The sequence below is a fragment of the Entelurus aequoreus genome, linkage group LG17, assembly GCF_033978785.1.
Source record: "Entelurus aequoreus isolate RoL-2023_Sb linkage group LG17, RoL_Eaeq_v1.1, whole genome shotgun sequence".
Classification (NCBI taxonomy): domain Eukaryota; kingdom Metazoa; phylum Chordata; class Actinopteri; order Syngnathiformes; family Syngnathidae; genus Entelurus; species Entelurus aequoreus.
The window spans coordinates 12,941,913-13,072,545 of NC_084747.1; the positions used below are offsets into that span (position 1 = coordinate 12,941,913).

The 130,633-nt window shown below is 40.1% G+C and overlaps 8 protein-coding genes and 1 pseudogene across 12 annotated transcripts; 8 read left to right on the top strand and 1 right to left on the bottom strand.

Moving 5' to 3' along the window:
- The first annotated feature begins 568 nt into the window (after positions 1-568).
- On the top strand, positions 569-11,613 carry LOC133632402 (zinc finger protein OZF-like). Of its 2 annotated transcripts, none has more exons than XR_009821678.1 (2): positions 569-854; positions 2,469-2,931. XR_009821678.1 is itself a non-coding variant. In XM_062024807.1 (2 exons), the coding sequence occupies exons 1-2, from the start codon at positions 752-754 to the stop codon at positions 10,282-10,284; spliced, it is 1,329 nt and encodes a 442-aa protein (XP_061880791.1). In that variant the 5' UTR covers positions 569-751; the 3' UTR covers positions 10,285-11,613. The 2 variants fall into 2 exon arrangements, 1 of the variants encoding a protein (XP_061880791.1); XM_062024807.1 differs by lacking the exon at positions 2,469-2,931 and adding an exon at positions 9,059-11,613.
- Positions 11,614-24,141: 12,528 nt separating this feature from the next.
- LOC133632440 (oocyte zinc finger protein XlCOF22-like) lies at positions 24,142-26,699 on the top strand. Its single transcript, XM_062024850.1, has one exon. It carries the CDS (start codon positions 24,458-24,460, stop codon positions 25,439-25,441), a length of 984 nt encoding a protein of 327 aa, XP_061880834.1. The 5' UTR covers positions 24,142-24,457; the 3' UTR covers positions 25,442-26,699.
- Positions 26,700-35,080: 8,381 nt separating this feature from the next.
- Positions 35,081-43,602, top strand: LOC133632431 (zinc finger protein 501-like). Its single transcript, XM_062024838.1, has 2 exons — positions 35,081-35,363; positions 41,301-43,602. Exons 1-2 carry the CDS (start codon positions 35,261-35,263, stop codon positions 42,272-42,274), a joined length of 1,077 nt encoding a protein of 358 aa, XP_061880822.1. The 5' UTR covers positions 35,081-35,260; the 3' UTR covers positions 42,275-43,602.
- A 17,374-nt stretch (positions 43,603-60,976) lies between these two features.
- LOC133633010 (5S ribosomal RNA) lies at positions 60,977-61,085 on the bottom strand (annotated as a pseudogene).
- Positions 61,086-62,131: 1,046 nt separating this feature from the next.
- Positions 62,132-64,002, top strand: LOC133632450 (gastrula zinc finger protein XlCGF71.1-like). The gene has a single exon (XM_062024862.1). It carries the CDS (start codon positions 62,448-62,450, stop codon positions 63,177-63,179), a length of 732 nt encoding a protein of 243 aa, XP_061880846.1. The 5' UTR covers positions 62,132-62,447; the 3' UTR covers positions 63,180-64,002.
- Positions 64,003-69,430: 5,428 nt separating this feature from the next.
- On the top strand, positions 69,431-71,476 carry LOC133632442 (gastrula zinc finger protein XlCGF17.1-like). The gene has a single exon (XM_062024852.1). It carries the CDS (start codon positions 69,809-69,811, stop codon positions 70,790-70,792), a length of 984 nt encoding a protein of 327 aa, XP_061880836.1. The 5' UTR covers positions 69,431-69,808; the 3' UTR covers positions 70,793-71,476.
- A 349-nt stretch (positions 71,477-71,825) lies between these two features.
- Positions 71,826-80,065, top strand: LOC133632424 (gastrula zinc finger protein XlCGF8.2DB-like). Its single transcript, XM_062024831.1, has 3 exons — positions 71,826-72,114; positions 77,669-77,815; positions 78,202-80,065. The coding sequence occupies exons 2-3, from the start codon at positions 77,725-77,727 to the stop codon at positions 79,263-79,265; spliced, it is 1,155 nt and encodes a 384-aa protein (XP_061880815.1). The 5' UTR covers positions 71,826-72,114; positions 77,669-77,724; the 3' UTR covers positions 79,266-80,065.
- A 1,738-nt stretch (positions 80,066-81,803) lies between these two features.
- Positions 81,804-90,120, top strand: LOC133632419 (gastrula zinc finger protein XlCGF8.2DB-like). Of its 2 annotated transcripts, XM_062024825.1 has the most exons (3): positions 81,804-81,831; positions 81,923-82,099; positions 88,098-90,120. In XM_062024825.1, the coding sequence occupies exons 2-3, from the start codon at positions 81,985-81,987 to the stop codon at positions 89,159-89,161; spliced, it is 1,179 nt and encodes a 392-aa protein (XP_061880809.1). In that variant the 5' UTR covers positions 81,804-81,831; positions 81,923-81,984; the 3' UTR covers positions 89,162-90,120. The 2 variants fall into 2 exon arrangements, with proteins under 2 accessions (XP_061880809.1, XP_061880808.1); XM_062024824.1 differs by having other exon boundaries at positions 81,810-82,099.
- A 1,617-nt stretch (positions 90,121-91,737) lies between these two features.
- Positions 91,738-121,373, top strand: LOC133632367 (gastrula zinc finger protein XlCGF57.1-like). Of its 3 annotated transcripts, XM_062024753.1 has the most exons (4): positions 106,707-106,995; positions 112,599-112,859; positions 114,029-114,109; positions 117,047-117,123. In XM_062024753.1, the coding sequence occupies exons 1-3, from the start codon at positions 106,881-106,883 to the stop codon at positions 114,091-114,093; spliced, it is 441 nt and encodes a 146-aa protein (XP_061880737.1). In that variant the 5' UTR covers positions 106,707-106,880; the 3' UTR covers positions 114,094-114,109; positions 117,047-117,123. The 3 variants fall into 3 exon arrangements, with proteins under 3 accessions (XP_061880736.1, XP_061880737.1, XP_061880735.1); XM_062024751.1 differs by lacking the exon at positions 114,029-114,109 and having other exon boundaries at positions 117,047-121,373; XM_062024752.1 differs by lacking the exons at positions 106,707-106,995; positions 112,599-112,859; positions 114,029-114,109 and adding an exon at positions 91,738-92,026 and having other exon boundaries at positions 117,047-121,373.
- The last annotated feature ends 9,260 nt before the right edge of the window (positions 121,374-130,633 follow it).

Genomic DNA, 130,633 nt, shown 5'->3' on the forward strand with positions numbered 1-130,633 from the left:
ACACAGCAGTTTGGCTACAGTCGCCAACACGCACCGAGCAGGCATCTTGTCAGTGCAGCAGATAACTAAAGTCAGTGTACAAAAGTGAAAATAGAAGTGTTCTGCTGTCTATGCTTGCAATAAGAGCAATATTTATGTGAGCGTGTTTGTTTCCTCACTGAGTGCAGTTGGTCCGAGGTCGAGTACAAGTCATCGTTCAATGAGGATATTACTGATAAAAGTCAAGAGGAAAAAACGTCAAAAGGGTGAAATGCTATAATGTTGAAAATGTATACTGGGGTAGTGTGAGTTTCACACTTTCACAACACTTACTTTGTCAAACAACTTGCCGTTTGCTTGAACCCACTAAAAGACAGAATACAACATTGTCGACTTTTGTTTGATTTCTGTCTCCAAAGTATTTTGATATCAAAAATGTTTTCGCGATAAGGAGCACTTCAATTATGAGCCAGAAATGTAAGAAAAGATGAGAAGGGCCGCTAGTTATTTAAAAGGTATTTTATTTTTTAAAGTGCAGTTGTCGATCGGATGTTGCACACTTTTGGCGCATGCGCAAACACATCGAACAGTGATAACGCAGAAAGGCCAAGATGGCGGACTAAGCGAGGTGGCTTTCACATTTACGATCTTATAGATTCAAAAATAGCATCAAATACCTCAACTATTCACCTTTTATTAAGCCCACCAAACGGACGTTGAGTGTGGAGCGATGGCGTGTTATCTGAAGTGAAGATTGAAGACGTGATAGAAGATGGACGACTACTGCTATGCTAAGATGGCGACGTCCGCTAAAAGAGAACATGAAAGAGAATCAGCGCCACCAACGGAGAACAATCTGAAAAGCGAAGATGAAGGTGAGTGTGTTGCGTTCCCTCATTTGAAAGCTATTTGAATTCCAAGCCCTAAAAATAGAAATTAGCCGACTTTGTTGAACAATGTAAACAAAGAACCTCGATCCAAAATGTCGGAAATGTCTGTTAGAAGTTACCCGAGTAGAACGATACTTAGTATAATCATGCGTAGGGCTGGGCGATATGGCCTTTTTTAATATCTCGATATTTTTAGGCCATGTCACGATACACGATATATATGTGGATATTTTGCCTTAGCCTTGAATGAACACTTGATGCATATAATCACAGCAGTATGATGATTCTATGTGTCTACATTAAAACATTCTTCTTCATACTGCATTAATATATGCTACTTTTAAACTTTCATGCAGAGAGGGAAATCACAACTAAGTCAATTTAGCAAAAGTGTATTTATTAAACAGTTATTAAGCAGTGGCACAAACATTCATGTCGTTTCAAAACAGAAAGTGCAAGATTGTCAGAGACATTTTAAAACAAGCTATAAGTGCACATTTGTGCATGATGTCACTAAGATGACTTATCACAACAACACTAAATTAAAGTGCACTTTTTGTACAGAACGCCACTACAATAGTTTAAAACAAATAAAGTGCCCTTTTGTGCATGATGTCACACAAGATATTTCAATAACTGTCAAATAAAAATGAGCTCCATAATAGGAAATCAAATCGCTATGTGGTAGGTTCCTGCGAACGTTATCTAAGTTTTTTCATACAGTGTTGATGTGGAAATGGTTGCCTCTGCATTTTGTTGCTGTGGCACCGAACATAGATGTTGACATGCGGAGTAAGCACTCTCCATTCTCTAGCACATAGGTGTCAAACTCTGGCCCGCGGGCCAAATTTGACCCGCCGTGTAATTTCACTTGGCCCTTGAGGCGATACCTAATTAACACTAGAGCTGGCCCGCCAATTATATACAGCGGCGGTGCCGCAGTAACACCGCATTCACAGCTAATTCTCATACTTGCCAAACCTCCCGGGAGACTCCCAAATTTCAGTGCCCCTCCCAAAAATCGTCACGTCCGCTTTTCATCCAGTCCAACGAGTGCTGGCCCAGTCACATAATATGTGCAGCTTCTGCACGCACACACAAGTGAATGCAAGACATACTTGATCAACAGCCATAAAGGTTACACTGAGGGTGCCCGTATAAACAACTTTAACACTGTTAGAAATATACGCCACACTGTGAACCCACACCAAACAAGAATGACAAACACATTTCGGGAGAATATCCGCACCGTAACACAACATAAACATATCAGAATAAATACCCAGAATCCTTTGCAGCACTAACTCTTCCGGGACTCTACAAGGTGTGTGTGTGTGTGGGGGGGGGTTGGTGGTAGTGGGGGTGTATTTTGTAGCGTCTCGGAAGAGTTAGCACTGCAAAGGATTCTGGGTATTTGTTCTGTTGTGTTTATGTTGTGAGGATGTGCTCCCGAAATGTGTTTGTCATTCTTGTTTGGTGTGGATTCACAGTGTGGCGTATATTTCTAACAGTGTTAGAGTTGTTCATACGGCTACCCTCAGTGTAACCTGTATCGCTGTTGATCAAGTATGCGTTGCATTGACGTGTGTGTTCATACAGAAGCCGCTCATATCTTGTGACTGGGCCGGCACGTTGTCAGAATGGATGAAAAGCGGACGTGACAACAGCTCGTAGAGGACGTTAAAGGCAGTGCCTTTAAGGCACACCCCCAAGACTGTGGTCCGGGTGGACTACAAGATATAATGACCGATGAACACCTTCGTTCAATAATGAAGGTTGCCTCAGCTCAAAGCCTGAGCCCCGACATTAATGAACTAGCATCCAAGAAAAGATGGCAGGTATCTGGCCTGGGCACATCAGATTAGATCAGTGTGTCGCAAACTGAGCAGTTTAAAGTCCTGAATGGTTGGTTTATTCATTGTTATTTTATTTTGAAATTTATTAGTCTGTGGAAAAAGTTAATGTTGATATTTACCTCAGAAGGCTGCAAATAGAAAAGAGGCATTCAATTTTTATTTAAATTGTATTTGATATGCCATTGATATTTTTTAATTATTATTATTATTTGAAACTCGATTTTGCATGTCACTATAAAGTTATATAAGCCTTGCTTGTTCAATATTCAATGCAAAACTTGTTTGGGTCCCTATTAAAAGGTTAATTTGTTCAACTTGGCCCGCGGCTTTGTTCAGTTTTCAATTTTGGCCCACTCTGTATTTGAGTTTGACACCCCTGCTCTAGCGGGTGACTTTCCAAATGATGCTACATATTAGCAGTAATGCTACTTTTTGTAGCAACGCTTTTGCCCGCCTTTGACAAATGACGGTTGTCTGTTCGACATATTCCCACTTGAAGCCAAACCACCGCCAGACGATGGACCCCCTGCTGTTTTTCTTGGGAATCAATTCTTCCTTCATTTGTTACCAGATTCGCACCTTCTCTCTCTCGTATTACCACTCGCACCACAGCTAACGTTAGCCATGCTGCTACCTCTCTGCTCCGCGAGGGCGTATACGTATGTGACGTATGTAAGGTAGGTGCGCTTGTTTAAGTCTCTGTGAGAAGGAGAGACAAGAAAGAGTGGGAAGAGCATGCAGTGTAATGCCAGCAGCTAAAAGCAACTGTGTGAGAACGTATACTCAAATATCACGATATAGTCATTTTCAAACCCGCGATATATCCAGTATATCGATATATCGCCCAGCCCTAATCCTGCGTGTATCCGCCTTTATTGACCGTGATCCTGTGTGTGTGAGAATGTGTTTGTGACTGAACTACTGTATTCGTCCTAACTGGGAGATTAAAAACACCCACTAATTTAATCAGAAATATGAATTTTTACATGTAAATATTTTTCAATCAGACTTTTTGTTTGTGTCTGCAAAGTTTCTCATCCTCTGATTCAACATGTACTAAAAACTCTGCAGGCACTTTTTGTTGAAATCATTTTTGAGTTTGTGGATAAAAACATTTCGTCCCTGAAATAATCATTCAACTTGTTTTAGTGTGTTGGTACACATTATTTTACAGTACCTCAAACTCAAACTGCACTTTAATGTACTTTTATTAAATATTAAACTCCACAATCCTGGCACCGCTTGCCCTTTTCCAAGCACTGGTAAAAAGTACTGACGTTTTCAAGTAATTAAGGAATAGAAATAATTTTGTGTTTAGTTTATTAAAGGCCTACTGAAATGATTTTTTTTTATTTAAACGGGAATAGCAGATCCATTCTATGTGTCATACTTGATCATTTCGCGATATTGCCATATTTTTGCTGAAAGGATTTAGTAGAGAAAATCGACGATAAAGTTCTCAACTTTTGCTCGCTGATAAAAAAAAGCCTTGCCTGTAGCGGAAGTAGCGTGACGTCACAGGAGCTAGTATTCCTCACAATTCCCCATTGTTTACAATGGAGCGAGAGAGATTCGGACCGAGAAAGTGATGATTACCCCATTAATTTGAGCGAGGATGAAAGATTCGTAGATGAGGAACGTTACAGTGAAGGACTTGAGAGACAGTGATGGACGTATCTTTTTTCGCTCTGACCGTAACTTAGGTACAAGCTGGCTCATTGGATTCCACACTCTCTCCTTTTTTTATTGTGGATCACGGATTTGTATTTTAAACCACCTCGGATACTATATCCTCTTGAAAATGAGAGTCGAGAACGCGAAATGGACATTCAGTGCCTTTTATCTCCACGACAATACATCGGCGAAATGCTTTAGCTACGAGCTAACGTGATAGCATCGTGCTTTAACTGCATATAGAAACAAAAGAATTAAACCCCTGACTGGAAGGATAGATAGAAAATCAACAATACTATTAAACCGTGGACCTGTAAATACACGGTTAATGCTTTCCAGGCTGGCGAAGGTTAACAATGCTGTGCTAACGACACCATTGAAGCTAACTTAGCAACTTAGCAACGGGACCTCACAGAGCTATGCTAAAAACATTAGCTCTCCACCTACGCCAGCCAGCCCTCATCTACTCATCAACACCCGTGCTCACCTGTGTTCCAGCGATCGGCAGAAGGACGAAGGACTTCACCCGATGCGTTTGGCGGCCCGGAGACGTAGGAAGTCAAGGTGAGGTCGGCGGCTAGCGCGGCTAGCGCGGCTAGCGCTCCAACAAAGTCCTCCTTGTTGTGTTGCTGTAGTCCGCTGCTAACACACCGATCCCACCTACAACTGTCTTCTTTGCAGCCTTCATTGTTCATTAAACAAATTGCAAAAGATGTCCAGAATACTGTGGAATTATGAAATGAAAACAGAGCTTTTTGTATCGGATTCTACGGGTACCATAACTTCCGTTACTCTGACTTCGTCACGCGCATACGTCATCATACCGCGATGTTTCAGCCGGATATTTCCCGGGAAGTTTTAAATGTCACTTTATAAGTTAACCCGGCCGTATTGGCATGTGTTGCAATGTTAAGATTTCATCATTGATATATAAACTATCAGACTGCGTGGTCGGTAGTAGTGGCTTTCAGTAGGCCTTTAAGGATCCCCATTAGAGACTATTCTTCCTGGGGTCCAGGCAAAAAACATCACACAATCACAAAACAAAAGATTACAATGCAGTACAACATGATCAATAATAAAATGTTGTAATACAAAAATAGCAACAACAAAGAACAAAAAAAACCAATAACTTCAAGTTAACATAATAATCTTCATAACAAAGATAAAAAAAGCATTATAAAAATAGATATATATTTTAGCAAAAATAAAACAAAGACCCAATGGCCTATAATATACACATTAGTGTACCAAAGACAAACAATAAGTGACGAAAAAGTACCATCCTTTGAAAATATTGTTTAGTTAATGTTAACTTGAAGTAAAAAATATTATAGTATTCAGTACACCACTGATACTTTGTTTCCTGCAGAATGTTTGTGATGACAAGCAAAAAAAACTTTTAGAACTTTGAGAAGAAAAAAGATTGTTCTCTTTACCCCCACAACATGTACAGAAAAGAAGCAAAACTGTGGTCCTAAAACCAGGTACGGACCGAAGTGTGAGTGACCGTTACCGTTACACCTCTAGTAAACACAATTATAGATATGAACAACATGACAGTTGTCAGCTGTGAGCATATATTACCTCCATCAAACATGGCGGAAATGTCTGTTACAAGATACTATGGTAGTAAATAGTAGGGATTAGGGCTGGGCGATATATCGATATACTGGATATATCGCGGGTTTGTCTCTGTGCGATATAGAAAATGACTATATCGTGATATTCGAGTATATATGTTCTCACACAGTTGCTTTTAGCTGCGGGCATTACACTGCATGCGTTTCCCACTCTTTCTTGTCTCTCCTTCTCACAGAGACATAAAACAAGCGCACCTTCTTACATACGTCACGCATGCAACGTCACACGCCCTCCCCGAGCAGAGAAGTAGCTGCATGGGTAACATTAGCTGTGATGCTAACTGTGCGTCGTTGCGAGTGGCAATATGAGAGAGAGAAGGTGCCAATCTGGTAACAAATGAAGGAAGAATTAATTCCCAAGAAAAACAGCATGGGTTGCATCGTCTGGCGGTGGTTTGGCTTCAAGCGGGAATATGTTGAACAATTATGCGGCAAAAGCGTTGCTACAAAAAGTAGCAGCACTGCTATTTGATTTCCTATTATGCAGCTCATTTTTATTTGATAGTTATTGAAATATCTTGTGTGACATCATGCACAAAAGTGCACTTTATTTGTTTTAAACTATTGTAGTGGCGTTTTGTACAAAAAGTACACTTTAATTTAGTGTTGTTTTGATATGTCATCTTAGTGACATCATGCACAAAAGTGCATTTTATTTGTTTTAAACTATTGTAGTGGCGTTCTGTACAAAAAGTGCACTTTATTTTAGTGTTGTTTTAAAATGTCATCTTAGTGACATCATGCACAAAAGTGCACTTTAATAGCTTGTTTTAAAATGTCTCTGACAATCTTGAACTTTCTGTTTGGAAATGACATGAATGTTTGTGCCACTGCTTAATAACTGTTTAATAAATACACTTTTGCTAAATTGACTTAGTTGTGGTTTCCCTCTCTGCATGAAAGTTTAAAATGAGCATATATTAATGCAGTATGAAGAACAATGTTTTAATGTAGAGACATAGAATCATCATACTGCTGTGATTATATGCATCAAGTGTTCATTCAATGCTAAGGCAAAATATCCAGATATATATCGTGTATCGTGACATGGCCCAAAAATATCGAGATATTAATAAAAGGCCATATCGCCCAGCCCTAGTAGGGATGCAACTGTACTCGCTATTATCCTGCACGGGACAATCTGCCTTAATTCAAATAAAAAGTGATATTAATCAAGATTGGATGGTATATACTTTGTATTTTTTGTTTAGCACTTAGCAATAGTGCTAATTGCTTGATCTGCTTATCATTTAGCTTCTATAACTTTTAGCTCATCCTCCTTTTTCTCAGGCTCAAAAATATAAGGTTCTGGATCATAATTTGTCCCAAAGTATTCTTTGATGGCACTCATGAAGTCTGTCTTTATTAGTAATAGTTGGTGGTGTTGTTGAAGGAAATAGCGAACGTTGTGATGTGTCTGTGAAAATAATGTGCCGCTGTTTTGCTAAAAATTATGAAAATACGTCAATGTTGCATGTTATTATTACATGTTATTATGAAATGTTACTATGATTGCTATTTTACGTGTTATTTATTTGTTACTAATGTATATCTGGTTGTTCTTTTAGACTATATTTAAAATTGAGTTTTGGTGGTACTGTTTTTACGTTTTCAAATTAATGGTGTTATTTATCGTACATCCAAAATCACTCAAAATAATTGTGTGTGGAGGTTGCCCTCCAGTGGGTTTTTCTGACTACCAGACATTGACATGCGAGACCGGATCGGAGTTACAACACTTTCCCAAGTTCAGCGGTTGCTTTTCAGCAATTGTCCTTAGTGTCCGTGTCAGGCACGCTCTCGCTCTCACGCCAGCTCCAACAACCTCTCTCCTCCCGGCTGCTGCTTATAAAGGGCGACAGGTGATTAGATGACAAGGCACACCTGGGTCATCTACGCACCTGTCGCTGTCTTCGAGGCCGGTCCTGGCACACCCCGTTCCGCTGCAGGCCCACAGGCCACACCACCCTCCACATTGTGATTATTATGTTTTGCCATAATTGTCCAACCCTAGACGAGGTATTGGCAAGGACTTCATGATAAACTATGTATCACAGTACTTGAGTCACGATACAATAGTCTATTGCAGGGGTAGGGAACCTATGGCTCTAGAGCCAGATGTGGCTCTTTTGATGACTGCATCTGGCTCTCAGATAAATCTTAGCTGACATTACTTAACAAGATAAGTACTGAAAAATTCCGCTGGTAATCACAGTGTTAAAAATAACGTTCAAAATATAAAACATTCTCATGCATTTTAATCCATCCATCCGTTTTCTACCGCACCTGTTCAAGAAGTCGCATTAATGGTAAGAAGTATTTTATTTATTATTGGTTAGCTTCAGAAAAACAATGTTATCAAAAAGAATGAAAGACTTATTGTACTTTAAAAATGTTGGTCTTACTTAAAAATGCACGCATTTAGTTGTGTTCAGTGTTAAAAAAATATTATATGGCTCTCACAGAAATACATTTTAAAATATTTGGCTTTCATGGCTCTCTCAGCCAAAAAGGTTCCCGACCCCTGGTCTATTGTAATATTGTGACATGGAGTTTTAGTGTGATTTTTACAGTTATTGAAAAATTTAAAAAACTAATTAAAATACATGTATACAAGTACACTCGATGCCAGTAATAATTTTTTGAACAAACTGTGTCAAAAACAAAGTAAATAAAATGATCATTACAATTGTACAGAAAGTGGATCAAATTTCTTGCATTTGGTATCTAAAAAAGTTCTCTGCTTCTTAACTACAGACTTCTTTGAGATAGATAATATCTTTTTTAGTTGTGCGATGCATTTCAATATTGACTTTTTCCCCACTGTTAGTTTGTAGTATCCTAATGTCCATCGCAGCAGATTTGTTCTACTTTCTGTGATTCTAGTTGAGTCTATGACAAGTCATGTAAACATTGATCCATCATTCTGGCAAGGCACTAAATGAATGGCCATGAAACACAACAACAACATACAGTACATAGAAGAAAGTGTGTTTTTGTTGTTTGTGTCTTGCAGACGTCCAGCAGCTGATTGGTAATCCAGAAGAAGTTTCCCCTCAGTTAGGGGGGAGCTCCACTTTGAAGCAGGAGACTCCACAACCACCCTGCATTAAAAAGGAAGAGGAGGAACTCTGCATCACTCAGGAGGGAGAGTGTCTTCTAGGACGAGAGGAAGCTGATTACACCAAGTTTCCACTGAGTATTATCTTTGTGAAGACTGAAGATGATGAAGAGAAACCACATCTAGACAACCTCTTAGCTCCACTATCAGATAGTGAGGCTGAAGATGAGGTTGAAGAACCTTTGAGCAGCAATAAAGACTGTGAAGGTGATATGAGGACTCACACTGACAACAAACACTCTGAATGCTCTTCAAAGAAGAGAGGTAAAACATGTTTGAGCTGCTCAGTTTGTGCTAAAAGTTTTACTAAAAAGTGCCACTTGACTCGACACATGAGAACACACACAGGTGAAAAACCATTTAATTGTTCAGTTTGTGGCAAAAGCTATTCTCAAAATTGTGTTTTGACTGAACACATGCGAACACACACAGGTGAAAAACCATTTAGTTGTTCGGTTTGTGGTCAAAGTTTTACTACAAAGAGCCGTTTCACTACACACATGAGTACACACACAGGTGAAAAACCATTTAAGTGTTCAGTTTGTGGCAACAGCTTTTCTCAAAATAGCTATTTGACTCGACATATGAAAACGCACAAACTTGAAAAACCATTTAATTGTTCAGCTTGTGGCAAAAGCTTTTCTCGAAATAGCTCTTTCACTGAACACATGAGAACACACAGAGGTGAAAAACCATTTAAGTGTTTAGTTTGTGGCAAAAGCTTTTCTCAAAAAAGCTATTTGACTCAACACATGAGAATGCACACAGGTGAAAAACCATTTAATTGTTCAGTTTGTGGCAAAAGCTGTTCTGCTAAGAGATATTTGACTGAACACATGAGAACACACACTGGTGAAAAGCCATTTAAATGTTCAGTTTGTGGCAACAGCTTTTCTCAAAGTAGCCATTTGACTAAACACATGAGAACACACACAGGTAAAAACCCATTTAGTTGTTCAGTTTGTGGCAAAAGCTCTTCTGTTAAGAGCAGACTGATTAAACACATGAGAACACACACAGATGAAAAACCATATAAGTGTTCAGTTTGTGGCAAAAGCTTTCCTTATAGCAGCTCTTTGTGTCGACACATGAGAAAACACACTGGAGAAAAAAACATTTAGTTGTTCGGTGTGCTGTAAAAGGTTCCCACATAATGCAGACGCAGTAAAACACATAAGAACACACAAGGGAAAATAGCCAATTAGCTGTTTAGTTTGTGGTATGTTGCTCATATGTGGTGACATCCACCCTACCCAGGACCTCCTCACTGCTTCTTTCACAAATATCTGAGGTATTCATACAAACTTGGAATATTTGGATCATAATCTTATCTACTCATGACCCCATGTCTTCTCTGTATCTGAAACCTTCCTGAACAGTAAGATAGATGATGCTTCAAGTGCTTGGTTACTCCTTCTTCAGTCCAGGGACCTGGGGCCTCATGTGTCAAGTTTGTGCACGCTCAAAAACCTGCACTACACCCTTTTTCACTGCAAAGTTGAGATGTATCAAAACTGACGTTGACGCATAAGTGATGCTGGGTAACTGTTTGCATAACAAACTGCCAACTTTTACTCCTCAGACTGATTGAAGTTCAAATCAGAGACATATGAACAATTAACCCCCAACACCCACAACCCAACCCCCACCTCCCTCGACATTCGGCCATAACAGGTTCGAGATGAGTTTGTGAAGTGTAAAATTCAGCTACATTTTTAAATGAAATAAACTGCTGTTCTAAATGTGTCCACTGGATGTCGCAATAATAATTATGTTAGGAAAGCAAATAGTTTATACCGGGGCGAGCAAGTATACCAAGCAAGAGGTAAATTGTAAATGGGTTATACCTGTATAGCGTTTTTTACCTTCAAGGTACTTAAAGCGCTTTGACACTGTTTCCACAATCACTCATTCACACACACTGATGGCGGGAGCTGCCATGCAAGGCCCTAACCACGACTCATCAGGAGCAAGGGTGAAGTGTCTTGCTCAAGGACACAACGGATGTGACGAGGTTGGTAGAAGTTGAGGATTGAACCAGGAACCCTCAGGTTGCTGGCACGGCCACTCTCCCAACTGCGCCACACCGTCCCCAGGTACACGGTGAAGCGGGGCTGTGACTCCTCCCCCTCCACCCAACGTAAAACAGGAGTAAAATAAGCAATCAGTAACCCCACTTAAAATGCAGCATGAGACACTGCACACTGATATAGTTCTGTGAAAATGATTGTCTTCTGTGCAAATGTAAAGAAAGTGAACAGTGTGTGATTTACTGCAATACTGTCAGTCTTTTAACTTTTTATTTGTGCTTTGTTGAAATTGTTCACACATTGCACAGCTTTTATTTTTCTATCAATACACATTATGTCTAGAAGACAGGAAGTAACTCAACACTCTTGAATAGTTTCTACCTCAGTTTGTATGGTTTGTTGAGTTAGCACAGGATTAATATGTGGAAATGACAAATGAGGTAGTTGATACATAGAATAGTTTTTATTCATGCTTTATTTTGTTTTGTGTTCAATCCTAGATGGGTTGTGACTTAAAGTTTAATTGCTTTGTAGAAACACTGAGATTAAGTCTAAGTTAATTGTGTTCTTTAAGGTGTTTTTGAACATGTACCTTTTTTTTCTTTTAAATGTTTAACTAATATAAAGTGTTTTGTCAAGAGGATTATTTGTGATATGTACATTTTCAGAATGTGCTTGTTCTATTTTGGGCCGAAATAAAATAAAGAAAACAATCTGCAGTTAGCTAAAATGAGTTTGACACCCCTGCTGTAATGTGACTCATGTGAGCAGGTTACTGTATAAACACATTTTGTTATAAGTTATAAAAATGTGTTCAGTTCTCAGAGACACATCAATGTCAGGCTGACAATCGCTCTTCCGCTTTCTCCAAACACGAGAACAAAGCAGCTCCTACTGACTTGTGATTGGTCAGACCGTGCCCATCTTAATCACATGGCTAATTTCTATATAATAAATTGCGATGTAACACAATTAAATATTTTATATGCTCAGACAGTAATGTGTTTATATAAGTTTAGATTGGGTTTTGATGTTTGTAATGGGGAAAGTCGTTAATGTGTCTTGTTTTCATTTTTGCATTTAAGATAGTTGGCATTTAGCATGATAGCTGTTAACTGGCGATTAGTGATGTTAAGTGCCTAAGATGGTAGTTATTGATTAGCAGTGCGATGAGGACTTTCTGCTGGTGAGTGATTAGCACTACAGTTAGAGCCACCTATCGCTAGGTAGAAATGAGCAGTTTCACCAACATTTTTATGTGAAACCATATTACTAACTGTCTGGTTTTTTACAGGATTCATGGAAGTTTATTGTCATAGCAGCACACGATACACATGAGATGGCACACAATTTAGTAGCATGTGAACAATAGGATTGGTCCTGGTGGAGATCTACACTCTTAGTGCTTTTCTTCTTTATTCAGAGTAATCATTTGACTTTCTAAAGGTTTTTAACTAAAACAACTAAGTGGGTTGAAAAATATTTCTGTTTCTTGTAGTATTTAAAATGTATGATTTTTTCTTCGATGTTTGCCCTTTTTCTGGTTTGAAAAACAGCCATGGAAAAAGTCTGTGCACGTGCTTGTATATATATATTGTTTTTCTATTTTCAAAGAGTAGTTATCGATTATTTGATGTTCGATACATTTGCCAACAATTGTTTTAAAACAAGATTAAAATGCCTTTATTTTGAAAAAACACTGCTGTGGAGTAGGAAACGGAAGTTGCTGACTACTAGCGCATGCGCAAATGTACTTGAAGCCAAGCAAAAAGACGAAGACCGCATGCTATGGTTGTTCGGAGAATGTTCGAATTCACGATCTTAAAGTCATATGATTCACAGCTAATATAGCAACAAATATCTCAATTTGCATTTTCCAAAGCCACGAAACGTGCATTGAGTTTGGAGCGATATCTGAAGTGAAGATTGAAGACGTGATAGAAGATGGACGACTACTGCTATGCTAAGATGGCGACGTCCGCTAAAAGAGAACATGAAAGAGAATCAGCGCCACCAACTTCCAGCAAATCACCAACGGAGATAAAGACGAAAGATGAAGGTGAGTGACTTGAAGTTTTGTCATTTGAAAACTATTTTAAGCCATGAAAAAAGAGAAATTAGCCGACCTTGTTGAAGAATGTAAAGAAAGAGCCGCCATGATTGTTAGCTTGAAGAAGGCAGTGGAGTTCACATCAGAGGAGATGAAAGAATGCAAAAGTCAAATGAAGAAAGTGGAAGAGCAAAACAAGCTCTTCCTACTAATGAAATATTTAGCTCGCATTACTAAGCTAAGTTATTGATGGAGTCCATCAAGTTATTGGATGGATGTTAGAGTGGACATAACAGCCACTATCTCTAAGTCATCCTCCATCTTGTAAACACTGTAGCAGCTAGTGAAAGATTAAAATGATGTTGTTGTGCCAGGATTTGATTTTGTATTTCGTAGTTTTTAGTAGTGCTGAGTTAGGGCTGGACAATTAATCAGATTGTAATCTCAATTTCAATTAAGACTTGGCACGATCATAAACATGTTATCGTAAAAAAAAAAGATGAACGTGCATGCAAATTCTTGAGCCTGTAACGGTTAAAGGGATGAGTGAGCGTATGACTGAAAAAAAAGACTCAACAAAAAAGTAAGACCACATGATTTTCGCTTTAACGTAACTTCGGAATTGGCCACTAAAACAGAATCTGCTGGTAAACGCAGAATTCCACGGAAATGGACATAAATGTGAGTGAAATGTTGTCATTGTGAGGAGAAGGAACATTTGTTTGGGAAAATAATGTGTCCGGTACCCCTCGTTCATCTCCGAAACACTCAACCACCCTGTCCTGAACTAAACAATGTGAAGACGGCCACTTGAAACAGCGACTAAACTATGAAGCTAAAGCTAGCAAGAACAATCCATACACCACAAAACACTTCTTGTGTTGTTGTGAACGGCATCACGATGTAAGATCAATGTACAAACAGGAAAGCAGTCGCAACTTGAGAGGCTTTCTTTTTTTTACAGCCTCAAGTTCTCAAAACTCACACTTTCCGCGCTCCACCCAAACAAGGCCACCGGCCTTGACAATATCCCCTCCAGATTCCTCAGGGACTCTGCCACCACCATTGCCCCAATCATCACACACATAATAAACCTCTCAATTACACAAGGCCAAGTACCAAAAGATTTCAAAATAGCAAGAGTAACTCCCCTCTTTAAAAAGGGAAGCAAATTAGAACCTGGCAACTACGGACCTGTTTCTATTCTCAGTTCCATTTCGAAAGTAATGGAAAAAATAGTTTATGAACAGGTCGATAGTTACCTTGCCACTAATAAACTCATGTACAAATTCCAATCCGGCTTCAGAACTAACCACTCCACTGACACATGGCTTCTCTATCTGACCGACCACATCAAACATGAGGTGGACGCGGGCAAATACTGCGGCATGGTCATGCTGGACCTTCAGAAGGCCTTTGACACCGTTAACCACGCTATACTGTTGGATAAGCTCACAGCAATCGGATTTGATAAAACCTCATGGATCTGGATGCAATCTTACTTGGAGGGGAGGAACAGGAGGTAGAGGTGAACGGCACCGTGTCCCCCCCCCCCCCCTCTCGGTGAGCTGTGGAGTCCCCCAAGGCAGTATATTGGGACCTTTACTGTTCCTAATATACGTAAATGACATGTCATCAGCATGCGACTGTGAATTGTTTTTGTTTGCGGATGACTCGGCCCTGCTGGTATCCGGCAAGGACAAGTCACAGGTGGAGAAAATCCTCAGTGCTGAACTCTGTAGAACTTGCACCTGACTCGCTGACAATAAACTATCCATACACTTGGGTAAAACGGAATCCATCCTATTTGGGTCCCACATCAACCTTAACAAAGCCAATGACTTCACTATAAAAGTGGGTGACATTGTTATCACCAGGAAAGATTAGGTTTGGTTGATATCAGCACTTCAGTCATCAACAATTGCCTCATCAGAGAAATGGACATTGAAATAGTGTAGGTCTGACTTTGTAGGATATGTACAGCGAGCAGTGAACATAGTGAGTTCAGAAAGCATAAGAACAAGTACCGGTATATACATTTGATTATTTACAATCCGGGGAGGTGGGGGGAGGGTGTTAGTCAAGGGTTGAAGTTGCCTGGAGGTGTTGTTTTAGTGCGGTTTTGAAGGAGGATAGAGATGCACTTTCTTTTACACCGGTTGGGAGTGCATTCCATATTGATGTGGCATAGAAGGAGAATGAGTTAAGACCTTTGTTAGATCGGAATCTGGGTTTAACGTGGTTTGTGGAGCTCCCCCTGGTGTTGTGGTTATGGAAGTAGTTTGACATGTACTTCGGTATCAGGGAGGTGTAGCGGATTTTATAGACTAGGCTCAGTGCAAGTTGTTTTACTCTGTCCTCCACCCTGAGCCAGACCACTTTGGAGAAGTGGGTAGGAGTGAGGTGTGATCTGGGGTGGAGGTCTAAAAGTAACCTGACTAGCTTGTCCTGGGATGTTTGGAGTCTAGATTTGAGGGTTTTGGAGGTGCTGGGGTACCAGGAGGTGCATGCGTAATCGAAAAAGGGTTGAACGAGAGTTCCCGCTAGAATCTTCAAGATGCTTTTGTTGACCGGAGAGGAGATTCTGTAGAGAAATCTTGTTCGTTGGTGGACCTTTTTGATTACCTTGGTTGCCATTTTATCACAAGAAAGATTAGCCTCTAGAATGGAACCTAGGTAGGTGACCTCATCTTTCCTGGTGATAACAATGTCACCCACTTTTATAGTGAAGTCACTGACTTTCTTAAGGTTGATGTGGGACCCAAATAGGATGGATTCCGTTTTACCCAAGTGTATGGATAGTTTATTGTCAGCGAGCCAGGTGCAAATTCTACAGAGTTCAGCACTGAGGATTTTTTCCACCTGTGACTTGTCCTTGTCCTCACGGTCTATCCCTACCACAATCTCTTATTTAGCACTTACTTGATTAATATGTGATTCACAATTGATGTCCTTTACTAAACGTGTCACATTGCTTGCATTATAGCCAGTAACAGTAAATATTGGAATAGTATAATATTACTATTGTCATATAATTATTTGCAATGAAGGCAGAGGAAATGAATCACAACAACTACAGGTTCAGTACATGAGTTTATTAATTTATATAGATTATAAAAATACTTGGTTTTTAAATGATCATCCAAACTGGTATAAATGTGTTTGTGTCATTTCTTTTTGCTCTGTTGTTGTCCAAGTCCTCCTTGATTATTCTGCACGGGGGGAAAAAGCAGAAAAGTTAAACACAAGATCACAATAATCATTGATAGAAATGAACAAACATTTTCAAATAACATGCAAATGTACACAAAAAAACAGCAATAATCAATATTGGTTCATTGATGCACATGTTTATAGTACTTCAGTTTTCTGCCCACCCATTAATAGAACATAATGAACTTATTGCGGTTTAAAAACGTGAGTTAGAAGATGTCGGGCTTTACTTTCAAACGTTGAAAAAAGCTCTGGATATGAAGCTGTCTGCAATGGCCAGATATATGTCTCTCCCTCGGGGTAAAGAGAGGGTCAGAGCACGGAGGTCGCTCAACATTAAAGTCCAGGGGCCGTACTTATCAAGCTTCTTAGAGTGCCATTTTACACTTAAGTCCTGAGAATTTGCGAAATATAGTCCTACTCTCAAACTTAAGAATAAAAGCTTTTTATCAACGTTCTTAAGTCTAAGAATCACTCCTACTCTCCACGATATTTAAGAGACCTTCAGAGGTGTCTTAAGTGGTTAGGAGTTGCCAGCAGGGGATGGCACTGAGGCGAGAGAGACGTGCGCGAACGTTAAGGGAACGGAACAATATTTTTTGTTTTTTTGATGACGAGCAGCTGATCAAACGGTATCGTTTAGACAGAGCGGATATTATTTTTGTCACAGATTTAATACTTTTCGATTCTTTGTTGATTTCTGCATGTGTCTGCAGTGGGCTAGTATTTATAGAGCCACCCACACCAGTTTCAAATTAGTTGACCAATTAATAAATTGGAAAGAAAATGTTATGACAGTAGCGTATGTGTGTGGCCGTGAGGTGAGTGACGTCAGTGAGTGTGTGGGCGATAGAAGAGAGGGAGCGGTAGCGTGAGTGCCGGCGGGGACTAGTTTGTTTTGTATTATTTTGTAGTTTATTGTCAAAATATACACTCCCATTGTCTACTTGAATATTTCCAAGATATTTCTTTATTCTTAGACAACGGATTCCCTTCCGTGATTGGTCATTTCTATGGACACAGAAATGACGTCACCTAAAATTCCGTTTACGGCACATAGTAATGTCGTAATTCAGCTCTGAGTGTGACACTTAAGATTCAGTCCTACACTTCGCTGAAAGTGTGAGTAAGACGCTTGATAACTAACTTTTAAGTGCAGCTTTCAGCGAATAATTTATTTACTCTTAAGTCAACTCTTAGCAGACTTCTTAGGAGTAATTCTAAGAAGCTTGATAAGTACGGCCCCAGGTCTTGTATTTTGACACAAATGTATATCACTTGACATGTCTGCTTTTAGCTGTTTTAAATGAATAAATACAACTATACTTACATTTTAAGGTGGCTTTTTTTGCTCCACATGGCATGTCCGTGTTGAAAATAATTTTCAGAGTTGAGCGCGCAAAGAATTTCGGGCTATGACAGCACGCCAAGTGTACACGGATGCAACCTTTCTGCTAATGGGAGAAAAGCACACATTTGTCGACCGGATTCGAAGAGCACTTGGAACTTTTTTTGAATTGGGACAGCCTTCGCGCACGGCGATGACGTCAGCAACCCACAAATGCTCACTGCAAAGGATGCAGCCGCCGAATTGAGACACAGCCCTTGTGTTGTTGTGAACGGCATCACCATGTAAGATCAATGTAGAAACAGGAAATCAGTCGCAACTTGAGAAGCTTTCTTTAATTTCTTGTGGTAAAATAAGTGTGAGGTAAGAAATGGAATTCAGAAAAATTTAAACAGGAAACCTGAATTTGATTTGTTTTTCATATTGCTATAGTCATTTTAATTTATTGTTACTATGATTGTTATTTTACGTGTTATTTATTTGTTACTAGGGTTGTAACGGTACACAAACATTTCGGTTCGGTACGTACCTCGGTTTAGAGGTCACGGTTCAGTTCATTTTCGGTACAGTAAGAAAACAACAAAATATAAATGTTTTGGTTATGTATTTAACAAATTTGTAAACAATGGCATAACATACATATACACACAGGGTCCATTGCCAAGGTTAATGTGGTCAACATAAATAAAATAAAAACTAAATAAGATAAGGGTCAGAATGGTTTCTTAACAAAACCTTTCTACATACACTACCGTTCAAAAGTTTGGGGTCACATTGAAATGTCCTTATTTTTGAAGGAAAAGCACTGTACTTTTCAATGAAGATAACTTTAAACTAGTCTTAACTTTAAAGAAATACACTCTATACATTGCTAATGTGGTAAATGACTATTCTAGCTGCAAATGTCTGGTTTTTGGTGCAATATCTACATAGGTGTATAGAGGCCCATTTCCAGAAACTATCACTCCAGTGTTCTAATGGTACAATGTGTTTGCTCATTGGCTCAGAAGGCTAATTGATGATTAGAAAACCCTTGTGCAATCATATTCACACATCTGAAAACAGTTTAGCTCGTTACAGAAGCTACAAAACTGACCTTCCTTTGAGCAGATTGAGTTTCTGGAGCATCACATTTGTGGGGTCAATTAAACGCTCAAAATGGCCAGAAAAAGAGAACTTTCATCTGAAACTCGACAGTCTATCCTTGTCCTTAGAAATGAAGGCTATTCCACAAAATTGTTTCGGTGACCCCAAACTTTTGAACGGTAGTGTATAAAGTGCTTTTTTTGATTGATTGAGACTTTTATTAGTAGATTGCACAGTACAGTACATATTTCGTACAATTGACCACTAAATGGTAACACCCGAATACGTTTTTCAACTTGTTTAAGTCGGGGTCCACGTTACTCAACATTAAACTGCCTCAAGTTGTTGCTCAGATTGAATAAAATGACAAAACTTTTCTTCTACATATAAAAAGTGCAACATTAAACAGTTTCAAGTCAACTCAGCCTTAGATTAACTTTTCTTTTCCCCCCCAGCCTGGCTAACTTGGCAGTAAGAGGATATATGGGCTTAGTGTTCTTCCACCATAGAAGTGGGTCAAAATCTACTTTTTAATGCAATATGGTCTTAAATCTGCTGCTGTAAAAACATTTGTTATTGCTTTAGCCCTGCCTGACTCGCCGAGGAGAGGCTGCTTGAATGCGGTGGTGACACTTCAAATGGGTTAGCATGTTTGACGTGTGGTCAGAAGCAGCTGCTGAACAATGTCGGCAAACCTTCGTCCTCCATTGTTGTATCGCGCAGTCAAAGTGTTCCCAAACGGGAGATCTTCACGAGGCAGGAGGGTCTTCCAGCTCTGGCTTTTACATGTTGTCGTAGCCCGGTCGCTGCTAGCATGCTGTGTGTTGTGCCTCGTGTGCATTGTTTACACAACGTGCGGTACGCTACTTAATATGTCCGTGTGGAAACTTGTTCGGTACACCTCCGAACCGAACCGAAACCCCTGTACCGAAACGGTTCAATACAAATACACGTACCGTTACACCCATATTTGTTACTAATGTATATCTGGTTGTTCTTTTAGATTATATTTAAAATAGAGTTTTGGTGGTACCGTTTGTACGTTTTTAAGGGAATAAATAATGGTGTTATTTATTGTGATTCCAAAATCACTCAAAATAATTGTGATTATTATGTTTTGCCATAATTTTCCAGCCCTAGACGAGGTATTGGAAAGGACTTCACGATAAACTATGTATCACGGTACTTGAGTCACGATCAGAGGTGGGTAGAGTAGCCAGAAATTGTACTCAAGAGTACTGTTACTTTAGAGTTTTATTACTCAAGTAAAAGTAAGGAGTAGTCACCCAAATATTTACTTGAGTAAAAGTAAAAAGTATCTTGTGAAAAAACTACTCAAGTACTGAGTAACTGATGAGTAACCTGTCGTTTAATGATGACGTCAACAAATAATGCACAAAAACATAAAAATAGCAATGAACAAATTCAGAGCCAGGAATATCTCTTAAGCAACTAAAATAATAATATATTAAATAATACATTAAAATAAAAAAAAAGGCAAATTGAGCCACAATAACTTAACAGCACCATAGGCTCAGTAGGCAGAGATTACAAAGGAAAATAACAAGTTCGCCTTTACGCAAACCATAAACTGATAGGTGTGGGCTGCACCTGAGAACACACTGTGCACTTCTGATTGGTGTTTGTGTGTGTGTGTGTGTGTGTGTGTGTGTGTGTGTGTGTGTGTGTGTGTGTGTGTGTGTGTGTGTGTGTGTGTGTGTGTGTGTGTGTGTGTGTGTGTGTCTATCTGTCTGTCTGTCTGTCTGTCTGTCTGTCTGTCTGTCTGTCTGTCTGTCTGTCTGTCTGTCTGTCTGTCTGTCTGTCTGTCTGAGGCTGCAGTGCGTTAATAAATATCTCCACACGATGTACATTTGACAGTGATTCATAGCAGGGAAGCTAACATCATCTTACGGTGACAGCCAAAATATGTCCTAATGTTACTTACCGCGATGTGCTTCCTCAAATTTGACATTGAGTTCATGTAAGCTGAAATGTCCACTTGTTTGGGGAGACACATCTGACAACGCATTACATAAATGTTTTTTTGGTTGTCTGAAGCATCAACATCGATTTTATGTGAGGCCAGGGGTGTTTGCGTTCGTTGTTGTCTCTGCCATTGTTGTTGTTTGCAGCTGAAACTTTATGTGCAGTTAAACATGTGACCGCCTGGCTCTGTTTGATTGGTGAAACGGAGTCAAACGTCACCAATGACTGCATCTGATTGGTGAAACGTAGGCATGCGATAGATCCTACTTTGAAGGTCTGTCTGACAAACCAAAACAAACATGCATTAACAGATCGATAAAAATCAGTAGCGAGTAGTGAGCTGAATGTAAATAAATGGAGCGGAGTAAAAGTAGCGTTTCTTCTCTATAAATATACTAAAGTAAAAGTATGTTGCATTAAAACTACTCTTAGAAGTACAATTTATCTCAAAAGTTACTCAAGTAGATGTAACGGAGTAAATGTAGCGCGTTACTACCCACCTCTGGTCACGATACAATAGTCTATTGTAATATTGTGACATAAAGTTTTACTGCGATTTTTACTAAGTCACTGAAAAATTTAAAAAACGACTTAAAATAAATGTATATAAGTACACTCGATGCCAGTAATAATTTATTGGACAATTTGTGTCAAAAACAAAGTAGATCAACTGATCATTGCAATTGTAAAGAAAGTAGATCCAATTTCTTGCATTTAATATCTAAAGAAGTTCTCTACTTCTTAACTACAGACTTCTTTGAGATAGATATTATCTTTTTTAGTTTTGCGATTTTAATATTGTCAAAGCAAATGTTTTCTACTTTCTGTGATCCTTGCTGAACTTTTTTGAGTCTATGACAAGTCATGTAAACATTGATCCATCATTCTGGCAAGGCACTAAATGAATGGCCATGAAACACTACACACTAGGGTTGTCGCGATGCCAATAATTTAGTACCGGTACTAAATGTATAGATACTTTTCCAAATAAAGGGAACTGCGAAAAATGTCAATATTGGCTTTATTTGAACAGAAAATCTGAACTACAATAAACACTCACAGTCAAAGAGCACTTTTACAAGGTTAAAATATAAATTAAAAGGCATTAAACACATTGGGCTTCTCTTGTTGCACTCAAAGAAGAAAATAAAATGTTCCATGTTAAATATAGTCTGCTATAATCAAGGATTAGATTAGAACATACAGTTTTACTAACATTATATTCAATTATTCATGATTTATGGTTGCCACTCCTGGTCTGTGCTCTAAGAAAAATGCAATTATTAATTAAGTACTAAAAACTAATCTATGGATAAATGTACACAGATAAGCCATGTAGCAGGTAAAACACATTTATTAAAGACAAAACACAAATTGTAGGAATTTGTTAGAAAATGTAGTCATTTCACTTGCATTAGTTGACTGCTAATTGGGCAGTTTTAACTGCGCTAATATTTGGCATCAAGTTCTACGTATCTACATGTGCACAGCAGGGGAGCTGGTTAACTTATGAGAGTAGTATGTGTGTTTGTGAGAATGTCAACGTGTTGTCTGAGTGACGTGAGTAAGTGAGCGGGCGAATAAAGAGAGAGCAGCAAGACAGGTGTAACAACTAGAGATGTCCGAAAATATCGGACTGCTAATATTATCGGCCGATAAATGCTTTAAAATGTAATATCGGAAATTATCATGATCGGTTTCAAAAAGTAAAATGTATGACTTTTTAAAACGCCGCTGTGTACACGGACGTAGGGAGAAGTACAGAGCACCAATAAACATTAAAGGCACTGCCTTTGCGTGCCGGCCCAGTCACATAATATCTTTTCACACACACAAGTGAATGCAAAGCATACTTGGTCAACAGCCATACAGGTCACACTGAGGGTGCCCGTATAAACAACTTTAACACTGTTACAAATATGCGCCACACTGTGAACCCACACCAAACAAGAATGACAAACACGTTTCGGGAGAACATCCGCACCGTAACACAACATAAACACAACAGAACAAATATCCAGAACCCCGTGCAGCACTAACTCTTCCGGGACCCCCTTCCCCCCCACACCTCAACCCGCCCACCTCAACCTCCTCATGCACTTTCAGGGAGAGCATGTCCCAAATTCCAAGCCGCTGTTTTGAGGCATGTTAAAAAAAATAATGCACTTTGTGACTTCAATAATAAATATGGCAGTGCCATGTTGGCATTTTTTTTCCATAACTTGAGTTGATTTATTTTGGAAAACCTTGTTACATTGTTTAATGCATCCAGCGGGGCATCACAACAAAATTAGGCATAATAATGTGTTAATTCCACGACTATATATATCGGTATCGGTTGATATCGGACAATATCAGAATATCGGATATCGGCAAAAAAGCCATTATCGGACATCTCTAGTAACAACTACATTATACCTGTCACTATTTAAACTCCTTGTGCAGATCTGAATGCTTATTATTTAAATGTTGACCTAAGTCTGAAGCAAAGGTGGTAATACTAATCACCACATTTGGCAAGGCGTGTTTTAAAGCAGCTATTGTGAGAGTAACGTATGTGTGTGTGCACCTTTAAGAGTGGCAGTATGTGGGGTGAGTGACGTGAGTAAGTGAGTGGGCAAGTAAGGAGAGGTAGTGGTAGCATGTGCAGGAGTGTTAATAGCATGGTGGATGTCCGGTTGTGCCCTGTGGAAATAATAAATAAAGTGAGCAAGTTGTAACTAATCGACGGCCTCGTCCTTCCGACCAAAGAGCGGAGCTTTATGGACCCAGTGTTACCCCCGACAAAACATGGGCCCTGGAGGGAACGTCTCCCTTGCGCTCCTCGACCACGGTCTGGGAGCCCACAAACAGGAAAGGTGTAAAGCAACCCTTGCAGAGCGGCGGGTCCCTGTTTAAAGTGTCACCTTTATTGTTAGTTTAGAAGCCCAAATACCTCCATATTGCACTTCACGCACCCTCTTTATTAACCAGTAGAATTGTCCTTTGTTGCCTTTCTTCCTCTCCACCATGTTATTGCTTGTATGCACTTTGTGTGTGCGTTTTGACACACTCAACATCATGCGCCTCCGCTCTGTAGTCACCGCCGCACAGCGGCATTCAGATGAAAGAACGGTACCGGTACTTTTAAAAAAAGGTGTCATAGTTCTGATTTCAATTGATTAGTACCACAATACTTTATTAGTAGCAGTATACTGTACAACCCTACTACACACACATACAGTACATAAAATAAAGTGTGTTTTTATTGTTTGTGTCTTGCAGACGTCCAGCAGCTGATCGGTTATCCAGAAGAAGTTTCCCCTCAGTTAGGGGGGAGCTCCACTTTGAAGCAGGAGACTCCACAACCACCCTGCATTAAAAAGGAAGAGGAGGAACTCTGCATCACTCAGGAGGGAGAGTGTCTTCTAGGACGAGAGGAAGCTGATTACACCAAGTTTCCACTGAGTATTCTCTCTGTGAAGACTGAAGATGATGAAGAGAAACCACAAGTAGACAACCTCTTAGCTCCACTATCAGATAGTGAGGCTGAAGACGAGGTTGAAGAACCTTTGAGCAGCGATACAGACTGTGAAGGTGATATGAGGACTCACACTGACAACAAACACTCTGAATGCTCTTCAAAGAAAAGAGGTAAAACATGTTTGAGCTGCTCGGTTTGTGCTAGAAGGTTTAATAACAAGAGCCTTTTGACTCGACACATGAGAACACACACAGGTGAAAAACCATTTAATTGTTCAGTTTGTGGCAAAAGCTTTCCTCTAAATTTTCGTTTGACTGAACACATGAGAATACACACAGGAGAAAAAAAATTTAACTGTTCAATTTGTGGTAAAAACTATTATTTTAAGAGCCGTTTGACTCGACACATGAGAACACACACAGGTGAAAAACCATTCCGTTGTTCAGTTTGTGGCAAAAGCTTTTCCCGAAATTGTGATTTGACTGAACACATGAGAACACACACAGGTGAAAAACCATTTAGTTGTTCAGTTTGTGGAAAAAGCTTTTCTCGAAATATCAATTTGACTCACCACATGAGAACACACACAGGTGAAAAAACATTTACTTGTTCAGTTTGTGGCAAAAGCTTTTCTCGAAATATCAATTTGACTCACCACATGAGAACACACACAGGTGAAAAACCATTTAGTTGTTCAGTTTGTGGAAAAAGCTTTTCACGAAGTAATAATTTGACTTACCACATGAGAACACACACAGGTGAAAAAACATTTAAGTGTTCAGTTTGTGGCAAAAGCTTTTCTGTTAAGAGCAACTTGACTCAACACATGAGAACACACTCTGGAGAAAAATCATTTAGTTGTTCACTTTGTGGTAAAAGCTTTTCTGTTAAGAGCAGTTTGATTGAACACATGAGAACACACACAGGTGAAAAACCATATAAGTGTTCACTTTGTGGCAAAAGCTTTTCTGTTAAGAGCAAATTGACTCAACACATTAGAACACACACTGGAGAAAAACCATTTAGTTGTTCAGTGTGCTGTAAAAGGTTCCCATTTAATGCAGACGCAGTAAAACACATGAGAACACACAAGGGAAAATAATCAATTAGCTGTTTAGTTTGTGGTATGTTGCTCATATGTGGTGACATCCACCCTACCCAGGACCTCCTCTCTGCTTCTTTCACAAATATCTGAGGTATTCATACAAACTTGGATTATTTGGAGCATAATCTTATCTACTCATGACCCCATGTCTTCTCTGTATCTGAAACCTTCCTGAACAGTAAAATAGATGATGCTTCGAGTGCTTGGTTACTCCTTCTTCAGTCCAGGGACCTGGGGCCTCATGTGTCAACTTTGTGCACGCTCAAAAACCTGCACTACACCCTTTTTCACTGCAAAGTTGAGATGTGTCAAAACTGACGTTGACACATAAGTGATGCTGGGTAACTGTTTGCATAACAAACTGCCAACTTTTACTCCTCAGACTGATTGTTGTGCAAATCAGAGACATATGAGCAATTAAACCCCAGCACCCACAACCCAACCCCCACCTCCTTCGACATTCGGGCATAACAGGTTCAATCCGGCCCGCCAGATGAGTTTGAGAAGTGTAAAATTCAGCTGTTTTTTTAATGAAAGACACTGCTGTTCTAAATGTGTCCACTGGATGTCGCAATAGCAATTCTGTTATGCAAGCAAATAATTCATACCGGGGCGAGCAAGTACACCAAGCAAGAGGTACACGGTAAAGCGGGGCTGTGACTCCTCCCCCTCCACCCAACGTAAAACAAGAGTAAAATAAGCAATCAGTAACCCCACTTAAAATGCAGCATGAGACACTGCACACTGATATAGTTCTGTGAAAATGATTGTCTTCTGTGCAAATGTAAAGAAAGTGAACAGTGTGTGATTTACTGCAATACTGTCAGTCTTTTAACTTTTTATTTGTGCTTTGTTGAAATTGTTCACACATTTCACAGCTTTTATTTTTGTATCAATACACATTATGTCTAGAAGACAGGAAGTAACTCAACACTCTTGAATAGTTTCTACCTCAGTTTGTATGGTTTGTTGAGTTAGCACAGGATTAATATGTGGAAATGACAAATGAGGTAGTTGACGCATAGAATAGTTTTTATTCATGCTTTATTTTGTTTTTTGTTTAATCCTAGATGGGTTGTGACTTAAAGTTTAATTGCTTTGTAGATAAACTGAGATTAAGTCTAACTTCATTGTGTTCTTCAAGGTGTTTTTGAAAATTCACAATTGTTTTCCCTCTAAATGGTCAACTAACTTGAAGTGTTTTGTCAAGAGGATTATTTTGATATGTACATTTTCAGAATGTGCTTGTTCTATTTTGGGCTGAAGTAAAATAAGAAAAACAGTCTGAAATTGTCAGTCATATTTTTTTTTTTTTTTTTTTTTTTTTTTTTTTGGTACAAACCCATGTCAATTGAGTGGGGAATATGTTTTGTTCCGGTTTGGTCACGTTGTTGGGGGGACAATTAATATGTGAGGGAATTAAAGGCCTACTGAAAGCCACTACTACCAACCACGCAGTCTGATAGTTTATATATCAATGATGAAATCTTAACATTGCAACACATGCCAATACGGGTTAGATTCGTAAAGTGCAGTTTTAAATTTCCCTCGAAATATTCTGCTGAAAACGTCTCTGTATGATGACGTTTGCGTGTGACGTCACAGATTGTAGCGGACATTTTGGGACAGCATTGTGGCCAGCTATTAAACTGCTCTGTTTTCATCGCAAAATTCCACAGTATTCTGGACATCTGTGTTGGTGAATCTTTTGCAATTTGATGAACAATGGAGATAGCAAAGAAGAAAGCTGTAGGTGGGAAGCGGTGTATTAGCGGCCGGCTGCAGCAACACAAACACGTAGCGGCTACATCGTAGCCGGTGTTTCATTGTTTACATTCCCAAACGATGACAGTCAAGCTTTACTATTGGTCTGTGGAGAACTGGGACAACATAGACTCTTACCAGGAGGACTTAGAGTTGGATACGCATGCCTGTGGAGATGGGACAACATAGACTCTTACCAGGAGGACTTAGAGTTGGATACGCATGCCTGTGGAGATGGGACAACATAGACTCTTACCAGGAGGACTTAGAGTTGGATACGCATGCCTGTGGAGATGGGACAACAGAGACTCTTACCAGGAGGACTTTGAGTTGAATACGCGCTACCGTGAGTACGCAGCTGCGGCTTCCAAATTTGTGATCGCTTGCCCGTACGTGCGTGCCGCTATGTGCTAGAATGGACCTGCTATCCCCGTTTAAATAAGAAAATCTCATTTCAGTAGGCCTTTAAGGAAGCAGCATGAGACGACAAGTGTTTATGTGGAAGACGTTAATGGAGTCTCTGATTGAAAATAAACTTTATTCCCTTAGAGTTGTCTTTTTTGGATGTCAGACTAATTGTAAGTTAGGTTTGCTTATTTTATTACTTCTGACGGCATTATATTCGGCATCATTGGTAACGTGAAGAAGACGTGGCTGAAATAAATGTCTGTGAGAAAAACGGACGACTTGAGCCTTGATTAAGACCTCGGAGGGAGTAACACTGATAATGGGCCACAATTCACAGGTCAGTGATTTGATGAGTTTTCAAAAAACAGTATGGCTTTCAACTAAGGCTGTCAATGTTAACGCATGTGATTATTAAAAATTATATATTGCGTTACCATAAATGAATGATGATTAATCACAGTGTTGGTTTTGACCGGCGCAGGAAGGCAGTGCGCATTGCACAGGCAGCGATGACGTCACACACCAGTGGTAGAGGGATGTACGGAGCCCCTAAAGAAATGGGGGAATCTTTGTATTTATTTATTTATTTTTTATTTGTATTTTTTTTTTTCAGATATGTATCTCGTGCGCACGCAAACGTTTCTCCTGCTCACGAGATACATATCTGGTGCTCACCAGATAGTTTCTCGTGCTTACGAGATACATATCTGGTGCTCACCAGATACATATCTGGTGCTCACCAGATAGTTTCTCGTGCTCACGACCAGATAGTTTCTCGTGCTCACGAGATACATATCTGGTGGTCACCGGATAGTTTCTCGTGCTCACGAGACGCATATCTGGGGCTCACGTTTTTTTGGTTTTTTTTGCCCTGTCCCGCTTCTCAGGCAAATCATATAGTTGATGTAGATGCCCATATCGGCTGTTCAGATTTACTTTACAAAAGAGAAGGGTATGATACTTCTCTTGTTGCCTTATTTGTATTTGACTTTATTAAATGTATTTATATTATCATTAAGAGTGTTACTAAAACGGCCTTCTTTCATCTCCGTAATATCGCAAAAATGTGTTCCATTTTTTGTCCACTAGCGACGCTGAGATCATTATTCATGCGTTCGTTATGTCTCGTCTTGATTACTGTAACATATTATTTTCGGGTCTCCCTATGTCTAGCATTAAAAGATTACAGTTGGTACAAAATGCGGCTGCTAGACTTGACAAGAACAAGAAAGTTTGATCATATTACGCCTATACTGTATATACCTTTATATACATATATATATATATACCTATACTGGCTCACCTGCACTGGCTTCCTGTGCACTTAAGATGTGACTTTAAAGTTTTACTACTTACGTATAAAATACTACACGGTCTAGCTCCAGCCTATCTTGCGAATTGTATTGTACCATATGTCCCGGCAAGAAATCTGCCTTCAAAGAACTCCGGCTTATTAGTGATTCCCAGAGCCCAAAAAAAGTCTGCGGGCTATAGAGTACGGAGCCCCTAAAGGGACATGGGAATTTTTTTTTTTTTAGACATGTATCTCGTGGCCACGAGAAAGTATCTCGTGGCCACGAGAAACTTTCTCGTGGCCACGAGAAACTTTTTATAAAAAAAAAAAAAAAAAAAAAAAAAAATATTTTTTTTTTTTTTTTTTTTTTTTTTTAATAAAAAGTTTCTCGTGGCCACGAGAAACTTTCTCGTGGCCACGAGAAACTTTCTCGTGGCCACGAGAAAGCATTGGATGCGTGCTGATGGTTTAGTGTGTGTTAAAATGGCAGTTTAGGAGTTAATATGGCTGTATTTCCAGATAGGACTTTCCCCCATGTGTGTTGTGGCAAAATGTGAATGCTTGATTAGTAGGTGTGAGACAAACACTTTATCTTCCTGGTTATTGTAACGCTACGTGTTTGACATTATTTAAGACGTTATCATGCCCGGGAAAGGACAGTTTTCCTCTTCTGTGGCTGTGGGGGGTGGGCGTGGCTTGCGGACCTGCAGTGAAGCGGAGTGTGTCAGTTAGTCCGATGTTGATGTGATCAAACTTCTTTCTTGCTTGGAAGATACACACACAATTGTAACTGTTATTTCTTCCTGCAAATAATAAATATGTACAACGTGTTTGGATGTATTCATTTATGTAAAATTGTCATTAAATGTAATATTGCCTGACAAAAAGTGATACGACGTACGTAATATTTTGATATTTACACATCGCATATTTACACACGCGCATCTGACTAGAATACCCTTATGTGCATTACATATATCAACATCAACTACCTACTGTACTGTTTACTTGTTGAAATACCCTTTTTAGAACAAATATCTACCCACATAATTTATATGTGTATATATAATATATATATATATGTGTATGTATGTATATGCATATATATATATATATATATATATATATATATATATATATATATATATATATATATATATATATATATATATATATATATATATGCATATACATACATACACGTATATATATATATGCATATATATATATATATATATATATATATATATATATATATATATATATATATGCATATACATACATACACGTATATATATGCATATATATATATATACATATATAGATACACATACATATATATATAGATACACATACATATATATATAGATACACATACATATATATATGTATATATATATATATATATATATATATATATATATATATATATATATATATATATGTATATGTATGTATGTATGTATGTATGTATATATATATATATATATATATATATATATATATATATATATATATATATATATATATATATATATATATATATATATGTATGTGTATATATATATATATATATATATATATATATATATATATATATATATATATATATATATATATATGCATATACATACATACACATATATATATATATTATATATACACATATAAATTATGTGGGTAGATATTTGTTCTAAAAAGGGTATTTCAACAAGTAAACAGTACAGTAGGTAGTTGATGTTGATATATGTAATGCACATAAGGGTATTCTAGTCAGATGCGCGTGTGTAAATATGCGATGTGTAAATATCAAAATATTACGTACGTCGTATCACTTTTTGTCAGGCAATATTACATTTAATGACAATTTTACATAAATGAATACATCCAAACACGTTGTACATATGTATTATTTGCAGGAAGAAATAACAGTTACAATTGTGTGTGTATCTTCCAAGCAAGAAATAAGTTTGATCACATCAACATCGGACTAACTGACACACTCCGCTTCACTGCAGGTCCGCAAGCCACGCCCACCCCCCACAGCCACAGAAGAGGAAAACTGTCCTTTCCCGGGCATGATAACGTCTTAAATAATGTCAAACACGTAGCGTTACAATAACCAGGAAGATAAAGTGTTTGTCTCACACCTACTAATCAAGCATTCACATTTTGCCACAACACACATGGGGGAAAGTCCTATCTGGAAATACAGCCATATTAACTCCTAAACTGCCATTTTAACACACACTAAACCATCAGCACGCATCCAATGCTTTCTCGTGGCCACGAGATACTTTCTCGTGGCCACGAGATACATGTCTAAAAAAAAAAAAATTCCCATGTCCCTTTAGGGGCTCCGTAATAGAGCATTTTCTATTGGGGCTCCAGTACTATGGAATGCCCTCCCGGTAACAGTTAGAGATGCTACCGCAGTAGAAGCATTTAAGTCCCATCTTAAAACTCATTTGTATACTCTAGCCTTTAAATAGACCCCCTTTTTAGACCAGTTGATCCGCCGTCTCTTTTCTTTTCTGCTCTGCTCCCCTCTCCCTTGGGGAGGGGGAGTTGCACAGGTCCAGGTGGCCATGGATGAAGTGCTGGCTGTCCAGAGTCGGGACCCCGGGTGGACCGCTAGCCTGTGCATCGGTTGGGGACATCTCTGCGCTGCTGACCCGTCTCTGCTCGGGACGGTTTCCTGCTGGCCCCACTATGGACTGGACTCTCGCTGATGTGTTGGATCCACTATGGACTGGACTTTCACAATATTATGTCAGACCCACTCGACATTCAGTGCTTTCGGTCTCCCCTAGAGGGGGGGGGGTTACCCACATATGCGGTCCTCTCCAAGGTTTCTCATAGTCATTCACATCGACGTCCCACTGGGGTGAGTTTTTCCTTGCCCGTATGTGGGCTCTGTACCGAGGATGCTGTTGTGGCTTGTGCAGCCCTTTGAGACACTTGTGATTTAGGGCTATATAAATAAACATTGCTTGATTGATTGTAAGGCTGAAACGACGCGTCGACTTAGTCGACGTCATCGGTTACGTAAATACGTCGACGCCGTTTTTGTGCGTCGACGCGTCGCATATTTACGTCACACTACCGTCGTGGCGAAGCGCAAAGCAGACGATGCAAGCGGTGCGAACGAGGGGGAAAAATCACGCCAAAAGTGTGGGAGTATTTCAATAAACGGCCTAATAATGTTGTTGTATGCACACTGTGTCGAGCGGAAATGGCCTATCATAGCAGCACAACGGCTATGAACGAACATTTGAAAAGAAAACCATCAACCATCAACTATTCAATCGTCCGCGCGAATATACGTTGTCATCATGACACAAAAACATGAATGTGTCATTTGTATTGAACCGTTTCGGTACGTGGCTTTCGGTTCGGTACGGGGGTGTACCGAACGAGTTTCTAAGCTAAAGCTAAAGTGTTAACAAGCTGCTTTGCTCCTTTTGCCTCTGTCTCAGCACGCAGCATTGTCCCACCCACACAACCATCTGATTGGTACACACGAAGCATTATCAGCCAATCAGCAGTGCATATTCAGAGCGTTACCAGCCAATCAGCAGTGTGTATTCAGAGCGCATGTAGTCAGCGCTTCAGCGTGGAGCAGATAGGTGTTTAGCAGGTGAGCATCAGGCAGCGGACTCTCCCCAAATGATAATAAACACCTCCCAGTCAACTACTAATAACATCACTATGAGCCCGTTGACCTTCTAGGAATATAAACTGCAGCTCAGCTCACTCGCAGTCCTGGCTTGAGGTGAAGGCTAATTACCTCTCAGTTCCAGCCACATCGACCCCTTCTGAGCGCTTATTTTCAGCTGCTGGGAATATTGTAAACAAGAAAAGAACCAGAGCATGCAGACATGCTAACCTTTCTTCATTACAACTGTTAGTCACTCACTGGAATGAGTAGAATTGGTTATTGTGTACTGTGTTGGACTGGATGTTTATTTTGCACATTTTAAAAGCAATACTTAATGTTTACAGTGCTCCAGAATATTTAGATTGGTACTTTTTTGTATTGGATGTTTATCTTTATTTTTGCACATTTTAGCAAATAAGCAATACTTTCACTTTTGTTGAAATGTTTACACTGTTGTTACAGAATATTTCGTTTTGCACTTTTTTGTATTGGATGTTTATCTTTATTTTTGCACATTTTAAAGCAAAATAAGCAATACTTTTACTTTTCAAATGCTTATACTATTGCAGAATATTAAGATTTGCACTGGATGTTGACTTTTATATTTGCACATTAAAAAGCAAATAAGCTACTTTTAATTTTGTTAAATGTTAAAAGTTTTAAATGTTTACATTGTTACAGAATATTTTGTCATGTTGTTGTCAATGTTGACTGAGTGGCCATACTTCTTTTTTTTTTGTAAATAAAAGCCATGCCTTTTGAAAAAACTGGCCTACATTTATTTTTTCATCTTCATTTTGAATAAAAAAATAATCGGTAAAAGGAAAAATAATCTATAGATTAATCGAAAAAAATAATCTATAGATTGACCGATTAATCTACAAAATAATCTATAGATTAATCAATAGAAAAATAATCGTTAGCTGCAGCCTTAATTGATTGATTGATTTGGTGCAGCCGGGCCGGAGCACATTAACATTTGAGCAACGTTGAGTTATTGATATATTGTTATTGCTCTGCACTATTTCGAGTGTTACTATATTGTGATTGCACTAACGTTTGATTTACCGTAACAGTATCACTGTTTTTTACGTGTTTATTGAATCAGGGAAAAGTTCTCCTCCACTATGTGATATAAATGTTGCACTACATGTTATACCTAGCGGTTGTTAAAAGATAAACAACAGACCACGTCACTGACTTTACCTCGGGGGAAATAATAAAACAGCTGTTTATTCATTTTGGGAGTGAACAGAGTTGTCAGAACGCTGGTTTGTAATCTATTAATACAGTTTGACTGACCTATCGGACTGTTTTGTTGACATTCTCTTTAGCGCAGCTCCATCTAATGGATGCATAGGTGCGCCTTATATATGAACAACGTTTTAAAATATGCCATTCATTGAAGGTGCGCCTTATAATCCGGTGCACCTTATAGAGCGGAAAATATGGTATTCTAGTAAAATGCACGTGTGTAAATATCAAAATATTACGCCGAATCACTTTTTGTCAGGCAATATTACATTTAATGACAATTTTACATAAATGAATACATCCAAACATGTTGTACATATTTATTATGTGCAGGAAGAAATAACAGTTACAATTGTGTGTGTATCTTCCAAACAAGAAAGAAGTTTTATCACATCAACATCGGACTAACAGTCCTTTAAATCACATAAATGCCACAGAAGAGGAAAACTGTCCTTTTCCGGGCATGATAAAGTCTTAAATAATGTCAAACACGTAGCGTTACAATAACCAGGAAGATAAAGTGTTTGTCTCACACCTAGTAATCTGCTGTGGACACACCAGGACAAAATGTAGGTTCAGCGAGCGCTGCGCACCCCCGCAAAGGAAATACATTTTTGGCCGGCATTCACATTTTGCCACAACACACATGGGGGAAAGTCCTAGTTGGAAATACGGGGGTGTTATGGTACTTTTTTTTTTTTTGTCAATAAAAAAATATAATCATGTGTGCTTAGAGACTGTATCCCTGCCGACTGTATTGATATATATTGATATATAGTGTAGGAACCAGAAAAATGAATAACAGAAAGAAACAACCCTTTTGTGCGAATGAGTGTGAATGGGGGAGGGAGGTTTTTTGGGTTGGTGCACTGATTGTAAGTGTATCTTGTGTTTTTTATCTTCATTTAATTAAAAAAAAAAAAAAAAAATTCATTTTTTTTATTTCTTGTGCGGCCCAGTACCAATTGATCCACGGACCGGTACTGGGCCACGGCCCGGTGGTTGGGGACCACTGCACTAAAATACAGAATACAACATTGTCGACTTTTGTTTAATTTCTATCTCCAAAGTATTTTGATATCAAAAATGTTTTCGCGATAAGGAGCACTTCAATTATGAGCCAGAAATGTAAGAAAATATGAAAAGGGCCGCTAGTTATTTAAAAGGTATTTTATTTTTTAAAGTGCAGTTGTCGATCGGAAGTTGCTAACTTCTGGCGCATGCGCAAACACATGGAACAGTGGTAAAGCGGAAAATCCAAGATGGCGGACTAAGCGGCGTGGCTTTCCGGAGAAGTTTCACATTTACGATCTTATAGATTCAAAAATAGCATCTAATACCTCAACTATTCACCTTTTCTTAAGCCCACCAAACGGACTTTGAGTGTGGAGCGACGGCGTGTTATCTGAAGTGAAGATTGAAGACGTGATAGAAGATGGACGACTACTGCTATGCTAAGATGGCGACGTCCGCTAAAAGAGAACATGAAAGAGAATCAGCGCCACCAACGGAGAACAATCTGAAAAGCGAAGATGAAGGTGAGTGTGTTGCGTTCCCTCATTTGAAAGCTGTTTGAATTCCAAACCCTAAAAATAGAAATTAGCCGACTTTGTTGAACAATGTAAACAAAGAACCTCGATCCAAAATGGCGGAAATGTCTGTTAGAAGTTACCGCAGTAGTAAACAGTAGGCAAGCAACGATACTTGGTATAATCCTGCGTGAATCCGCCTTTATTGACCGTGATCCTGTGTGTGTGAGAATGTGTGTGCGTGTGTTTGTGTCCGTGTGTGTGTGCGAAACCTCCTGTTCCACGGTCGTGACGTAATTAATGTCCAATCAGCGTTGTGCCTCTTTCCCTTACACAGCTCGGAAGTGCAGCCCAGAATAATCACATGAAGAAATATGACTAACACTAGCATAGAAGTTGAAACACAGCATTGAAAAGAAGCAGCAACTTTAGTGACAGACTTCAGTTTCACTATCTGCTGCAGCCAACACTAATTCCGCCCCGATTGCGGTCTTGCAGGCAATGAGAGATTGTGTGTGTGACTGAACTACTGTATTCGTCCTAACTGGGAGATTAAACACACCCACTAATTTAATCAGAAAAAGGCATTTTTACATGTAAATGTTGTTGTACTAAAAACTCTGCAGACACTTTTTGTTAAAATCATTTTTGAGTTTGTGGATAAAAACATTTTGTCCCTGAAATAATCATTAAACTTGTTTAATGTGTTGGTACACATTATTTGACAGTACCTCAAATTCAAATTGCACTTTAATGTACTTTTTTTAAATATAAAACTCCGCGATCGGGGCCTTTTTCCAAGCACTGGTAAAAAGTACTGACGTTTTCAAGTAATTAAAGAATATTTAAAAACAATATAATTTGAAAATATTGTTTGGTAAATGTTAACTGAAATACAAATCCTACAGTATTCAATACACCACTGATACTTTGTTTCCTGCAGAATGTTTGTGATGACAAGCAAAAAAAACAACAAAAGGTTGTTCTCTTTACCCCCACTACGTTGTGATGCGTCTGTGAAACTAATGCACCGTCGTTTGCTTAAAATGATGAAACTACGTAAATATTACATGTTATTATGAATGTGCCTGTTATTACATTACATATATACTTACAGCGTGTATATAAAAAATTGCTGGAAGCTTTTGTATATTTCATATAATTTTGTATAGGCAAAATAGAGTTTTGCCTATACAGCATTGTTAGCTGACTTTTGCTAGCGTTTATTTAGGAGTTAGAATCAGTGATGGGCAGTAGTGCACAACAAGTAGCGACGCTATGTAGCTTAACTACAATTCCCAGTAGCGTGGCGTTAGCCTCGCTCCTTTTTGAACCCGTAGTGATTCCTGTAGCTTAGCTATTTTTCGACCCATGTAGTGACGTAGCGTCCATCAAACGCTACAAAGAGAGAAAATAGACTGCTAATCAAGAGCTGGTAAAAATGTTTATAATATTGCAATATTCATTTTAATTTATTGTTACTGTGTCAGAAACAAAGTCAATAAAATGATAATTGCAATTGTACAGAAAGTGGATCACATTCTTGCATTTAATATCTAAAAATTATTTCAATATTGACTTTTCCCCCACTGTTAGTTTGTAGTATCCTTGTGAGAGAGTGGGTTACTCTGGATGTGGAATGCTGGTCTGATATCTTCTTAGGACAGGGACTCCGGTCAGAGAGGCTTTCAGGCACTCTTTAATGGTGAAGTTGGACGTGTGTGTGTGTGTGTGTGTGTGTGTGTGTGTGTGTGTGTGTGTGTGTGTGTGTGTGTGTGTGTGTGTGTGTGTGTGTGTGTGTGTGTGTGTGTGTGTGTGTGTGTGTGTGTGTGTGTGTGTGTGTGTGTGTGTGTGTGTGTGTGTGTGTGTGTGTGTGTGTTCTAAAGGGAGCACATTCAATGAATGATTAGGATACATTTAGGCAATAATATAACAGGATATGTATAATGTTGTATATAATATAATATACTCTACAATGTGTTATAAAACAAATATACAAACACATGTACATGGACTATTAAAACAGTCCATTAGAGATGAATGGAGATAAGCACTGTTGACGTATACAGTGCTTTAAACGTGGTCTATGTCGCCCTCTAGTGGTAGGATAGGGTAACTACTGTGTAACAAGAAGTATTAAAGGCCTACTGAAATTATTATTTTTTATTTAAACGGGAATAGCAGATCCATTCTATGTGTCATACTTGATTATTTTGCGATATTGCCATATTTTTGCTGAAAGGATTTAGTATAGAACAACGTCGATAAAGTTCGCAACTTTTGGTCTCTGATGAAAAAAAAACCTTGCCCCTACCGGAAGTAGCGTGCCGTTGTCAGTTGTTCACGCCCTCATATTTTCCTATTGTTTTCAACGCAGCTAGAGCGATTCGGACCATTACCCCATTAATTTGAGCGAGGATGAAAGATTCGTGGACGAGGAACGTTAGAGTGACGGACTACAATGCCGTAAAATACATATTTTTTTTCGCTCTGACCGTAACTTAGGTACGAGCTGACTCATTGGATTCCACACTTTCTCCTTTTTCTATTGTGGATCACGGATTTGTATTTTAAACCACCTCGGATACTATATCCTCTTGAAAATGAGAGTCGAGAACACGAAATGGACATTCAGTGCCTTTTATCTCCACGACAATACATCGGCGAAATGCTTTAGCTACGAGCTAACGTGATAGCATCGTGCTTTAACTGCATATAGAAACAAAAAAAATAAACCCCTGACTGGAAGTATAGATAGAAAATCAACAATACTATTAAACCGTGGACATGTAAATACACGGTTAATGCTTTCCAGGCTGGCGAAGGTTAACAATGCTGTGCTAACTAATCCATTGAAGCTAACTTAGCAACTTAGCAACCGGACCGCACAGAGCTATGCTAAAAACATTAGCTCTCCACCTACGCCAGCCAGCCCTCATCTGCTCATCAACACCCGTGCTCACCTGCGTTCCAGCGATCGGCGGAAGGACGAAGGACTTCACCCGATGCGTTTGGCGGCCCGGAGACGTAGGAAGTCAAGGTGAGGTTGGCGGCTAGCGCGTCTGCTCTCCAACAAAGTCCTCCTGGTTGTGTTGCTGTAGTCCGCTGCTAATACACCGATCCCACCTACAACTGTCTTCTTTGCAGCCTTCATTGTTCATTAAACAAATTGCAAAAGATGTCCAGAATACTGTGGAATTATGAAATGAAAACAGAGCTTTTTGTATAGGATTCTACGGGGTACCATAACTTCCGTTAAACTGACTTCGTCACGCGCATACGTCATCATACCGCGACGTTTCCCGGGAAATTTTAAATGTCACTTTATAAGTTAACCCGGCCGTATTGGCATGTGTTGCAATGTTAAGATTTCATCATTGATATATAAACTATCAGACTGCGTGGTCGGAAGTAGTGGGTTTCAGTAGGCCTTTAAACATGGCGAAAGTTGAGCTGGCGAATTATATCGTCATGCAGAAACATTGTTGCAAACAAACACTCGGTTAAGGCTACATCTAACACATTATAGGCATTTTAGCATTATAAACCGTGCTATATTCGACATATATTTACATTATAGTCAGGAACGCACACGATGATGTTTACACCATCAACCAAGAGCCCATTTTACGCAGAAACGCTACAAACAGGAAATGATGTCCCAGATCGCCAAAATAAGAGCACAGGAAATCAAACATCTTAAAACTGTGTCAGAATAAGATAAAACTAAAAGACTTTCTGACAATCCTAATGTCCATCGAAGCAGATGTTTTCTACTTTCTGTGATTCTTGCTGAACTTTTCGAAGTCTATGACAAGCCATGTAAACATTGATCCATCATTCTGGCAAGGCACTAAATGAATGGCCATGAAACACTACACACTAGAGTTGTCCCGATATTAATAATTTAGTACCGGTACTAAATGTATATATATTTTTCCAAATAAAGGGAACTACGAAAAATTTCAATATTGGCTTTATTTTAAACAGAAAATCTTACACTAATAATAATAATAATAATAATAATAATGGATTAGATTTATATAGCGCTTTTCTAGACACTCAAAGCGCTTCACAGAGAAGTGAGAACCCATCATTCATTTTTACAACTCATTCATTCATCATTCATTCTCCGGTGTGAGCGGCACCGGGGGCAAGGGTGAAGTGTCCTGCCCAAGGACACAACGGCAGCGATTTTTTTTTGGATGGTAAGAGGCGGGGAGCGAACCTGCAACCCTCAGGTTTCTGGCAAGGCCGCTCTACCCACTACGCCATGCCGCCCCAATACATTAAATCCTCAGAATCAAAGAACAAAAAACTATGGAAAACTATGGATACATGTAAACGGATGAGCCATGTAGCAGGTAAAACACATTTATTAAAGGCGTACTGAAATGATTTTTTTTTATTTAAACGGGGATAGCAGATCCATTCTATGTGTCATACTTGATCATTTCGCGATATTGCCATATTTTTGCTGAAAGGATTTAGTAGAGAACATCGACGATATAGTTCGCAACTTTTGGTCGCTGATAAAAAAAGCCTTGCCTATACCGGAAGTAGCGTGACGTCACAGGTTGAAGAGCTCCTCACATCCGCACATTGTTTACAATGCAGCGAGAGCGATTCGGACCGAGAAAGCGACGATTACCCCATTAATTTGAGCGAGGATGAAAGATTTGTGGATGGGGAACGTGAGAGTGAAGGACTAGAGGGCAGTGCAGGACGTATATTTTTTCGCTCTGACCGTAACTTAGGTACAAGCTGGCTCATTGGATTCCACACTTTCTCCTTTTTCTATTGTGGATCACAGATTTGTATTTTAAACCACCTCGGATACTATATCCTCTTGAAAATGAGAGTCGAGAACGCGAAATGGACATTCACAGTGACTTTTATCTCCACGACAATACATCGGTTAACCTCTTTAGCTACAGAGCTAACGTGATAGCATCGGGCTCAAATGCAGATAGAAACAAAATAAATAAACCCCTGACTGGAAGGATAGACAGAAGATCAACAATACTATTAAACCGTGGACATATAAATACACGGTTAATAATTTCCAGCTTGGCGAAGCTTAACAATGCTGTTGCTAACGACGCCATTGAAGCTAACTTAGCTACGGAGCGGCGGCGGGCGTTGTAGCTTTCGACGGTGTTGTTGAGGAGGGAGGGAGGGTAGTCAGAGTGTCCCTCGCTGAGGTGTCCTTCAGGGATGTTTCCCAACAGCCTTTCTTCTGTTTTTGAGCAGCGTCAAGGCCATGCGAGTGAGTCAGATCGTAGATTAGGAATGTTGTTTTCCAAGCGAGCAGACATTTTCATGGCCTGTTTGCTCTAATTGTCCATGCCAGCTCTCAATCCAATTTTTCCAATCCAGCAAGCCTCTCTATGATGTGATCCATCTTGCCATTTAGTTCAGAAATCGCCACAGTCTGTGATCCCACAGCTTGACCCATGCCTTCCATTGTGACGGACAGCCTTTGTAAGTGAGTGGGCGAGTAAGGAGAGGTAGTGGTAGCATGTGCAGGAGTGTTAATAGCATGGTGGATGTCCGGTTGTGCCCTGTGGAAATAATAAATAAAGTGAGCAAGTTGTAACTAATCGACGGCCTCGTCCTTCCGACCAAAGAGCGGAGCGTTATGGACCCAGTGTTACCCCCGACAAAACATTGTTGCCTTTCTTCCTCTACACGATGTTATTGCTTGTATGCACTTTGTGTGTGCGTTTTGACACACTCAACATCCTGCGCCTCGGCTCTGTAGTCACCGCCGCACAGCGGCATTCAGATGAAAGAACGGTACCGGTACTTTTCAAAGGTGGTATAGTACTGATTTCAATTGATTAGTACCACAATACTTTATTAGTAGCAGTATACTGTACAACCCTACTACACACACATACAGTACATAGAAGAAAGTGTGTTTTTGTTGTTTGTGTCTTGCAGACGTCCAGCAGCTGATCGGTAATCCAGAAGAAGTTTCCCCTCAGTTAGGGGGGAGCTCCACTTTGAAGCAGGAGACTCCACAACCACCCTGCATTAAAAAGGAAGAGGAGGAACTCTGCATCACTCAGGAGGGGGAGTGTCTTCTAGGACGAGAGGAAGCTGATTACACCAAGTTTCCACTGAGTATTCTCTCTGTGAAGACTGAAGATGATGAAGAGAAACCACAAGTAGACAACCTCTTAGCTCCACTATCAGATAGTGAGGCTGAAGACGAGGTTGAAGAACCTTTGAGCAGCGATACAGACTGTGAAGGTGATATGAGGACTCACACTGACAACAAACATTTTGAATGCTCTACAAAGAAGAGAGGTAAAATATGTTTGAGCTGCTCAGTTTGTGCTAAAAGTTTTACTAAAAAGAGCCATTTTACTCAACACATGAGAACACACACAGGTGAAAAACCATTTAATTGTTCAGTTTGTGGCAAAAGCTTTTCTCAAAATGTCAATTTGACTCGACACATGAGAACACACACTGGTGAGAAACCATATAAGTGTTCAGTTTGTGGCAAAAGCTTTTCTGTTAAGAGCCATTTGACTCATCACATGAGAACACACACAGGTGAAAAACCATTTAATTGTTCCGTTTGTGGCAAAAGCTTTTCTGAAAGTGGCAATTTGACTCAGCACATGAGAACACACACAGTTGAGAAACCATGTAAGTGTACAGTTTGTGGCAAAAGGTTTTCTGGTAAGACCAATTTGACTAAACACATGACAACACACACAGGTGAAAAACCATATAAGTGTTCAGTTTGTGGCAAAAGCTTTTCTAAAAACAGCCAATTGACTCGACACATGAGAACACACACTGGAGAAAAATTATTTAGTTGTTCAGTGTGCTGTAAAAGGTTCCCACGTAATGCAGACGCAGTAAAACACATAAGAACACACAAGGGAAAAATAACCAATTAGCTGTTTAGTTTGTGGTATGTTGCTCATATGTGGCGACATCCACCCTACCCAGGACCTCCTCACTGCTTCTTTCACAAATATCTGAGGTATTCATACAAACTTTGATTATTTGGAGCATAATCTTATCTACTCATGACCCCATGTCTTCTCTGTATCTGAAACCACTTGAAGCGAGATGAGTTTGCAAAGTGTAAAATTCAGCTGCATTTTTAATGAAAGAAACTGCTGTTCTAAATGTGTCCACTGGATGTTGCAATAGCAATTGTGTTAGGCAAGCAAATAGTTTATAACAGGGCGAGCAAGTATACCAAGCAAGAGGTACACGGTAAAGCGGGAATGTGACTCCTCCCCCTCCACCCAACGTAAAACAGGAGTAAAATAAGCAATCAGTAACCCCACTTAAAATGCAGCATGAGACACTGCACACTGATATAGTTCTGTGAAAATGATTGTCTTCTGTGCAAATGTAAAGAAAGTGAACAGTGTGTGATTTACTGCAATACTGTCAGTCTTTTAACTTTTTATTTGTGCTTTGTTGAAATTGTTCACACATTGCACAGCTTTTATTTTTCTATCAATACACATTATGTCTAGAAGACAGGAAGTAACTCAACACTCTTGAATAGTTTCTACCTCAGTTTGTATGGTTTGTTGAGTTAGCACAGGATTAATATGTGGAAATGACAAATGAGGTAGTTGATACATAGAATAGTTTTTATTCATGCATTATTTTGTTTTTTGTTCAATCCTAGATGGGTTGGGACTTAAAGTTTAATAGAAACACTGAGATTAAAGGCCTACTGAAACCCACTACTACCGACCACGCAGTCTGATAGTTTATATATCAATGATGAAATCTTAACATTATAACACATGCCAATACGGCCGGGTTAACTTATAAAGTGACATTTTAAATTTGCCGCTAAACTTCCGGTTCGAAACGCCTCTGAGGATGCCGTATGCGCGTGACGTAGACCGGCGAACACGGGCATGCCTTCCACATTGAAGCCAATACGAAAAAGCTCTGTTTTCATTTCATAATTCCACAGTATTCTGGACATCTTTGTTCGTGAATCTGTTTCAATCATGTTCATTGCATTATGGAGAAGGAAGCCGAGCAAGCAAAGAAGAAAGTTGTCGGTGCGAAATGGACGTATTTTTCGAACGTAGTCAGCCACAACAGTACACAGCCGGCGCTTCTTTGTTTACATTCCCGAAAGATGCAGTCAAGATGGAAGAACTCGGATAACAGAGACTCTAACCAGGAGGACTTTTGACTTGGATACACAGACGCCTGTAGAGAACTGGGACAACACAGACTCTTACCAGGATTACTTTGATTTGGATGACAAAGACGCAGACGTGCTACTGTGAGTATGCAGCTTTGGCTTTTTTTTGCGTATGTACGTAACTTTTTTAAAAATATATAAGCTTTATGAACCTTGGGTTAGGTGAACGGTCTTTTGGGCTGAGTGATTGTGTGTGTTGATCATGTGTTTGAATTGTATTGGCGTGTTCTATGGAGCTAGGAGCTAGCAAAGGAGCTAGGAGCTAGCATAACACGTACCGTACCGTACGTGCGCGTCACGTACGTAACTTTTTTAAAATATATAAGCTTTATGAACCTTGGGTTAGGTGAACGGTCTTTTGGGCTGAGTGATTGTGTGTGTTGATCAGGTGTTTGAATTGTATTGGCGTGTTCTATGGAGCTAGGAGCTAGCAGAGGAGCTAGGAGCTAGCATAACACGTACCGTACCGTACGTGCGCGTCACGTACGTAACTTTTTTAAAATATATAAGCTTTATGAACCTTGGGTTAGGTGAACGGTCTTTTGGGCTGAGTGATTGTGTGTGTTGATCAGGTGTTTGAATTGTATTGGCGTGTTCTATGGAGCTAGGAGCTAGCAGAGGAGCTAGCATAACAAACACACAGGTGTTATTATGCAGGATTAATTTGTGGCATATTAAATATAAGCCTGGTTGTGTTGTGGCTAATAGAGTATATATATGTCTTGTGTTTATTTACTGTTGTAGTCATTCCCAGCTGAATATCAGGTACCGTGAGTATGCAGCCTTGGCTGCTAAACATTCGATAACTTGACCGTATGTGCGCGTCACGTACGTAACTTTTTAAAAATATATAAGCTTTATGAACCTTGGGTTAGGTGAACGGTCTTTTGGGCTGAGTGATTGTGTGTGTTGATCAGGTGTTTGAATTGTATTGGCGTGTTCTATGGAGCTAGGAGCTAGCAGAGGAGCTAGGAGCTAGCATAACAAACACGCAGGTGTTTTTATGCAGGATTAATTTGTGGCATATTAAATATAAGCCTGGTTGTGTTGTGGCTAATAGAGTATATATATGTCTTGTGTTTATTTACTGTTGTAGTCATTCCCAGCTGAATATCAGGTCACCCCCGGCTCTCACAGCATCTTCCCTATCTGAATAGCTTCAACTCCCCACTAGTCCTTCACTTGCACTTTACTCATCCACAAATCTTTCATCCTCGCTCAAATTAATGGGGAAATTGTCGCTTTCTCGGTCCGAATCTCTCTCACTTCATGCGGCCATCATTGTAAACAATAGGGAACTTTGCGTATATGTTCAACTGACTACGTCACGCTACTTCCGGTAGGGGCAAGCCTTTTTTTTATCAGATACCAAAAGTTGCAATCTTTATCGTCGTTGTTCTATACTAAATCCTGTCAGCAAAAATATGGCAATATCGCGAAATGATCAAGTATGACACATAGAATAGATCTGCTATCCCCGTTTAAATAAAAAAAAATTCATTTCAGTAGGCCTTTAAGTCTAAATGCATTGTGTTCTTTAAGGTGTTTTTGGAAATGCACCATTTTTGTCCTCTAAATGTTCAACTAACTTGAAGTGTTTTGTCAAGAAGATTATTTGGCAGTCGTAACTTGAGAAGCTTTCTTTTCAGAATGTACTTGTTCTATTTTGGGCCGAAGTAAAATAAAGAAAATAATCTGAAGTTGTCATAGTCATATTTTTAAGTTATCACTTAAATTTTTTTTTATTTTACCCGTCCCGCCCACGTAGAAATAGATTTTCCTCCATGCGGCCCCTGAGCTAAAATGAGTTTGACACCCCTGCTGTAATGTGACTCATGTGAGCAGGTTACTGTATAAACACATTTTGTTATAAGTTATAAAAATGTGTTCAGTTCTCAGAGACACATCAATGTCAGGCTGACAATCGCTCTTCCGCTTTCTCCAAACACGAGAACAAAGCAGCTCCTACTGACTTGTGATTGGTCAGACCGTGCCCATCTTAATCATATGGCTAATTTCAATATAATAAATTGTGATGTAACACAATTAAATATCTTATATGCTCAGACAGTAATGTGTTTATATAAGTTTAGATTGTGTTATGATGTTTGTAATGGGGAAAGACATTAATATGTCACATTCATAGTTACTTGTTAAATGTGTGTTGTGGATATACATGTATATATATGTATATATATGTATATATATATATATATATATATATATATATATATATTTATATATATATATATATATATATATATATATATATATATATATATATATATATATATATATATATATATATATATATATATGTATATATATATGTATATGTGTACGTACTTATATATGTATATGTATTTATATGACATAACATTTTTATATACTATTATTATTATTATTATTAAACATACAGTAAGTAATAAGAGGGGTGGGAGTACATACGTTTTTACTTCTTCTCACTCCGTTTCGGATATGTTTACATTAATGTTTATATTCGTTTCTTGTTTCTTTTGCTTTTTATTATTACTATTATTATTATTATTATTGTTGTTTTTGTTATTCATTCTTGAATGGCTTTTTTGTGGTTTTTTTTCAAAATGTGTTGTTTTTGTTTTGTCTACATATTCGAAATAAACATGAAAATGAAATGAAATGTCTTGTTTTCATGTTTGCATTTAAGATAGTTGACATCTTTTAATTTTTTTATTTTAATTTTCCTGAGGGAACTCTCCTGAAGGAATCAATAAAGTACTATCTATCTACCTATTTAGCATGATAGCTGTTAACTGGCGATTAGTGATGTTAAGTGCCTAAGATGGTAGTTATTGATTAGCAGTGTGATGAGGGCTTTCTGCTGGTGAGTGATTCTGGTGTTCTACAGGATTCATGGAAGTTTATTGTCATACCAGCACACGATACACATGAGATGGCACACAATTTAGTAGCACGTGAACAATAGGATTGGTCCTGGTGGAGATCTACACTCTTAGTGCTGTTCTTCTTTATTCAGAGTAATCATTTGACTTTCTAAAGGTTTTTAACTAAAACAACTAAGTAGGTTGAAAAATATTTCTGTGTTTCTTGTAGTATTTAAAATGTATGATTTTTGTCTTCGATGTTTGCCCTTTTTCTGGTTTTAACAACAGCCATGGAAAAGTCTGTGCACATGCTTGTATATATATGTATTTTTTATTTTCAAACAGTAGTTGTCCATTATTTGATGTTAGTTACTTTTGCAAACCATTGCTTTAAAACAAGATTAAAATGCCTTTATTTTGACAAAATAACTGCTGAGGAGTAGGAAACGGAAGTAGCTGACTTCTAGCGCATGCGCAAATGTACTTGAAGCAAAGCAAAAATACGAAGACCGCATGCTATGGTTGTTCGGAGATTCTTCGAATTCACGATCTTAAAGTCATATGATTCACAGCAAATATAGCAACAAATATCTCAATTGGTATTTTCCAAAGCCACGAAACGTGCATTGAGTTTGGAGCGATATCTGAAGTGAAGATTGAAGACGTGATAGAAGATGGACGACTACTGCTATGCTAAGATGGCGACGTCCGCTAAAAGAGAACATGAAAGAGAATCAGCGCCACCAACGGAGATAAAGATGAAAACCGAAGATGAAGGTGAGTGAGTTGAATTTTCGTAATTTGTAAGATGTTTGAATTACAAGCCCTAAAATAGAAATTAGCCGACTATGTTGAAGAATGTAAAGAAAGAGCCGCCATGATTGTTAGCTTGAAGAATGCAGTGGAGTTCACATCAGAGGAGATGAAAGAATGCAAAAGTCAAATGAAGAAAGTGGAAGAGCAAAGCAAGCGCTTCCTATTTTGGGCAAATGCCACTAATGACATATTTAGCTCAAATTACTAGGGATGATGTTTGATAAGAAATTATTGAGTTCGAGCCTATTATCGAATCCTCTTATCGAACCGATTCCTTATCGATTCTCTTATCGAGTCCAGATAGGTTGTTGTACATGGGAAAAAAACACACAATATTTGATTTAACAAAAGCTCACTTTTATTATATAAGAAAAAAATAAAATCTAATAAATAAATAAATATTGACTGTTACCCCCCTAAAAAAATAAAATAAATAAATATTGACTGTTGTTACCCAAAGTATATTAAGTGGGATTTTTCAGAGAAACAAATATATACAGTAACACAAAAACAACCTGTCTCTGTGATCACTATAGGTGTATAAATAATAATATAGTGTTAAATAAAATCAGTCCCTTGGGCACAAAACTGAAAATAATACAGCTCTCCAAAAAGTGCACTTCTGCTGCTATTTGACATAACTGTTTGTTATGATGCTTTGACATTTTTGCACTTTATTTCTTTATTGAAAGAACATTCTATGAAGAGAAAAGTTGTTTGCAAATGTGGTTACAATGTTAAAAAATGAAAAGTTAAAGATAAAAAAAGAAATACACTTTATTGAGTTAACATTATTTCTTTATAGGTGGAAAGATGTGATGTTATGAGCTAGGGAATATAACAACTACACTACCCAGCATGCAACGGGAGTGACGAGCATGCGCGGTAGCCCCGAAAAGTGTTGTTGCATGTCGTCACCCGGCAGCTAAGAATGAGGTTATGAGCACGCTGTGAAAGTAAACGTCAAGAACTCAGCCAACACGCCTCGTCTGCATTATTTATAATTAGACAGACAACACATATACAGTGTGGTTTTGTTTTGTTTACAAGGAAAGAAAAACAAAAGTTAAAAAAGGGAGATGTGTTGTATATATATGTATGTGCTGCGGTTGCTTTAAGAACGTTGCGACAGCTGCCGTAAAGGAGGTGCGTTGCTAGCCTGGTTGCTATGTTTCCGGTTGGTCGTAAAAGTGTTGGTCATGTGTTTGTACCCTGCTCAAATCTCTCAGTAAAGTTATTCATTGGATTATACCTTTTGTTTTCAACTTTATTACACCTTGGAGCGCTTTTTCCGGTCCATTGTTTTCCTGCTTTCCCTATCTGCGCCTAATGACTGAGCTACGTGACGTCATTTCTTGTGATGTCTCACGGGGCATTTCTGGTCGGGACGGGATTGGTCCCAGGGATTCGAATAAAGAACCAACTCTTTTTCTTTACAATAGTGGTCTCGATAACGGGTACCGGTTCTCAAAAAGGGATTCGAGTCCGAGGACTCGGTTCTTTTCTTATCGAACAACCTGGAAAACCGGTTTCGAGTATCATCCCTACATATTACTAAGATAAGTTATTCATCGAGTCCATCAATTTTACCATGAATTGATTAACGTCAACAAGTAGAAAAACTTATTCGGGTGTTACCATTTAGTGGTCAATTGTGCGGAATATGTACTGTACTGTGCAATCTACTAATAAAAGTTTCAATCAATCAAGTTATTTGATGGATTTAGAGTGGACATAACAGCCACTATCTCTAAATCATCCTCCATCTTGTGAAAGATTAAAATGATGTTGTTGAGCTAGGATTTGATTTTGAGCATTTTTGAATTGCATTTCCTACTTCTTAGTAGGGCTGAGTTAGGGATGGACAATTAATCCCATTTTAATGTCAATTTCAATTAAGACATGTCACGATCATAAAAATGTTATTGTAAAAAAAAAGAAGATGAACGGCCGGCGGAACGTGCATGCAAATTCTTGAGCCTGTAACGGTTAAAGGGATGAGTGAGCGTATGATTGAAAAAAAGACCATGTCTACTAGAATGTGCTACTTTTTATTTGACACAGTGCTAGTATGTCTAATCAGTAATCACTGAACTCAACAAAAAAGTAAGACCACATGATTTTCGCTTTAACGTAACTTCGGAATTGGCTACTAAAACAGAATCTGCTGGTAAACGCTGAATTTTACGGAAATTGACATAAATGTGAGTGAAATGTTGTCATTGTGAGGAGAAGGAACATTTGTTTGGGACAATAATGTGTCCGGTACCCCTCGTTCATCCCCGAAACACTCAACCACCCTGTCCTGAACTAAACAATGTGGAGACGGCCACTTGAAACAGCGACTAAACTATGAAGCTAAAGCTAGCAAGAACAATCCATTCACCACAAAACACTTCTTGTGTTGTTGTGAACGGCATCACGATGTAAGATCAATGTACAAACGGGAAAGCAGTCGCAACATGAGAGGCTTTCTTTATTTTACAGCCTCAAGTTTTCTCAAAACTCACACTTTCCGCTTTTATTGATTGGTTGATTGATTGATTAAAATTGTTTTTAATTTTATGACACAAAAAGCAAACAATCTACTGTGGTAAAATAAGTGTAAAAGGTAAGAAACGGAATTCAGAAAAAATTAAACAGAAAACCGGAATTTGATTTGTTTTTCATATTGCTATAGTCATTTTAATTTATTGTTACTATGATTGTTATTTTACGTGTTATTTATTTGTTACTAATGTATATCTGGTTGTTCTTTTATATTCTATTTAAAATTGAATTTTGGTGGTTGTACGGGAGCCTGTAAAGGACTGTATGTTACCTTAGGGGGATGCTCGAATTATTCACTGTTTACCAAAGAAATCTAGTCTAAGGGAAAGTGAGAGGAGACGACTTATATAGTTGAACAATTGACGATATACCACATAAACATACAATAACCAGACAATAATAAACACATAATTACACTCATCCACTCATCCCCACTCACACACTGCCTCCCCAATAGAACCTCCTGCACTAAACCAATCACACAACACACACACACAGTCCAAACTGGGCCCCTTGGCTGGGCCAGAAGATTGTCCGTTGCGGTCCTGCTGAATGGGTGGTGCACGTCGGGGTGGGCTGGGGTGGGGTGAGTTGAAACTGCTGGATACAAAGGGGGCGTTCCATATTGATGTGGCATAGAAGGAGAATGAGTTAAGACCTTTGTTAGATCGGAATCTGGGTTTAACGTGGTTTGTGGAGCTCCCCCTGGTGTTGTGGTTATGGCGGTCATTTACGTTAAGGAAGTAGTTTGACATGTACTTCGGTATCCGGGAGGTGTAGTGAATTTTATAGACTAGGCTCAGTGCAAGTTGTTTTAGTCTGTCCACCCTGAGCCAGCCCACTTTGGAGAAGTGGGTAGGAGTGAGGTGTGATATGGGGTGGAGGTCTAGAAGTAACCTGACTAGCTTGTTCTGGGATGTTTGGAGTCTAGATTTGAGGGTTTTGGAGGTGCTAGGGTACCAGGAGGTGCAAGCATAATCGAAAAAGGGTTGAATGAGAGTTCCCGCCAGAACCTTCATGGTGCTTTTGTTGACCAGAGAGGAGATTCTGTAGAGAAATCTCGTTCGTTGGTTGACCTTTTTGATTACCTTTGTTGCCATTTTATCACAGGAAAGATTAGTCTCTAGAATGTAACCTAGGTAGGTGACCTCATCTTTCCTGGTGTTAATAATGTCACCCACTTTTATAGTGAAGTCACTGACTTTCTTTCGGTAAGAGAGAACATGAAAGAGAATCAGCACCACCAACGGAGAACAATCTGAAAAGCGAAGATGAAGGTGAGTGTGTTGCGTTCCCTCATTTGAAAGCTATTTGACTTCCAAGCCTTAAAAAGAGAAATTAGCCGACTTTGTTGAACAATGTAAACAAAGAACCTGTTAGCATTTTTACCTCGATACAAAATGGCGGAAATGTCTGTTATAAGTTACCGCAGTAGTAAACAGTAGGCAAGCAACAATACTTGGTATAATCCCGCGTGAATCCGCCTTTATTGACCGTGATCCTGTGTTTTAATATTTTTCGATCAGCCTTTCTGTTTGTTTCTGCAAAGTTTCTCATCCCCTGATACAACATGTACTAAAAACTCAGCAGACACTTTTTGTTGAAATCATTTTTGAGTGTGTGGATGAAAACATTTTGTCCCTGAAATAATCATTAAACTTGTATAATGTGTTGGTACACATTATTTTATAGTACCTCAAATTCAAACTGCACTTTAATGTACTTTTATTAAATATAAAATGATAAATGGGTTATACTTGTATAGCGCTTTTCTACCTTCAAGGTACTCAAAGCGCTTTGACAGTATTTCCACATTCACACACACATTCACACACTGATGGAGGGAGCTGCCATGCAAGGCGCTACCAGCACCCATCAGGAGCAAGGGTGAAGTGTCTTGCCCAAGGACACAACGGACATGACTAGGATGGTAGAAGGTGGGGATTGAACCCCAGTAACCAGTAACCCTCCAATTGCTGGCACGGCCACTCTACCAACTTCGCCACGCCGTTCCAAAACCGTTACACCTCTAGTAAACACAATTATAGATATGAACAAAATGACAGTTGTCAGCTGTGAGCATATATTACCTCCATCAAACATGGAAAAATGTCTGTTACAAGATACTGTGGTAGTAAATAGTAGGGATGCAACTGTACTCGCTATTATCCTGCACTGGAAAATCTGCCTTAATTTAAATAAAAAGCGATATTAATCGAGATTGGATGTTATATAGTTTGTATTTTTTGTTTAGCACTTAGCAATAGTGCTAATTAATTTATCTGCTTATCAGTCAGCTTCTAAAACTTGTAGCTCATCCTCCTTATATTCAGGCTAAAAAATATAAGGTTCTGGATCATAATTTCTCCCAAAGTATTCTTTTATGGCACTCATGAAGTCTGCCTTTATTAGTAATAGTTGTCGGTGTTGTTGTTCAAGGAAATAGCGAACGTTGTGATGCGCCTGTGAAAGTAATGTGCCGCTGTTTGCTTAAAATGATAAGAAATGATGAAAAAACATAAATATTGCATGTTATTGTGAATGTGCCTGTTATTACAGTACATATATACTTACAGCGTGTATATAAAAAGTTGCTGGATATTTTTTTAGTAAGGGTGTAACGGTACACAAAAATTTCGGTCCGGTGCGTACCTCGGTTCAGAGGTCACGGTTCGGTTAATTTTCGGCACAGTAAGAAAACAACAAAATATACATTTTTTGGTTATTTATTTACCAAATTTGTAAACAATGGCTTTATCCTTTTAACATTGGGAACACTATAATAATTCTGCCCAAAAATAGAAATAGCTGTGTGTGTGATGGATGTGAGCCACCACTAGGCTGATCAGTGCAACAGCAGGCAGTCATGAATGCTAAGCATAACAATAACATACATATACACACAGGGTCCATTGCCAGGGTTCATGTGGTCAGCATATATCAAATAAAAACTAAATAAGATAAGGCTCAGAATGGTTTCTTAACAAAACTTTTCTGCATATAAAGTGCTTTTTTGATTGATTGATTGATTGAGACTTTTATTAGTAGATTGCACAGTACAGTACATATTCCGTACAATTGACCACTAAATGGTAACACCCGAATAAGTTTTTCGGGGCAGTTTAATCAACATTAAACTACCTCAAGTTGTTGCTCGGATTAAATAAAATGACAAAACTTTTCTTCTACATATAAAAAGTGCAACATTTGACAGTTTCAAGTCAACTCAGCCTCAGATTAACTTTTCTTTTCCCCCTAGCCTTTAACCCTGGTGACTTTCACTCAATCTTCATGTTTTTTGCCAGAAAAATCAGTTTATCCACATTGTCTGCAGAAAGAGCAGACCTGCTTGCAGTTACAATGTCTCCAGGTAGTTCCTGGCTAACTTGGCAGTAAGAGGATATATGGGCTCATTGTTCTTCCCCCATAGAAGTGGGTCTAAATCTAGTTTTTAATGCAATATGGTCTTAAATCTGCTGCTATAAAAACACCAACGGCATTTGTTATTGCTTTAGCCCGGCCTGACTCGCAGAGGAGAGGCTGCTTGAATGCGGTGTTTGCACGACGCTCGTCTTTCTCTTCGTAGAAGCGATGTTCACTTGGGGGTGGTGACGCTTCAAATGGGTTAGCATGTTTGACAAGTTGTCAGAAGCATACCCTACCGCTGCTGAACAATGTCAGCAAACCTCCGTCCTCCATTGTTGTATCGCACCGCAAAGCTGAAGTGTTCCCAAACGGGAGATCTTAACGAGGCAAGAGGGTCTTCCAGCTCTGGCTTTTACATGTTGTCCTAGTCCGGTCGCAGCTAGCACGCCGTGTGTTGTGCCTCGGTGTGCATTGTTTACACAACGTGCTCTACGCTACTTAATATGTCCGTGTGGAAACTCGTTCGGTACACCTCCGAACCGAAACCCCCGTACCAAAACGGTTCAATACAAATACACGTACTGTTACACCCTTATTTTTTAGAGTTTTTTTATAGAAGACATAGAGTGCATCCCCATTACCTGCATTGTTAGCTGACTTTTGCTAGTGTTTATTTACGAGTTAGAATCAGTGATGGGCAGTAGTACACAACAAGTAGCGACGCTATGTAGCTTAACTACAGTTCCCAGTAGCGTGGCGTTAGCCTAGCTCCTTTTTTGAACCCATAGTGATACCGAACAACCCTACTACACACACATACAGTACATAGAAGAAAGTGTGTTTTTGTTGTTTGTGTCTTGCAGACGTCCAGCAGCTGATCGGTAATCCAGAAGAAGTTTCCCCTCAGTTAGGGGGGAGCTCCACTTTGAAGCAGGAGACTCCACAACCACCCTGCATTAAAAAGGAAGAGGAGGAACTCTGCATCACTCAGGAGGGAGAGTGTCTTCTAGGACGAGAGGAAGCTGATTACACCAAGTTTCCACTGAGTATTCTCTCTGTGAAGACTGAAGATGATGAAGAGAAACCACAAGACGAAGACGAGGTTGAAGAACCTTTGAGCAGCGATAAAGACTGTGATGTTGATATGAGGACTTACATTGACAACAAACACTCTGAATGCTCTACAAAGAAGAGAGGTAAAAATGTTCGAGCTGCTCAGTTTGTGGCACAAGCTTTTCTCAAAATAGCTCTTTGAAGAACTCACACAGATGAAAAACCATATAAGTGTTCAATCAATCAAAGTTTATTTATATATTCCTTAATCACAAATTTCCTCAAAGGGCTGCACAAGCCACAACGACATCCTAGGCTCAGATCCCACATCAGGGCAAGAAAAAACTCAACCCAATGGGAACAACAAGAAACCTTTGAGACCGGTGCAATGGACGTAAAGTGGATCTAGTTAATAGTGTGAGAGTCCAGTCCATAGTGGATCTAGTTAATAGTGTGAGAGTCCAGTCCATAGTGGATCTAGTTAATAGTGTGAGAGTCCAGTCCATAGTGGATCTAGTTAATAGTGTGAGAGTCCAGTCCATAGTGGGGCCAGCAGGAGGGCAGAGCAGAAAAGAGAGGGCAAATCAACTGGTCTAAAAGGGGGGTCTATTTAAAAGTGAGCGTTTACAAATTAGTTTTAAGATGGGACTTAAATGCTTCTACTGCGGTAGCATCTCAAACTGTTACCGGGAGGGGATTCCAGCGTACTGGAGCGCAAATAGAAAATTCTCTGTAGCCCGCAGACTTTTTTTGGGCTCTGGGAATCACTAATAAGCCGGAGTTCTTACAACGCAGATTTCTTCATATGGTACTATACAGTCAGCAAGATAGGATGGAGCTAGACTGTTTAGTATTTTATACGTAAATAGTAAAACCTAAAAGTCGCATCTTAAGTGCACAGGAAGCCAGTGCAGGTGGGCCAGTATAGGTATAGGTATATATATATATATATATATATATATATATATATATATATATATATATATATATATATATATATATATATATATATATATATATATATATGTATATATATATATAATGGTAATGGAGACGAGACGTAACGAACGCATGAATAATGATCTCAGCGTCGCTAGTGGACAAAATGGAACACATGTAGCGATACTACTGAGATGAAAGAAGGCCGTTTTAGTAACATTCTTAATGTGTGACTCAAACGAGAGAGTTGGGTCGAAGATAATAACGAGATTCTTTACCGAGTCGCTTTGTGTAATTGTTTGGTTGTCAAATGTTAAGGTGGTATTATTAAATAGATGTCGGTGTCTAGCAGGACCGATAATCAGCATTTCCGTTTTCTTGGCGTTGAGTTGCAAGAAGTTAGTGGACATCCATTGTTTAATTTCATTAAGACACGCCTCCAGCTGACTACAATCCGGCGTGATGGTCAGCTTTACGGGCATGTAGAGTCGGGTGTCATCACCATAACAGTGGACGCTAACACCGTATTTGCGTATGATGCCGCCTAGCGGCAGCATGTACTTGCTACAGAGTGCAGGGCCAACAACCGAACCCTGTGGAACTCCGCACGGTACCTTAACATACTTCGAGGTCACATTGTTATAATAATAAAGTAAAGTACCAATGTCACACACACACTAGGTGTGGCAAAATGATTCTCTGCATTTGACCCATCACCCTTGATCACCCCCTGGGATGTGAGGGGAGCAGTGGGCAGCAGCAGTGGGCAGCAGCTGTGGCCGCGCCCGGGAATCATTTTTGGTGATTTAATCCCCAATTCCAACCCTTGATGCTGAGTGCCAAGCACGGAGGTAATGGGTCACATTTTTATAGTCTTTGGTATGACTTGGCCAGGGTTTGAACTCACAACTTACCGATCTCAGGGCGGACACTCTAACCACTAGGCCACTGAGTAGGTTTGAGAAATACACTGCATCCTGTCAGTAAGATAAGAGTTAAACCAAGACAAAGCTCAGTCTGACATACCAATACGTGTTTTGATACGTTCTAATAGAATGTTATGGTCGACGGTATCGAAAGCAGCGCTAAGATCAAGAAGCAGCAGAAAATGGATGACGCATCAGCATCGATGGTTAGCAAGAGATCATTAGTAATTTTTTGCGAGGGCTGTGATTTGCCGTGAAACCGGACTGAAAGTGGTCACAGAGATTGTTAGACGCTAAATGTTTATTTAGCTGCTGTGCAAATATTTTTTCGAGGATTTTCGAGATAAAAGGAAGGTGGGACACCGGCCGGTAGTTTACCATGAGGTCAGGATCGAGGTTAGGTCTTTTGAGCAGAGGATGAATAACCGCTTTTTTGAATGCTAGGGGAGCAGTGCCAGAGGAAAGTGATACGTTTATAATATTTAGCACTGATGGACCTAATATTACAAACAGCTCCTTGATAAGTTTCTCAGGAAGTGGGTCAAGTAAACATGTTGTTTGTTTTATCCCCATTTACACGCCGTAACAATTCCTCTTGCAGCGGGGAAGCGTTGTCTTTTATCTCCTTTCTAATGAGTTCGATTTTCTTATTAACGAAATTCATAAAGTCGTCTGCCAAGTGTGTGGTGCTACTGGCAGGAGTCCTTTGTTGGGTTAGCGATGCTACTGTACTGAACACATATTTAGTATCATTTTTATTGAGGCGGATGAGATTGGAGCAGTAATTAGCTTTAGCTAAGGTAAGCATGCGTTTATAAGTTAGCAAACTATCACTCCATGTTTGATGGAAAACCTCAAGTTTAGTCGCACACCATTTGCGTTCCAGCTTTCTACACGATAGTTTAAGAGCTCTAGTTTCTTCTGTAAACCAGGGGGTACGCCTTTTAGGGGCCTTTATTTAGCTTTAGCGGTGCTATACTATCAATGGTGTCGCGCAGGGCATCATTAAAGTTGTTAGTGAGGTTATCGATAGAGCCCACATAATTTGGGATTGGCGCCATTACCGAGGGCAGTAGGCAAGCAAGAGTCATAGTTGTGACAGCATTAATTTTGCACCTGCTAAAGCAGTGGTTATTAGTAGCTTGTTGACAATGAGTCAGAACTTCGAATTTTATAAGGTAATTATCGGACATTCTTTAGTGTACGGGAGTATCAAAACTTGGGAGGTGGTGACACCCCGGACAAGGACTCCATCTATCGTATTACCGTTGTGATGCGTGGGTTGATTTATTATTTGTGTAAGACCACAGCTATCAATTATAGTCTGGAGCGCCACACACGGAGGGTCTGATGGGGTATTCAAATGGATATTAAAATCCCCCATTATAATTATATTATCTGCGTTCGTCACTAGATCAGCGACAAACTCTGAAAATTCACTGATAAATTGCGAATAGGGCCCAGGGTGGCGGTAGATAACAGCTAGGTAGAGAGGTAGCGGCGTGACAGACCCCATAGTAAGCACCTAAAATGATTTATATTTATTACTTCGGTCAGGGGTAAGGTTAAGGTTTTCATTGTATATTAGTGCGGCCCCTTCACCCCTTTTAAGGGGACGGGCAATATAAGCATTCGTATAGTTAGGAGGAGATGCCTCGTTAAGAGGGAAACATTCATAGAACTGGGTTATAAGTAGAGAAACAAAAAAAAACAGAAACAGAGACCGATATACACAAAGGAATCTAAAATAAACATTTAAGACACAATGAACACACAAATCAAAAGTAATCTGCGGTAAAGAGGTGAGTTTTAAGCTTTTCTCTAAATGAGTCCAGAGTGATGGCGAACTTGATATTCAGAGGGAGCTTATGCCATAGCCTAGGTGCCATCACTGAGAAAGCACGGTCTCCCTTTGTCACTAGGTTTGACCGTGCGACCTTCAGGGTCATCTGGTTGTCAGATCTAAGGCAACGACCAAGCCTGGAGCTGGTAGGTTGGTTCAGGTGATCTTTGATGTAAGCTGGGGCGAGACCATTGAGCGCTTTGAATACATACGTGAGGATCTTAAATTTCACTATGCGCTTCACTGGGAGCCAGTGAAGGGAGGAGAGGATGGGAGAAATGTGTTCCCTCATTTTTGTTCCTGTCACCAGCCTGGCAGCTGCATTTTGTATTAGCTGCATGCTATGGATGGTCTTGTCGGTGACCCCAGCATAGAAGGCATTGCAATAGTCCAGTCTGGAGAAGATGAGCATCAACACGACCCTCCGTAGGTCACTGGGGGAGAGGAAAGACTTGATCTTGGCTATTGTGCGCAGTTGGAAAAAACAGGATTTCACCACAGATTTCACTTGCTTGTCAAACTTGAGGTCTGGGTCGAATATGACCCCAAGGTTTTTGACGTGGGTTTTTTCAAGAGTGGCCATACTTCCCAAATTATTTCTGATCTGACTGACCGAGGTGGAGTTGCCTAACAGAAGAATTTCACTCTTGGTGTCATTGAGCTGCAGGAAGCTTTGTGACATTCACTCCTTTATTTCCCGCAAGCAGTCTTTCAAAAGGTCCAGCCCAGAGTGATCGTCCGTCTTGAGTGGAAAATAGATTTGAGTATCGTCAGCGTAGCAGTGAAAGGAAATTTTATGGCGATGAATGACTTGGCTAAGGGAGAGCATGTAGATGGAGAACAAGATGGGACCCAGTATTGAGCCCTGAGGGACCCCACAGGTGAAGTTGGCACAGTGGGAGGAATGGTTGGCTATGTTCACAGAGAAGGTTCTGTTGTTGAGGTAGGACGTAAACCAGGACAGGGCTGTGTTAGTGATGCCGACCCCATGTTTGAGGCGGTCTAAGAGATCAGTATGGTCTATAGTATCAAACGCTGCACTGAGGTCCAGGAGAACCATTTCAGCACATTTCCCAGAGTCAGTGATGAAGAGAAGGTCGTTTAACACCTTCAAGAGGGCGGACTCAGTGTTGTGGCCGGCCCTAAAACTGGACTGAACTTTCTCCAGTATGTTGTTGTGTTGGAGATAGGGCTGCAGCTGGCTGAGGACGGCCTTTTCTAACAGTTTAGACAGAAATGGTAATTTTGAGATGGGTCTGTAGTTGCTGGGGTGAGTGGTATCTAGGTTGGCTTTCTTAAGAAGGGGTTGGACCACTGCTTCTTTTAGGCATGATGGGACTATACCTGTGGCCAGGGAAAAGTTGATGATGCATCAAAAACCTCCTTAAGGAGGAGGGCAGGGACGGGGTCCTGATTGGCTGTGGCTGGTCTCAAGGCGACGGCCATCTTAGAGAGGGATGAAAGGGAGATGGAGCTGAACATGGAGAAAGTGGATGAGCATATCCGAGTAACAGCTAAGTCCCGGGTGCAAGGGGGGATGTTTCTTCTGATGGTGTTTACTTTATCTGAGAAAAACAACAGAAACTCATCACACTTTGTAGGCGATGCATCCTGGATAACAGTGGTGGGAGGGGGCAAACAACAGAATTGATGATTCTGAATAGAATTCTGGAGTTTGGAGCATTGGCAATGAGACTGGCAAATAACGTGTCTCTTTTAGCGTTAACCACCCTGTGGTAGCTCTTCTGTCTCTCCCTCAGTATCTCAAGAGAGAACTGCAGGCCATCTTTCTTCCACCTCCGCTCCGCCTGTCTCCATGCTCTCCTCTCTGCTCTGGTGGTCTCGTTGAGCCAAGCCGTAGTCTTGGGTATGGGCTTTTTCAGCTGGAGAGGGGCAATAGAGTCTATGCTTGTTTGGTGTAGTGCGCCTTAAATAATTAGAATTATATATTATTGATATGATGGGGATTTTCAGATGGTTTGCTTGGTGCTCCGATAGATTGAACATTATTTGCCACCTCAGTAGAATGCATGTTCACATCTGGTACAGTCACTACAGAAAAAACATTGCGAGTTGTGTGTAAATCTACGAGAAATGCTATGTGTGCAGGAATTTTCCAGCCTGGGGCTGGTTAGTTGTAGCTTAACTGACTCCTTACTCGGTTTAACAGACACTGTAACTGCCTGTGTCCGAGCTTGCTCTAGTGTAGTTAGTCAAGTGTGACTTAACCAGTATTCTATGTTTCTAGATAGAGTGATGGCGCCTGCCCGGTTAGGGTGAAGGCTGTCCCTCATCAGCAAGCCCGGTTTCCCCTAGAAAGACGGCCAATTATCAATGGACGTTCTCTACAAAAACTAGCCAGCCACTTGTTAAGCGAGACTAATCTGCTATACCTCTCATCATTGCCTGTCGCAGGCAGGAGGCCAGAGACAAGTACTCGATGCCTGGACATCTTTCTAGCGAGATTACAAGTCCTAGCTATGTTCCTCTTTGTAATCTCTGACTGGCTCATCCTAGTGTCATTGGAGCCAACGTATACAACTATGTTTGCGTAGCTATAGTGGTGCAATTGGCCTGTCGTACAAGTTTACTAGGCCTGCTGCAAGTTAGCTCCATAAGATTAGCTTCAATGTCAGGTGCTCTGACCCTGGGAATACACATAATTATGGCTGGTTTGCAAAGCTGTTTGTTTCGGGTGATGGAGACCCCTATGACTAAGGGTTCCCGGTAGCCTGGGGTGTAGGACTAGCTAAAGGGCTGAATCTATTGTGCCTCTCAACCGGTTCACCTTTGCTTGTAGGCCGCTTAGGGCTGCTACAAACTGGGCTAGTCAGCTCGCTACAGCTAATGCTAGTGTCCGCTGCGTCTAAAGTTACGAAATTACTCTGCTCTAGTTGGCGGACAAGGTCCTCTAGTAGGGCCAACCTATCCATGAGAACGGTGCACGAAGAGCAGGGAGCCATACTCACGTTGTTTCTTTCACCGAGTCGAGTTGTTGCTGTCTTCGGTGGTCGTAACGTGTGACAGCAGGTTTCTACAGACCGTCGCCGCGCTCGAGCTTACAGCATCTGGTATTCCCAGGCGGTCTCCCATCCAAGTACTAACTAGTCCTGACCCTGCTTAACTTCCGGGATCGGGCGTGCTCAAGGTAGTAATGCTGTAAGTCATTAGTTGACTGCTAATTGGGCAGTTTTACCCGCGCTAATATTTGGCATCAAACTAAGCAGCTGTGTGTGCGTCTACGTATCTACATGTGCACAGCAGGGGAGCTGGTTAACTTAGGAGAGTAGTATGTGTGTTTGTGAGAATGTCAACGTGTTGTCTGAGTGACGTCAGTGAGTGAGCGGGCGAGTAAATAGAGAGCAGCAGGACAGGTGTAACAACTATATTATACCTGTCACTATTTAAACTCCTTGTGCAGATCTGAATGCTTATTATTTAAATGTTGACCTAAGTCTGAAGCAAAGGTGGTAATACTAATCACCACATTTGGCAAGGCGTGTTTTAAAGCAGCTGTTGTGAGAGTAGCGTACGTGTGTGTGCACCTTTAAGAGTGGCAGTATGTGGGGTGAGTAAGGAGAGAGAGCTAGCATGATCAGGAGTGTTAATAGCATGGTGGATGTCCGGTTGTGCCCTGTGGAAATAATAAATAAAGTGAGCAAGTTGTAACTAATCGACGGCCTCGTCCTTCCGACCAAAGAGCGGAGCTTTATGGACCCAGTGTTACCCCCGACAAAACATGGGCCCTGGAGGGAACGTCTCCCCTGCGCTCCTCGACCACGGTCTGGGAGCCCACAATAAGGAAAGGTGTAAAGCAACCCTTGCAGAGCGGCGGCTTCCTGTTTAAAGTGTCACCTTTATTGTTAGTTTAGAAGCCCAAATACCTCCATATTGCACTTCACGCACCCTCTTTATTAACCAGTAGAATTGCCCTTTGTTGCCTTTCTTCCCCTCCACCATGTTATTGCTTGTATGCACTTTGTGGGTGCGTTTTGACACACTCAACATCATGCGCCTCGGCTCTGTAGTCACCGCCGCACAGCAGCATTCAGATGAAAGAACAGTACCGGTACTTTTCAAAGGTGCTATAATACTGATTTCAATTGATTAGTACCACGATACTTTATTACTATCGGTATACCGTACAACCCTACTACACACACATACAGTACATAGAAGAAAGTGTGTTTTTGTTGTTTTTGTCTTGCAGACGTCCAGCAGCTGATCGGTAATCCAGAAGAAGTTTCCCCTCAGTTAGGGGGGAGCTCCACTTTGAAGCAGGAGACTCCACAACCACCCTGCATTAAAAAGGAAGAGGAGGAACTCTGCATCACTCAGGAGGGAGAGTGTCTTCTAGGACGAGAGGAAGCTGATTACACCAAGTTTCCACTGAGTATTCTCTCTGTGAAGACTGAAGATGATGAAGAGAAACCACAAGTAGACAACCTCTTAGCTCCACTATCAGATAGTGAGGCTGAAGACGAGGTTGAAGAACCTTTGAGCAGCGATAAAGACTGTGAAGGTGATATGAGGACTCACACTGACAACAATCACTCTGAATGCTCTACAAAGAAGAGAGGTAAAACATGTTTGACCTGCTCAGTTTGTGCTAAAAGTTTTACTAAAAAGAGCCGTTTGACTCGACACATGAGAACACACACAGGTGAAAAACCATTTAATTGTTCAGTTTGTGGCAAACGCTTTTCTCGAAATTGTCTTTTGACTGAACACATGAGAAGACACACAGGAGAAATAACATTTAACTGTTCAATTTGTGGTGAAACCTATTCTTTTAAGAGCCATTTGAATCAACACATGAGAACACACACAGGTGAAAAAACATTTAATTGTTCAGTTTGTGGCAAAATCTTTAATCGAAATACCTATTTGACTCAACACATGAGAACACACACAGGTGAAAAACCCTTTAGTTGTTCAGTTTGTCGCAAAAGCTTTACTCAAAATAGCCATGTGATTCAACACATGAGAACACACACAGGTGAAAAACCATTCAGTTGTTCAGTTTGTGGCAAAAGCTTTACTATACAGAGCAAATTGACTCAACACGTGAGAACACACACTGGAGAAAAACCATATAAGTGTTCAGTTTGTGGCAAGAGCTTTCCTTATAGCAGCTCTTTGTGTCAACACATGAGAACACACGCTGGAGAAAAAACATTTAGTTGTTCAGTGTGCTGTAAAAGGTTCCCACATAATGCAGATGCAGTAAAACATATGAGAACACACAAGGGAAAATAAGCACTTAGCTGTTTAGTTTGTGGTATGCTGCTCATATGTGGCAACATCCACCCTAACAGGTTCAAGCCGGCCCGCGAGATGAGTTTGCGAAGTGTAAAATTCAGCTGCATTTTTTAATTAAAGAAACTGCTGTTCTAAATGTGTCCACTGGATGTCGCAATAGCAATTCTGTTAGGCAAGCAAATAGTTTAATCCGGGGCGAGCAAGTATACCAAGCAAGAGGTACACGGTGTGACTCCTCCCCCTCCACCCAACGTAAAACAGGAGTAAAATAAGCAATCAGTAACCCCACTTAAAATGCAGCATGAGACACTGCACACTGATATAGTTCTGTGAAAATGATTGTCTTCTGTGCAAATGTAAAGAAAGTGAACAGTGTGTGATTTACTGCAATACTGTCAGTCTTTTAACTTTTTATTTGTGCTTTGTGGAAATTGTTCACACATTGCACTGCTTTTATTTTTATATCAATACACATTATGTCTAGAAGACAGGAAGTAACTCAACACTCTTGAATAGTTTCTACCTCAGTTTGTATGGTTTGTTGAGTTAGTACAGGATTAATATGTGGAAATGACAAATGAGGTAGTTGATACATAGAATAGTTTTTATTCATGCTTTATTTAGTTTGTTGTTCAATCCTAGATGGGTTGTGACTTAGAGTTAATCTCAGTGTTTCTATTAAACTTCAAATTCATTGTGTTCTTTAAGGTGTTTTTGAAAATGCACCATTTTCCCCTCTACATGTTAAACTAATTTGAAGTGTTTTGTCAAGAGGATTATTTGTGATATGTATATTTTCAGAATGTGCTTGTTCTATTTTAGGCCGAAGTAAAATAATGAAAACAATCCGAAGTTGTCGTAGCCGTATTTTTAAGTTATCATGCCATGATTTTACCCGTCCCCGCCCACGTGGAAATAGATTTTCCTCCATGCGGCCCCTGAGCTAAAATGAGTTTGACACCCCTGCTGTAATGTGACTCATGTGAGCAGGTTACTGTATAAACACATTTTGTTATAAGTTATAAAAATGTGTTCAGTTCTCAGAGACACATCAATGTCAGGCTGACAATCGCTCTTCCGCTTTCTCCAAACACGAGAACAAAGCAGCTCCTACTGACTTGTGATTGGTCAGACCGTGCCCATCTTAATCACATGGCTAATTTCAATATAATAAATTGCGATGTGGACAGCACGGTGGAACAAGGGTTAGTGCATGTGCCTCACAATAAGAAAGTCCTGAGTAGTCCTGAGTTCAATCCCGGGCTTGGGATCTTTCTGTGTGGAGTTTGCATGTTCTCCCTGTGACTGCGTGGGTTCCCTCCGAGTACTCCGGCTTCCTCCCACCTCCAAAGACATGCACCTGGGGATAGGTTGATTGGCAACTCTAAATGGTCCCTAGTGTGTGAATGTTGTCTGTCTATCTGTGTTGGCCCTGTGATGAGGTGGCGACTTGTCCAGGGTGTACCCCGCCTTCCGCCCGAATGCAGCTGAGATAGGCTCCAGCACCCCCCGCGACCACAAAAGGGACAAGCGGTAGTAAATGGATGGATGGATGGAAATTGCGATATAACACAATTGAATATCTTATATGCTCAGACAGTAATGTGTTTATATAAGTTTGGATTGTGTTATGATGTTTGTAATAGGGAAAGACGTTAATGTGTCTTGTTTTCATATTTGCATTTAAGATAGTTGACATTTAGCATGACCATACTTGCCAACCTTGAGACCTCCGAATTGGGGAGATGAGGGGACGGGGCGGGGTTGAGTAGTGGGGGGGCGGGGTTTGGTGGTAGCGGGGGTGTATATATATTGTAGCCCGAAAGAGTTAGGGCTGCAAGGGATTCTGGGTATTTGTTCTGTTGTGGTTATGTTGTGTTACGGTGCGGATGTTCTCCAGAAATGTGTTTGTCATTCTTGTTTGGTGTGGGTTCACAGTGTGGCGCATATTTGTAACAGTGTTAAAGTTGTTTATACGGCCACCCTCAGTGTGACTTGTATGGCTGTTGATCAAGTATGCCTTGCATTCACTTGTGTGTGTGTGTGTGTAAAAACCGCATATATTATGTGACTGGGCCGGCACGCTGTTTGTATGGAGAAAAAGCGGACGCGACAACAGGTTGTAGAGGGTGCTAAAGGCAGTGTCATCACGGCACGCCCTCAATATTGTTGTCCGGGTGAAAATCGGGAGAATTGTTGCCCCGGGAGATTTTCGGGAGGGGCACTGAAATTCGGGAGTCTCCCGGGAAAATCGGGAGGGTTGGCAAGTATGAGCATGATAGCTGTTAACTGGCGATTAGTGATGTTAAGTGCCTAAGATGGTAGTTATTGATTAGCAGTGTGATGAGGGCTTTCTGCTGGTGAGTGATTAGCACTACAGTTAGAGCCACCTATCGCTAGGTAGAAATGAGCAGTTTCACCAACATTTTTATGTGAAACCATATTACTAACTGTCTGGTGTTTTACAGGATTCATGGAAGTTTATTGTCATACCAGCACACGATACACATGAGATGGCACACAATTTAGTAGCACGTGAACAATAGGATTGGCATACTTGCCAACCCTCCCGAATTTTCCGGGAGACTCCCGAATTTCTCCCGATTTCCAGCCGGACCTGAGTGAGAACAGCTTATCGTCACGTCCGCTTTTCCTCCATATAAACAGCGTGCCGGCCCAGTCACGTTATAACATCTAGTTTAAGAAAAACCTTTCTCAACCAGCTATTGCAAGGAATTTAGAGATTTCACCATCTACGGTCCGTAATATCATCAAAGGGTTCAGAGAATCTGGAGAAATCACTGCACGTAAGCAACTAAGCCCGTGACCTTCGATCCCTCAGGCTGTACTGCATCAACAAGCGGCATCAGTGTGTAAAGGATATCACCACATGGGCTCAGGAACACTTCAGAAACCCACTGTCAGTAACCACAGTTGGTCGCTGCATCTGTAACTGCAAGTTAAAACTCTACTATGCAAGGCGAAAACCGTTTATCAACAACACCCAGAAACGCCGTCGGCTTCGCTGGGCCTGAGCTCATCTAAGATGGACTGATACAAAATGGAAAAGTGTTCTGTGGTCTGACGAGTCCACATTTCAAATTGTTTCTGGAAACTGTGGATGTTGTGTCCTCTGGACCAAAGAGGAAAAGAACCATCCGGATTGTTATAGGCGCAAAGTTGAAAAGCCAGCATGTGTGATGGTATGGGGGTGTATTAGTGCCCAAGACATGGGTAATTTACACATCTGTGAAGGTGCCATTAATGCTGAAAGGTACATACAGCTTTTGGAGCAACATATGTTGCCATCCAAGCAACGTTACCATGGACGCCCCTGCTTATTTCAGCAAGACAATGCCAAGCCACGTGTTACATCAACGTGGCTTCATAGTAGAAGAGTGCGGGTACTAGACTGGCCTGCCTGTAGTCCAGATCTGTCTCCCATTGAAAATGTGTGGCGCATTATGAAGCCTAAAATAGCACAAGGGACTGTTGAACAACTTAAGCTGTACATCAAGCAAGAATGGGAAAGAATTCCACCTGAGAAGCTTCAAAAATGTGTCTCCTCAGTTCCCAAACGTTTACTGAGTGTTGTTAAAAGGAAAGGCCATGTAACACAGTGGTGAACATGCCCTTTCCCAACTACTTTGGCACGTGTTGCAGCCATGAAATTCCAAGTTAGATATTATTTGCAAAAAAACCCATCAAATATGTTGTCTTTGTAGTGCATTCAATTGAATATGGGTTGAAAAGGATTTGCAAATCATTGTATTCCGTTTATATTTACATCTAACACAATTTCCCAACTCATATGGAAACGGGGTTTGTATACATATATATATATATATATATATATATATATATGTATATATATATGTGTGTGTGTATATATATGTGTGTATGTGTGTGTATTTATACACATATATATATATATATATATATGTGTATATATATGTGTGTATGTATATATATATATATATGTGTGTGTGTATATATATATATATATAAGAAATACTTGAATTTCAGTGCAAATTCAAGTTTATCTTTTATATATAAAAGATAAACCGGTGTGGCGCGGTTGGGAGAGTGGCCGTGCCAGCAACCTGAGGGTTCCTGGTTCGATCCCCACCTTCTACCGACCTAGTCACGTCTGTTGTGTCCTTGAGCAAGACACTTCACCCTTGCTCCTGATGGGTCGTGGTTAGGGCCTTGCATGGCAGATCCCGCCATCAGTGTGTGAATGTGTGTGTGAATGTGTGTGTGAATGTGTGTGTGCATGTGGAAATAGTGTCAAAAGCGCTTTGAGTACCTTGAAGGTAGAAAAGCGCTATACAAGTATAACCCATATATATATATATATATATATATATATATATATATATATATATATATATATATATATATATATATATATATATTTATAAACCTCATAGCCATAGCACACATAAAGACGTTAATCAATAAAACTTGCGACAGAGGGAAGGGTGAGGGGCTACGAAGGCCAGTCGCTGCTCCGTCCATCGCCCCAAGGGAAATAAGCAGTGGCAGAGGCGTGTGTGTGTGTGTGTTTGTGTGTTTGTGTGTGTGTGTGTGTGTGTGTGTGTGTGGGTGTGTGTTTGTGTTTGTGTTTGTGTTTGTGTGTGTGTTTGTGTTTGTGTTTGTGTGTGTGTGTGTGTGTGTGTGTGTGTGTGTGTGTGTGTGTGTGTGTGTGTGTGTGTGTGTGTGTGTGTGTGTGTGTGTGTGTGTGTGTGTGTGTGTGTGTGTGTGTGTGTGTGTGTGTGTGCACGCGCGCGCACGTGTGCCCATCATTCAGGGTGAGTTGTTGTTGTGTCTATAGGCCCGGAGTCGCTCTGCAGGCAGTGCAAGCAAAGTTCAACTCCCAGGTGTTGTTGAGGAGGGAGGGAGGGTAGTCAGAGTGTCCCTCGCTGAGGTGTCCTTCGTGGATGTTTCCCAACAGCCTTTCTTCTGTTTTTGAGCAGCGTCAAGGCCATGCGAGGGAGTCAGATCGTAGATTAGGAATGTTGTTTTCCAAGTGAGCAGACATTTTCATGGCCTGTCTTCTCTAAGCGTCCATGCCAGCTCTCAATCCAATTTTTTCCAATCCAGCAAGCCTCTCTATGATGTGATCCATCTTGCCATTTAGTTCAGAAATCGCCACAGTCTGTGATCCCACAGCTTGACTCATGCCTTCCATTGTGACGGACAGCCTTTGTAAGTGAGTGGGCGAGTAAGGAGAGGTAGTGGTAGCATGTGCAGGAGTGTTGATAGCATGGTGGATGTCCGGTTGTGCCCTGTGGAAATAATAAATAAAGTGAGCAAGTTGTAACTAATCGACGGCCTCGTCCTTCCGACCAAAGAGCGGAGCTTTATGGACCCAGTGTTACCCCCGACAAAACATGGGCCCTGGAGGGAACGTCTCCCCTGCGCTCCTCGACCACGGTCTGGGAGCCCACAGACAGGAAAGGTGTAAAGCAACCCTTGCAGAGCGGCGGATCCCTGTTTAAAGTGTCACCTTTATTGTTAGTTTAGAAGCCCAAATACCTCCATATTGCACAATCTCAAAACCACCCCTGCCTTGCGGTCAACCCACTCGAGGGTTAAGCGAAGGGAGTAAACCCCGACAGAAAATCAGGAGCCGGAGTCCTGAAGGCGGTTTGACGTTGTAGCGTCATTCCGGCAACTCCTGCGGCGTCGCTGATGCCAAGTTGTAGAGACACTCGTCGCTCCCTTGGATCCACCAGCCATGCGGAGAGGGGGGGCTTGCTGCCTGGACAACAGCTTGCCCTCCATAGTTCCATGCCCGGGCCATGTAGATCCACTGGAGAGGTCCACTGGAAAGGTCACTCCAGCAGATACCGGTTCTAAGCCCATCCGATTGGCGAAAGAAACGGGTGCCAGGGGCCATCTCCGTCTGTGGGAGGGACCATCGCAGTGAGACCCACCCCCCTTTTTGGATCTACCCCATCGTCTCCCGAGACGGAAGGATGCCGACAAACAAGCAAAACACCCTCTTTATTAACCAGTTGTTGTTTGTTGCCTTTCTTCCTCTCCACCATGTTATTGCTTGTATGCACTTTGTGTGTGCATTTTGACACACTCAACATCATGCGCCTCGGCTCTGTAGTCACCGCCGCACAGCAGGATTCAGATGAAGGAACGGTACCGGTACTTTTAAAAAAAGGTGTCATAGTTCTGATTTCAATTGATTAGTACCACAATACTTTATTAGTAGCAGTATACTGTACAACCCTACTACACACACATACAGTACATAGAAGAAAGTGTGTTTTTGTTGTTTGTGTCTTGCAGACGTCCAGCAGCTGATCGGTAATCCAGAAGAAGTTTCCCCTCAGTTAGGGGGGAGCTCCACTTTGAAGCAGGAGACTCCACAACCACCCTGCATTAAAAAGGAAGAGGAGGAACTCTGCATCACTCAGGAGGGAGAGTGTCTTCTAGGACGAGAGGAAGCTGATTACACCAAGTTTCCACTGAGTATTCTCTCTGTGAAGACTGAAGATGATGAAGAGAAACCACAAGTAGACAACCTCTTAGCTCCACTATCAGATAGTGAGGCTGAAGACGAGGTTGAAGAACCTTTGAGCAGCGATAAAGACTGTGAAGATGATATGAGGACTCACACTGACAACAAACACTCTGAATGCTCTTCAAAGAAGAGAGGTAAAACATGTTTGAGCTGCTCAGTTTGTGCTGAAAGTTTTACTACAAAGCGCAATTTGACTCGACACATGAGAACACACACAGGTGAAAAACCATTTAATTGTTCAGTTTGTTCTAAAAGCTTTTCGGTTAAGTGGTATTTGACTCAACACATGACAACACACACAGGTGAAAAACCATTTAATTGTTCAGTTTGTAGCAAAAGCTTTTCTCAAAATAGCAATTTGACTCAACACATGAGAACACACACAGGTGAAAAAACATATAAATGCTCAGTTTGTGGCAAAAGTTTTTCTCAAAATAGCCATTTGACTGGACACATGAGAACACACACAGGTGAAAAGATATTTAAATGTTCAGTTTGCGGCAAAAGCTTTTCTCAAAATAGCTCTTTGACTCAACACATAAGAACACACACAGGTGAAGAACCATTTAATTGTTCAGTTTGTGGCAAAAGCTTTTCTCGAAATAGCTCTTTGACTCAACACATGAGAACACACACAGGTGAAAAAACATTTATTTGTTCAGTTTGTGGTAAAAGCCTTTCTCTAAATTGCCGTTTGACTGAACACATGAGAACACACACCGGTGAAAAACCATTTAATTGTTCAGTTTGTGGCAAAAGCTTTTCTCAAAAGAGCGATTTGACTCAACACATGAGAACACACACAGGTGAAAAACCATTTAATTGTTCAGTTTGTAGCGAAAGCTTTTCTCGAAATTGCCGTTTGACTCAACACATGAGAACACACACAGGTGAAAAACCATTTAACTGTTTGATTTGTGGTGAAAACTTTTCTATTAAGAACCGTTTGACTGAACACATGAGAATACACACAGGTGAAAAACCATTTAGTTGTTCAGTGTGCTGTAAAAGGTTCCCACATAATGCAGACGCAGTAAAACACATAAGATCACACAAGGCAAAATAACCAACTAGCTGTTTAGTTTGTGGTATGTTGCTCGAACTCTCCCAACCACGCCACGCCGTCCCCAGGTACACGGTAAAGCGGGGCTGTGACTCCTCCCCCTCCACACAACGTAAAACAGGAGTAAAATACGCAATCAGTAACCCCACTTAAAATGCAGCATGAGACACTGCACACTGATATAGTTCTGTGAAAATGATTGTCTTCTGTGCAAATGTAAAGAAAGTGAACAGTGTGTGATTTACTGCAATACTGTCAGTCTTTTAACTTTTTATTTGTGCTTTGTTGAAATTGTTCACACATTGCACAGCTTTTATTCTTCTATCAATACACATTATGTCTAGAAGACAGGAAGTAACTCAACACTCTTGAATAGTTTCTACCTCAGTTTGTATGGTTTGTTGAGTTAGCACAGGATTAATATGTGGAAATGACAAATGAGGTAGTTGATACATAGAATAGTTTTTATTCAGGCTTTATTTAGTTTTTGTTCATTCCTAGATGGGCTGTGACTTAAAGTGTAATTGCTTTGTAGAAACACTGAGATTAAGTCGAAGTTCATTGTGTTCTGCAAGGTGTTTTTTAAAATGTACCTTTTTTTTCCTCACAATTTTTAACTAACTTGAAGTTTTTTGTCAAGAAGATTATTTGTGATATGTACATTTTCATAATGTGCTTGTTCTATTTTGGGCCGAAATAAATTAAAGAAAACAATCTGAAGTTGTCATAGTCGTATTTTTAAGTTTCCATGCCATGATTTTACCCGTCCCGCCCACGTGGAAATAGATTTCTTCAATGTATGCCCTTTTTCTGGTTTGAACAACAGCCATCAAAAAAGTCTGTGCACGTGCTTGTATATATATATTTTTTATTTTCAAAAAGTAGTTGTAGATTATTTGATGTTATATACTTTTGCCAACCATTGTTTTAAAACAAGATTTAATTGCCTTTATTTTGAAAAAACACTGTTGTGGAGTAGGAAACGGAAGTTGCTGACTTGTAGCGCAAGCGCAAATGTACTTGACGCCAAGCAAAAAGACGACGACCGCATGCTATGGTTGTTCGGAGAATTTTCGAATTCACGATCTTAAAGTCATATGATTCACAGCAAATATAGCAACAAATATTTCAATTGGTATTTTCCAAAGCCACGAAACGTGCATTGAGTTTGGAGCGATATCTGAAGTGAAGATTGAAGACGTGATAGAAGATGGACGACTACTGCTATGCTAAGATGGCGACGTCCGCTAAAAGAGAACATGAAAGAGAATCAGCGCCACCAACTTCCAGCAAATCACCAACGGAGATAAAGACGAAAGATGAAGGTGAGTGACTTGAAGTTTTGTCATTTGAAAACTATTTCAAGCCATGAAAAAAGAGAAATTAGCCGACCTTGTTGAAGAATGTAAAGAAAGAGCCGCCATGATTGTTAGCTTGAAGAAGGCAGTGGAGTTCACATCAGAGGAGATGAAAGAATGCAAAAGTCAAATGAAGAAAGTGGAAGAGCAAAACAGCCTCTTCCTACTAATGAAATATTTAGCTCGCATTACTAAGCTAAGTTATTGATGGAGTCCATCAAGTTATTGGATGGATGTTAGAGTGGACATAACAGCCACTATCTCTAAGTCATCCTCCATCTTGTAAACACTGTAGCAGCTAGTGAAAGATTAAAATGATATTGTTGAGCCAGGATTTGATTTTGAGCGTTTTTGAATTGTATTTCCTAGTTCTTAGTAGGGCTGAGTTAGGGCTGGACAAGTATTCCCATTTTAATCTCAATTTCAATTAAGACTTGGCACGATCATAAAAATGTTATGGTAAAATAAAAAAGATGAACGGCCCGCGGAACGTGCATGCAAATTCTTGAGCCTGTAACGATTAAAGGGATGAGTGAGCGTATGATTGAAAAAAAGACCATGTCTGTAATATTCTGGGTTGGAGTCAATAACCAGGCGAGGTGATGAAGTTACGTCTCTTTCCTTCAGACTTCCGTACAGACTCACACACTTGCCGTCAGGCAAGATCACCTAATTACATTCCCTCCCTTTTAGAAATGTAGAAGTTACTCAAAAAGAAAAAAACAACCCAACCAAAAAAATGCAGCATGCTTAATTAAAAAACTACTTAAGCCATATTCTTTTTGTTAGTACCGCACTCTTAACCCTTATTTGTAAACAAGAACATACGTATTATACAAACGATATTCGTACATATTCCACACAGATTTATATACTGTCTTCAGAGATTCAGTTTTTGTGGTGGTGTTCGAAACCTTTCTGGGTACCTGCGGATCACTGGCGAGGTTTTTGTTGTGGGTGATCTGGGTTCTGATGATGGCAGCTCAGCAGCCCTTGAATCTGGTTCAGTGATGAGAGTAGTTTGTGTCTGACTCACTGATGGTCCTGGTGATGGAACTGAACCAGCACTGTCCAGTTGTACTGATGGCACATTTTCTGCAACTGGCAGTCTCTCCATGTTCTCTCGCCATGTTAACATGTGATCCACATGCACTGTGCCCTGTCTCTGTCCCTCTTGGATCAGGTAAGTGACAGTTCCCAGTCTTTTCAGTATTTTTGCCTGAATCCATTTTTCCACTCCGCCTATGAAATTTCTGATGCGAACCACCTCTCCCTCCAGGAAAAAGCAAACAGGGGAAGCCCTTTTGTCATGATGATGCTTCTGCGCTGCTTGTTTTCCTTCGATCTGTCTGGCAAGCTCCGGCTTGAGCAAACTGAAACAAGTTCTCAACTGGCGTTTCAGGAATAACTCGGCTGGAGTACGTCCCGTCACTGTGTGGGGTGTGCTGCGGTACATGAGGAGGAAATTTGCAAGTCTGTGACCGAGTGGCAAGGAAGACTTGCTGTCTGCTTCCAGCACATTCTTCCTCAGATTTGTACTGATCTCTCTGCTGCTCTATTTGATGCTGGGTGGTAGGCTGGAACAGCAGTGTGTTTGACTCCATTATTCCCCAGGAACTGAGTAAACTCTTTTGCCACGAGCTGTGGGCCATTGTCTGAAAGTAGCTCTTCTGGCAGTCTATACGAAGCAAACAGACTGCGCAGCCATTTAATGGTGTTGTGGGAAGTGGTGGAGGACATTGGGGAAACCTCTAACCACTTTGAATGGCTATCTACGACAACCAAAAAATACTGTTTATCTTTCTCTGCAAAATCGATGTGAATTCTTTGCCACACTCTTTCTGGCCACCGCCAAGGATGTAACAATGCCACAGCTGGCATTTTCTGTACTGCTTGGCAGACTGAGCACTTGTTCGCCAGTTTTCGAATTTCAACATCACAGACTGGCCACCAAAGGTAACTGCGGGCCAGAGCCTTCATACGGCAGATGCCTGGATGTTCATGGTGGAGATCCTCCAGTAAGCTCTGTCGATAACCTGGGGGTGTGATGACTCGCTGTCCCCAGAGAATGCAGCCTTGATCTGCTGATAACTACTGTCTGCGTACAAAGTAAGACCTCAATGCTACATCTTGCACATAACTTGACCAGCCATTTAATGTGTAGTTCCACACCTTGCTGAGTACAGGATATTTAAGAGTAGCACTCTCAATGTCCTTTGCACACACAGGGAGTTCTACCAAGTGTGAAAAGTAGAATGTACTTCCTTCCTCTGCTGTGTTGTTCATCCCTACTCGGGGTAGGCGTGACAAAGCATCCGCATTAGCATGATCAGCTGACTTCTTTTACTCAATCTCATAATTGTAGGCCATGAGAATAAGTGCCCAGCGTTGCATTCTTAATACTACCAACGTTGGAACTGCTGATTTTGGCCCCAGGATGGCCAACAGTGGTTTATGATCAGTGATAAGTGTGATGTTCCTTCCGTAAAGATATTTATGAAATTTCTTTAATCCAAAAATTATAGCAAGTGCCTCCTTTTCAATCTGGTTCAGTGAGTGTCCTTGAGGCAAATGCAACAGGTCATTCTTCTCCATTTTCTGTTACATGTGAAATTACAGCCCCAACTCCATAAGTCGAAGCATCACATGCAATTCGCAGTGGCAGGCGGGTGTTGTAGTGTACCAACACCTTGTTCTGCAGCAGAAGTTGCTTTGCATCTTCAAATGCTTTTGCACATTCAACAGTCCAAACCCCCTTTGAGTCCTTTTTAAGTAGGCTGTGCAGAGGCTGGAGCACGGTAGAGGGGTTTTGTAAGAATCTGATGTAATAGTTCAGAAGGCCTAAGAATGACTTCAGTTCTGTTACATTTGTGGGCTCAGGTGCATTTGTTATGGCAGTCACCTTTTCTTCTGTGGGATGTAAACCAGTCTTATCAATGCGATGTCCCAGATACTCGACACTGCTCTGGAAAAACTGACATTTTGATAGCTTCACCCTGATGCCATGTTTCTCCAAACGTGTGAGAACATTATCCAGTCTTGTCAAATGCTCCTCCTCCGAGGAAGCAGTGATGAGGATGTCGTCCAAAAAACATGTCACATGGTCCATCCCTTGCAGAATCTGGTCCATAACAGACTGAAATATTGCAGGAGCACTCGAAACTCCATAACTGAGGCGGTGATACTTGTACAGACCCTTGTGTGTGTTTATGGTCAGATATTTTTCTGACTCTTCGTCCAACCGTAGTTGTTGGTAGGCGTGTGAAAGATCCAGTTTACTGAAAGATGTTCCTCCTGCTAATGTAGCGAACATATCTTCAGTATTCGGTAGTGGATATGTCTGCTCTTCAATGCATTGATTAACATTAACCTTGTAGTCACCACAAATCCTGATAGTTTTGTCGACCTTGGGTACGGTGACTATTGGAGCTGCCCACTCACTTTTGTCAATCTTTGAAATCACTTTCTCACTTTCCAACCTCTCCAGCTCTCTCTCTACAGCTTCCTTTAGTGCGGAAGGAACTGGACGAGCCTTGCAGAAAATTGGCGTGGTATCAGGCTTGCCTTCCATCTTAAAGATCTAAAAAAACATTTTTGGGAATGTACGGCGGGTGGGCCAGATTGAAAAGCTTAACGGGCCGCATGTGGGCCCTGGGCCTTAATTTGCCCAGGTCTGGTATAGGGGCTTCGATAACGGGAACCGGTTCTCAAAAAGGGATTCAAATCCATGGAATCTGTTATTTTCTTATCGAAGCATCGGGAGAACCGGTTTCGAACATCATCCCTTTTGTCAGAGCCATGTTAGCATCCGGTGCTACTGCTAGTCCAACACGTGCTCGGTTCCTCCACAAAGTAGGCTACTCATCAGCCTTACCTACGACCAGTGCACGGCCCTCCAATAAAGTCCCTTCACGCAGTGGGCTTCTTTTAAATCCTCGTCGCCATTTGTAATATTCTGGGTTGGAGTCAATAACCAGGCGAGGTGATGAAGTTACGTCTCTTTCCTTCAGACTTCAGAACAGACTCACACACTTGCCGTCAAGTAGCGCAATACAACGTAAATAGTTGGCCAACCAAAAAGTAACCACAGAACACTATATCCAACATTCACCGGGAGATGGCAACAAACACTCTATTACATTGTCTACTAGAATTTGCTACAATTTATTTGACACAGTGCTAGTATGTCTAATCAGTAATCACTGAACTCAACAAAAAAGTAAGACCACATGATTTTCGCTTTAACGTAACTTCGGAATTGGCCACTTAAACAGAATCTGCTTGTAAATGCAGAATTTCACGGAAATTGACATAAATGTGAGTGAAATATTGTCATTGTGAGGAGAAGGAACATTTGTTTGTGAAAATAATGTGTCCGGTACCGCTCGTACCGGACACATAAAGTGTCCGGTACTAAACAATGTGGAGACGGCTTCTTGAAACAGCGACTAAACTATGAAGCTAAAGCTAGCAAGAACAATCCATACACTACAAAACACTTCTTGTGTTGTTGTGAACGGCATCACGATGTAAGATCAATGTACAAACAGGAAAGCCGTCGCAACTTGAGAAGTTTTCTTTATTTTACAGCCTCAAGTTTTCTCAAAACTCACATTTTATGCTTTGATTGATTGGTTGATTAATTGATTTTTTATTTTTTTATTTACGACATGAAAAGCAAACAATCTATTGTGGTAAAATAAGTGTGAGAGGTAAGAAACGGAATTCAGAAAAATTTAAACAAAAAACTTGAATTTGATTTGTTTGTCATATTGCTTTAGTCATTTTAATTTATTGTTTCTATGATTGTTATTTTACGTGTTATTTATTTGTGACTAATGTATATCTGGTTGTTTTTTTATATTATATTTAAAATGTAGTTTTGTTGGTACTGTTTTCCATCCAACCATTTTCTACCGCTTATTCCTTTCGGGGTCGCGGGGGGCACTGGAGCCTATCTCAGCTACAATCGGGCGGAAGGCGGGGTTTACGTTTTCAAATTAATAAATAATTTTGTTATTTATCGTGATTCCAAAATCACTCAAAATAATTGTGATTATTATGTTTTGCCATAATTGTCCAGCCCTACACGAGGTATTGGAAAGGACTTTACGATAAACTATGTATCACGGTACTTGAGTCACGATACAATAGTCTATTGTAATATTGTGACATGGAGTTTTACTGCGATTTTTGCAAAGTCACTGAAAAATGTAAAAAAAAAAAAAAAACGGTACTAAATGTATAGATACTTTTCTGAATAAATGGAACTACAAAAAATGTCATTATTGGCTTTATTTTAACAGAAAATCTTACACTACATTAAACACTCACAGTCAAATAACAATTTTACAAGGTTAAAATATAAATTAAAATGCATTAAACACATTGGGCTTTTCTTGTTGCACTCAAAGAACAATTTACAATTTTCCATATTACATATAGTCTGCTATAATCAAGGATTAGATTAGACTAGAACAGAAAGTTTTACTGACATTATATTAAATCATTCTTCATAAAGTGACCAAGTTGTAACTAATCGACGACCTCGTCCTTCCGACCAAAGAGCGGAGCTTTATGGACCCAGTGTTACCCCCGACAAAACATGGGCCCTGGAGGGAACGTCTCCCCTGCGCTCCTCGACCACGGTCTGGGACCCAACAAACAGGTAAGCTGTAAAGCAACCCTTGAAGTGTCACCTTTATTGTTAGTTTAGAAGCCCAAATACCTCCATATTGCACTTCACGCACCCTCTTTATTAACCGGTAGAATTGTCCTTTGTTGCCTTTCTTCCTCTCCACCATGTTATTGCTTGTATGCACTTTGTGTGTGCGTTTTGACACACTCAACATCATGCGCCTCGGCTCTGTAGTCACCGACGCACAGCGACATTCAGATGAAAGAACGGTTCCGGTACTTTTCAAAGGTGGTATAGTACTAATTTCAATTGATTAGTACCACGATACTTTATTAATAGCGGTATACTGTACAACCCTACTACACACACGTACAGTACATAGAAGAAAGTGTGTTTTTGTTGTTTGTGTCTTGCAGACGTCCAGCAGCTGATCGGTAATCCAGAAGAAGTTTCCCCTCAGTTAGGGGGGAGCTCCACTTTGAAGCAGGAGACTCCACAACCACCCTGCATTAAGAAAGAAGAGGAGGAACTCTGCATCACTCAGGAGGGAGAGTGTCTTCTAGGACGAGAGAAAGCTGATTACACCAAGTTTCCACTGAGTATTATCTTTGTGAAGACTGAAGATGATGAAGAGAAACCACAAGTAGACAACATCTTAGCTACACTATCAGATAGTGAGGCTGGAGACGAGGTTGAAGAACAATTGAGCAGCGATACAGACTGTGAAGGAAATATGAGGACTCACACTGACAACAAACACTCTGAATGCTCTACAAATGAGAGAGGTAAAACATCTTTGAGCCGTTCAGTTTGTGCTGAAAGTTTTACTAAAAAGAGCCATTTGACTCAACACATGAGAACACACACAGGTGAAAAAACATTTATCTGTTCGATTTGTGGTAAAAACTGTTCTTTACAGAGCATTTTGACTAAACACATGAAATCACACACGGATGAAAAACTATTTAGTTGTTCAGTTTGTGGCAAAAGCTTTTCTCGAAATATCAATTTGACTCAACACATGAGAACACACACAGGTGAAAAACCATTTAATTGTTCAGTTTGTGGCTACAGCTTTTCTCAAAATAGCCATTTGACTCAACACATGAGAACACATACAGGAGAAAAACCATGTAATTGTTCAGTTTGTGGCGAAAACTTTTCTCGAAAGAGCAGTTTGACTAAACACATGAGAAGACACACAGGTGAAAAACCATTTAGTTGTTCAGTTTGTGGCAAAAGCTGTTCTGTTAAGAGCACTTTAATTGAACACATGAGAACACACACAGGTGAAAAACCATTTAGTTGTTCAGTTTGTGACAAAAGCTTTTCTGTTAAGAGAAAATTGACTCACCACATGAAAATACACACTGGACTAAAACCATTTAGTTGTTCAGTTTGTGGTACAAGCTTTTCTTATAACAGCTCTTTGTGTCGACACATGAGAACACACGCTGGAGGAAAACCATTTAAATGTTAAGTGTGCTGTAAAAGGTTCCCACATAATGCAGATGCAGTAAAACACATAAAAACACACAAGGGAAAATAATCAATTAGCTGTTTAGTTTGTGGTATGTTGCTCATATGTGGTGACATCCACCCTACCCAGGACCTCCTCGCTGCTTCTTTCACAAATATCTGAGGTATTCATATAAACTTGGATTATTTGGAGCATAATCTTATCTACTCATGACCCCATGTCTTCTATGTATCTGAAACCTTCCTGAACAGTAAGATAGATGATGCTTCAAGTGCTTGGTTACTCCTTCTTCAGTCCAGGGACCTGGGGCCTCATGTGTCAAGTGTGTGCACGCTCAATAACCTGCACTACACCCTTTTTCACTGCAAAGTTGAGATGTATCAACACTGACATAATTAAAATGCAGCATGAGACACTGCACACTGATATAGTTCTGTGAAAATGATTGTCTTCTGTGCAAATGTAAAGAAAGTGAACAGTGTGTGATTTGCTGCAATACTGTCAGTCTTTTAACTTTTTATTTGTGCTTTGTTGAAATTGTTCACACATTGCACTGCTTTTATTTTTTTATCAATACACATTATGTCTAGAAGACAGGAAGTAACTCAACACTTGAATAGTTTCTACCTCAGTGTGTATGGTTTGTTGAGTTAGCACAGGATTAATATGTGGAAATGACAAATGAGGTAGTTGATACATAGAATAGTTTTTATTCATGCTTTATTTAGTTTTTGTTCAATCCTAGATGGGTTGTGACTTAAAGTTTAATTGTTTTGTAGAAACACTGAGATTAAGTCTAAATTCACTGTTTTTGAAAATGCACCATTTTTTTCCTCTTAATGTTTAACTAACTTGAAGTGTTTTGTCAAGAGGATTATTTGTGATATGTACATTTTCACAATGTGCTTGTTCTATTTTGGGCCTAAGTAAAACAAAGAAAAGATCTTGAAGTTGTTGTAGTCGTATTTTTAAGTTATCATGCCATGATTTTACCCATCCCGCCCACGTGGAAATAGATTTTCCTCCATGCGGCCCCTGAGCTAAAATGAGTTTGACACCCCTGCTGTAATTTGACTCATGTCACAGCATTTTGACTCAACACATGAGAAAACACACAGGAGAAAAATAGTTTATTTGTTAAGTTTGTGGCAAAAGCTTTTCTCAAAATAGCTCTTTGACTAAACACATGAGAACACACACAGGAGAAAAACATTTAACTGTTCGATTTGTGGTAAAAAACTATTATTTTAAGTGCACTTTGACTGAACACTTGAGAACACACTCCGGTGAAAAAACATGTAATTGTTCAATTTGTGGCGAAATAATCTCTCAAAATACTTCTTTGATTTAACACATGAGAACACACACAGGTGAAAAACCATTTAGTTGTTCAGTTTGTGGCAAAAGCTTGTCTGTTAAGAGCAAATTGACTGAACACTTGAGAACACACACTGGATTAAGACCATTCAATTGTTCAGTTTGTGGTAAAAGCTTTTCTCAAAACATCTCTTCGTGGCGACACATGAGGACACACTCATGACCCCATGTCTTCTCTGTATCTGAAACCTTCCTGAACAGTAAGATAGATGATGCTTCAAGTGCTTGGTTACTCCTTCTTCAGTCCAGGGACCTGGGGCCTCATGTGTCAAGTTTGTGTACGCTCAAAAACCTGCACTACACCCTTTTGCACTGCAAAATTGTGATGTATCAAAACTGACGTTGATGCATAAGTGATGCTGGGTAACTGTTTGCATAACCAAGTGCCAACTTTTACTCCTCAGACTGATTGTTGTGCAAATCAGAGACATATGAACAATTAACCCCCAACACCCACAACCCAACCCCCACCTCCCTCGACATTCGGGCATAACAGGTTCAATCCGGCCCGCGAGATGAGTTTGCGAAGTGTAAAATTCAGCTGCATTTTTTTTAAATGAAAGAAACTGCTGTTCTAATTGTGTCCACTGGATGTCGCAATTCTGTTAGGCAAGCAAATAGTTTATACCGGGGCGAGCAAGTATACCAAGCAAGAGGTGCACGGTAAAGCGGGAATGTGACTCCTCCCCCTCCACCCAACGTAAAACAGGAGTAAAATAAGCAATCAGTAACCCCACTTAAAATATTTGCCCTTTTTCTGGTTTGAACAACAGCCATAGAATATGTCTGTGCACGTGCTTGTGTGTGTATATATATATATATATATATATATATACCATACCATACCATACCAACTTTATTTATAAGCCCTTTAAAAACAACCACATATATATATATATATATATATATATATATATATATATATATATATATATATATATATATATATATATATATATATATATATATATATATATATATATATATATATATATAGTTTTTATTTTCAAAGAGTAGTTGTCGATTATTTGATGTTAGATACTTTTGCAAACCATTGCTTTAAAACAATATTAAAATGCCTTTATTTTGAAAAACAAGTGCTGTGGAGTAGGAAACGGAAGTTGCTGACTTCTAGCGCATGCGCAAATGTACTTGAAGCCCAGCAAAACGACGAAGACCGCATGCTATGGTTGTTCGGATAATTTTCGAATTCACGATCTTAAAGTCATATGATTCACAGCAAATATAGCAACTAATATCTCAATTGGTATTTTCCAAAGCCACGAAACGTGCATTGAGTTTGGAGCGATATCTGAAGTGAAGATTGAAGACGTGATAGAAGATGGACGACTACTGCTATGCTAAGATGGCGACGTCCGCTAAAAGAGAACATGAAAGAGAATCAGCGCCACCAACTTCCAGCAAATCACCAACGGAGATAAAGACGAAAGATGAAGGTGAGTGACTTGAAGTTTTGTCATTTGAAAACTATTTCAAGCCCTGAAAAAAGTGTTGATGAGAAATTAGCCGACTTTTCAACAATATAAAGAAAGAGCCGCCATGATTGTTAGCTTAGACTTAGACTAACTTTAATGATCCACAAGGGAAATTTTTCAACACAGTAGCTCAGTTACAATGATGGAAAGTGTAAGGATGGAAAGGACAATGCATGTATAAATAGACTAAATATAGCGATATAAATATAACATTATACGAATTTATACATAATATGTTGAAGAAGGCAGTGGAGTTCACATCAGAGAAGATGAAAGAATGCAAAAGTCAAATGAAGAAAGTGGAAGAGCAAAACAACCTCTTCCTACTAATGAAATATTTAGCTCGCATTACTAAGCTAAGTTATTGATGGAGTCCATCAAGTTATTGGATGGATGTTAGAGTGGACATAACAGCCACTATCTCCAAGTCATCCTCCATCTTGTAAACACTGTAGCAGCTAGTGAAAGATTAAAATGATGTTGTTGCGCCAGGATTTGATTATGACCATTTTTGAATTGTATTTCCAAGTTCTTAGTAGGGCTGAGTTAGGGCTGGACAATTAATCAGATTTTTAATCTCAATTTCAATTAAGACTTGGCACGATCATTAAAATGTTATCGTAAAAAAAAAAGATGAACAGCCCGCGGAACGTGCATGCAAATTCTTGAGCCTGTAACGGTTAAAGGGATGAGTGAGCGTATGATTGGGAAAAAAAGACCATGTCTGTAATATTCAGGGTTGGAGCCAATAACCAGGCGAGGTGATGAAGTTACGTCTCTTTCCTTCAGACTTCAGAACAGACTCACACACTTGCCGTCAGGTAGCGCAATACAACGTAAATCGCCGGCCAACCAAAAAGTAACCACAGAACACTTTATCCAACATTCACCAGGAGATGACAACAAACAACTTAGATCACTCTATTACATTCCCTCCCTTTTCGAAATTTAGAAGTTACTCAAAAAGAAAAAAACAACCCAACCAAATTAAAAAACTACTTAAGCCATATTCTTTTTGTTAGTACCGCACTCTTAACCCTTATTTGTAAACAAGAACATACGTATTATACAAACGGTATTTGTACACATTCCACACAGATTTATATACTGTCTTCAGAGATTCAGTTTTTGTGGTGGTGCTCGAAACCTTTCTGGGTACCTGCGGATCACTGGCGAGGTTTTTGTTGTGGGTGGTCTGGGTTCTGATGATGGCAACTCAGCAGCCCTTGAATCTGGTTCAGTGATGAGAGTAGTTTGTGTCTGACTCACTGATGGTCCTGGTGATGGAACTGAACCAGCACTGTCCAGTTGTACTGATGGCACATTTTCTGCATCTGGCAGTCTCTCCATGTTCTCTCGCCATGTTAACATGTGATCCACATGCACTGTGCCCTGTCTCTGTTCCTCTTGGATCAGGTAAGTGACAGTTCCCAGTCTTTTCAGTATTTTTGCCTGAATCCATTTTTCCACTCCGCCCATGAAATTTCTGATGCGAACCACCTCTTCCTCCAGGAAAAAGCGAACAGGGGGAGCCATTTTTTCATGATGATGCTTCTGCGCTGCTTGTTTTCCTTCGATCTGTCTGGCAAGCTCCGGCTTGAGCAAACTGAAACGTGTTCTCAACCGGCATTTCAGGAATAACTCGGCTGGAGTACGTCCCGTCACTGTGTGGGGTGTGCTGCGGTACATGAGGAGGAAATTTGCAAGTCTGTGACCGAGTGGCAAGGAAGACTTGCTGTCTGCTTCCAGCACATTCTTCCTCAGAGCCCGTTTCAGGATTTGAACTGATCTCTCTGCTGCTCCATTTGATGCTGGGTGGTAGGCTGGAACAGCAGTGTGTTTGATCCTATTACTCTCCAGGAACTGAGTAAACTCTTTAGCCACCAGCTGTGGGCCGTTGTCTAAAACTAGTTCTTCTGGCAGTCCATACGAAGCAAACAGACTGCGCAGCTCTTTCTCTACAGCTTCCTTTAGTGCGTAAGGAACTGGGCGAGCCTTGCAGAAAATTGGCGTGGTATCAGGCTTGGTGCGGATTTTAGCTTTGAACCCTGTGATACAGCCTTGGCCCTCTGAGAACACTGCCTGATGTCTCTCTATCACCTCTTGTACTCCTGTGTTACAATACGTCCTTGTCTGCACCTTGTGTACCGTGAAAATGTGTTTCCAGTTCAGCCGTAGCTTTTTTTGCCAGTTGCGGCCAATCAGGGCAGGTCTGCTTCCCTGTACAATGACCAGTGGAAGTGTCACTTGCTGGTCCTCGTACTGTACTGGCAACATGATGTACCCTCGAACAGCAATCCTTTGGCCTGAGTATGATTTCAACTTTAACTTGCAAACTGGTTTCAAGGGAAATTGAGTGAGGTTTGCCTGGTAAAAGCTGTCAGAAACCACTGACACTGCTGAACCCGTGTCCAGTAACATTGTGGTGCCCTTGTTTCCCAGTCCAAGATCCACTGTGTAGCCTTTTTCCCAGTTGGAGGTAGAGTCAACTGCGTACAATCCAAAACGTTCTGCCTCATCACCACTTTTGAATGCACTCCCTTCAGTTTCAACATACTGAGTTGAAGATTGGTCTTTAGTCTTCCTGCATGCACGGGCAATGTGTCCAATTTTGAAGCAAGCATGACACTTTTCCTTTTTAAATCTGCAGTCATGTGCTGAGTGCTTGCCACCACATCTGTAAATAATGATAAATGGGTTATACTTGTATAGCGCTTTTCTACCTTCAAGGTACTCAAAGCGCTTTGACACTATTTCCACATTAACCCATTCACACACACATTCACACACTGATGGAGGGAGCTGATCTGTATCATGTTTGCAGCCCCCCTGTGTCTCTTTTGCCTCCTTTCTGTTCCTTTGCTTTGTTCCTTTGCCTATCTTACCGATTGTATTGTACCATATGTCCCGGCAAGAAATCTGCGTTCAAAGAACTCCGGCTTATTAGTGATTCCCAGAGCCCAAAAAAAGTCTGCGGGCTATATAGCGTTTTCTATTCGGGCTCCAATACTATGAAATGCCCTCCCGGTAAAAGTTAGAGATGCTACCTCAGTAGAAGCATTTAAGTCCCATCTTAAAACTCATTTGTATACTCTAGCATTTAAATAGACTCCCTTTTTAGACCAGTTGATCTGCCGTTTGTTTTCTTTTCTGATCTGCTCTCCTCTCCCTTATGGAGAGGGAGTTGCACAGGTCCGGTGGCCACGGATGAAGTGCTGGCTGTCCAGAGTCGGGACCCGGGGTGGACCGCTAACCTGTGCATCGGTTGGGGACATCTCTACGCTGCTGACCCGTCTCCGCTCGGGTTGGTTCCCTGCTGGCCCCACTATAGACTGGACTCTCGCTGATGTGTTGGATCCACTGTGGACTGGACTTTCACAATATTATGTCAAACCCACTCGACATCCATTGCTTTCGGTCTCCCCTGGGGAGGGGGGGGATTACCCACATATGCGGTCCTCTCCAAGGTTTCTCATAGCCATTCACATCGACGTCCCACTGGGGTGAGTTTTCCTTACCCGTATGTGGGCTCTGTACCGAGGATGTCGCTGTGGCTTGTGCAGCCCTTTGAGACACTTGTGATTTAGGGCTATATAAATAAACATTGATTGATTGATTGATTATTATTTTTCCATCTGAACTGTCCTTTCCTCCCCTTCTCAGAAAAATTATTAACACCTAACAGGGCATTTACCTGGTGAGGTCCACTGTGTCCAGAGAACTCCATTGTATTTTTGGAAGCAAGCTCCATTGAGACTGCAATTTCACAGGCACGGGGAAAGGTCAGGTCCCTTTCAGACAACAGCCCGCCTTGCACTGCATCAGAACGTAATCCACTCACAAAACGATCTCTCATGGCATTGTCCAAATATTGTCCAAAATTGCAGGTGGCTGACAACTGCCTCAAAGCTGGTAAATGGGTTATACTTGTGTAGCGCTTTTCTACCTCTTTTAAGGAACTCAAAGCGCTTTGACACTATTTCCACATTCACCCATTCACACACACATGCACACACTGATGGCGGGAGCTGCCATGCAAGGCCCTAACCATGACCCATCAGGAGCAAGGGTGAAGTGTCTTGCTCAAGGACACAACGGACGTGACTAGGATGGTAGAAGGTGGGGATTGAACCAGTAACCCTCAGATTGCTGGCACAGCCACTCTCCCAACTTGGCCACGCTGTCCCCTGTAGTGTAGTCAGAAACAGCTTCTCCTTCTTTCTGATTACGTTTCTGAAAGCAAAAACGCTCCGCTATCACAACAGGTGCCGGCTTGTAATGTCCACATAGCGCCCTCGTCAGCACAACATATCCTAAAGTACTTGGCAATGCCCTATGGTCGCAAATATACAGTATAGTGGCTTCGATAACGGGAACCAGTTCTCAAAAAGGGATTCAAATCCATGGAATTGGTTCTTTTATCATCGAAGCATCGGGAGAACCGGTTTCGAACATCATCCCTTTTGTCAGAGCCATGTTAGCATCCGGTGCTACTGCTAGTCCAACACGTGCCCGGTTCCTCCACAAAGTAGGCTACTCGTCAGCCTTACCTACGACCAGTGCACGGCCCTCCAATAAAATCCCTTCACGCAGTGGGCTTCTTTTAAATCATCGTCGCCATTTGTAATATTCTGGGTTGGAGTCAATAACCAGGCGAGGTGATGAAGTTACGTCTCTTTCCTTCAGACTTCAGAACAAACTCACACACTTGCCGTCAAGTAGCGCAATACAACGTAAATAGTTGGCCAACCAAAAAGTAACCACAGAACACTATATCCAACATTCACCGGGAGATGGCAACAAACAACTTAGATCACTCTATTACATTGTCTACTAGAATGTGCTACTTTTTATTTGACACAGTGCTAGTATGTCTAATCAGTAATCACTGAACTCAACAAAAAAGTAAGACCACATGATTTTCGCTTTAACGTAACTTCGGAATTGGCAACTAAAACAGAATCTGCTTGTAAATGCAGAATTTCACGGAAATTGGCATAAATGTGAGTGAAATATTGTCATTGTGAGGAGAAGAAAGATTTGTTTGTGAAACACTCAACCACCCTGTCCTGAACTAAACAATGTGGGGACGGCCACTTGAAACAGCGAATAAACTATGAAGCTAAAGCTAGCAAGAACAATCCATACACCACAAAACCCTTCTTGTGTTGTTGTGAACGGCATCACGATGTAAGATCAATGTACAAACAGGAAAGCAGTCGCAACTTGAGAGGCTTTCTTTATTTTGCAGCCTCAAGTTTTCCCAAAACTCACACTTTCTGCTTTAATTGATTGGTTGATTGATTTTAGATAATGTTATTTATGACACGAAAAGCAAACAATCTATTGTGGTAAAATAAGTGTGAGAGGTAAGAAACGGAATTCAGAAAAATGTAAACAGAAAACTTGAATTTGATTTGTTTGTCATATTGCTATAGTCATTTTAATTTATTGTTACTATGATTGTTATTGTATGTTATTTATTTGTGACTAATGTATATCTGGTTGTTCTTTTATATTATAATTAAAATTTAGTTTTGTTGGTACTGTGTTTACGTTTTCAAATTAATAAATAATTTTGTTATTTATCGTGATTACAAAATCAGTCAAAATAGTTGTGATTATTATGTTTTGCCATAATTGTCCAGCCCTAGACGAGGTATTGTAAAGGACTTCATGATAAACTGTATCACGGTACTTGAGTCACGATACAATAGTCTATTGCAATATTGTGACGTGGAGTTTTACTGCCATTTTTACAAAGTCACTAAAAACTGTAAAAACAACTACTTATTGTATTTTTTTATGACAAGAAAAAATATTTAAAAAAATAAATACCATAAATTATTGTTAGTTTGGAAGCCACAATACTTTATTAGTAGCAGTATACTGTACAACCCTACTACACACACATACAGTACATAGAAGAAAGTGTGTTTTTGTTGTTTGTGTCTTGCAGACGTCCAGCAGCTGATCGGTGATCCACAAGAAGTTTCCCCTCAGTTAGAGGGGAGCTCCACTTTGAAGCAGGAGACTCCACAACCACCCTGCATTAAAAAGGAAGAGGAGGAACTCTGCATCACTCAGGAGGGAGAGTGTCTTCTAGGACGAGAGGAAGCTGATTACACCAAGTTTCCACTGAGTATTCTCTCTGTGAAGACTGAAGATGATGAAGAGAAACCACAAGTAGACAACCTCTTAGCTCCACTATCAGATAGTGAGGCTGAAGACGAGGTTGAAGAACCTTTGAGCAGCGATACAGACTGTGAAGGTGATATGAGGACTCACACTGACAACAAACACTCTGAATGCTCTACAAAGAAGAGAGGTAAAACATGTTTGAGCCGTTCAGTTTGTGTTGAAAGTTTTACTAAAAAGAGCCATTTTATTGAACACATGACAACAAACACAGGTGAAAAAACATTTAACTGTTCGATTTGTGATAAAAACTATTCTTTACAGAGCATTTTGACTAAACACATGAAATCACACACAGGTGAAAAACCATTTAGTTGTTCAGTTTGTGGCAAAAGCTTTTCTCGAAATATCAATTTGACTCAACACATGAGAACACACACAGGTGAAAAACCATTTAATTGTTCAGTTTGTGGCTACAGCTTTTCTCAAAATAGCCATTTGACTCAACACATGAGAACACATACAGGTGAAAAACCATTTAATTGTTCAGTTTGTGGCTACAGCTTTTCTCAAAATATCAATTTGACTCAACACATGAGAACACACACAGGTGAAAAACCATTTAGTTGTTCAGTTTGTGGCAAAAGCTATTCTGTTAAGAGCACTTTAATTGAACACATGAGAACACACACAGGTGAAAAACCATTTCGTTGTTCAGTTTGTGACAAAAGCTTTTCTGTTAAGAGAAAATTGACTGACCACATGAAAACACACACTGGACTAAAACCATTTCGTTGTTCAGTTTGTGGTACAAGCTTTTTTTATAACAGCTCTTTGTGTCGACACATGAGAACACACGCTGGAGGAAAACCATTTAAATGTTAAGTGTGCTGAAAAAGGTTCTCACATAATGCAGACGCAGTGAAACACATAAAAACACCCAAGGGAAAATAGCCAATAAGCTCTTTAGTTTGTGGTATGTTGCTCATATGTGGTGACATCCACCCTACCCAGGACCTCCTCACTGCTTCTTTCACAAATATCTGAGGTATTCATACAAACTTGGATTATTTGGAGCATAATCTTATCCACTCATGACCCCATGTCTTCTTTGTATCTGAAACCTTCCTGAACAGTAAGATAGATGATGCTTCAAGTGCTTGGTTACTCCTTCTTCAGTCCAGGGACCTGGGGCCTCATGTGTCAAGTTTGCACACGCTCAAAAACCTGCACTACACCCTTTTTCACTGCAAAGTTGAAGTGTATCAAAACTGACATAATTAAAATGCAGCATGAGACACTGCACACTGATATAGTTCTGTGAAAATGATTGTCTTCTGTGCAAATGTAAAGAAAGTGAACAGTGTGTGATTTACTGCAATACTGTCAGTCTTTTAACTTTTTATTTGTGCTTTGTTGAAATTGTTCACACATTGCACTGCTTTTATTTTTCTATCAATACACATTATGTCTAGAAGACAGGAAGTAACTCAACACTCTTGAATAGTTTCTACCTCAGTTTGTATGGTTTGTTGAGTTAGCACAGGATTAATATGTGGAAATGACAAATGAGGTAGTTGATACATAGAATAGTTTTTATTCATGCTTTATTTATTTTTTGTTCAATCCTAGATGGGTTGTGACTTAAAGTTTAATTGCTTTGTAGAAACACTGAGATTAAGTCTAAATTCATTGTGTTCTTCAAGGTGTTTTTGAAAATGTACCTTTTTTTCCCTCTAAATGTTTAACTAACTTGAAGTTTTTTGTCAAGAGGATTATTTGTGATATGTACATTTTCACAATGTGCTTGTTCTATTTTGGGCCTAAGTAAAACAAAGAAAAGATTTTGAAGTTGTTGTAGTCGTATTTTTAAGTTATCATGCCATGATTTTACCCATCCCGCCCACGTGGAAATAGATTTTCCTCCATGCGGCCCCTGAGCTAAAATGAGTTTGACACCCCTGCTGTATTTTGACTCATGTCACAGCATTTTGACTCAACACATGAGAAAACACACAGGAGAAAAATAATTTATTTGTTAAGTTTGTGGCAAAAGCTTTTCTCAAAATAGCTCTTTGACTAAACACATGAGAACACACACAGGAGAAAAACATTTAATTGTTCAGTTTGCGGCAAAAGCTTTTCTCAAAATAGCAATTTGACTGAACACATGAGAACACACACAGGTGAAAAAACATTTAACTGTTCGATTTGTGGTAAAAACTATTATTTTAAGTGCACTTTGACTGAACACTTGAGAACACACTCCGGTGATAAAACATGTAATTGTTCAGTTTGTGGCAAAATAATCTCTCAAAATACTTATTTGATTTAACACATGAGAACACACACAGGTGAAAAACCATTTAGTTGTTCAGTTTGTGGCAAAAGCTTGTCTGTTAAGAGCAAATTGACTGAACACTTGAGAACACACACTGGACTAAGACCATTCAATTGTTCAGTTTGTGGTAAAAGCTTTTCTCAAAACATCTCTTCATGGCGACACATGAGGACACACTCATGACCCCATGTCTTCTCTGTATCTGAAACCTTCCTGAACAGTAAGATAGATGATGCTTCAAGTGCTTGGTTACTCCTTCTTCAGTCCAGGGACCTGGGGCCTCATGTGTCAAGTTTGTGCACGCTCAAAAACCTGCACTACACCCTTTTTCACTGCAAAGTTGAGATGTATCAAAACTGACGTTGACGCATAAGTGATGCTGGGTAACTGTTTGCATAACCAAGTGGCAACTTTTACTCCTCAGACTGATTGATTGATGTTCAAATCAGAGACATATGAACAATTAACCCCCAACACCCACAACCCAACCCCCACCTCCCTCGACATTCGGGCATAACAGGTTCAATCCGGCCCGCGAGATGAGTTTGCGAAGTGTAAAATTCAGCTGCATTTTTTTAAATGAAAGAAACTGCTGTTCTAATTGTGTCCACTGGATGTCGCAATTCTGTTAGGCAAGCAAATAGTTTGTACCGGGGCGAGCAAGTATACCAAGGAAGAGGTAAACGGTAAAGCGGGGCTGTGACTCCTCCCCCTCCACCCAACGTAAAACAGGAGTAAAATAACCAATCAGTAACCCCACTTAAAATATTTGCCCTTTTTCTGGTTTGAACAACAGCCATCGAAAATGTCTGTGCACGTGCTTGTATATATATATATATATATATATATATATATATATATATATATATATATATATATATATATATATATATATATATATATATATATATATATATATATATATATATATATATATATATATATATAGTTTTTATTTTCAAAGAGTAGTTGTCGATTATTTGATGTTAGATACGTTTGCAAACCATTGCTTTAAAACAATATTAAAATGCCTTTATTTTGAAAAACAAGTGCTGTGGAGTAGGAAATGGAAGTAGCTGACTTCTAGCGCATGCGCAAATGTACTTGAAGCCAAGCAAAACGACGAAGACCGCATGCTATGGTTGTTCGGATAATTTTCGAATTCACGATCTTAAAGTCATATGATTCACAGCAAATATAGCAACAAATATCTCAATTGGTATTTTCCAAAGCCACGAAACGTGCATTGAGTTTGGAGCGATATCTGAAGTGAAGATTGAAGACGTGATAGAAGATGGACGACTACTGCTATGCTAAGATGGCGACGTCCGCTAAAAGAGAACATGAAAGAGAATCAGCGCCACCAACTTCCAGCAAATCACCAACGGAGATAAAGACGAAAGATGAAGGTGAGTGACTTGAAGTTTTGTCGTTTGAAAACTATTTCAAGCCCTGAAAAAAGTGTTGATGAGAAATTAGCCGACTTTTCAACAATATAAAGAAAGAGCATGATTGTTAGCTTAGACTTAGACTAACTTTAATGATCCACAAGGGAAATTTTTCAACACAGTAGCTCAGTTACAAGAATGGAAAGTGTAAGGATGGAAAGGACAATGCATGTATAAATAGACTAAATATAGCGATATAAATATAACATATATACGAATTTATACATAATATGTTGAAGAAGGCAGTGGAGTTCACATCAGAGGAGATGAAAGAATGCAAAAGTCAAATGAAGAAAGTGGAAGAGCAAAACAACCTCTTCCTACTAATGAAATATTTAGCTCGCATTACTAAGCTAAGTTATTGATGGAGTCCATCAAGTTATTGGATGGATGTTAGAGTGGACATAACAGCCACTATCTCCAAGTCATCCTCCATCTTGTAAACACTGTAGCAGCTAGTGAAATATTAAAATGATGTTGTTGCGCCAGGATTTGATTTTGACCATTTTTGAATTGTATTTCCAAGTTCTTAGTAGGGCTGAGTTAGGGCTGGACAATTGATCAGATTTTTAATCTCAATTTCAATTAAGACTTGGCACGATCATTAAAATGTTATCGTAAAAAAAAAGATGAACGGCCCGCGGAACGTGCATGCAAATTCTTGAGCCTGTAACGATTAAAGGGATGAGTGAGCGTATGATTGGAAAAAAAGACCATGTCTGTAATATTCTGAGTTGGAGCCAATAACCAGGCGAGGTGATGAAGTTACGTCTCTTTCCTTCAGACTTCAGAACAGACTCACACACTTGCCGTCAGGTAGCGCAATACAACGTAAATCGTCGGCCAACCAAAAAGTAACCACAGAACACTTTATCCAACATTCCCAACAACTTAGATCACTCTATTACATTCCCTCCCTTTCAGAAATGTAGAAGTTACTCAAAAAGAAAAAAACAACCCAACCAAAAAATGCAGCATGCTTGATTAAAAAACTACTTAAGCCATATTCTTTTTGTTAGTCCCGCACTCTTAACCCTTATTTGTAAACAAGAACATACGTATTATACAAACGGTATTTGTACACATTCCACACAGATTTATATACTGTCTTCAGAGATTCAGTTTTTGTGGTGGTGCTCGAAACCTTTCCGGGTACCTGCGGATCACTGGCGAGGTTTTTGTTGTGGGTGATCTGGGTTCTGATGATGGCAACTCAGCAGCCCTTGAATCTGGTTCAGTGATGAGAGTAGTTTGTGTCTGACTCACTGATGGTCCTGGTGATGGAACTGAACCAGCACTGTCCAGTTGTACTGATGGCACATTTTCTGCATCTGGCAGTCTCTCCATGTTCTCTCTCCATGTTAACATGGGATCCACATGCACTGTGCCCTGTCTCTGTCCCTCTTGGATCAGGTAAGTGACAGTTCCCAGTCTTTTCAGTATTTTTGCCTGAATCCATTTTTCCACTCCGCCCATGAAATTTCTGATGCGAACCACCTCTTCCTCCAGGAAAAAGCGAACAGGGGGAGCCATTTTTTCATGATGATGCTTCTGCGCTGCTTGTTTTCCTTCGATCTGTCTGGCAAGCTCCGGCTTGAGCAAACTGAAACGTGTTCTCAACCGGCATTTCAGGAATAACTCGGCTGGAGTACGTCCCGTCACTGTGTGGGGTGTGCTGCAGTACATGAGGAGGAAATTTGCAAGTCTGTGACCGAGTGGCAAGGAAGACTTGCTGTCTGCTTCCAGCACATTCTTCCTCAGAGCCCGTTTCAGGATTTGAACTGATCTCTCTGCTGCTCCATTTGATGCTGGGTGGTAGGCTGGAACAGCAGTGTGTTTAATTCTATTACTCTCCAGGAACTGAGTAAACTCTTTAGCCACCAGCTGTGGGCCGTTGTCTAAAACGAGTTCTTCTGGCAGTCCATACGAAGCAAACAGACTGCGCAGCTCTTTCTCTACAGCTTCCTTTAGTGCGTAAGGAACTGGGCGAGCCTTGCAGAAAATTGGCGTGGTATCAGGCTTGGTGCGGATTTTAGCTTTGAACCCTGTGATACAGCCTTGGCCCTCTGAGAACACTGCCTGATGTCTCTCTATCACCTCTTGTACTCCTGTGTTACAATGCGTCCTTGTCTGCACCTTGTGTACCGTGAAAATGTGTTTCCAGTTCAGCCGTAGCTTTTTTTGCCAGTTGCGGCCAATCAGGGCAGGTCTGCTTCCCTGTACAATGACCAGTGGAAGTGTCACTTGCTGGTCCTCGTACTGTACTGGCAACATGATGTACCCTCGAACAGCAATCCTTTGGCCTGAGTATGATTTCAACTTTAACTTGCAAACTGGTTTCAAGGGAAATTGAGTGAGGTTTGCCTGGTAAAAGCTGTCAGAAACCACTGACACTGCTGAACCCGTGTCCAGTAACATTGTGGTGCCCTTGTTTCCCAGTCCAAGATCCACTGTGTAGCCTTTTTCCCAGTTGGGGGTAGAGTCAACTGCGTACAATCCAAAACGTTCTGCCTCATCACCACTTTTGAATGCACTCCCTTCAGTTTCAACATACTGAGTTGAAGATTGGTCTTTAGTCTTCCTGCATGCACGGGCAATGTGTCCAATTTTGAAGCAAGCATGACACTTTTCCTTTTTAAATCTGCAGTCATGTGCTGAGTGCTTGCCACCACATCTGTAAATAATGATAAATGGGTTATACTTGTATAGCGCTTTTCTACCTTCAAGGTACTCAAAGCGCTTTGACAGTATTTCCACATTAACCCATTCACACACACATTCACACACTGATGGAGGGAGCTGATCTGTATCATGTTTGCAGCCCCCCTGTGTCTCTTTTGCCTCCTTTCTGTTCCTTTGCTTTGTTCCTTTGCCTATCTTGCCGATTGTATTGTACCATATGTCCCGGCAAGAAATCTGCGTTCAAAGAACTCCGGCTTATTAGTGATTCCCAGAGCCCAAAAAAAGTCTGCGGGCTATAGAGCGTTTTCTCCCGGTAAAAGTTAGAGATGCTACCTCAGTAGAAGCATTTAAGTCTCATCTTAAAACTCATTTGTATACTCTAGCATTTAAATTCACTCCCTTTTTAGACCAGTTGATCTGCCGTTTCTTTTCTTTTCTGATCTGCTCTCCTCTCCCTTATGGAGAGGGAGTTGCACAGGTCCGGTGGCCACAGATGAAGTGCTGGCTGTCCAGAGTCGGGACCCGGGGTGGACCGCTAACCTGTGCATCGGTTGGGGACATCTCTACGCTGCTGACCCGTCTCCGCTCGGGTTGGTTCCCTGCTGGCCCCACTATAGACTGGACTCTCGCTGATGTGTTGGATCCACTGTGGACTGGACTTTCACAATATTATGTCAAACCCACTCGACATCCATTGCTTTCGGTCTCCCCTAGAGGGGGGGCTTACCCACATATGCGGTTCTCTCCAAGGTTTCTCATAGTCATTCACATCGACGTCCCACTGGGGTGAGTTTTCCTTGCTCGTATGTGGGCTCTGTACCGAGGATGTCGCTGTGGCTTGTGCAGCCCTTTGAGACACTTGTGATTTAGGGCTATATAAATAAACATTGATTGATTGATTGATTATTATTTTTCCATCTGAACTGTCCTTTCCTCCCCTTCTCAGAAAAATTATTAACACCTAACAGGGCATTTACCTGGTGAGGTCCACTGTGTCCAGAGAACTCCATTGTATTTTTGGAAGCAAGCTCCATTGAGACTGCAATTTCACAGGCACGGGGAAAGGTCAGGTCCCTTTCAGACAACAGCCCGCCTTGCACTGCATCAGAACGTAATCCACTCACAAAACGATCTCTCATGGCATTGTCCAAATATTGTCCAAAATTGCAGGTGGCTGACAACTGCCTCAAAGCAGGTAAATGGGTTGTACTTGTGTAGCGCTTTTCTACCTCTTTTAAGGAACTCAAAGCGCTTTGACACTATTTCCACATTCACCCATTCACACACACATGCACACACTGATGGCGGGAGCTGCCATGCAAGGCCCTAACCATGACCCATCAGGAGCAAGGGTGAAGTGTCTTGCTCAAGGACACAACGGACGTGACTAGGATGGTAGAAGGTGGGGATTGAACCAGTAACCCTCAGATTGCTGGCACAGCCACTCTCCCAACTTGGCCACGCTGTCCCCTGTAGTGTAGTCAGAAACAGCTTCTCCTTCTTTCTGATTACGTTTCTGAAAGCAAAAACGCTCCGCTATCACAACAGGTGCCGGCTTGTAATGTCCACATAGCGCCCTCGTCAGCACAACATATCCTAAAGTACTTGGCAATGCCCTATGGTCGCAAATATACAGTATAGTGGCTTCGATAACGGGAACCAGTTCTCAAAAAGGGATTCAAATCCATGGAATTGGTTCTTTTATCATCGAAGCATCGGGAGAACCGGTTTCGAACATCATCCCTTTTGTCAGAGCCATGTTAGCATCCGGTGCTACTGCTAGTCCAACACGTGCCCGGTTCCTCCACAAAGTAGGCTACTCGTCAGCCTTACCTACGACCAGTGCACGGCCCTCCAATAAAATCCCTTCACGCAGTGGGCTTCTTTTAAATCATCGTCGCCATTTGTAATATTCTGGGTTGGAGTCAATAACCAGGCGAGGTGATGAAGTTACGTCTCTTTCCTTCAGACTTCAGAACAAACTCACACACTTGCCGTCAAGTAGCGCAATACAACGTAAATAGTTGGCCAACCAAAAAGTAACCACAGAACACTATATCCAACATTCACCGGGAGATGGCAACAAACAACTTAGATCACTCTATTACATTGTCTACTAGAATGTGCTACTTTTTATTTGACACAGTGCTAGTATGTCTAATCAGTAATCACTGAACTCAACAAAAAAGTAAGACCACATGATTTTCGCTTTAACGTAACTTCGGAATTGGCAACTAAAACAGAATCTGCTTGTAAATGCAGAATTTCACGGAAATTGGCATAAATGTGAGTGAAATATTGTCATTGTGAGGAGAAGAAAGATTTGTTTGTGAAACACTCAACCACCCTGTCCTGAACTAAACAATGTGGGGACGGCCACTTGAAACAGCGAATAAACTATGAAGCTAAAGCTAGCAAGAACAATCCATACACCACAAAACCCTTCTTGTGTTGTTGTGAACGGCATCACGATGTAAGATCAATGTACAAACAGGAAAGCAGTCGCAACTTGAGAGGCTTTCTTTATTTTGCAGCCTCAAGTTTTCCCAAAACTCACACTTTCTGCTTTAATTGATTGGTTGATTGATTTTAGATAATGTTATTTATGACACGAAAAGCAAACAAACTATTGTGGTAAAATAAGTGTGAGAGGTAAGAAACGGAATTCAGAAAAATGTAAACAGAAAACTTGAATTTGATTTGTTTGTCATATTGCTATAGTCATTTTAATTTATTGTTACTATGATTGTTATTGTATGTTATTTATTTGTGACTAATGTATATCTGGTTGTTCTTTTATATTATAATTAAAATTTAGTTTTGTTGGTACTGTGTTTACGTTTTCAAATTAATAAATAATTTTGTTATTTATCGTGATTACAAAATCAGTCAAAATAGTTGTGATTATTATGTTTTGCCATAATTGTCCAGCCCTAGACGAGGTATTGTAAAGGACTTCATGATAAACTGTATCACGGTACTTGAGTCACGATACAATAGTCTATTGCAATATTGTGACGTGGAGTTTTACTGCCATTTTTACAAAGTCACTAAAAACTGTAAAAACAACTACTTATTGTATTTTTTTATGACAAGAAAAAATATTTAAAAAAATAAATACCATAAATTATTGTTAGTTTGGAAGCCACAATACTTTATTAGTAGCAGTATACTGTACAACCCTACTACACACACATACAGTACATAGAAGAAAGTGTGTTTTTGTTGTTTGTGTCTTGCAGACGTCCAGCAGCTGATCGGTGATCCACAAGAAGTTTCCCCTCAGTTAGAGGGGAGCTCCACTTTGAAGCAGGAGACTCCACAACCACCCTGCATTAAAAAGGAAGAGGAGGAACTCTGCATCACTCAGGAGGGAGAGTGTCTTCTAGGACGAGAGGAAGCTGATTACACCAAGTTTCCACTGAGTATTCTCTCTGTGAAGACTGAAGATGATGAAGAGAAACCACAAGTAGACAACCTCTTAGCTCCACTATCAGATAGTGAGGCTGAAGACGAGGTTGAAGAACCTTTGAGCAGCGATACAGACTGTGAAGGTGATATGAGGACTCACACTGACAACAAACACTCTGAATGCTCTACAAAGAAGAGAGGTAAAACATGTTTGAGCCGTTCAGTTTGTGTTGAAAGTTTTACTAAAAAGAGCCATTTTATTGAACACATGACAACAAACACAGGTGAAAAAACATTTAACTGTTCGATTTGTGATAAAAACTATTCTTTACAGAGCATTTTGACTAAACACATGAAATCACACACAGGTGAAAAACCATTTAGTTGTTCAGTTTGTGGCAAAAGCTTTTCTCGAAATATCAATTTGACTCAACACATGAGAACACACACAGGTGAAAAACCATTTAATTGTTCAGTTTGTGGCTACAGCTTTTCTCAAAATAGCCATTTGACTCAACACATGAGAACACATACAGGTGAAAAACCATTTAATTGTTCAGTTTGTGGCTACAGCTTTTCTCAAAATATCAATTTGACTCAACACATGAGAACACACACAGGTGAAAAACCATTTAGTTGTTCAGTTTGTGGCAAAAGCTATTCTGTTAAGAGCACTTTAATTGAACACATGAGAACACACACAGGTGAAAAACCATTTAGTTGTTCAGTTTGTGACAAAAGCTTTTCTGTTAAGAGAAAATTGACTGACCACATGAAAACACACACTGGACTAAAACCATTTCGTTGTTCAGTTTGTGGTACAAGCTTTTTTTATAACAGCTCTTTGTGTCGACACATGAGAACACACGCTGGAGGAAAACCATTTAAATGTTAAGTGTGCTGAAAAAGGTTCTCACATAATGCAGACGCAGTGAAACACATAAAAACACCCAAGGGAAAATAGCCAATAAGCTCTTTAGTTTGTGGTATGTTGCTCATATGTGGTGACATCCACCCTACCCAGGACCTCCTCACTGCTTCTTTCACAAATATCTGAGGTATTCATACAAACTTGGATTATTTGGAGCATAATCTTATCCACTCATGACCCCATGTCTTCTTTGTATCTGAAACCTTCCTGAACAGTAAGATAGATGATGCTTCAAGTGCTTGGTTACTCCTTCTTCAGTCCAGGGACCTGGGGCCTCATGTGTCAAGTTTGCACACGCTCAAAAACCTGCACTACACCCTTTTTCACTGCAAAGTTGAAGTGTATCAAAACTGACATAATTAAAATGCAGCATGAGACACTGCACACTGATATAGTTCTGTGAAAATGATTGTCTTCTGTGCAAATGTAAAGAAAGTGAACAGTGTGTGATTTACTGCAATACTGTCAGTCTTTTAACTTTTTATTTGTGCTTTGTTGAAATTGTTCACACATTGCACTGCTTTTATTTTTCTATCAATACACATTATGTCTAGAAGACAGGAAGTAACTCAACACTCTTGAATAGTTTTTACCTCAGTGTGTATGGTTTGTTGAGTTAGAACAGGATTAATATGTGGAAATGACAAATGAGGTAGTTGATACATAGAATAGTTTTTATTCATGCTTTATATTTTTTTGTTCAAGCCTAGATGGGTTGTGACTTAAAGTTGAATTGCTTTTTAGAAACATTGAGATTGTCTAAATTCATTGTGTTCTTCAAGGTGTTTTTGAAAATGCACCATTTTTTCCCCTCTAAATGTTTAACTAACTTGAAGTGTTTTGTCAAGAGGATTATTTGTGATATGTACATTTTCAGAATGTGCTTGTTCTATTTTGGGCCAAAGTAAAACAAAGAAAATAATCTGAAATTGTCGTAGTCGTATTTCTAAGTTGTCATGCCATGATTTTACCCGTCCCGCCCACGTGGAAATAGATTTTCCTCCATGCGGCCCCTGAGCTAAAATGAGTTTGACACCCCTGCTGTAATGTGACTCATGTGAGCAGGTTACTGTATAAACACATTTTGTTATAAGTTATAAAAATGTGTTCAGTTCTCAGAGACACATCAATGTCAGTGTAGCTGCTGACAGAAGCAACATGTATATTTGATATATAATGTAGTTGGTGAGAATAAATAAATACAATGCATAAAGATAAGTTCATATTGTACACATAATGTGATTAAAAAGATATTTTCTTGGGTTAATTCATGCAAGTTTATATTAACTTTATTTTTGTTACAAACCCATGTCAATTGAGTGGGGAACATATTTTTGTTTCCGGTATGATCACGTTGTTGGGGGGGACAATTAATATGTGAGGGAATTAAGGAAGCAGCATGAGACGACAAGTGTTTCAATCAATCAATCAATCAATGTTTACTTATAAAGTCCTAAATCACGAGTGTCTCAAAGGGCTGCACAAGCCACAAGGACATCCTCGGCTCAGATTCCACATCAGGGCAAGGAAAAACTCAACCCAACGGGATGACGAGAAACCTTGGAGAGGACCACAGATGTGGGGACCTCCCCCCTAGGGCGACCGGTGCAATGGACGTCGAGTGGATCTAGCATAATATTGTGGATATATATATACATATACTGTATATATATATATATATATATATATATATATATATATATATATATATATATATATATATATATATATATATATATATATATACATAGTCCATATATATATATGTATATCAGTTTATAATAATACACCTTATGGTGCAACCTGGACACATCATCAGTGATTCTCCCGGGGTCATGGGGTGTTTCGGGTCTTAATCAAACACCCTCTCCCGAGCGACCCAGCCGAGGGTGATCAGTCCCTCGACTTGTGTCCAGGTAGCGCTCTACGCCACGCGTCCCCCCTCCGACGGTCTGCCCTGGGGCTGCGCCGGTGGTGCTTGGAGGTTCTGTGCACTGTGGGGAGTGTCCGAGCCTGGATCCTCCTCCGTCTCATCGGGTGCCGTACAGGGTACTGGCACTGTGCGTTGCACCACGGGTTTCCCTAGGCAGCCTATCTTTGTCTTATGTATTTTCAGGGTTTTTCGTAGCGCTGTATGGCTGCAGCTTGGGATGCTACCCCTCCCTGCCCCGTTGCCGTCTTTCCGGGCTGTATATACATATATATATATATGTATATATATATACATATATATATATATAGTCCAGTCTATAGTGGATCCAACATAATAGTGAGAGTCCAGTCCATAGTGGATCTAACATAATAGTGAGAGTCTAGTCCATAGTGGATCTAACATAATATTGTGAGAGTCCAGTCCATAGTGGATCTAACATAATATTGTGAGAGTCCAGTCCATAGTAGATCTAACATAATAGTGAGAGTCTAGTCCATAGTGGATCTAACATAACATTGTGAGAGTCCAGTCCATAGTGGATCTAACATAATATTGTGAGATTCCAGTCCATAGTGGATATAACATAATAGTGAGAGTCCAGTCCATAGTGGATCTAACATAATAGTGTGAGAGTCCAGTCCATAGTGGATCTAACATAATAGTGAGAGTCCAGTCCATAGTGGATCTAACATAATAGTGAGAGTCCAGTCCATAGTGGATCTAACATAATGTTGTGAGAGTCCAGTCCATAGTGGATCTAACATAATATTGTGAGAGTCCAGTCCATAGTGGATCTAACATAATAGTGTGAGAGTCCAGTCCATAGTGGATCTAACATAATAGTGTGAGAGTCCAGTCCATAGTGGATCTAACATAATAGTGGGAGTCCAGTCCATAGTGGATCTAACATAATAGTGAGAGTCCAGTCCATAGTGGATCTAACATAATAGTGTGAGAGTCCAGTTCATAGTGGATCTAACATAATAGTGAGAGTCCAGTCCATAGTGGATATAACATAATAGTGTGAGAGTCCAGTCCATAGTGGATCTAACATAATAGTGTGAGAGTCCAGTCCATAGTGGATCTAACATAATATTGTGAGAGTCCAGTCCATAGTGGATCTAACATAATAGTGTGAGAGTCCAGTCCATAGTGGATCTAACATAATAGTGTGAGAGTCCAGTCCATAGTGGATCTAACATAATATTGTGAGAGTCCAGTCCATAGTGGATCTAACATAATATTGTGAGATTCCAGTCCATAGTGGATATAACATAATAGTGAGAGTCCAGTCCATAGTGGATCTAACATAATAGTGTGAGAGTCCAGTCCATAGTGGATCTAACATAATAGTGTGAGAGTCCAGTCCATAGTGGATCTAACATAATAGTGTGAGAGTCCAGTCCATAGTGGATCTAACATAATAGTGGGAGTCCAGTCCATAGTGGATCTAACATAATAGTGAGAGTCCAGTCCATAGTGGATCTAACATAATAGTGAGAGTCTAGTCCATAGTGGATCTAACATAATGTTGTGAGTCCAGTCCATAGTAGATATAACATAATAGTGAGAGTCTAGTCCATAGTGGATCTAACATAATAGTGTGAGAGTCCAGTCCATAGTGGATCTAACATAATAGTGAGAGTCCAGTCCATAGTGAATCTAACATAATAGTGAGTGTCCAGTCCATAGTGGATCTAACATAATAGTGTGAGAGTCCAGTCCATAGTGGATCTAACATAATAGTGAGAGTCCAGTCCATAGTGGGTCTAACATAATAGTGTGAGAGTCCAGTCCATAGTGGATCTAACATAATAGTGAGAGTCCAGTCCATAGTGGATCTAACATAATAGTGAGAGTCTAGTCCATAGTGGATCTAACATAATATTGTGAGAGTCCAGTCCATAGTAGATCTAACATAATAGTGAGAGTCTAGTCCATAGTGGATCTAACATAATATTGTGAGAGTCCAGTCCATAGTGGATCTAACATAATATTGTGAGAGTCCAGTCCATAGTGGATCTCACATAATATTGTGAGAGTCCAGTCCATAGTGGATCTAACATAATAGTGAGAGTCCAGTCCATAGTGGATCTAACATAATAGTGTGAGAGTCCAGTCCATAGTGGATCTAACATAATAGTGTGAGAGTCCAGTCCATAGTAGATATAACATAATAGTGAGAGTCCAGTCCATAGTGGATCTAACATAATAGTGTGAGAGTCCAGTCCATAGTGGATCTAACATAATAGTGTGAGAGTCCAGTCCATAGTGGATCTAACATAATAGTGAGAGTCCAGTCCATAGTGAATCTAACATAATAGTGAGAGTCCAGTCCATAGTGGATCTAACATAATAGTGTGAGAGTCCAGTCCATAGTGGATATAACATAATAGTGAGAGTCCAGTCCATAGTGGATCTAACATAATAGTGTGAGAGTCCAGTCCATAGTGGATCTAACATAATAGTGTGAGAGTCCAGTCCATAGTAGATATAACATAATAGTGAGAGTCCAGTCCATAGTGGATCTAACATAATAGTGTGAGAGTCCAGTCCATAGTGGATCTAACATAATAGTGTGAGAGTCCAGTCCATAGTGGATCTAACATAATAGTGAGAGTCCAGTCCATAGTGAATCTAACATAATAGTGAGAGTCCAGTCCATAGTGGATCTAACATAATAGTGTGAGAGTCCAGTCCATAGTGGATCTAACATAATAGTGAGAGTCCAGTCCATAGTGGATCTAACATAATAGTGTGAGAGTCCAGTCCATAGTGGATCTAACATAATAGTGAGAGTCCAGTCCATAGTGGATCTAACATAATAGTGAGAGTCTAGTCCATAGTGGATCTAACATAATATTGTGAGAGTCCAGTCCATAGTAGATCTAACATAATAGTGAGAGTCTAGTCCATAGTGGATCTAACATAATATTGTGAGAGTCCAGTCCATAGTGGATCTAACATAATATTGTGAGAGTCCAGTCCATAGTGGATCTCACATAATAGTGAGAGTCCAGTCCATAGTGGATCTAACATAATAGTGTGAGAGTCCAGTCCATAGTGGATATAACATAATAGTGAGAGTCCAGTCCATAGTGGATCTAACATAATAGTGTGAGAGTCCAGTTCATAGTGGATCTAACATAATAGTGAGAGTCCAGTCCATAGTGGATATAACATAATAGTGTGAGAGTCCAGTCCATAGTGGATCTAACATAATAGTGTGAGAGTCCAGTCCATAGTGGATCTAACATAATATTGTGAGAGTCCAGTCCATAGTGGATCTAACATAATAGTGTGAGAGTCCAGTCCATAGTGGATCTAACATAATAGTGAGAGTCCAGTCCATAGTGGATCTAACATAATAGTGAGAGTCCAGTCCATAGTGGATCTAACATAATAGTGAGAGTCCAGTCCATAGTGGGGCCAGCAGGAGACCATCCCGAGCGGAGACGGGTCAGCAGCGCAGAGACGTCCCCAACCGATGCACAGACGAGCGGTCCACCCCGGGTCCCGACTTTGGACAGCCAGCGCTTCATCCGTGGCCACCGAACCTGTGCCCTACCCCCTCCCCCTCCACGAAGGAGAGGGGGCAGAGCAGAAAAGAAAAGGCGGATCAACTGATCCAAAAGGTGGGTCTATTTAAAGGCTAGAGTATACATATGAGTTTTAAGATGGGACTTAAATGCTTCTACTGAGGTAGCATCTCTAACTGTTACCGGGAGGGCATTCTTAGTGATTTCCAGAGCCCAAAAAAAGTCTGCGGGCTATAGAGTGTTTTCTATTTGGGTTCCAGTACTCTGGAATGCATGTAAGTCACTGAAAAATGTATTTAAAAAAAACTTAAAATAAATGTATGTATGTACATGAGATGTCAGATGATGAAGAGAAACCACAAGTAGACAACCTCTTAGCTCCACTATCAGATAGTGAGGCTGAAGACGAGGTTGAAGAACCTTTGAGCAGCGATAAAGACTGTGAAGGTGATATGAGGACTCACACTGACAACAAACACTCTGAATGCTCTACAAGGAAGAGAGGTGAAACATGTTTGAGCTGCTCAGTTTGTGGCAAAAGCTTTTCTCGAAACAGCATTTTGACTAAACACATGAGAACACACGCAGGAGAAAAAAACATTTATTTGTTTAGTTTGTGGCAAAAGCTTTTCTCAAAATAGCTCTTTGACTGAACACATGACAATACACACAGGTGAAAAAACATTTAACTGTTCGATTTGTGGTAAACACTATTATTTTAAGTGCACTTTGACTAAACACATGAGAACACACACAGGTGAAAAAAACATGTAATTGTTCAGTTCGTGGCAAAATAATTTCTCAAAATACCTCTTTGATTCAACACATGAGAACACACACAGGTGAAAAACCATTTAGTTGTTCAGTTTGTGGCAAAAGCTTGTCTGTTAAGAGCAAATTGACTGAACACTTGAGAACACACACTGGACTAAGACCATTTAAGTGTTCAGTTTGTGGTAAAAGCTTTTCTGTTCAGAGCAGTTTGATTGAACACATGAGAACACACTCAGGTGAAAAAACATACGTTTCACTTTGTGGCAAAAGCTTTTCTGTAGAGAGAAAATTGACTGAACACATGAGAACACACACAGGTGAAAAAACATTTAGTTGTTCAGTGTGCTGTAAAAGGTTCCCACATAATGCAGACGCAGTAAAACACATAAGTACACACAAGGGAAAATAACCAATTAGCTGTTTAGTTTGTGGTATGTTGCTCATATGTGGTGACATCCACCCTACCCAGGACCTCCTCACTGCTTCTTTCACAAATATCTGAGGTATTCATACAAACTTGGATTTTTTGGAGCATAATCTTATCTACTCATGACCCCATGTCTTCTCTGTACCTGAAACCTTCCTGAACAGTAAGATAGATGATGCTTCAAGTGCTTGGTTACTCCTTCTTCAGTCCAGGGACCTGGGGCCTCATGTGTCAAGTTTGTGCACGCTCAAAAACCTGCACTACACCCTTTTTCACTGCAAAGTTGAGATGTATCAAAACTGACGTTGATGCATAAGTGATGCTGGGTAACTGTTTGCATAACAAACTGCCAACTTTTACTCCTCAGACTGATTGATGTGCAAATCAGAGACATATGAACAATTAACCCCCAACACCCACAACCCAACCCCCACCTCCCTCGACATTCGGGCATAACAGGTTCAATCCGGCCCGCGAGATGAGTTTGCAAAGTGTAAAATTCAGATGCATTTTTTTTATGAAAGAAACTGCTGTTCTAAATGTGTCCACTGGATGTCGCAATAGTAATTCTGTTAGGCAAGCAAAGAGTTTATACCGGGGCGAGCAAGTATACCAAGCAAGAGGTACACGGTAAAGCGGGGCTGTGACTCCTCCCCCTCCACCCAACGTAAAACAGGAGTAAAATAACCAATCAGTAACCCCACTTAAAATGTTTGCCCTTTTTCTGGTTTGAACAACAGCCATCGAAAAAGTCCGTGCACGTGCTTATATATTTTTTCTTTTGAAAGAGTAGTTGTCGATTATTTGATGTTAGATACTTTTGCAAACCATTGTTTTAAAACAAGATTAAAATGCCTTTATTTTGAAAAACAACTGCTGTGGCGTAGGAAACGGAAGTGGCTGGCTTCTAGCGCATGCGCAAATGTACTTGAAGCGAAGCAAAAAGACGAAGACCTCATGCTATGGTTGTTCGGATAATTTTCGAATTCACGATCTTAAAGTCATATGATTCACAGCAAATATAGCAACAGATATCTCAATTGGTATTTCCAAAAGCCACGAAACGTGCATTGAGTTTGGAGCGATGTCTGAAGTGAAGATTGAAGACGTGATAGAAGATGGACGACTACTGCTATGCTAAGATGGCGACGTCCGCTAAAAGAGAACATGAAAGAGAATCAGCGCCACCAACTTCCAGCAAATCACCAACGGAGATCAAGACGAAAGATGAAGGTGAGTGACTTGAAGTTTTGTCATTTGAAAGCTATTTGAATTTCAAGCCCTTAAAGTCGAAATGAGCCGACCTTGTTGAAGAATGTAAAGAAAGAGCCGCCATGATTGTTAGCTTGAAGAAGGCAGTGGAGTTCACATCAGAGGAGATGAAAGAATGCAAAAGTCAAATGAAGAAAGTGGAAGAGCAAAACAAGCGCTTGTGTAAAGCAAATAATGATGTGAAAGAAGAGATGTTGGGGAAGAGTAAGAGATGTGAAGAGAAGACTGGACCACATGTCTACATCAACGTGCAGAGGTAATAAAGAAGAAGAAGAATATGCAACGACTCATCATCATCATGACTTTTTTAATCCAAACGAAAGAGTTCCATTTTGGCAAACAACACTAATAAAGACATCAGCTAGCATTACTACGCTAAGCCATTGGTCACGTCCATCAATGAACTCGGTGGACTTATGAGTGGACTTCACATCCTCTAACTCCGTCTTGTCAACATTCATCTTGATTTCCATTTGGACTTGTCACAATCATTAAAGATGTCATAGAAATAAGTGTTTAACGGGCCGTGCAACGTGCATGCAAATGACTGAGCTTGTAGCTGAAAAAGAGCACGTCGAGTCCACCAGAAGTTTGGAATCTCAGCAGGTTTGCTACTTTGTATTTGCCCCAGCTAGTACGTCTTCTCCATCACTCAACATGGAAGCAAGGCCAGGTCATTTCCCTCTGAGCCAAACTGCACACACAATTGCTCCATAAAATGTCATCTGCTGTCAAGTTAAGTTAAAGTAGCCATGATTGTCACACACACACTAGGTGTGGCGAAATTATTCTCTGCATTTGACCCATCACCCCCTGGGAGGTGAGGGGAGCAGTGGGCAGCAGCGGTGGCCACGCCCGGGAATAATTTTTTGGTGATTTAACCCCCAATTCCAACCCTTGATGCTGAGTGTCAAACAGGGAGGTAATGGCTCCCATTATTATAATCTGTGGTATGAACTCACAACCTACCGATCTTGCAATGCAGAATATCATGGAAATTGACATGATGATGAGTACATTTTTGTCATTGTGAGGCGAAGGAACATTTTGTTTGGAAAATAATGTGTCCGTGACAACTCATTCATCCTCGACACACTCAAACACCCCTTCCTGAACTCAACAATGTTGATACGCAGGCCCACAATTGTAACTTTTCAACGTCAAGGCAAGTGTTGCCTAAAGGAGGGCTCATATTTTAGGGCACCAAGGCAAGTATATATATATATATATATATATATATATATATATATATATATATATATATATATATATATATATATATATATATATATATATATATATATATATGTATATGTATATATGTATATATATATGTATATATATATGTATGTATATATATATGTATATATATATATATATATATATATATATATATATATATATATATATATATATATATATATATATATATATATACATACACAAAACCTGTTTCCATCTGAGTTGGGAAATTATGTTAGATGTAAATATAAACGGAATACAATGATTTGCAAATCATTTTCAACCCATATTCAGTTGAATATGCTACAAAGACAACATATTTGATGTTCAAACTGATAAACTTTTTTTTTTTTTGCAAATAATCATTAACTTTAGAATTTGATGCCAGCAACATGTGACAAAGACGTTGGGAAAGGTGGCAATAAATAGTGATAAAGTTGAGGAATGCTCATCAAACACTTATTCGGAACATCCCACAGGTGAACAGGCAAATTGGGAACAGGTGGGTGCCATGATTGGGTATAAAAGTAGATTCCATGAAATGCTCAGTCATTCACAAACAAGGATGGAGCACACAAACAAGGGAGACCCCCGGACTGTTGAACAACTTAAGCTGTACATCAAGCAAGAATGGGAAAGAATTCCACCTGAAAAGCTTCAAAAATGTGTCTCCTCAGTTCCCAAACGTTTACTGAGTGTTGTTAAAAGGAAAGGCCATGTAACACAGTGGTGAACATGCCCTTTCCCAACTACTTTGGCACGTGTTGCAGCCATGAAATTCTAAGTTAATTATTATTTCCAAAAAAAAAATAAAGTTTATGAGTTTGAACATCAAATATCTTGTCTTTGTAGTGCATTCAATTGAATATGGCTTGACAAGGATTTGCATATCATTGTATTCTGTTTATATTTACATATAACAGAATTTCCCAACTCATATGGAAACAGGTTTTGTGTATGTATATATATATATATATATATATATATATATATATATATATATATATATATATATATATATATATATATATATATATTTTAGTATATGTATATATATATGTATGTATGTATGTATGTATGTATGTATGTATGTATGTATGTATGTATGTATGTATGTATGTATGTATGTATATATATATATATATATATATATATATATATATATATATATATATATATATATATATATATATATAGAGTTACAATTGTGGGCCTGCGTATCAACATTGTTCAGTTCATATATATATATATGTATATATATATATATATATATATATGTATATATATATATATATATATATATATATATATATATATATATATATATATATATATATATATATATATATATATATATATATATATATATATATATATATATATATATATTGCGATCAAAAGTTTACATACACTTGTAAAGAACATCATGTCATGGATGTCTTGAGTTTCCAATCATTTCTACAATTCTTTTTTTTCTGTGATAGAATGATTGGAGCACATACTTGTTGGTCACAAAAAACATTCATGAAGTTTGGTTCTTTTATGAATTTATTATGGTTCTACTGAATATGTGAGCACATGTGCTGGGTCGAAAGTATACATACAGCAATGTTAATATTTGCTTACATGTCCCTTGGCAAGTTTCACTGCAATAAGGCGCTTTTGGTAGCCATCCACAAGCTTCTGCTTGAATGTTTGACCACTCCTCTTGACAAAACTGGTGCAGTTCAGTAAATGTGTTGGTTTTCTGACATGGACTTGTTTCTTCAGCATTGTCCACACGTTTAAGTCAGGACTTTGGGAAGGCCATTCTAAAACCTTCATTCTAGCCTGATTTAGCCATTCCTTTACCACTTTTGACGTGTGTTTGGGGTCATTCTCCCGTTGTAACACCCAACTGCGCCCAAGACCCAACCTCCGGGCTGATGATTTTAGCTTGTCCTGAAGAATTTGGAGGTAATCCTCCTTTTTCATTATCTCATTTACTCTCTGTAAAGCACCAGTTCAGCAAAACAGGCTGAGCGCATAGTACTACTACCACCACCATGCTTGACGGTAGGGATGGTGTTCCTGGGATTAAAGGCCTCACCTTTTCTCCTCCAAACATATTGCTGGGTACTGTGGCCAAACATCTAAATGTTTGTTTCATCTGACCACAGAAGATTCCTCTAGAAGGTCTTATCTTTTTCCATGTGATGTCGTTGTTATCCCCCTTTCCCTCAAAATAAAAAAATATATATACATATATACACACACCCACACAAATATATGATATACAATCAATCAACTGTAAATAATTGAAATAGACTGTATCATATAGTGTACGACCTAACTTGTAGTACACTTTAGTAAAGTTGTGTATAAATGAATATATAAAATGCCTTGCATCTTTCATTCCAATATTGTTTTACATCAGCGATTTATGTTCAACGTTTACAAACGTTGACAGCCACGAATCCAAATAAACATTCACGATACAGCACATGAACAACATTGACGGGTTTAGAACTCGTTTGAAGGGCAAACAATCAACTAATTGATCACTCCATTTAAACTATGAAAGGAATCTACCTAAAGAAGTTGTGTAGCTTGCCACATTTTTTCCCAACAGCCTGTAATTGTTTGTGTTTGCTTTTTTTGATTCGTTCCTTACTCTCCATTTTGAGAGCTGCCTTGACTTATATCACTGACGTCCTTCCAAAACCGTGATGCAACTAGTGTATCTCCCGGAAAATCTTGGAACACTTCGGCTGTGTTCGTTGTCGGTTAACCTTTGACACACGCTTCCAAAATGGCTGCGCCCATGTTGTTTATACCGATTAACCTTAATTATGAGATGTCGCAAACAGTTGAAAATGTAAGAAAAAAAGTCATGTTGTTTTTTTTTTTAATCAATTTATTCATCAAAACAATTATGTAACAAATAGGGATGTCACGGTATGAACTTTTCTTATCACAGTTATTGGGACCAAAATGATCACGGTTATCATTATTATGGCTGTATTTTTAAATGTGTTCAAAAAGTACTTACAGTTGTGGTCAAAAGTTTACATACACTTGTAAAGAACATAATGTCATGGCTGTCTTGAGTTTCCAATCATTTCTACAACTCTTATTTTTTTGTGATAGAGTGATTGGAGCACATACCGTAATTTCCGGACTATAAGCCGCACCTGACTATAAGCCCCACCAGCTAAATTTAGGGGAAAATACAGATTGCTCCATATATAAGCCGCACCTGACTATAAGCCGCAGGGTTTTGATGTGTAATTAGCGTAGTATATAGGGGTTCCTGCTACCACGGAGGGGATTGTCGGGACAGAGATGACTGTTTGGGAAGGCAAAGCGTCCCATTTATTAACAATAAATCTTTCAATCATTCAATCAAACTTTCACATCTTTGACATGGCGAACAGCATTCGTGCAGAGTACAAATAATACAACGGTGCAAAGTAATACAAAGTGCTCGTCTGTACGTTATCAAAATTACCAGCCTACCGGTATATGAAAAGTCAGTCTTTAATCATTTTGTCATCGTCTTCCTCCTGCGTACTAAAACCACCGAAATCCTCTCCGTCGGTGTTGGAGAAGAACAGGCCGTAAATAAGCCGCACCCTTGTATAAGCCGCAGGGACCAGAACGAGGGGAAAAAGTAGCGGCTTATAGTCCGGAAATTACGGTACTTGTTTGTCACAAAAAAACATTTTCTCCAATTCTTCAGGACAAGCTAAAATCATCAGCCCGGAGGTTGGGTGTTGGGCGCAGTTGGGTGTTCCAACAGGACAATGACCCCAAACACACGTCAAAAGTGGTAAAGGAATGGCTAAATCAGGCTAGAATGAAGGTTTTAGAATGGCCTTCCCAAACTCCTGACTTAAACATGTGGACAATGCTGAAGAAACAAGTCCATGTCAGAAAACCAACACATTTAGCTGAACTGCAGCAATTTTGTCAAGAGGAGTGGTCATAAACTCAACCAGAAGCTTGTGAATGGCTGCCAAAAGCGCCTTATTGCAGTGAAATTTGCCAAGGGACATGTAAGCAAATATTAACATTGCTGTATGTATACTTTTGACCCAACAGATTTGCTCACATTTTCAGTAGACCCATAATAAATTCATAAAAGAACCAAACTTTATGAATGTTTTTTGTGACCAACAAGTATGTGCTCCAATCACTCTATCACAGAAAAATTAGAGTTGTAGAAATGATTGGAAACTCAAGACAGCCATGACATTATGTTCTTTACAAGTGTATGTACACTTTTGACCACGACTGTATGTAGGTGTGTAAAGTGTGTTTGTGTTGTTTGTGTCCCACAGATGTTCAGCAGCTGATTGGTCATCCAGAAGAACTTTCCCTTCAGTTGGCAGGGGGGAGCTCCACTTTGAAGCAGGAGACTCCACAACCACCCTGCATTAAAAAGGAAGAGGAGGAACTCTGCATCACTCAGGAGGGAGAGTGTCTTCTAGGACGAGAGGAAGCTGATTACACCAAGTTTCCACTGAGTATTCTCTCTGTGAAGACTGAAGATGATGACGAGAAACCACAAGTGGACAACTTCTTAGCTCCACTATCAGATCGTGAGTATATGTGTTTATATGTATGTATATATACAGTCGTGGTCAAAAGTTTACATACACTTGTAAAGAACATCATGTCATGGCTGTCTTGATTTTCCAATCATTTCTACAACTCTTATTTTTTTGTGATAGAGTGACTGGAGCACATACTTGTTGGTCACAAAAAACATTCATGAAGTTTGGTTCTTTTATTAATTGATTATGAGTCTACTAAAAATGTGAGTGAATCTGCTTGGTCAACAGTATACATACAGCAACATACATTATCAATTTTGGTTGTGTAGAAAAGTTACAATCAAATCAAATTAGCTTCATGGCATGGCCTCTTAAAGGCCTACTGAAATGATTTTTTTTTTTATTTAAACGGGGATAGCAGATCCATTATATGTGTCATACTTGATCATTTCGCGATATTGCCATATTTTTGCTGAAAGGATTTAGTATAGAACAACGACGATAAAGTTCGCAACTTTTGGTCTCTGATTAAAAAAAGCCTTGCCTGTACCGGAAGTAGCGTGACGTAGTCAGTTGTTCACCTCCTCATATTTTCCTATTGTTTTCAACGCAGCTAGAGCGATTCGGACCGAGAAAGCGACGATTACCCCATTAATTTGAGCGAGGATGAAAGATTTGTGGATGAGGAACGTTAGAGTGACGGACTAGAATGCAGTGAAAGGCATATCTTTTTTCGCTCTGACCGTAACTTAGGTACAAGCTGGCTCATTGGATTCCACACTCTCTCCTTTTTCTATTGTGGATCACGGATTTGTATTTCAAACCACCTCGGATACTATATCCTCTTGAAAATGAGAGTCGAGAACGCGAAATGGACATTCACAGTGACTTTTATCTCCACGACAATACATCGGTGAAGCTCTTTAGCTACTGAGCTAACGTGATAGCATCTGGCTCAAATGCAGATAGAAACAAAATAAATAAATCCCTGACTGGAAGGATAGACAGAAGTTCAACAATACTATTAAACCATGGACATGTAACTACACGGTTAATAATTCTCAGCCTGGCGAAGCTTAACAATGCTGTTGCTAATGACGCTGAAGCTAACTTAGCAACCGGACCTCACAGAGCTATGATAAAAACATTAGCGCTCCACCTACGCCAGCCAGCCCTCACCTGCTCATCAACACCCATGCTCACCTGCGTTCCAGCGATCGACGGAACGACGAAGGACTTCACCCGATCACAGATGCGGTTGGCGGCTAGCATCGACTAGCGCGTCTGCTATCCAAGTAAGTCCTCCTTGTTGTGTTGCTACAGCCAGCCGCTAATACACCGATCCCACCTACAACTTTCTTCTTTGCAATCTCCATTGTTCATTAAACAAATTGCAAAAGATTCACCAACACAGATGTCCAGAATACTGTGGAATTATGAAATGAAAACAGAGCTTTTTGTATTGGCCTCAATGGGGGAGCCATACATCTGTTCTACTGGCTACGTCACGTGCATACGTCATATCCAAAGGAGTTTTCAACCAGAAGTTTAGCGGGAAATTTAAAATTGCACTTTATAAGTTAACCCGGCCGTATTGGCATGTGTTGCAATGTTAAGATTTCATCATTGATATATAAACTATCAGACTGCGTGGTCGGTAGTAGTGGCTTTCAGTAGGCCTTTAACTTCATGTGAGTGATTATGATTGACGACACCTGTTGACTTCTCTGAGCCCAATTAAATATGGCTCATGTGATGCAGTCATTAGACTCGGTTACAAACGCCACAATGGGAATGTCAAAGGAACTCAGCACAGATCTTAACAAACAAATCATTGACTTGGAACAAGTCAGGAAAGTCATTTGGAGCCATTTCAAAGCAGCTTAAGGTCCCAAGAGCATCTGTGCAGACAATTGTTCATAAGTATAAAGTGCATGGCACAGTTTTGTCACTGCCACAATCAGGAAGAATATGCAAGCTATCACCTGCTGCTGAGAGAAAATTGGTCAGGATAATCAAGAGTCAACCGGTTACCACCAAAAAGCAGGTCTGCAATGAATTGGAAACTGCTGGAACACAGGTGTCAGTGTCCACAGTCAAGCGGGTTTTGCATCGCCATGGACTGAGAGGCTACCATGCAAGAAGGAAGCCCTTGCTCCAGAAGCGACACCTTAAGGCTCATATAAAGTTTGCTGCTGATCACATGGACAAAGATAATACCTTCTGGAGGAAAGTTCTGTGGTCAGATGAAACAAAAATTGAGCTTTTTGGTCACAATACCCAGCAATATGTTTGAGGACAAAAAGTGAGGCCTTTAAACCCAGGAACACCATCCTACCATCAAGCATGGTGGTGGTAGTATTATGCTCTGGGCCTGTTTTGCTGCCAATGGAACTGGTGCTTTACAGAGAGTAAATAGGACAATGAAAAAGGAGGATTACCTCCAAATTCTTCAGGACAAGCTAAAATCATCAGCCCTGAGGTTGGATCTTGGGCGCAGTTGGGTGTTCCAACAGGACAATCACCCCAAACACACATCAAAAGTGGTGAAGGATTGGCTAAATCAGGCTAGAATGAAGGTTTTAGAATGGCCTTCCCAAATTCCTGACTGTGTGGACAATGCTGAAGAAACAAGTCCATGTCAGAAAACCAACACATTTAGCTGAACTTCACCAATTTTGTCAAGAGGAGTGGTCAAAAATTCAGTGTCCAGGGTGTACCCCGCCTTCTGCCCGAATGCAGCTGAGATAGGCTCCAGCACCCCCCGCAACCCCGAAAGGGACAAGGGGTAGAAAATGGATGGATGGATGATCCCCCCCACCCCCCACAGGGCTGGGCGATATATGGAATATACTCGATATATCGCGGGTTTGTCTCTGTGCGGTATAGAAAATGACTATATCGTGATATTGGAGTATACCTTCTCACGCAGTTGCTTTTAGCTGCGGGCATTACACTGCATGCGTTTCCCACTCTTTCTTGTCTCTCCTTCTCACAGAGACATAAAACAAGCGCACCTTCTTACATACGTCACACACTGTCGCGCGTGCAACGTCATACGCCCTCGCGGAGCAGAGAGGTAGCGGCATGGCTAACGTTAGCTGTGATGCTAGCAGTGCGGTGCGAGTGGTAATACGAGAGAGAGAAGGTGCAAATCTGGTAACAAATGAAGGAAGAAATAATTCCCAAGAAAAACAGCAGGGGGTCCATCGTCTGGCGGTGGTTTGGCTTCAAGCGGGAAGATGTTGAACAATTATGCGGCAAAAGCGTTGCTACAAAAAGTAGCAGCACTGCTAATGTGTAGCATCATTTGAAAAGTCACCTGCTAGAGAATGAAGAGTGCTTGAAACTCCGCATGTCAACATCTCCGGCTGGTGCCACACAAAATGCCCAAGCAACAATTTCCACATCAACACCGTATGAAACAAATAGTCAACAACAGAAGGAGATAACGTCCGCCGGAACCTACCACATAGCGAAGGACATACACTATTTGATTTCCTATTATGCAGCTCATTTTTATTTGACACTTATTGAAATATCTTGTGTGACATCATGCACAAAAGTGCACTTTATTTGTTTTAAACTATTGTAGTGGCGTTTTGTACAAAAAGTGCACTTTAATTTAGTGTTGTTTTGATATGTCATCTTAGTGACATCATGCACAAAAGTGCACTAATAGCTTGTTTTAAAATGTCTCTGACAATCTTCCACTTTCTGTTTGGAAATGACATGAATGTTTGTGCCACTGCTTAATAACTGTTTAATGAATACACTTTTGGTCAATTGACTTAGTTGTGGTTTCCCTCTCTGCATGAAAGTTTAAAAGCAGCATATATTAATGCAGTATGAAGAAGAATGTTTTAATGTAGACACATAGAATCATCATACTGCTGTGATTATATGCAACAAGTGTTCATTCAAGGCTAAGGCAAAATATCCAGATATATATCGTGTATCGTGACATGGCCTAAAAATATCGAGATATTAATAAAAGGCCATATCGCCCCCCCGTCACCCCATTTTTTAGTTTGTAGTATCTTAATATCCATAGAAACGGATGTTTTCTATTTTCTGTGAGTCTCGCTTCACTTGTCAAAAATATCAGTCAAGTCATGTAAACATTGATCCATCATTCTGGCAAGGCACTAAATGAATGGCCATGAAACACTACACACACATACAGTACATAGAAGAAAGTGTGTAAAGTGTCTATGTGTTGTGTCTTCCAGACGTCCAGCAGCTGATCAGTAATCCAGAAGAACTTCCCCCTCAGTCGGAAGGGAAGAGCTCCACTTTGAAGCAGGAGACTCCACAACCACCCTGCATTAAAAAGGAAGAGGAGGAACTCTGCATCACTCAGGAGGGAGAGTGTCTTCTAGGACGAGAGGAAGCTGATTACACCAAGTTTCCACTGACTGTTGTCTCTGGGAAGACTGAAGATGATGAAGAGAAACCACAAGTAGACAACATCTTAGCTCCACTATCAGATAGTGAGGCTGAAGACGAGGTTGAAGTAACTTTGAGCAGCGATACAGACTGTGAAGGTGATATGAGGACTCACACTGACAAACAATTTGAATGCTCTAAGAGGAAGAAAGGTAAAATACATTTCAGTTGTTCAATTTGTGCTAAGAGCTGTACTCAAAACAGCAAGTTAACTCAGCACATGAGAACACACACAGGCGAAAAACCATTTAACTGTTCGATTTGTGGTAAAAACTTTTCTTTTAAATGCACTTTGACTGAACATATGAGAACACACACAGGAGAAAAACCATTTAAATGTTCAGTTTGTGGCAAAAGCTTTTCTGCTAAGAGGAATTTGACTGAACACATGAGAACACACACAGGAGAAAAACCATTTAATTGTTCAGTTTGTGGCAAAAGCTTTTCTGTTAAGAGTAATTTGACTCAACACATGAGAACACACACAGGTGAAATACCATTAAATTGTTCAGTTTGTGGCAAAGGCTTTTCTGTTAAGAGCAATTTGACTCAACACATGAGAACACACACAGGACTAAGACCATTTAATTGTTCAGTTTGTGGCAAAAGCTTTCCTCGAAACAGCTCTTTGTGTCAACACATGACAACACACGCAGGAGAAAGAACATTTACTTGTTCAGTTTGTGGGAAAATCTTTTCTTTTAGGAGGAATTTGACCCAACACATGAGAACACACACAGGAGAAAAAGCATTTAAGTGTTCAGTTTGTGGCAAAAGCTTTTCTGTTAAGAGCAATTTGAGTGAACACATGAAAACACACACAGGAGAAAAAACTTTTACTTGTTCAGTTTGTGGTAAAATATTTTCTTTTAAGAGGAATTTGACTCAACACATAAGAACACACACAGGTGAAAAACCATTTAACTGTTCGATTTGTGGTAAAAACTTTCTTTTTAATTGCACTTTGACTGACCACATGAGAACACACACAGGTGAAAAACCATTTAATTGTTCAGTTTGTGGCAAAAGCTTTTCTGCTCAGGGGAGTTTGCCGCAACATATGAGAACGCACACAGGAGAAAAACCATTTAATTGTTCAGTTTGTTACAAAAGCTTTTCTGTTAAGAGTAATTTGACTGAACACATGAGAACACACACAGGTGAAAAACCATTTAATTGTTCAGTTTGTGGCAAAAGCTTTTCTGTTAAGAGATATTTGACTGAACACATGGGAACACACACTGGACAAAGACCATTTAATTGTTCAGGTTGTGGTAAAAGCTTTCATCAAAACAGCTCTTTGTGGCGACACATGAGAACACACGCTGGAGAAAAAACATTTAATTGTTTAGTTTGTTGCAAAAGCTTTTCTGATAAGAGTAATTTGACTGAACACATGAGAACACACACAGGTGAAAAACCATTTAATTGTTCAGTTTGTGGCAAAAGCTTTTCTGTTAAGAGATATTTGACTGGACACATGGGAACACACACTGGACTAAGACCATTTAATTGTTCAGTTTGTGGTAAAAGTTTTAATCAAAACAGCTCTTTGTGGCGACACATGAGAACACACGCTGGAGAAAAAAACATTTAGTTGTTCAGTGTGCTGTAAAAGGTTCCAACATAATGTAAGACACTTAAGAACACACAAGGGAAAATAACCAATTAGCTGTTTAGTTTGTGGTATGTTGCTCATATGTGGTGACATCCACCCTACCCAGGACCTCCTCACTGCTTCTTTCACAAATATCTGAGGTATTCATACAAACTTGGATTATTTGGAGCATAATCTTATCTACTCATGACCCCATGTCTTCTCTGTATCTGAAACCTTCCTGAACAGTAAGATAGATGATGCTTCAAGTGCTTGGTTACTCCTTCTTCAGTCCAGGGACCTGGGGCCTCATGTGTCAAGTTTGTGCACGCTCAAAAACCTGCACTACGCCCTTTTTTAAGGCAAAGCTGAAATGTATCAAGTTGACGTGAAAATTTGCACTGCCTCACGGCTAGGGTTGGGTATCGTTTGAATTCGAACGATTCCGATTCCTGACGATTGTCGATTCCGATTCTTTTAAGAGGCAGGGTCAAAAAAAAGTTTAGGATATTTTAAATGAGCTAGCTAACCTACAGTCTTTCTGAATTAAATAGTCTGACATTCTCCATCAATTTTAATTCTATTAACTTTTTATGAACTTTACTATAAATTCCTCACAGGTCTGTTTTCAACTAGAATATAAATATCAAATCTATGAACTTGAATATAAATATTATAAATTATGAATACATTTTCCCAGGGGTACACTTTCCTCAAGAGAGCTTTATTTTTGAAAACCTCATGAAAACACATTTACACATAAGTGTATGATGCTGCAGGAAAGAGCACATCGCGGAGCCTGGCTAGCAGGTTGTAAATTGTCTATGAAAAAATATGCGGGCTAATTTGTTAGCTGCCTCAACGTTGGCGCAAAACACATTATTTATTGCATATATATTGTTTTACTTACTGGATTCGGACTGCAGTGCAGTCACCGAGGTGCCAGGCTGGGCGTCGAAGCCAGAGGAAGAGGAAGAGGCAGAGGAGGACAGTCGGCGCAGCGCGTCGAAGACAGGACACGCATTTATATGTACTCCATGAACTCGGAGGTGCTTCATCATGTTCGACGTGCATCCTCCTAAGCACGAAACAGTCCTGTCGCACGTGTTACATTTCGCCGATATTTCATTTTTTTTAGTAACGTAAAGCCACACTTTCGACCGCCGACGCCCGCTATCCATGCTTGACTGACTCGCTCGGCTACATAGGCTCGGCTATGCTAACACTTCCGGCGGTGGGCGCTTCTTCGTTGGTGTTCAGCGGCTTCTTCTTCCGGTCGGCGGACTTATTATTTTTTTCCGGTCGGCGGACTGGGTATCGAAACTAGGAATCGAAATTTAAACTTTTGAACGATTCCGGGAAAATCGGAAAGTTAGTCCCGGTTCCAATCGATACTCGATACCCAACCCTACTCACGGCAGCTTCATAGCTGTCATACGCACACTTCTACAGGCTGTATATGACACACATAAGTGATGCTGGGTAACTGTTCCCATAAAAAAAATGCCAACTTTTACTCCTTAGACTGATTGATGTGCAAATCAGAGACATATGAACAATTAACCCCCAACACCCACAACCCAACCCCCACCTCCCTCGACATTCGGGCATAACAGGCTCAATCCGGCCCACGAGATGAGTTTGCGAAGTGTAAAATTCGGCTGTTGTTTTAATGAAAGAAACTGCTGTTCTAAATGTGTCCACTGGATGTCGCAATAGCAATTCTGTTAGGCAAGGAAATAGTTTATACAGCGAGCAAGTATACCAAGCAAGAGGTACACGGTAAAGCGGGACTGTGACTCCTCCCCCTCCACCCAACGTAAAACAGGAGTAAAATAAGCAATCAGTAACCCCACTTAAAATGCAGCATGAGACACTGCACACTGATATAGTTCTGTGAAAATGATTGTCTTCTGTGCAAATGTAAAGAAAGTGAACAGTGTGTGATTTACTGCAATACTGTCAGTCTTTTAACTTTTTATTTGTGCTTTGTTGAAATTGTTCACACATTGCACAGCTTTTATTTTTCTATCAATACACATTATGTCTAGAAGACAGGAAGTAACTCAACACTCTTGAATAGTTTCTACCTCAGTTTGTGTGGTTTGTTGAGTTAGCACAGGATTAATATGTGGAAATGACAAATGAGGTAGTTGATACATAGAATAGTTTTTATTCATGCTTGATTTTGTTTTTTGTTCAATCCTAGATGGGTTGTGACTTAAAGTTTAATTGCTTCATAGAAACACTGAGAATAGGTCTAAATTCATTGTTCTTCAAGGTGTTTTTGAAAGTGGACCATTTTTTTACCCTCAGAATTGTTTATCCAACTTGAAGTGTTTTGTCAAGATGATTATTTGAGCTATGTACATTTTCAGAATGTGCAAGTTCTATTTTGGGCCGAAGTAAAATAAAGAAAACAATCTGAAGTTGTCATAGTCGTATTTTTAAGTTATCATGCCAGGATTTTACCCGTCCCGCCCACGTGGAAATAGATTTTCCTCCATGCGGCCCCTGAGCTAAAATGAGTTTGACACCCCTGCTGTAATGTGACTCATGTGAGCAGGTTACTGTATAAACACATTTTGTTATAAGTTATAAAAATGTGTTCAGTTCTCAGAGACACATCAATGTCAGGCTGACAATCGCTCTTCCGCTTTCTCCAAACACGAGAACAAAGCAGCTCCTACTGACTTGTGATTGGTCAGACCGTACCCATTTTATTTACATGGCTAATTTCAATATAATAAATTGCGATGTAACACAATTGAATATTTTATATGCTCAGACAGTAATGTGTTTGTATAAGTTTAGATTGGGTTATGATGTTTTTTTTTGTTTTTTAAATTAAATTGTTAAGAATTCGGCGGCACGGTTGCAGAGGGGTTAGTGCGTCTGCCTCACAATACGAAGGTCCTGAGTAGTCGTGAGTTCAATCCCGGCCTCGGGAGCTTTCTGTGTGGAGTTTGCATGTTCTCCCCGTGACTGCGTGGGTTCCCTCCGGGTACTCCGGCTTCCTGCCACCTCCAAAGACATGTTCCTGGGGATAGGTTGATGGGCAACACTAAATGGTCCCTAGTGTGTGAATGTGAGTGTGAATGTTGTCTGTCTATCTGTGTTGGCCCTGCGATGAGGTGGCGACATGTCCAGGGTGTACCCTGCCTTCCGCCCGATTGTAGCTGATATAGGCTCCATCGCCCCCCGCGATCCCTAAGGGAATAAGCGGTAGAAATGGATGGATGGATGGATGTTAAGAATTCTCCATGTTTATCTATGTTTTCAGATACTTTTACCGTCTCTCCACTCACTAGCTCTGTCGCTCTCTGTCTCTGCCCCTCCCTCACGAATGTTTCTGCGTGTGCACACCTTCACAGTTTGTTTTGTTTAACCCCTTCTTAACTTAACCCTGGACGTACATTGAAAATACACTCAACCCTAACTCAAAATGCCGGACATTTGAGGCATTTAAGAAACCCCGCCCGGACACCCCCGCCAAAGAGGACATGTGCGGGGAAAAGAGGACGTATGGTCAGCCTAATGTTGATTATTATATAAGACTAATTTAGTTTATTGATATACATAACTGTGTTTGTGTAACATTTAGTGGTGTTTTAATAATATTATTGGTGCTGTGTTGTCAGAATGCTACGAGCTAACATCTCCCTGTTAAGGATAGCATTGCTGCTGCTAATGTGGCTAGCTCACATGCCATTGTGGAAATGCAATATATTATGTCTCTAGTATTTTGCTTTGAACATACATATAGGCAGATATATATATTTATATTGTTGTTTAGTTAAATGACATAAATGTTGACGGGTGTTTGCTTGTGGTTTACAGATACTAAATTAACCTTAAACCAATATGCACCATTAAAGTTGGAAGAGTCCAAATGATGACTGTGTGTTCTCTGACCGGAACCCCAACGTGGTCAATATCCAAAAAACAAGCAGTCGCAGAGTTTAATACTCAACATAAATCAACATAAAAAACACAAGATACACTTACAATTAGTGCACCAACCCAAAAAACCTCCCTCCCCCATTTACACTCATTCACACAAAAGGGGTTGTTTCTTTCTGTTATTAAATTTCTGGTTCCTACAATATAGAACAATACAGTCTGCAAGGGATACAGTCCTTGAAGCACACATGATTGTGTGTGCTGCTGGTCCACTAACATTTACATTAATTACTATTTTTTATGTAATTGTTTTTATATTGTTTTACTTTCTTTTTTATTCAAGAAAATATTTTTTATTTATTTATCTTATTTTTTTTTAAAAAGGGCTTTATCTTCACCAGACCTGGTTGTTAATTAAATTAAATTGTTTAAAGGGTTCTTAAAAGCAGGTCCAGTCCAGATTATGTCCAGGTCGGGCTCAGCAACACACACCCTCATTTATGTACACTCAAATTAGGGAACACAACAGATTGCATATAATCTATAAACAAAATTAAATTTTCAAAATAAGCATTTATGTACAGTCCATATTATGTCTAGGTCGGACTCAGCCACACACACCTTCATTTATGTACACTCAAATTAGGGAACACAACAACAGATTGCATATCATGTATAAACAAAATTACATTTTCAAAATAAGCCTTTGAGGACTTCCCATCTTTTTTATGTTTTTTTTGCATCATTATCGTTGTCAACCATATACCTTTCTAAAGTTAAAAAATACTGAATAAATGTTTTAAAGAAAGTAATACTAAGTGAATATCTGTTTTTGGCCTTAAAAATAAACATTTTACCGAGTACTATAATTAAATTGACTAAATCATGATTGTCAATGAACTCTCCTAAAATAACAGAAACCACATCAAGCTTCATAAACAAACCGATCCTTAAACACAATTTTTCAACTTCCACCCAAAACAAAGACACAATATGACAATACCAAAACAAATGCAGGGTGGATTCAGACTCCTGACAACAAAATCGGCAATCATCTGACTCTGTCATATTCCATAGTTGTAACATTTTTCCCGTGGGTAAGTAGTTATAAATATTTTTTATTCGAAAATAATGATTTTGCACATCGATAGTAGTTTTGTAGATTAATTTAAATATGGCATCCCACAGCAAGAGGCAATCAAAAAAGTCCTCCCATTTTCCATATGTGTTGTATGGGACAGCCTTCAAAGATTTCTTCATTAAATAAAAATTATATATTTTTCTGTTTATTTTAGTTCCTTTTTGCCAACTAGAATTTCTTATTAGAGTTTTACAAACTAATAATGTAGTAGTTCCATAATTAATTATTTGTTCCCATCTTTTCCCAATGACTCCAGTTAGTTGATGAAATGAAAAGCTTGAACAAGCATCACCATACATAGTTCTAAATTCATCATACTTCATAATCTTACCATTCTCATTGATAATATCATTGACAAAAATGATTCCTCTTTCAAACATATTTTTCCAAAAGAAAAGCTTTCCATCTATTACAATATTAGAGTTCATCCATATTATCTGCTGCAAAATATAATCTCTTTTTTCTGGCACATAAAATTGTAAACACCACCATGAGTGGATTGTTTCCTTTATGAACCCCGCCATGTTTCCCAGCAGACTCTCTACATAAGGAAAATGGGAGGGCATCACTTGTAAAAAAGGATACAATTTCCTTTGATACAGTACATGTTTTTTGTCCAACAGGACATTTGTGTACCACTCAATGTTTAAATACATCTTTGGAACAATTGATGCTTTTAAAGACAGACACATAGCTTCAAGGTTGAGAAGTTTCAGGCCCCCATATTCATACTCTTTGTACAAAACCTTTCTTTTAATCTTTTCTGGTTTGCCGTCCCAGACAAAATTGGAGACCCTCCGCTCATAAACCTTAAAAAAGTTTTGTGATGGAGTTGGTTATGACAAAAACAAATAAATAAATTGAGGAATAATTAACGAGTTGACAATAGACATTTTACCATACAACGTTAAGGATTTCCCTTTCCATAATTGCATAATTTTATCCAGCTTTCTTAGTCGATTATCATAATTTACTGAGCCTAGATCTTCCAGATTCTCTGGGACAACAACACCAAGTATGTTAACTGGTCCATCTGTCCACAAAACAGGCACTTTGCATTCCATTGGAAAGGACGTTCCCTTTAGATTTCCGATCCCTAATATTTTACATTTATCATAACTAAGCTTAAGGCCAGATTGCTGTGAAAATATGTCCAAAAGATTAAGGAGGTTCCGCAAACAATGAGGATTGGGGCTGATAAAGAAGCTTGCATCGTCTGCATACATTGTTATTTTACTTTCAATATTATTATTACTGAGCCCTTCAATATTTTTATTCAATCTAACTTTAATCACCAATATTTCCATAGCAATAATAAATAAATATGGAGACAAAGGGCACCCTTGTTTTTGTTGGGTTATGTTTGTAACGGGGAAAGACATTGTGTCTTGTTTTCATGTTTGCATTTAAAATAGTTGACATGATAGCTGTTAACTAGCGATTAGTGATGTTAAGTGCCTAAGATGGTAGTTATTGATTAGCAGTGCGATGAGGGCTTTCTGCTGGTGAGTGATTAGCACTACAGTTAGAGCCACCTATCGCTAGGTAGAAATGAGCAGTTTCACCAACATTTTTATGTGAAACCATATTACTAACTGTCTGGTGTTTTACAGGATTCATGGAAGTTTATTGTCATAGCAGCACACGATACACATGAGATGGCACACAATTTAGTAGCATGTGAACAATAGGATTGGTCCTGGTGGAGATCTACACTCTTAGTGCTTTTCTTCTTTATTCAGAGTAATCATTTGACTTTCTAATGGTTTCTAACTAAAACAACTAAGTAGGTTGAAAAATATTTATGTGTTTCTTGTAGTGTTTAAAATGTAGGATTAATGATGAATGCCCTTTTTCTGGTTTAAACAACAGCAATTGATAAAGTATGTGCACGTGCTTGTATATATATATTTTTTTATTTTCAAAGAGTAGTTGCAGATTATTTGATGTTAGATACTTTTGCCAACCATTGTTTTAAAACAAGATTAAAATGCCTTTATTTTGAAAAACAACTGCTGTGGAGTAGGACACGGAAGTTGCGGGCTCCTAGCGCATGCGCAAACGTACTTGAAGCGAAGCACAAAGACGAAGACCGCATGCTATGGTTGTTCGGAGATTCTTCGAATTCACGATCTTAAAGTCATATGATTCACAGCAAATATAGCAACAAATATCTCAATTGGTATTTTCCAAAGCCACGAAACGTGCATTGAGTTTGGAGCGATATCTGAAGTGAAGATTGAAGACGTGATAGAAGATGGACGACTACTGCTATGCTAAGATGGCGACGTCCGCTAAAAGAGAACATGAAAGAGAATCAGCGCCACCAACTTCCAGCAAATCACCAACGGAGATAAAGACGAAAGATGAAGGTGAGTGACTTGAAGTTTTGTCATTTGAAAACTATTTCAAGCCCTGAAAAGAGCGTCGATGAGAAATTAGCCCACGTCGTTGAAGAATGTAAAGAAAGCCGCCATGATTGTTAGCTTGAAGAAGGCAGTGGAGTTCACATCAGAGGAGATGAAAGAATGCAAAAGTCAAATGAATAAAGTGGAAGAGCAAAACAAGCGCTTCCTACTAATGAAATATTTAGCTCGCATTACTAAGCTAAGTTATTGATGGAGTCCATCAAGTTATTGGATGGATGTTAGAGTGGACATAACAGCCACTATCTCTAAGTCATCCTCCATCTTGTAAACACTGTAGCAGCTAGTGAAAGATTAAAATGATGTTGTTGCGCCAGGATTTGACTTTGAGCATTTCCTAGTTCTTAGGGCTGAGTTAGGACTGGACAATTAATCAGATTTTAATCTCCATCCATCCATCTTCTTCCGCTTATCCGAGGTCAGGTCGCGGGCGTTCCCAGGCCAGCCGGGAGACATAGTCTTCCCAACGTGTCCTGGGTCTTCCCCGTGGCCTCCTACTGGTCAGACGTGCCCTAAACACCTCCCTAGGGAGGCGTTCGGGTGGCATCCTGACCAGATGCCCGAACCACCTCATCTGGCTCCTCTCCATGTGGAGGAGCAGCGGCTTTACTTTGAGCTCCTCACGGATGGCAGAGCTTCTCACCCTATCTCTAAAGGAGAGCCCCGCCACCCGGCGGAGGAAACTCATTTGGGCCGCTTGTACCCGTGATCTTGTCTTTTCAGTCATAACCCAAAGCTCATGACCATAGGTGAGGATGGGAACGTAGATCGACCGGCTCAGCTCCTTCTTCACCACAACGGATCGATACAGCGTCCGCATTACTGAAGACGCAGCACTGATCCGCCTGTCGATCTCACGATCCACTCTTCCCTCACTCGTGAACAAGACTCCAAGGTACTTGAACTCCTCCACTTGGGGCAGGGTCTCCTCCCCAACCCGGAGATGGCACTCCACCCTTTTCCGGGAGAGAACCATGGACTCGGACTTGGAGGTGCTGATTCTTATCCCAGTCGCTTCACACTCGGCTGCGAACCGATCCAGTGAGAGCTGAAGATCCTGGCCAGATGAAGCCATCAGGACCACATTATCTGCAAAAAGCAGAGACCTAATCCTGCAGCCACCAAATCGGATTCCCTCAACGCCCTGACTGCGCCTAGAAATTCTGTCCATAAAAGTTATGAACAGAATGGGTGACAAAGGGCAGCCTTGGCGGAGTCCAACCCTCACTGGAAACGTGTCCGACTTACTGCCGGAAATGCGGACCAAGCTCTGACACTGATCATACAGGGAGCGGACCGCCACAATCAGACAGTCCGTTACCCCATACTCTGTGAGCACTCCCCACAGGACTTCCCAGGGTACACGGTCGAATGCCTTCTTCAAGTCCACAAAGCACATGTAGACTGGTTGGGCAAACTCCCATGCACCCTCAAGGACCCTGTCGAGAGTATAGAGCTGATCCACAGTTCCACGACCAGAATCCGAGGTTCGACTATCCGGCGTAGCCTCCTCTTCAGTACACCTGAACAGACCTTACCGGGAAGGCTGAGGAGTGTGATCCCACGATAGTTGGAACACACCCTCCGGTTCCCCTTCTTAAAGAGAGGAACCACCACCCCGGTCTGCCAATCCAGAGGAACCGCCCCTGATGTCCACGCGACGCTGCAGAGTCTTGTCAACCAAGACAGCCCCACATTATCCAGAGCCTTAAGGAACTCCGGGCAGATCTCATCCACACCCGGGGCCTTGCCACCAGGAGCTTTTTAACTAAATCAGCAACCTCAGCCCCAGAAATAGGAGAGCCCACCACAGATTCCCCAGGCACTGCTCCCTCATAGGTAGATGTGTTGGTGGGATTGAGGAGGTCTTCGAAGTATTCCCTCCACCGATCCACAACATCCGCAGTCGAGGTCAGCAGAACACCATCCTCATTTACCTCACAATTTACAATTTTCCATATTACATATAGTCTGCTATAATCAAGGATTAAATTAGAATAGAACATAAAGTTTTACTGACATTATATTAAATTATTCATGCTTTATGGTTGCCACTCATGGTCTGTGCTTTAAGAAAAATACAATAATTAATTAAGTACTAAAAACAAAAATATGAATACATGTACACAGATAAGCCATGTAGCAGGTAAAACACATTTATTAAAGACAAAACACAAATTGTAGGAATTTGTTACAAAATGTAGTCATTTCACTTGCATTAGTTGACTGCTAATTGGGCAGTTTTAACTGTGCTAATATTTGGCATCAAGTTCTACGTATCTACATGTGCACAGCAGGGGAGCTGGTTAACTTATGAGAGTAGTATGTGTGTTTGTGAGAATGTCAACGTGTTGTCTGAGTGACGTCAGTGAGTGAGCGGGCGAGTAAAGAGAGGTAGTGGTAGCATGATCAAGAGTGTTAATAGCACGGTGGACGTCCGGTTGGCCCTGTGGAAAAAATAAATAAAGTGAGCAAGTTGAAACTAATCGACGGCCTCGTCCTTCCGACCAAAGAGCGGAGCTTTATGGACCCAGTGTTACCCCCGACAAAACATGGGCCCTGGAGGTAGTCACCGCCGCACGGCGGCATTCAGATGAAAAAACGGTACCGGTACTTTTCAAAGGGGGTATAGTACCGATTTCAATTGATTAGTACCACAATACTTTATTAGTAGCAGTATACTGTACAACCCTACTACACACACATACAGTACATAGAAGAAAGTGTGTTTTTGTTGTTTGTGTCTTGCAGACGTCCAGCAGCTGATCGGTAATCCAGAAGAAGTTTCCCCTCAGTTAGGGGGGAGCTCCACTTTGAAGCAGGAGACTCCACAACCACCCTGCATTAAAAAGGAAGAGGAGGAACTCTGCATCACTCAGGAGGAAGAGTGTCTTCTAGGACGAGAGGAAGCTGATCACACAGACTTTCCACTGACTGTTATCTCTGTGAAGATTGATGATGATGAAGAGAAACCACAAGTAGACAACCTCTTAGCTCCACTATCAGATAGTGAGGCTGAAGACGAGGTTGAAGAACCTTTGAGCAGCGATACAGACTGTGAAGGTGATATGAGGACTCACACTGACAACAAACACTCTGAATGCTCTACAAAGAAGAGAGGTAAAACATGTTTGAGCTGCTCGGTTTGTGCTAAAAGTTTTACTAAAAAGTGCCATTTGACTCGACACATGAGAACACACACAGGTGAAAAACCATTCAGTTGTTCAGTTTGTGGCAAAAGCTTTTCTCGAAATTGTGGTTTGACTGAACACATGAGAACACACACAGGTGAAAAACCATTTAGTTGTTCAGTTTGTGGCAAAAGCTTATCTGTTGAGAGAAATTTGATTGAACACATGAGAACACACACAGGTGAAAAACCATATAAGTGTTCAGTTTGTGGCAAAAGCTTTTCTATTAAGAGCATATTGACTCGACACATGAGAACACACACTGGAGAAATAACATGTAATTGTTCAGTTTGTGGCGAAATATTTTCTCGAAATTTTCTCTTGACTCGACACATGAGAACACACACAGGTGAAAAAACCTGTATTTGTTCAGTTTGTGGCAAAAGTATTTCCCAAAATAGCCATGTGACTCAACACATGAGAACACACACGGAGAAAAACCATTTAGTTGTTCAGTGTGCGGTAAAAGGTTCCAACATAAAGCAGCCGCAGTAAAACACATGAGAACACACAAGGCAAAATAACCAATTAGCTGTTTAATTTGTGGTATGTTGCTCATATGTGGTGACATCCACCCTACCCAGGACCTCCTCACTGCTTCTTTCACAAATGTCTGAGGTATTCATACAAACTTGGATTATTTGAAGCATTAACTTATCTACTCATTACCCCATGTCTTCTCTGTATCTGAAACCTTCCTGAACAGTAAGATAGATGATGCTTCAAGTGCTTGGTTACTCCCTCTTCGGTCCAGGGACCTGGGGCCTCATGTGTCAAGTTTGTGCACGCTCAAAAACCTGCACTACACCCTTTTTCACTGCAAAGTTGAGATGTATGAAGTTGACATGAAAATGTGCAGTGCCTAACGGCAGCTTCATAGCTGTCATACGCATACTTCTACAGTCTGTGGATACTGTGGATAACACACATAAGTTATGCTGGGTAACTGTTCCCATAAAAAAGTGACAACTTTTACTCCTCAGACTGATTGATGTACAAATCAGAGACATATGAACAATTAACCCCCAACCCCCACAACCCAACCCCCACCTCCCTCGACATTCGGGCATAACAGGTTCAATCCGGCCCGCGAGATGAGTTTGCAAAGTGTA

Excerpts from the sequence above, each read along its gene's own strand:
- LOC133632402 (XM_062024807.1), top strand. The coding sequence starts at position 752 with ATGGACGACTACTGCTATGCTAAGATGGCGACGTCCGCTAAAAGAGAA. Across the intron at positions 855-9,058 it reads TCTGAAAAGCGAAGATGAAG|ACGTCCAGCAGCTGATTGGT; the intron begins GTGAGTGTGTTG and ends TGTGTCTTGCAG.
- LOC133632440 (XM_062024850.1), top strand. The coding sequence starts at position 24,458 with ATGAGGACTCACACTGACAACAAACACTCTGAATGCTCTTCAAAGAAA.
- LOC133632431 (XM_062024838.1), top strand. The coding sequence starts at position 35,261 with ATGGACGACTACTGCTATGCTAAGATGGCGACGTCCGCTAAAAGAGAA. Across the intron at positions 35,364-41,300 it reads TCTGAAAAGCGAAGATGAAG|ACGTCCAGCAGCTGATCGGT; the intron begins GTGAGTGTGTTG and ends TGTGTCTTGCAG.
- LOC133632450 (XM_062024862.1), top strand. The coding sequence starts at position 62,448 with ATGAGGACTCACACTGACAACAATCACTCTGAATGCTCTACAAAGAAG.
- LOC133632442 (XM_062024852.1), top strand. The coding sequence starts at position 69,809 with ATGAGGACTCACACTGACAACAAACACTCTGAATGCTCTTCAAAGAAG.
- LOC133632424 (XM_062024831.1), top strand. The coding sequence starts at position 77,725 with ATGGACCCAGTGTTACCCCCGACAAAACATGGGCCCTGGAGGGAACGT. Across the intron at positions 77,816-78,201 it reads GTCTGGGACCCAACAAACAG|ACGTCCAGCAGCTGATCGGT; the intron begins GTAAGCTGTAAA and ends TGTGTCTTGCAG.
- LOC133632419 (XM_062024825.1), top strand. The coding sequence starts at position 81,985 with ATGGACGACTACTGCTATGCTAAGATGGCGACGTCCGCTAAAAGAGAA. Across the intron at positions 82,100-88,097 it reads GATAAAGACGAAAGATGAAG|ACGTCCAGCAGCTGATCGGT; the intron begins GTGAGTGACTTG and ends TGTGTCTTGCAG.
- LOC133632367 (XM_062024751.1), top strand. The coding sequence starts at position 106,881 with ATGGACGACTACTGCTATGCTAAGATGGCGACGTCCGCTAAAAGAGAA. Across the intron at positions 106,996-112,598 it reads GATCAAGACGAAAGATGAAG|ATGTTCAGCAGCTGATTGGT; the intron begins GTGAGTGACTTG and ends TGTGTCCCACAG. Across the intron at positions 112,860-117,046 it reads CTTAGCTCCACTATCAGATC|ACGTCCAGCAGCTGATCAGT; the intron begins GTGAGTATATGT and ends TGTGTCTTCCAG.